Source organism: Argentina anserina, chromosome 5 (assembly GCF_933775445.1).
Source record: "Argentina anserina chromosome 5, drPotAnse1.1, whole genome shotgun sequence".
Lineage (NCBI taxonomy): Eukaryota > Viridiplantae > Streptophyta > Magnoliopsida > Rosales > Rosaceae > Argentina > Argentina anserina.
In genome coordinates this window covers 208395-342793 of record NC_065876.1, presented here as the reverse complement: position 1 = coordinate 342793, position 134399 = coordinate 208395, and the positions used below count along the sequence as shown (strand labels likewise).

The 134399-nt window shown below is 38.3% G+C and overlaps 22 protein-coding genes and 1 pseudogene across 36 annotated transcripts; 12 read left to right on the top strand and 11 right to left on the bottom strand.

The window, feature by feature from the left end:
* Positions 1–1533: 1533 nt before the first annotated feature.
* LOC126794554 (methylecgonone reductase-like) lies at positions 1534–3003 on the top strand. The gene is made up of 3 exons (XM_050521302.1): positions 1534–2016; positions 2138–2381; positions 2466–3003. Exons 1-3 carry the CDS (start codon positions 1682–1684, stop codon positions 2874–2876), a joined length of 990 nt encoding a protein of 329 aa, XP_050377259.1. The 5' UTR covers positions 1534–1681; the 3' UTR covers positions 2877–3003.
* A 58-nt stretch (positions 3004–3061) lies between these two features.
* On the bottom strand, positions 3062–6830 carry LOC126794552 (uncharacterized). Of its 3 annotated transcripts, XR_007672156.1 has the most exons (13): positions 6679–6830; positions 6512–6590; positions 6329–6416; positions 6027–6176; positions 5659–5790; positions 5248–5398; positions 5108–5146; positions 4949–5023; positions 4477–4536; positions 4323–4387; positions 3931–4039; positions 3611–3701; positions 3302–3358 (listed from the first exon to the last, which is right to left on the bottom strand). XR_007672156.1 is itself a non-coding variant. In XM_050521300.1 (12 exons), exons 1-12 carry the CDS (start codon positions 6769–6771, stop codon positions 3317–3319), a joined length of 1065 nt encoding a protein of 354 aa, XP_050377257.1. In that variant the 5' UTR covers positions 6772–6830; the 3' UTR covers positions 3062–3316. The 3 variants fall into 3 exon arrangements, 2 of the variants coding, with proteins under 2 accessions (XP_050377257.1, XP_050377258.1); XM_050521300.1 differs by lacking the exon at positions 3931–4039 and having other exon boundaries at positions 3062–3358; XM_050521301.1 differs by lacking the exons at positions 3931–4039; positions 4323–4387 and having other exon boundaries at positions 3062–3358.
* A 1597-nt stretch (positions 6831–8427) lies between these two features.
* On the bottom strand, positions 8428–11698 carry LOC126793129 (transmembrane 9 superfamily member 3-like). The gene is made up of 7 exons (XM_050519570.1): positions 11459–11698; positions 11069–11109; positions 10388–10970; positions 10157–10294; positions 9904–10060; positions 9312–9796; positions 8428–8893 (listed from the first exon to the last, which is right to left on the bottom strand). Exons 1-7 carry the CDS (start codon positions 11611–11613, stop codon positions 8674–8676), a joined length of 1779 nt encoding a protein of 592 aa, XP_050375527.1. The 5' UTR covers positions 11614–11698; the 3' UTR covers positions 8428–8673.
* A 2661-nt stretch (positions 11699–14359) lies between these two features.
* Positions 14360–19748, bottom strand: LOC126793192 (DNA (cytosine-5)-methyltransferase CMT3). Its single transcript, XM_050519644.1, has 21 exons — positions 19279–19748; positions 19147–19181; positions 18958–19051; positions 18735–18842; positions 18524–18640; positions 18341–18440; positions 18028–18242; positions 17575–17640; positions 17202–17477; positions 16837–16895; positions 16682–16748; positions 16234–16563; positions 16083–16151; positions 15894–15980; positions 15704–15791; positions 15435–15553; positions 15236–15340; positions 15102–15145; positions 14942–15011; positions 14762–14865; positions 14360–14675 (listed from the first exon to the last, which is right to left on the bottom strand). Exons 1-21 carry the CDS (start codon positions 19579–19581, stop codon positions 14501–14503), a joined length of 2631 nt encoding a protein of 876 aa, XP_050375601.1. The 5' UTR covers positions 19582–19748; the 3' UTR covers positions 14360–14500.
* A 3749-nt stretch (positions 19749–23497) lies between these two features.
* Positions 23498–30259, top strand: LOC126793905 (uncharacterized). 3 transcript variants are annotated; one of them, XM_050520536.1, is made up of 9 exons: positions 23498–23642; positions 24076–24120; positions 24296–25513; positions 25846–27202; positions 27706–27985; positions 28256–28363; positions 28446–28724; positions 28853–28996; positions 29656–30259. In XM_050520536.1, the coding sequence occupies exons 3-9, from the start codon at positions 24313–24315 to the stop codon at positions 29842–29844; spliced, it is 3558 nt and encodes a 1185-aa protein (XP_050376493.1). In that variant the 5' UTR covers positions 23498–23642; positions 24076–24120; positions 24296–24312; the 3' UTR covers positions 29845–30259. The 3 variants fall into 3 exon arrangements, with proteins under 3 accessions (XP_050376493.1, XP_050376491.1, XP_050376492.1); XM_050520534.1 differs by having other exon boundaries at positions 25840–27202; positions 29656–30258; XM_050520535.1 differs by lacking the exon at positions 24076–24120 and having other exon boundaries at positions 23507–23642; positions 25840–27202; positions 29656–30258.
* Positions 30260–30485: 226 nt separating this feature from the next.
* On the top strand, positions 30486–37271 carry LOC126794207 (uncharacterized; annotated as a pseudogene).
* A 5054-nt stretch (positions 37272–42325) lies between these two features.
* On the bottom strand, positions 42326–44535 carry LOC126794880 (transcription factor MYB52). Of its 2 annotated transcripts, XM_050521673.1 has the most exons (4): positions 44478–44535; positions 43918–44398; positions 42911–43420; positions 42326–42775 (listed from the first exon to the last, which is right to left on the bottom strand). In XM_050521673.1, exons 2-4 carry the CDS (start codon positions 44036–44038, stop codon positions 42579–42581), a joined length of 828 nt encoding a protein of 275 aa, XP_050377630.1. In that variant the 5' UTR covers positions 44039–44398; positions 44478–44535; the 3' UTR covers positions 42326–42578. The 2 variants fall into 2 exon arrangements, with proteins under 2 accessions (XP_050377630.1, XP_050377629.1); XM_050521672.1 differs by having other exon boundaries at positions 43918–44525.
* A 5590-nt stretch (positions 44536–50125) lies between these two features.
* LOC126796149 (DNA polymerase epsilon subunit B) lies at positions 50126–53892 on the bottom strand. The gene is made up of 13 exons (XM_050522916.1): positions 53698–53892; positions 53450–53612; positions 53203–53359; positions 52988–53119; positions 52701–52778; positions 52301–52405; positions 52103–52183; positions 51882–52009; positions 51708–51802; positions 51529–51628; positions 51172–51286; positions 50962–51072; positions 50126–50568 (listed from the first exon to the last, which is right to left on the bottom strand). The coding sequence occupies exons 1-13, from the start codon at positions 53855–53857 to the stop codon at positions 50407–50409; spliced, it is 1587 nt and encodes a 528-aa protein (XP_050378873.1). The 5' UTR covers positions 53858–53892; the 3' UTR covers positions 50126–50406.
* A 484-nt stretch (positions 53893–54376) lies between these two features.
* LOC126796148 (pentatricopeptide repeat-containing protein At1g73400, mitochondrial) lies at positions 54377–56227 on the bottom strand. The gene is given in 2 exon segments (XM_050522915.1): positions 54377–55940; positions 55943–56227. Coding segments are annotated over 2 exon segments (1698 nt in total). The 5' UTR covers positions 56091–56227; the 3' UTR covers positions 54377–54390.
* Positions 56228–56781: 554 nt separating this feature from the next.
* On the bottom strand, positions 56782–60157 carry LOC126796150 (glutamate decarboxylase-like). Its single transcript, XM_050522917.1, has 6 exons — positions 59940–60157; positions 59618–59822; positions 58398–58598; positions 57735–58203; positions 57547–57599; positions 56782–57449 (listed from the first exon to the last, which is right to left on the bottom strand). Exons 1-6 carry the CDS (start codon positions 60026–60028, stop codon positions 56955–56957), a joined length of 1512 nt encoding a protein of 503 aa, XP_050378874.1. The 5' UTR covers positions 60029–60157; the 3' UTR covers positions 56782–56954.
* Positions 60158–61183: 1026 nt separating this feature from the next.
* LOC126796152 (uncharacterized) lies at positions 61184–63530 on the bottom strand. Its single transcript, XM_050522919.1, has 5 exons — positions 63385–63530; positions 62853–63301; positions 62704–62764; positions 61972–62054; positions 61184–61865 (listed from the first exon to the last, which is right to left on the bottom strand). Exons 2-4 carry the CDS (start codon positions 63293–63295, stop codon positions 62004–62006), a joined length of 555 nt encoding a protein of 184 aa, XP_050378876.1. The 5' UTR covers positions 63296–63301; positions 63385–63530; the 3' UTR covers positions 61184–61865; positions 61972–62003.
* Positions 63531–63635: 105 nt separating this feature from the next.
* Positions 63636–67161, bottom strand: LOC126796151 (bifunctional D-cysteine desulfhydrase/1-aminocyclopropane-1-carboxylate deaminase, mitochondrial). Its single transcript, XM_050522918.1, has 10 exons — positions 66872–67161; positions 66722–66787; positions 66435–66629; positions 66248–66358; positions 65873–65964; positions 65324–65416; positions 65107–65164; positions 64918–65031; positions 64415–64512; positions 63636–64104 (listed from the first exon to the last, which is right to left on the bottom strand). Exons 1-10 carry the CDS (start codon positions 66980–66982, stop codon positions 63900–63902), a joined length of 1143 nt encoding a protein of 380 aa, XP_050378875.1. The 5' UTR covers positions 66983–67161; the 3' UTR covers positions 63636–63899.
* Positions 67162–67823: 662 nt separating this feature from the next.
* On the top strand, positions 67824–74227 carry LOC126793447 (uncharacterized). Of its 7 annotated transcripts, none has more exons than XM_050519973.1 (8): positions 67824–67896; positions 68469–68518; positions 68739–68858; positions 68935–68978; positions 69562–72441; positions 73002–73106; positions 73335–73509; positions 73619–74226. In XM_050519973.1, the coding sequence occupies exons 3-8, from the start codon at positions 68751–68753 to the stop codon at positions 73820–73822; spliced, it is 3516 nt and encodes a 1171-aa protein (XP_050375930.1). In that variant the 5' UTR covers positions 67824–67896; positions 68469–68518; positions 68739–68750; the 3' UTR covers positions 73823–74226. The 7 variants fall into 7 exon arrangements, 5 of the variants coding, with proteins under 5 accessions (XP_050375930.1, XP_050375932.1, XP_050375929.1 ...); XM_050519975.1 differs by having other exon boundaries at positions 67825–67896; positions 68704–68858; positions 73619–74227; XM_050519972.1 differs by lacking the exon at positions 67824–67896 and adding an exon at positions 67930–68322 and having other exon boundaries at positions 73619–74227.
* A 1314-nt stretch (positions 74228–75541) lies between these two features.
* Positions 75542–82584, top strand: LOC126794355 (probable cyclic nucleotide-gated ion channel 20, chloroplastic). 3 transcript variants are annotated; one of them, XM_050521050.1, is made up of 14 exons: positions 75542–75808; positions 76163–76693; positions 77045–77236; positions 77496–77594; positions 78191–78328; positions 78805–78910; positions 79010–79053; positions 79511–79774; positions 80266–80411; positions 80801–80878; positions 81267–81396; positions 81571–81817; positions 81925–82087; positions 82287–82584. In XM_050521050.1, the coding sequence occupies exons 2-14, from the start codon at positions 76184–76186 to the stop codon at positions 82408–82410; spliced, it is 2241 nt and encodes a 746-aa protein (XP_050377007.1). In that variant the 5' UTR covers positions 75542–75808; positions 76163–76183; the 3' UTR covers positions 82411–82584. The 3 variants fall into 3 exon arrangements, with proteins under 3 accessions (XP_050377007.1, XP_050377006.1, XP_050377008.1); XM_050521049.1 differs by having other exon boundaries at positions 78805–79053; XM_050521051.1 differs by lacking the exons at positions 78805–78910; positions 79010–79053 and having other exon boundaries at positions 75543–75808.
* A 6156-nt stretch (positions 82585–88740) lies between these two features.
* LOC126794655 (homeobox-leucine zipper protein HDG11) lies at positions 88741–92606 on the top strand. Its single transcript, XM_050521418.1, has 10 exons — positions 88741–89078; positions 89245–89362; positions 89531–89719; positions 89827–90297; positions 90379–90480; positions 90565–90774; positions 90888–91068; positions 91165–91433; positions 91538–91627; positions 91757–92606. Exons 1-10 carry the CDS (start codon positions 88972–88974, stop codon positions 92147–92149), a joined length of 2130 nt encoding a protein of 709 aa, XP_050377375.1. The 5' UTR covers positions 88741–88971; the 3' UTR covers positions 92150–92606.
* Positions 92607–96551: 3945 nt separating this feature from the next.
* On the top strand, positions 96552–99382 carry LOC126793617 (protein REVEILLE 7-like). Of its 2 annotated transcripts, none has more exons than XM_050520185.1 (7): positions 96552–96725; positions 96881–96977; positions 97427–97558; positions 97679–97790; positions 97874–97935; positions 98066–98461; positions 98562–99382. In XM_050520185.1, the coding sequence occupies exons 2-7, from the start codon at positions 96963–96965 to the stop codon at positions 99165–99167; spliced, it is 1323 nt and encodes a 440-aa protein (XP_050376142.1). In that variant the 5' UTR covers positions 96552–96725; positions 96881–96962; the 3' UTR covers positions 99168–99382. The 2 variants fall into 2 exon arrangements, with proteins under 2 accessions (XP_050376142.1, XP_050376143.1); XM_050520186.1 differs by having other exon boundaries at positions 97320–97558.
* A 284-nt stretch (positions 99383–99666) lies between these two features.
* On the bottom strand, positions 99667–101401 carry LOC126793815 (organelle RRM domain-containing protein 6, chloroplastic-like). The gene is given in 5 exon segments (XM_050520446.1): positions 99667–99714; positions 99716–99757; positions 100386–100492; positions 100618–100686; positions 101049–101401. Coding segments are annotated over 5 exon segments (495 nt in total). The 5' UTR covers positions 101278–101401.
* A 132-nt stretch (positions 101402–101533) lies between these two features.
* Positions 101534–104034, top strand: LOC126794405 (uncharacterized). The gene is given in 6 exon segments (XM_050521117.1): positions 101534–101995; positions 101997–102156; positions 102232–102366; positions 102549–102631; positions 103600–103705; positions 103801–104034. Coding segments are annotated over 6 exon segments (939 nt in total). The 5' UTR covers positions 101534–101639; the 3' UTR covers positions 103900–104034.
* Positions 104035–104334: 300 nt separating this feature from the next.
* On the bottom strand, positions 104335–106349 carry LOC126794406 (NAC domain-containing protein 54). Its single transcript, XM_050521118.1, has 3 exons — positions 106182–106349; positions 105691–105977; positions 104335–104710 (listed from the first exon to the last, which is right to left on the bottom strand). The coding sequence occupies exons 1-3, from the start codon at positions 106336–106338 to the stop codon at positions 104351–104353; spliced, it is 804 nt and encodes a 267-aa protein (XP_050377075.1). The 5' UTR covers positions 106339–106349; the 3' UTR covers positions 104335–104350.
* A 1481-nt stretch (positions 106350–107830) lies between these two features.
* Positions 107831–110000, top strand: LOC126793814 (pentatricopeptide repeat-containing protein At3g16610-like). Its single transcript, XM_050520444.1, is given in 2 exon segments — positions 107831–108421; positions 108423–110000. Coding segments are annotated over 2 exon segments (2169 nt in total).
* A 3826-nt stretch (positions 110001–113826) lies between these two features.
* LOC126796259 (protein argonaute 1-like) lies at positions 113827–120027 on the top strand. Its single transcript, XM_050523042.1, has 22 exons — positions 113827–113985; positions 114185–114814; positions 114900–115108; positions 115203–115358; positions 115456–115589; positions 115703–115812; positions 116130–116236; positions 116416–116554; positions 116622–116738; positions 116897–117004; positions 117138–117209; positions 117479–117601; positions 117691–117856; positions 117966–118228; positions 118332–118474; positions 118581–118643; positions 118726–118789; positions 118865–119000; positions 119103–119176; positions 119259–119353; positions 119456–119487; positions 119600–120027. The coding sequence occupies exons 2-22, from the start codon at positions 114188–114190 to the stop codon at positions 119818–119820; spliced, it is 3159 nt and encodes a 1052-aa protein (XP_050378999.1). The 5' UTR covers positions 113827–113985; positions 114185–114187; the 3' UTR covers positions 119821–120027.
* A 1953-nt stretch (positions 120028–121980) lies between these two features.
* LOC126796347 (protein argonaute 1-like) lies at positions 121981–128387 on the top strand. Its single transcript, XM_050523157.1, has 22 exons — positions 121981–122148; positions 122670–123304; positions 123395–123603; positions 123693–123845; positions 123933–124066; positions 124182–124291; positions 124436–124542; positions 124627–124765; positions 124840–124956; positions 125293–125400; positions 125485–125556; positions 125714–125836; positions 125926–126085; positions 126183–126442; positions 126521–126663; positions 126822–126884; positions 126961–127024; positions 127151–127286; positions 127386–127459; positions 127543–127637; positions 127727–127758; positions 127871–128387. Exons 2-22 carry the CDS (start codon positions 122678–122680, stop codon positions 128092–128094), a joined length of 3150 nt encoding a protein of 1049 aa, XP_050379114.1. The 5' UTR covers positions 121981–122148; positions 122670–122677; the 3' UTR covers positions 128095–128387.
* A 355-nt stretch (positions 128388–128742) lies between these two features.
* LOC126796460 (sucrose synthase 7-like) lies at positions 128743–132750 on the top strand. The gene is made up of 12 exons (XM_050523286.1): positions 128743–128862; positions 128951–129083; positions 129170–129324; positions 129432–129746; positions 129837–130053; positions 130163–130432; positions 130534–130650; positions 130821–130987; positions 131083–131307; positions 131404–131970; positions 132067–132205; positions 132300–132750. Exons 1-12 carry the CDS (start codon positions 128762–128764, stop codon positions 132609–132611), a joined length of 2718 nt encoding a protein of 905 aa, XP_050379243.1. The 5' UTR covers positions 128743–128761; the 3' UTR covers positions 132612–132750.
* Positions 132751–134399: the final 1649 nt, after the last annotated feature.

Genomic DNA, 134399 nt, shown 5'->3' with positions numbered 1-134399 from the left:
GAACTAGGGCAGGAATAGCTTTAGACATATTTCAATAAATTCAACAGTTAACACAGCTAGCTCCTTCTATCTTGAGTTTCTGTTGGAGCAACTTCTAGAAGAACTTGCACTCCTTCGGTGAGTAATGCACAATGTTCTGCTATATAGTTTATAAGGGAACAAGAACCGTCTGTCCCTTTCTCGTTCGTTACCGTCAATATCTGTTCTTTGAAACCAGTCATCGAGCAAATTTGGCGGCTTTGGAAATGGCATATTTGCATTTCTTGCGTAAGTATTATTAATTTATCATCATCGTAGGACCAAATCTAGAATGTGTGTGTAAAATTCTTTTTGACAAAATCGGCAAGCCGGCTGATATCAGTGCATAAAATTTTATATTTTCCCGGCCAGATCAGGGCACAAAATCGGTAAGAAGATATATTAGAATGTTTCACAAGTACTGATCGATGGTGCATTAGAAAGAACACTTGCGCCACAAATAAAGTTGCACATGTATGCTCTGTTCGAAATATCAGCGATATCGCCGATATATCACCGATATATCGTTGATATTTCGAATCCGATACGATAAGAGCATATCGGTCAACGCAAAAATGATGGTCAACGGTCAAATATCGGTCAAACTTTAATTTTTTTTTCAATTTTTGTTTAATTGTTTAATATTTATTTCCTCTTTTTTTTTAACTTATATTTTTTTTTTCATTTTTTCATATATATTTTTAATTTATATATATTTTAAGTATATATGATGAATTTCAAGTCTAAATAATCATTCTTAAATATCTATTTTTATTATTAGATGTCGTTCGTGTACTTTAATTGTCATTAAATCAAGTATTTATTTTTTTTAGTTTACTTAGTACCGTTTTTTTAGTTTATTTGGTACATATTGAAGTATAATTTTATAAATTTTATTGAAAATAAGCAAATCCGATAAAACCGATATATCCCCCGATATATCGTTTTACCTCTCGACTGATACGATACCGAAAACGATATTTAGACCATTGCATGTATGAGTGGATAAAGATTTGCAAGTTTATTGGTTTGGTTCCTATAGTATTTGTGATAAGAAACATTGACATAATTGGGTATTCTTGTATGCTAGTGTTTAATTTGTCTACTATATACACTGAAACTTTGATGGATCTCTCTAAATTCGAATTAGTATTCCATCACTATAGCAATTACGTGGGCGTTCAAGCTTATAAGATTTGTGTCAACACAATGAAATTACAGCCTAATTAAGCTCCTGGGAAGATAAATGTACAAAATAAAATTAGTACGACATGAACATGATAATGATAGGATGTATTACCATGTCTAACTGTCCTATTGTGCAGCTATATAGAACTTGTTTATGTCGGCCTAGCTAATTCGGCCCATGAAAAATCTCACGGGACTATAAAGATACGTGATAATCAAAGATGCGAAGTTGCTAACAGTCGCTATTTACGTCATTGCTTGCGTTGTTGGATCTCTAGCTAGATCTTGATCGTGTCTCACTAGTCTTTGCTTCCTACTTTCATAGATATCAACTAATAGTCGTCTCTGTTCATATGGTCAATGAAGATGCTATCATATACATAATAATAGTCCCAAGTATATGCTATCACATATCTGAAACACAGAACAATTTCTGCAGCACTAACTTGGTCATCGATCAGAAGGGGGGTTAGAAATGGAAGAGACCGGCAACAAGGTAATCGACATCCCGGAAGTGGTACTGAGCTCCGGGAAGAAGATGCCAGTGCTAGGCTTTGGCACCGGAGTTTTCGGGAGTCCTCCACCGGCTCAAACTCTGGCTCTTATTCTCCTCGACGCCATTGAGCTTGGCTACCGTCACTTTGACACTGCTGCTCTCTATGGAACCGAGGAAGCCGTAGGTCTCGCCATCAGGCAAGCCCTAGAGCGAGGTCTCATCAAGACACGCGATGAGTTGTTCGTCACTTCCAAGCTCTGGTGCGATGAAGCCCATCATGATCTTGTTCTCCCAGCTCTTAAATCGACACTACAGTAAGTACTAAATTACCATATATGATTATATGTAATAACCAGCTGAACTAGTTATGTAAGTGCAGTTTGAATGTATGATGCATTAACTTGAGGTATATATATAATGCATGAACTAATCTAGGAGGCTGGGATTGGAGTATGTGGATCTCTACCTGATTCATTGGCCGGTAAGGATGAAACCAGGAACTAAGGGAGTACAATTTTCGAAAGATGACTTGCTTCCCTTTGATATAATGGGGACATGGGAGGCCATGGAAGAATGCTCCCGGCTAGGATTGGCCAAGTCTATAGGCGTCAGCAACTTTGGTTCCAAAAAGCTCTCTCAAATCCTTGACGAGTGCACCATCCCACCGGCGGTTAATCAGGTACAGTATGCAATCTATATATCCATGATTCTATATGATGATCGATTTGGATGAACGACCAAGTGAGTGAATTTGATGGATCAGGTAGAAATGAACCCATCCTGGCAGCAAGAGAAACTGCGAGACTTCTGTAAAGGAAAAGGAGTTCATGTGACTGCATGGTCTCCCCTGGGGTTCTATGGAGCTACCCTCTGGGCTCCAGAACCCTCTATAGACTATGCCATCATTAAGGACATTGCTGCTGCAAGAGGGAAGAGTGTAGCACAGGTTATACTGAGATCCGTCATTCAACAAGGAGCGGTGAGTGCAATTTCGAGGAGTTTCAACAAGGAGAGGATCAAGTCTAATGCTCAGATATTTGATTGGGAGCTAAGTGAGGATGACATGAATAAGATCAAGGAAATTCCCCAGCGCAGGTTGATTGCAGGTGACTTCTGTGTTTCCGAAAACAGTCAATACAAATCCCTCGACGACCTTTGGGATGGCAATCCCTAACCCTATCTTCCATGTTTGCATTTGTAACTAAATGTTCAGTTGATGAGGATGTTATCTTTATGGATGAGGCAATGGCAGTTGCGTCCTCTAAAACTATTCAAAAAGCAATACGTGTTTATTTCCAGAAGTTGATCTTCCAAATAAGTTACTCCCTCTGAGGCAATTCTTGTGTTAACAATTAATACTGTTCTCACAACTCCAGGGAAACTTGTCATTAATTTTGCACAACAAATCGTATAAGCTTTCTCCAGCTCTTACCGTTCCAAGTTAGTAGTTACACTTCACAAAAACTATCAACTCATAACTGGGTAACAATATATTCAGTGTAATTACTATTGACAACACACCTCTTGTTAATGCTGACATTCCAGAATAAACTTAAAGCCAAGTGCCGCTGGTTTAAACCTTTGAACTACTCGTCGTTGAAAATGCAAAGCTTTTCAGTCATCAACTGGTGACCCATAAGTGCGGGTGATGCGTATCTGTGTCACAGAAACATAGTTTGACAATAACTTCATTGTTTCCATAATATAGTAATAGAACTGATCAGAGAGGCCAGCTTATTTATTGTTCTTTCTGGATAGTTTAAAAGGTCATCTACATTTTGCTTCTCAAGAGTAAATATTTGTTTTTAACATGTTCATCTATATTAGTTTAATGTCTCAAGAAATTTCAGCCAATGCCAAAACAATGGCAAGTATGGAGCGAAGGCAAAAGCAACTTGAACAGCTTACCTGTGCAAATGCATAGATTGCCCGCAAAATTCTGGCATAATCAGTTCCTAGCATTTGAATGACAACATCTGCCAGAAATGTTCCCCAGAGCCTGCAGAAAATACCAAGATAAGATGATAATGATAAATGAGAAAACTTGGAAAAACACTAAAAAGCATATATCAAGAGATCATCATCATTAGCTGTTACAGTTGACACTTGATCACAGTTGGAATGATAAAAAAAAAAAATTTAAGTTTGAAGCAACGAGTTATCAAATATAATCATGTAGGCTATCCAACCAAGAATAGATCAGATTCGAAAGTTGCACGTTCACTTACATCCTTAAAGCTATTCCTAGTTAGTTCTAGTCCAAACAAAAACAGAGAAACAATCTCTTCTATGTCATCTCAATAGTTGCAACACTTAGCAAGTTTTAAGATAATAAAACTACACAAACAAAAAGGGGAGGCAGAATAGAAATGACACCTGAACTAGAGATTAATCTCAACTAATTGGGACAGCTACATCACCCCTCATTTACCCAAAGTATTGCTGCTTACTGAGATGTGACTACCCATAATATTTAAAAAGCCTATCCTTATCCATAACAGATTAGTACGGGTTTTCGTTACTACTAACCACTCTTCCACCACCAAGTACACCTAAATAGATTAAGTATGAAATGAAAACAATCGATCAAGAACATAGGAAGTGCAGGAAAATTCAATACACTGGGCCAAGTAAAGCCATCATGCTTCTCAAGCCAAGATATCTTGATGTAGCCCCTGCAAAACCCTGTTCATAACCACGAGAATCCCTGAAATCAAAAGACATAGGGGGAAATACATAAAAATATTAACTGAATCATCACCCAAATGTATTACTTGTTTTGCAGCTAGTAAGGCCACTCTGGATTCTAGATTAATAGCTGCTAATTGTCCACCCTGAAAATTGATAAATGGAACATTGATATTAGGTAGAAATGGAAAGCTATATAGTCGATAGGATATTCACTACTTGACAACATCTTAAAGACGAAAACTCCATATGACAATAGCATAAGCTTATGAAGAAGTTGAAATACCTATGGAGATGGGAGATGAAATGAGCTTTAGTACAAGTTAAGTTAAAGATAAGACACAGATCGAGGAACAACAATGTATATGCATGCATCTATCTGACTAAGAGGCAAATGTGAAAAACCTAGAGGATTGAGAAAAACTATTCAACAGAGCATAATTTATTGAAGAATTCTGGGTAGTGTGTTAGTCATGTGTACAAACTGTAGATGAGTTCCAAAATAGAAGAAGATTTTGAGAGTTTAAGACAAGAACACATGTAAGGACATAAGAGTACCTTTCTAACAAAATCCCTTTTCAGTTGATAGTTGGCAGCTTCTAAGAACACCTTCCCAGATAACTTCCTAGCTAACTACCACAAAATGAAAAATAGATAAAAGATATAAACAGAGAAGAAGTTTAAATAGAACTCATCATCATGAGTATCGTTTCTTACCAACTGGTAGATCTTTGCCAGAGTAAGGATGCCACCACCCTAACAAACAAAAAGAAAACACGATCAATTGAATTAAAAATAGTAATGTAAGTTCCAGAGAACTGAAGGACGAGCATAAAGTTGTACCAAAGTTGCATTACCTTTAAAAACATTGATCGGAGTTCTGCCGCCCCAAGTTTTAAAGCAGTGAGGGCCTGCACCTTCCATTGACTGAGTCCAAGTTCAAGACTGTTTTGACCATCTGATGGCTCAGAGAATTCAAGCATACCCTCAAAACTTCCTGATTCTTCACTACATGGAGGAAGTAACTCTTTTAAATTCATTAAATACATCCAAAATCCAAATGAAGTTTTTTTTTTGGGGGGGGGGGGGATTAATGCTTAAAGCAAGGATTATGACAATCAAATGATCATTGCATAACTTTTCGCAAGCACATCCCATAAGGGACTTCAATATTTTTAAACAAAGGTAGTCTCATTCCTTTTAAATATGTCAAATAACCCAAAATAAAAAAACAAGGTTCAGTATTGAGAAATATGCATAACACATGCCTTGAGTAGTCACGCAGCAGATGAAGGAAGATCTCTGCTTCAAGGTCTTCAGTTGATAATTTACTTGAGCAAGGAATGCTCAGCTCTTTTCTAACTGCAATCAAGACATTCCTATATGATGGCCTCCAACCCCTACCAAGAATCCCACACAGACCAGTCATAATTAAAAACAAATTATAAAAATCGAATATGATGAATAGTTTTGAAGCGACTTTCTATAACCAAGCCCCATCATATACTCAAACGGGGGCAAGTTACCCCTAGAAATTCAAGCAAAATCGACTCCAAACAAGTTGACAGTGAGGTGTATCCCATGCCAAAATGCCTGAATGCACACTGATCCAGCCTTATATAACTTAAGGATATACCTTATTGTGGACCGAGCATCAGCTGCGAGGAATAAGAATCGCGACTCTAATTCTGATAAAAACTGATCTCTCTCCTCTAGATCCTCTTCAATCATTGCATAATCCACATTGCTTCTGCTCATTATGGATTTCAGCAGAGGGCTGAAGTAGCTGGATTGACACCACCCAAAAGTGAAAAAAAAAAAAACAGTCACCCTCAAAGCTTAGCTCTTACATCTTTGGCTATATCATGACAAACTCACATAACAACAAAAAGTTGTATGAATTCATAAGAAAGGAAAAACGAACAGAACTGGATTTACCTAGGGCCATAGAGAATTCTTTCAATCTCATACAGCTCAGAATCAGTAGCAAGTTCAAGTACTAAACGGAGTTCAGGATCAAATGTACCTGGAAGCTCATAACAACCAGTTTCCGATTCAAAATCCACATACAATGCCAAACAACCCTAAGAAGCTAAAAACCCGAAACTAGAGAAAGGGTACCTTGCGCTTCGCTAGAAATGGCCGCACGAGCACAACCCACAAGCCTCAAACTGTTTACAGACCGACGCGAGCTGCATATCTGTTGATTACAACTGCATTAGTGTCAGAAAAAGCAACGATTTTTGTTGCACTAGATAAGATTTGGAGACGAAAAGAATGAAACTTACCGGATAAAAGAGCTGAGTGGTAGCGCCGGCGGCGGTGGTGATTGAGGAAGCAAAGGGGAGGCGGAGTGTGAGTGAGGATGATGCCGCGAACATAGCTGGATGTTAATCCTTCTAACTAATCTGACTCAATTTTCTTCTTATTATTTCACGATTCTTTTTCCTTTTTATCCTTTTCTTCTAAATTGAATTGTCTTTTCTTGTTTGTACAGAGGTGTCAAGTCTATAAATATCTTGTTTTTATCTTGCTCAAAATATCAATAATTCAATATCTGTTTTTGATTGCAGAAATGAGTAGGCCATGAAGGATTTCAATTGTGTGCATTGGGAAGATTTGGCTAAATTCACATTTGCAAAATAGAGAACAGTGGGGTATTCTTCTCTTTGGTAAATATGAATTCCTCATAGTTCTCGCTCTTGCTGATGTGTATGTTCAGAGCTTTTAGGAAGACATCATAGTTAGATGTCATCTAAATTACGAGCAGTGAATTCTAGTTCTTTGCTCGACTCAGTTGGGAAGAATGTGTTGAAAAAAGTGTTGAAGGAGATGATGGTAGAAACTAGAAAGTACAGGAGGCATATCAGATAAATAAAAAAGTTTGCCCTTTATTAGTTATGGCAGTCCAATTCCATCATCTTCATACATAAAAAAAAAATGAAGTGACATGACTTGCCACTGCGAAAATCTTATTTATGAACATCGATCATTTTTCTTCCTGTTCTTTTAACGTTGATGGCTGGAGGCGGAGTACAAGCTCCTCTGCTTCGAGAGTAAGACGAAAACGCCTTATAAACTCCTCGGCTCGATCATTTACTTCCCCGGCTTCCTTGTCATCATCATCAGCATCATCATCGCAACGATCATGTGCGTCATGTGTGGTCTCTGTTATGTTTATGTATTTGGTTTCTGATGTTGCAGCTGAAACTACGCTAGGAGCAAGTACTAGTATTGCATCTCCTGTCATTACTTTACTGAAGGATTTGTTCGAGGCTTTTGTCCCAGATCATAATGAGGTTGCTCTTCATAGAGATCAAGACGAATAGTTCTGCATTCCCGTAGTGTTGATCGCAGGGTTTGCATCAAGTGCTTCCACTTGCTCTTTGTGGATGAAGGCTTCTCTGTTCTAGGGTTGAAGCAAGACATAGCAAACTGCTGCTGGTTAAAATTTCAAACTGGTCTATGACTCTATGGTATTTGCTTGGTTTTACATATGCATTGTTCAGCTCTTATAATTAGGTCGAATGAGTTATTCTAATGAATTAGACAGGACCCTTCAAATCTCACCATAAATGTGGAGATGTGGAGAACATAGGCCGATAATTTACATATACCCATTTTTCTCATATTTCTTGATAATAACATTCCAAATCCATCTCCTTGGCCACATATTTCACACTCCAATTTCACCAATTCAAAATCTATCTCGTTGGCCGTCTCAAATCTTGAAAATGAATGAATCACGATTTACCTTTTCAAGCGAACCGAAGATAATATGGGCAAGGATCAGAAAATGAATGGTGGTGACTTGCGAGCCAAGATATCTTTCAATTCCAGATTTTCCTTCTTGATTTTCCTTCATCCACTCATAACCCTGCAACTTGAATTCTAACCCGAGTGAGGTTATTCATGCCACCACACATTTGAAGCCACAAAACACTTCTACAAGTACTGAAAACTTGGAAGAGACTTGCATTATGTTTAAATTTTCAGTCACAAGTATGACGAGAGAAGAAAAACTGCAACTCCACAGAGGAGAAAAATTGGGTATGAGAGGATATATTTAAAGAATGTATTGCGAAGTTCTTTAAGTTGTGATACAGACCGTCTCTATGAATAGTTGCCATATAGTTATCTAACATTTTGCTTTCAAAGCAAAGACATCTTGGGACTTGCTTTAATACACGAGGCACTACAAAATTAATTTGATGAAACTCCTCTACAAGGTGCCTATGAGATGAAAAACACAAGAAACATTTTTTTTTATTCTGACAACTAGTTTACTCGCACTTGATGGATCGGTATATGTGACGGACAAAAAGCAGAGCTGCCCGGAAACCTACAGATCCAAGCATGAGGAAGAAACCATAGCAGATGCATGCCATGTAACCAAAGAAGAAGGATGTTTGCATGAATCCAGACATATCTGACCGTGCGTAGTAGTAATACAAACAGTAGGCATAGATAAATATGCCTGTCGACCCACCACAGAGAAAAGATCTGCAACCCAACAAAACATATATATATCAGTCAAAGAATATCATATAAGATCCGTAGAGGGTAAAATACTATGCAACATTGGCATAAAAATTTATTTGAACAACAGTACAAATTATAGTCTCAGTTTCAGGACTTCATTCTTTTCAGTATGGGCTTCTTGATTAGGTTCATATGCCCCTGATCCAGGCAGCATCTTACCTATTATTTACCTTTTCTCAACCACATAACATATAACATATAAGAAAAAAATATATCCCCATCCCTACAACCTCAAAAGATTCATTCAACATCTGTCTTTGAAGAAATGAAAATTCAACACAAAAAGCATAGACAACACAAAAAGCATAGACAACTTGTACCTTGTAAAACTGCATAAAAACTTTAACAAAACTAGCATGGATGTATGACAGTAACTTACCTCCACCACCATTCATGGTCCTCCGCAGCTAGTTGGAAATATGTCAATGCCACAGTAATGAAAGCAGTGACTATCAGCAGAATGATGAACACGATAAACAGGATGCTATAAATGGTGTAAATCCTGTGACCCCAGACACTGGCAAAGATGTAGTACAGTTCAATATAAATAGCACTGAAAGGCAGAAACCCAGCCATTGCCATTTGCGGGACTGTTGCTCGGTACCAAGGTAGAGGTGGAATCTCTCTGGGATACTTAGTGGTGCGAACAGGAGCTTGGAACTCAGCCTTACTGTTCTTTCCGGCAATTCCACCCAACACCAATAAAGGTGATGTAACAAGTGTCCATATTAGAACTATAACCACGATTGTGCCAAATGGTAGTGCTGCAGTGGCAGTGTAAGCAATTGCGACGGTATTCAAAAAGCAGAAGGTGAGAAACAAAGGTCCACAGAAGAGGCACCCCGTCAACAACAGATTTCTAACCTGTCATGCCAGAATTTTGAACCATTTATTGGTAAAATAATGGATGATAAATGTGACAGTAGTAGTTCATCACAAAACAGTAGTATGGAGAACTCAACAGCACATACCCAGTTTGTCCCCTCTAGTTGGCAATAAAATGAAGTAGCAGTATAGCCAGCAATTCCTGATGTTAGTGCATAAATTACAACTAGAGCGGTAAATAAAGCCCCTCGGTTGTATGGATAAAAGACACCAACAAGCGCAAGTATGAAGATGAAGATTGTACTGCAAAACATGCAAACGAACAAATAAAACACATTAGAGCTACTTAAGGGGGACTCAGGGCTGAACTTATAACTAGCTGTAAAAATGAGCACTTACAGTGTAAATAGCTGGGTGCCAGAACCAAGAGCTGCTGCAAACAGAGATTTGTGTTTGGGAAACCTAAATACATCTCCATGAATGTATTTCCATCCAGTCTCTTCTTGGTCTTCAGCTGCTTCCTCATCATGGGCATATCTTTTAAAGAGAAATACAAGTCAAAGTTAACAATGAACGAATGAACAAGCAAACATAAAGATTGAATGAGAGAGGGTTGACAAATAATCTTACTTGACAAAATCATTCTTCAGGACTCGCATGAGGATGGTAGCAAGGAACCCAGTCAAGAGAAGAACTGTGACACATGAATTAATAATGGAGAACCAATGGATTTCCAGATGATGAGGCAGTGATGAGGACTGAGAATACTTATCCATCCTCTTATCGAAAGGAGTGTTTGTTTCCCTCCATTTCACCGTATACAAAAACTCAACATCGACTTCTTTATCCTCAGTAAGATCAACAAGAGCATGGGGATCTGTTTGGATGTTGATTTCAATGACACGGTCCTTGTTGTACAAGATATCAAAATGAATGTGCTTGTAGAGGTAGGTCTTGTACTCGCTCGGGTCTTTGTTTTCCTTGTCAACCTTCCCTATGAAGCCCCAGATGGGCAAGTCATCATAATACATTTGAAAGTAATAGTCCTTATTCACAGCAGATCTGAACTTGGCCACTTCTTCCTTCGTGAGAGTCTTCTTGCACGCCTGTTCCGAATCTTTATGCTTCTGGAACTCAAGTTTGTAAGGAGCGCTGACCAAACGATCCCCATTCAATACTTCACCAAGGGCTTCCTTCTTCTCCTTGACGGCATCTGCACTCAAGATCAGTGACAATACATAAATAAACGATGAACAGATATATCATGCGGCGAGCACAAATAAGTACGGAACAAATCGGATCAGTACACACCTGGTGAGCAGAATGGGAGATCAAAGTACATGTAGGTTTCACTGCAATCATCCAAAACAAACTAGTTATAGGGCCAGCTGACACGAAACATCTAACATGTTCAGATTTACATGTTCTTGTTGTTTAGTTCAAGAGGTCAAAGTTCTCTGATGACAAGTCTAAAATTGCTAATGATTCAGGAGGAAATTCAATTCTTAAAGTCAGATCCAGCTCTGTAGTGCAATCTAATCGATCTCGATTCGATTTTAGAAACTAATGTGATAACAATATGTCACTTCATCATCCAGCTAAACTCAGATCTGGTTCGAATCAGAGAACAAATAAACAGAGAGAAAGAGCAGCTGAGTGGAGCTGAAGAAAAAAGGTACGGAAACAGTGAGTTGGAAGTACCTGGGGTTGTGAAAGGGTCCGACCTTGTTGGCATAGAGCGGGACTACATCGCCTTCCTTGTAACGGTGATTGGAGGCGTCGGAGGAAACCAGATCTGCGGCGCCGCAGAGGATCAGAAAGGCGACGATGGTGGTGACCGCCATAGTCTTGGCCATTTGCTCTTTGCTCTGTGATTCTCTCCACAGCCACGTTTTTAGTCGGATTTTGAAGGTTGGGTTTTTGGTGTTTGGGTGGTTTTATAATTAGCTGCGGGTTGGGGACTCGGGGGACTAATAAATAAAATGTATTAAGAGGGTAATGCGCGGTTAACAAATTAACTTAATTTAATTTAATTAATTAAAACTCTTTAACGGGGGGAACAACGGGTGACGGAGACGGAGTGCCTCGCCGCACAGAGAGAGGAGTTCTGATGCCTCACCCTCCTCGCCTTGACCCACGCTTTGGTGCCTACCTTATGCCGTAGGGTGCGTCTTACGCTTCTTCTCATGTCGATTTACTTCTTAATCTCTCTGTTTCGATCCAGTTTCTTTTTTATTTGGTTTATACTCGCCAGATTAACATTTCTCGTAGTTTTCTATCGTGTAAAATAAGTAAAAAAGAAATTCAAACGTGAAAGGATTTTTGTGTATGGGGTGGTTCTTTCTAGTGTTTGGTAGCCTCTTTGAATCATGGGATTTGTATGAGTGATAGAGCTATGTTGGAGTTAGCTCTGCCGCATTGACGTATTCCTTGTATAGTATCTTTTATTATTAGTTTTATTTTAGTACCTGGTTTCTCGAGTTAGCTTGTTAGCTATTACTGGATTTTTTTTGTGTGTCGTAATTTCTTTTATTAATGTGTTAACTCGATGAGGTGTACATGTATGTATTAGTCGAGTTTGGATGTATGTTTGTCCCAAAACGTATGACTTCAAATTTGTGATATTTTATAGTACCATCGTTATGACTCTTTAAATAATGATATTACAATATTCTTACCTAGATTTCGACTAAATTCGCATTGGGGGTGCTTGATCAATGTTAAATACAACAAAATATCATAAAACTATCATAACAACATGAGTACTTTCAACTATCACATTTATGATCTTATTAAGGAATGTGGTTATCAAAAGAAATTTATTGCAGCCTCTAGTATAGTACGAAGTTTCAACTATGATAAGAAAAAGATTGGCACTTTCTTTACGATGAATGATGTTATGGTGTCATAAGTAATAAAAAAACTCGAGTTTATTTTGACATGATTTTAAGGCTCTTATATCAACTTTCCATTTTCAGTTCACCTTAGACAATACTACAATAGATTAATTTTCAACTTTTAAAAAATATTATAGTGATTTAAAAATAATTTAGAAATTATATTTGGTGATCTTAGAACAGGTGACTTTTTCGAGTCGGAAGCTTGTATTTCATGTTAGTAATCTCACTTTATTGTGTGCACGTGGCAATACCTTATTAGTAATAAGCATAGGAGATCTGAAGATTTGGTGGGTCAACGCCTTGGGACGATCCTTCAGCCTCCTTCCGCTTTTAGCTTTAGATCTACATTTTCCAGTCGGCCCGCTAAGCCGCTATGGGGTCCTGTTCTATCGAAGTGGGTCCATTACTCTTTGAAAATTTGATATGCAAAGTAGAGTTTTATTCCCCAATACATCTTATTTTATTTTTTCTTACATAATTCACGAAAAAAGATTGCATGCTCAATGTTGGCATCTAAATTATCATTACTACATTCAATGGTCATTCACAAATAAGTCTAGTGTCCCTACCTTGAACAAGTAAGATGTTGTAATTCCACCAAATTAGTAATTGAATTTAATGTTTTTTATTGGCAATTAGTAAGTTTATAGTTCTATGTTTTTGTTTTGTTTTGAAAATAAAGGTCAATATCATTAGATCAACGTGCCAGAATTTTGGTAAGAGACATGGTGTTAAAACAAGACGAGTCTCACTTAGGCATCGCAACTCATTACAACCAATCAACTCACATTCTTTCAAGCCCAATACAAACTACAATAGCCTTCCTAAGACAAATTACGACATCTATGTCTCACCTGTCATAAATAACCAATGACTTGTGCCACAGAACATAGATTATCTCAGGAAAAACTACCCTAGTATTGTATTAGGCTTAGGAAATCGACTAGCCCAAACTTGAGCCCAAGCCCGAAAGCACAAGCCCAATCTAGGTCAGAGATAGAAACCCTAGCTTTCCTCCACCACCTTTCCGCCGTCGTTAAGGCCACTGGCGGCCAGCGCGAGCAGCCAACGCTATCGTACGCTACATCAGTCTTCATTAGAATGTCTGTTCTCTTCTCCACTCTGTCTAATCGTCTCCCAAGGCCAGAAAGCTTGCGCTAACAGATCCAAGCAGAAAACACCTCTGGCAAACAAGTCCACGGGCACCGCTTCCTGAGATCAAACTTTGCCAAAAATCAAAGGCGAAGGGATCGATACCTCCCCACAACACCCACCGCACCAAAAAACTTACTTCTCGATCAAGGGATTCTACTAGAGTCAACGCCGGAGACCAAGCTACCGTTGCTGCTAGCTTTGCTCGCCAACCTCTAACCCTAGGTCAAGAAGAATAGAGAGAAGCGGCTGGCATTGTTCCCTTAGGGTTTTTCCTTTTATTTATTCTTTAGGGTTTAGTATTTGCTTTAGGGGCATTTCCGTGTGCTAATAATTTCTCAAACAAATAAATCGTACATATCTATCAAAAGAAGACACCAGTCTTCAAAATGAAAAACCTCTCCCTCAAAACAAAAATGCGACTGAGGTTTCTAATGGAGAGTGCAAGCGGCACTCTCGTACCACCGTAAATCGCATAAAAGCTGTCATCTGGTTCTCTAGTCTCATGCAAAATAATCATGGTTGAACCAAAAAGAAACCACACCAAATAAGAATAGTAAAACAAATGAGTTTATACATACAAAGAACCACACCAAATAACAATAGTGAAACAAATGAGTTTTTAAAGTCTAAGTGAACTAAATCAAATCTCCATGAAATAAGAGTATACAAAGAATCTAAGAACTAAAGGCTACTCTAAGTCTCCAACATAATCACCATCTTCTAAACATCCATCTGGTAAGTGCATGTCTTTCGGTAGCTCGAAAAGAGGATTGCCATCAGCTAAACCCCTAAAAGCAAGACCTAATGCGTAACCCAATGCGCGTGAAACAGGAACGGCGACAGCATTTCCAACTTGCATGTATCTGTAAATATTTGAAATGATAAGAAAATAGATTTTCAATTATTAAACTTAACTAGGATTTAGGGTGAAACTTCCATCTAGCAATACCTTTGTTTGATCGGACCAGAAAACTGGTAATAGTCAGGAAATCCTTGAAGTCTTGCATTCTCACGAATTGTCAAAACCCGATCTTGAATTGGATGCATAATACTCTGCCATTACTAATATGTTAAGACTCCGAAATATCAAAATGGTTCATTTGTTTTTGTTATACAATTTAAAATATACCTGATTATGGGGTTCTGCACGTGTAACAACTGTGGAGACAATTTCATCCCACCATAATCGTCCAAAAGGTCTATAATAATAGACAAAATATAAACATTCAATAAAACCTAATTATAAAAAATGACACAAGGGAAATGAATAATGAAAAAATGATTCATACTTTGATGAAGATCCGCTGACAAAAGTCATTGCATAATTCGGGACCTGATGTTCCAAGTCACGCCATTCACACAATATAGTCAAAACCCAGATATATAGTTTCCAAGAAAGTAAACACGAATAAACTCCACTTACCAAGGGTTTCCCAGATTTTAATTTTACTCTCTCCACGTTAGGATCCCAATAGACTTTATTATCATCGCCAACAAGAACCCCAGGTAGATTCCTGAAGCATGCACCCTAATCACAAAAATGTTGGTTCAAGATGTTAACATCAAAATACTGAGATGAAAGGGAACAAGTGGTCAAACAATTCCAACAAAAAACAACATACCTTTTCCTTGGGGACAAAGCACACACGTTCATGATCATCAACATTCAGATTCAAGGGGCGGTGATCATAAAGAATCTCATTTGACTTTGATAAGTTAAACTTCAAATTCTCCAGTAGACCTGCATCAAGAATCATTAGTATCAAATTCTGTTGAATCTGTTCCCATGAATCATTTTCCTATAGTGAAAGGTAAACTCCAAGATTATCTTTAAAAAAACATATGATAATAATCAAAATAGACAATTATGTCAAAGCAAACACAACATTACCATCTTTACTGAGCCGAATGAATCTCTGAAAGTCTGTTTGGGGTGGCTTTCCATAAGGCATTTCATCAAGGGGTTGATCATTTTCAACCTAAGTAAAGTAGTAAACCATATAATTGTTGAAGTAGGAACAAAATGTACATATTTGTGGCTTACGATAATCTACAATATCACAAGTAATAGAACAGATTACCTCAGGAAGATCTGTAAGAGCATCCTCTAACAAAAGTTTTTTTCTCAATGGATGATTGTGGCCTTCACTGTAAGCAACAGTGCTTTGCTGCAGTGTTGCACAAAATTCAAAGACAACAAATTAGAAAACTAAAAGTATTAAATCTTAGTATGAAAAAATGTGAATGGGCTTTACAAAGAGAAGTATTACCTCCCATTTAGTAGGTATCTGGCCCTTAAATACTACATCATGAGTCGGCAGTGGGAATTGAGGCAACATCTGCCACAAATATATAACTAGCTCATGGGACAAAACCAATAGTATTGTAAGATACAAATTTATACTTGTATGGTAAAAGTACCTCTGTGGGTAGGGCACCCCATAGGAAAACCCTCATTCGGAACTGAGGTAAACCATATGCACCTGCGGACATCATGCCCATCCTAGCTTGGTAGTTTAATCCAACTAGCCTACCCAGCGCATAACGACCCAAGAACCCATCAGAAAATTTTAAGAGGTCCACCACATTTTCCATTAAAACATATTTTGGCTTAAGATAATCTACTATATCCATGAAAACCATCAATTGCTGGTTCTTGTCATCATCTAATGGATTTTTGTAGTTCCTAAACCTATTATAACCACTAATTCCTTGGCAAGGAGGACCACCACATACAACATCCACATCACCCTGCATGAAGAGGATAAAAAAGGCTCATTAGCAAATTAAATTAAGCTAAATCATCATGATTTGTAAGAGAAATACTACTAACACCAACATGTAAATAGAATATAAGAATTAAACTTACAGGCTGCGGCAATAGCTTGGAGTGGTACACATGAGAAACAAATTCTTGTATGCTCTCTTCACAACCCCTGATAAACAAAGATATGAGCGACAATACTACAAAGTACAAAGAAAAAAAAAACAAAGAGAAGCAGCAGTCTGGGTGCAACAACATACGTTAGTAAATCCAGGGGCTCCCATGTATCATACTCAGGGCCGTATCCTTTCCATTGAACCTACACACACCCAAGAATAGTACCTGGTTTCATTAGTATCATATAACTTGTGCATGGCATCATTTTTCACGATTTTTATCCTTTTATTTCCCCTTTGTCCCATTATTTTCACTTTACTGTTTCAGAAGATCACCAACAAAAAATTAACACATTTCACCTTCAAATGGTAAGAACCGCAGTTAACTATGATATAACGGCTTTAACCTTGATATTTTCTTGTCAAAATAAACACAAGAAAAACTCAAACACGCTAACATTATAATTCAAATAACTTTTGCTGAGACCGTTAAATTGGTAGTTTAGTACCTTAAACAACAATTCCTTCTCCTCTCGATTAACGGGTTTTCCATAACGTATGCTGAGTATTTTTTCAACTTCAAAAGCTTCAGCATCATTATCATCATTCGCCTCCACATCCTCATCCTCTGCTTCTTCTTCTCCATCTTCTTCCTTAACGTCCTTTTTTGTAAATAGATTAAAATGTGCTTCTGAACCATCAGGTTTAACCACTTTAAAATGTACGCAAATAGTCCTCCACATTTTCAGCAATGTCAGAAAATCTTCAGCGCATTCTTCTCGAACCTGAAATGAGATAAGTTAGACAAGAAAGCATGCAATGAAACAACTGATGTAATATATGTAAAGAACAAAATACCATAACTGAGCTGTTTAAACATACCTCGGTTTCTGTATGATTTTTCTTCAGACTTTTAAGAGCATGTGGATTCATATCCACTGCCCATCTCTGTAAGATATAAACAAGAAAGCTTATAAAATGGATCAATACGGGAACACACTGAAGTTAGGAAAAAAAAAAAGGAACTCATATCGCCTCAATGGTAGTCATAAATTATACATTGTTTTCATATACAATTAGGAACCTCTGTTGCAACAAACATTTAACCATCTATCTATACCTAGTTTGTAGGATATACATGCAGAGAAACATTATATCCATTTAAGAATAAGGGATTCATATCGCCTCAATAGAAGTGAGAAATTACATGTTTCATATATTAGGCATCTGTGTTGCAACAAACATTTAGCATCTATTTCTTTATATCAATTCAATTTGTACCAAGTAAATTAAAATAAGGAAACCAATTACATATCTCAATAATATAAATCTTACTGTAACAAGGTTTAAGTCTGCCAGATTTGCCCCAAGGCAGAGCCCTGTGGACATCCCTCCACAACCAGAGTACAAATCAAGAAGAGTTACTTCAGGTTTGCCTTGCTCCACAATTGTGGAAGTTCCTCCATGTTCTGAGTTATCCGCAAGAACACTATTATTTTCAATCTCACTAGAAATAGTTGATGAGTTCTCACTTTCAGCCAGAGTATTTTCTGCTAGTTCAAAACCAAAAAACAAGAAAATGGGCATTGTGAATTTCATTGGGAACACAGAATGGAAAGCTTCATGAAAATTTTAAAATACAAATTACCAGGTGGGAAATTGATGAAGCTAGAATAAGGCAACATGTACTTTGTGTCGCAAAAATATGTGCAGTTCTCAATCAGCTTACACCTTACATCAGGGTCAGCCTAGGAATATAAAATAAAGTAATTAACTTCTCATCATGTATGTATAGTTAAAAAACGCATAAATCTTAAAATTGCAAACATACATCTAGACCGAATCTGGCAATCTCCAGCTTTTCGAGAAGGCATTCCAAGTAATTACAATTTGTGACTTCCGAGTAATATATCCGCCTAGAATCAAGTTCAATTTTGTCCCCAATGACCTAAATAGAGTAAAACATAAGCAGTCAATAAAAACAAGTATCAACTACGCAATTAATAATAACCATAAAGAGACTTCTTTTTGTTATTACTTACAGTATCATTTGCTCTATAGAACCACTGAGCAGTGAAATATAGTAAATCATCAACTCCCTCAAAAAACTCGGTGATCTTGCAGATGTAAGGCTTTTCCCCTTTAACACCCTGAACAAACAATGCAATGGCATGTCATGAAACTCTGGAATCAAAAATTTATGTTCACAGTAACTATATATTCTGCATATGGAAAAAGAACCAGCCAAAGGTAATTTGCACTCACTTTTACATGGGCATCATCATTCAACTCATAAATAATACCATCAACCTCAGCCCGTGCATAGTGTCGCCTTGCCACAATTAACTCTTCTTCATCACTATCAAACCGTATTGGAGAATGTAAGTAATCATTCGCGAAAATAACTGGAAAAAAACACACACACACACACACAATTGGAGAAGCCCTGCTTACTCGTCTGACTTTTTCTTCTTCAATGGTTTAGCAATCTGAAATAACACACAATTTCATATGAGCTATGTATGCACAATCCAGATTCACCAGTAAAAAAGCTACACAGCCACAAAAATGGAGGAACTAACTGACCTGAGTCGGTGGCTTAATGTATCGCAGAGGCCATCTCCGGCGAGCCTCCTCCGCCTCAATGGGCTCACCAAGAAATTTGGCATCGGAGATCTCGGCATCTTCGTCATCGGCATTGGTAGGGGAAGGAGCAGGAGAGGCTTGCTTGATCTTTTCGACACGCGCTCTGGACTTAAGCTTTGTCTCTTCAATTTCGGTCTCAATTTCAGTGCCGGACACGGCTTCTTCTGGTGGCGGCAGCTTCGGCTTCTTCTTATCGGCGGAAGACGAAGCCGGAGATCGGTTTGCTTTCCTTTTGGACGGCATTGAGAGATGGATGGAATTAGTCAATTATGTGAGGGAGACTGGGAGAGAGGATGAATTGAATGGATGGTGGGTTGGTTTGATGGAATCTAGGGTTTTGCGCGTGAGATTGGGGAGCTGCGTGAAAGAGTGGGATTTATAGTGGTGGTGATGGGGGCCGTGAATTTCTGACGATTTAAAGAGAGCTATGGAAAGTGTGGGCGGGATTCTCAAATTTTGAATTTTGGGTTTTTAATCTTTTACGAATTCTGGCTCGCATCTCGAAATTTGTGGGGGGTAATTTTGTTTCCATCTCCACTACTATTTCCACTATTATAATGAGAAACTCTCGTTCAGTTCAAACTCCCGAAAATAGCCACCACTACTATCTCCACTAATATATTGAGAAGCTCTCAGTCGGTTCAAACTCCCGAAAATAGCCATGCTAGAAGTCAGAATAAATTTGAGGATGTAATATGTCCAAGGGATAACATGGTAAAATACAAGAAAGAAAGGCAAAATAAAATTTAGAAACAAAAAAATCAATGAAACCGTAAGAGAGTAGAAGAAGATGGGTTTAACACACGATCGAGACAAACTCATACAAGGAGCAACTGCTCCCAAACCAATTACGGAGTAGTTTCAATCCCAAAATTTAAAAACCAATGCGTTTTGTTTTTAGTGACGTTATAGTGTTTGTAACTGGGTATGAGACCTATAGTCCTACTTGAATTGGTATTTTGATACTTTAGAAATGAACGTGTGTATGGAACATTTACTCGTAACTAGCTACAGACCAACCGGTTATTCTACTTAGTTCAAGAGATTTAAATAAAGACATTTTGATTACTATTATTCATTTGAGTCGATTTCATTTAGTGTAACCTTTTCGTGTTAATGGGTGGCACTCTACCTATTGTGTAGTTAATGTCCGCGTTTGAATGAGGCTTTCTAAAATCGTTAAATCTGAAACTTTATCGATCCAAATTCCTTTGAATTCAAATTAATTGTTTGCTTGTGTATTTGAAATGCATAAGGTATATAAATGAGGTTTTAAATCCAAAATTTACCCATCAAGCACTCATGCAAATGTCCTGTTTTTTTAGAAAGGTAAAATATTATAAATAGAATTCAAAATTACAAACCAAGGGACATCGGTGGTGGACATAAAATCTTCACACTCATCCCTACCTAAAAATCAGTGATTACATATGATAAGAACCTAGAGGATTCAACTGTAACCTAATCTAGTCCAAAAGCATTTGATACCTCCTTATGGTCAATCTCAATAAGAAAATTGCTTCATCAAGCATTATATATCAAAACCACTAGTATATATGCGAAGATAACTATCTCCATTACATTGACAACAAAAATAACCGACGATAAAATAGTCCATGTAAACAACACTATAACCATGGCTCACTCAACGACACGATCAACACCACCAACATACCATATATCTCACTCAATGAGGAGGGACAACATGTCAACGACCCAAGACAAAAAAAAAACTAAAAGTAAAAAAAACAAATGGCCCATACCAGGCCCAATAAAGAGCCAGCCCAAGCCACACCAATTTGGAGTCGAAAGGGTCAACCACCCACACAATCAGATTCAAGAGAATAATCAAATATGGATGTCGTTCCGCTACTCCGCCACCAGCGCCGGCAATTAACTAAACACACCCCTCCATCACCCATACAAAGAGACAATCCCACCAATACTTGCAAACACACCCTAGCATAGACCAATCCGGATTCGAAGAAACCCATGCAACCTACCGCCGCATCTCTCATTCGGAACGCTCACCTCAATCACGACTCTCCGCCATACGACGTTGGCCACACTTTGCCGACACCAGTAACCCCTGCCGAAAAAGCCTCACAACAACCCAAATCGCCCTCAGGCTCTTAGATCGACTCCATGGATATAATCCCCTCCTGATATACCAAACAACAACCAACCATCAGGGCAAGACCACCATATAGGCACCCCCCCCTAAAATTCTCGTCTGATGGCTGCATCAATGGACACACCGCCGAACGGGACCCAAAATTTTTTCCTTCAAAACCTTAACCGCTGAGTTTTACGGAGCCCTTTACCTTAATCACATTGATCTGATGAAAAATTAATTATTGAGCACTCAAGGAAAAGTCCTAATTGTTGGAATGATACTGAATTGCAACTTGCTCGTTTGCTTAAGCATGAAGTTGTGATACACAAAGAAGGTCATCGCTCACATATCACATAACTCGTAGGCAATCAAGGTTTACGTGTTGAAAACTCATACTCTAACATAACAAAAACTTAATCTATTTAGGGTGGAAAACACCTTCTTCAAAAAAGTGTAATATCATTCTAACGATGCCAATTCCAAGCGCAACTTCAACTGAATTCTACCTAGCTAGTCAAATCCGTGTTGGACATAAAAACTCAAATTACACCGTATTGAGCTAGAACTTTGAAAACCCGTTTTAATAAACAGTTTCACATTCATTATTCGTGTTTATTTGTTTTTGAATCAGTTTCTTGATATGACATACAAGTCATTTTGTGTTGATAAAATGATGACTTGATGAGCAAATGACTTGTTTAGTTATTCGGTGTTCATAAAAGTGATACTAGCATGTGTGGAAAAACAATTTTTTTTTGGAAAATTAATTGTAGAGTGCTGTTATTATAGAGAGAAGTTAGATATGTAAAATAACTTCCTTATCTATTTGTTTTTCAAATTTATTTATTATTTATTAATTTGTCTTTTACGACTATATCTTCCATATATTAAAAAATAAATTTAATTAACTCATACTCTAGGGTTATTAACGTCTTTTTACAGAGATTTTAGTTGGTATTTAGATTATAAAAGTATAGATAAACGTGACATATAAACTTTAGTTTTGCTATTAAGGACCCGAGCTAGTCTAGCGTTCAAGAACTTTTTCTCCATTCCGGCCCAAAAAGCTATGGGTAATCGGTTCATAAGAGTATTCAAAGACTCCCTCATAAGCAAAACGAGTAGGTTAATGGGCCGAATCTAAGGGTCATCATCATTTGGTCCCCGAACTCTCTACCTAAACAACCAATCCCGCAGCACCTTAGCTACACCTGAGAGGACGGAAGCCAACACCGGCCGGTAAGCGGCTATGACAAGCAAAACAACCAACTTTTTTTTAAAAAAAACATACGGTCTTCTTGACGAAGCATTTTATGGATTGAATACCACTTAATTAAATACAGTTTGAATAAAAACTTGAACAAATCAATCGATGTAAACAAACACTTATATGGAATTAACTTTCTTCAAGTAGATATACAACTATATAATCTAAAATCCGGCAAGTTGCAGGGCATGAATTTTCAAATTTGACATAAGTTTGACAGATTTACATTAACATAAGGTTTATGAAGAGCACAAGCAACTTTCGTGTAGCTTGTGATTGGATATAACCATACCCGACAGCAAAGAAGCCCCTTGTACCATAATTATAGTTTAAGGTGCAAATGGAAACTTTAGATTAGGCAAAAAATCATGGATTTTCCATTTTCTTGTGCAAAACTTGTAACAATGAGCTGTTAGAGGACAGAATAGAAATTAAATGCCAGGCGTAGTATACATGGTTGCCTCGAATATATAGTTGGTGCAAAGATTAACCCAATTAGGGGGAAATGTGAATTGTAATCAGCCCCACAATTTCGTATAAGCTTTTTACAAATGAGGTTCCAGCTTCGAGCAAACCAAACCACTTTGATAATGGAAAGAAACGAGGGATTAGGATGACCCCATTTTACACTGCAACTCTGTAATGATAAACCAAAAGCAAAGGACAAAAGGACATGAAGGGGTTAAATAAAAAATAGTGAATCAGATTCTAGTTTAAATTATATTCCAAGAGCATCTGAAACAAAAAATAAAAATAAAAAATAAAAAATAAAAAATAAAAAAAAGAAAAGAGAGGAGCTTTGGACCACCCCAAATTCGAGAAGACCAGGCAGAGGAGGCCCCTTTTCGTGAGGAGAAGAGAAAGAAAGAACATAAGCAGCGCCAGCAGCAACCCCGTCACTTCTCATTTCACCACCACCAGGTTCCCTCTCCCTCTCTTCTTCTTCTTCTTCTATTCCGTTTTCTTTACTTTCATTTTCTGACTTGTTTCGTGAATACCCGGAAGCCATGTTAGCACCAAATCGATATAAAAATCAGATCTTGATTGTCTATTGGGTTTAGAAATAGCTTGCCAGTTTATGTGGGGATCAAACTTGAGTTAAATCTGTCTGGGATTTTAAGGGTTTTCTGAAAGTTTGGAATTTGTGGGGATTCGGGAATCGCAATCTGGTTGTGAATGCCGGATCCGCGTCGAGCTCTTGGGTTGTGTTTTCAAACTGGGGGCTGAGAAAGTTTGAGCAAAAGTTGGATGCTTTTGCTTTGCTAGGTTTGGTTAGAAAATGTGGGAATAATGAAAAAGGGAGGAAAGTTTTGATTTTTTCTTCTTCTGAGTATGGATTCTCCCCATTGTTCAGGACACTAGAAGACAGAATGCTGCTACTGGTTCAGCTTAATACAAGGTAACTTCTTCAAATTTTCGGGCCTAAAACTTAATGTTGAGTCTTGTATGGTTTTGCGTTTTTATGAGTAGGTCATAGGCAAGCAGCTGGTGTATCTTTCTTTGGAATGAGTTTTTTGATTGGTGAAATCAGGTTTAGAGGTACTAAGGATGTTTGTGTCTGGTCCTGTTTGTAGGTTATAAGAGGCAGAAAATGGCGGACTCGAACTCGGTTGATGTCATTCTTGACTTTCTGCGGAAGAATAGGTTTTCACGAGCTGAGGCAGCTCTTCGTAGTGAGCTCGGTAATCGTCCTGATTTGTATGGTTTCCTCCAGAAGCTTACTATTGAAGAAAAGGACGCTGGGAGTTTGTTGGAAGCTGAAAAGGGGGACAAACTGGTGGTGGACAATCAAGGGCTGGGATCACGGAACGGTGGTGAAGTTTCTAAGGAACTTATAGTGAAAGAGATAGAATGTGGAACTGGAAGGAATGGGTCTGAAGTCAAATGGAAGAATGCTGCTTCTGTTGGGGACCGAAATAAACCTGTTGAGGTGGCTGGGACTAATCACAAGAACTTTGCATTCTCCAAAGGTTTAGAGGATACTGTGCTTGATTTATATTCATGGAAGATCAATCCAAGTAATGGTCCTGCTGAACCTTATCAAAATGATGGTGGTAGTAGTAACACTAGCCACCCAGAGCCTCAGATACTGCAACAATCAAGGATTCATGCTGTGGAAATTCTGGATTCCGGTAACAGCACCTCGAGAACTGGAGAAGAGATTAGCTTTTCTGGTGAGAAGAAAACTTCATGGACTGGAAGTACTAGCAAAACCAATGTGGAAAGCAAGTACAATAGATCCCAAACAATTGAACCTAAGGAACTTGGCCAACAACAGAAGACTAGCACCACATACTTTAAAGAAAACTTTGCAGATAATCCATGGTCAAGAGCCGAAGAATCAACAAGTTTATCATCAGAGGTGTGGAAAGATTGTTCTGTTAAGACTGTATTTCCTTTCCCAAAAGGGGACATGTCAACACGTTATGATAGTGTTTCTGGTTCTGATAAAAAAGAAGGAAAGAGAAAAACCGAGCTGACTGATACTAGGGCATTAATAAAGGAGCAGGAAAATGAGGTGGCGAGAGCTTTATACTTGAGCCAGTCACAAGGGAGTTCTGAGCAAAAGACCATTAGTAGCTTGGTTTTTCCTATTTTGTCTGAGAATCAGAAAGAAGAGTTTCTGAGGTTGCCACCAGTAAAACTCAAGTCAGAGGACAAACCATTGACTGTTAACTGGGAGGAAAAGTTTGAGCGAGATGGACCTGTTGCAAAACTCAGTGCTGCTGACAATGCTCATCTTATTGGGGCATATTTGGATGTCCCTTTTGGACAAGAAATAAATTCTGAAGGTCGGTTATGATTTTTGTGAAGCAATTATATGGTCAACTACTATATTATGATTTAAAGTTATCAATAGTGCTCGTAAGTCTTATTATGCCACCCATTTGCCCATCACAGATGCTTTAATTTTACACATTCCTTTAGTGTATTTGATGTTTCTGTTATAAATCTATCTGTTATAAGCATGCATAATTTTGCTAGCTCTAATTTACAAGAGTCATTTAATATGGGCGTCATTGTTTGGCATTTGCAGTTCTCCTGGTCAAACTGAGTCATGTCTTGGTCTTGTATGTTTCTGTAGCTCTAGTCACTGATTTTTTTGTCACCATTTAAGGTCCAGGTGGGAAAAGGAATGCTGGTGGAGGTAGTTGGCTGTCTGTAAGTCAGGGAATTGCAGAAGATACGTCTGATCTGGTTTCTGGTTTTGCTACTGTTGGTGATGGACTGAGTGAAGATTACCCAAATGAGTACTGGGATTCTGATGAATATGATGATGATGATGATGTGGGATACATGAGACAACCTATTGAAGATGAGGCCTGGTTCTTGGCTCACGAAATTGATTACCCAAGTGACAATGAAAAAGGAACAGGTCATGGGAGTGTTCCAGATCCACAAGAAAGAGGTCCAACCAAAGATGAGGATGATGATCAATCTTTTGCTGAAGAGGATTCTTACTTTTCTGGTGAGCGTTATTTTCAAGGGAAAAACGTTGAACCAGTTATTGTGACAGATGATCCTAATGGAATTACAGTGACCGAGCTGTATGGGAGAACTGATGATAATGATTTAATTGCTCAATATGATGGACAGTTGATGGATGAAGAGGAACTGAATTTGATGCGTGCAGAACCTGTCTGGCAGGGATTTGTCACTCAAACTAATGAACTTGTTATGTTAGGGGATGGAAAAGTTCTGAATGAGTGTGGAAGGTCACGTCTGGATGATGTTTGTGTGGATGATGATCAGCTTGGTTCAGTGAGATCAATTGGTGTGGGGATAAATAGTGATGTTGCTGAAATTGGCAGTGAAGTGCGGGAAAGTTTGGTTGGAGGTAGTAGTGAAGGAGATTTAGAATACTTCCGAGACCATGATGAAGGAATCGGTGGGTCTCGGAAGTCTCATCATGGCTTGGAAAAAAAACATGTTGATCGATCTAACAGGGACAAAAAGAAAAGTAGTAACCATGAAGCAAATAAATATATTGTTGTTGGCGATGATGATAGTACATCCAGACCCAAAAAAAGTCAAATGGAAGGGGTGTTTTCATTCCCCCCTCCACTGAGAGATGGAGGACAGTCAGTGCAGGCAAGCTCTAGTAAATCTTTATGGTCAAACAATTGCAGTGTAGTTGTCACTGATGAAACTGATGACTGTACAAATACTTTGATGAATTCCGATGACATGCTTCCTTCATGGAAGCGGAAAAGTACTGATACCTCACCTGACAAAAATAATGATGACGCTGTTAGATCTGGAAACTCTACGCCCTCAACGCTCTCGAATTATGCTTATGCTGAAAGAGAGCATGGTAAGCTAGAAGAAGATGAAAAGATTGCTGCCCTTAGGGAAGAAGATACTGGAGTATCACTTGAGGATGAAGAGGCAGCTGCTGTGCAAGAGCAAGTAAGGCAAATAAAAGCTCAGGAGGAAGAGTTTGAGACTTTCAACCTCAAGATTGTGCACAGGAAAAACAGGCACGTCTTAATCGATGCAATAATCCAAATATTTGTGAATTAATCATGTTCACTTGTTTTTTCTATGATTTAATGCAGATCTTCTAAACAACTTCATTTGGCAATAGCTTTCTTATCATGTGAGCTTCTAGAAACTGATGTCAATTTTGAAAAAAAATTGTTGGGTGCTATCTGCTTCACCTTATTAATCAGTGAATTACATCAATATTTTGTTTTTTTTGGATTTTTAATGTATCATCACAAGAATCTCTTAGATATATTATGCGAAGCATAAAGCTAAGCTTTGTGCTTCGGTGATCGATTGGTTGCATTCGTTTACCCTTATCACTGTGATGCCCCTGCAATCTGTTTCTTGCATTGCTAATGAGAGATATCCTTCCTGCTTTGATTCTCTATTTTTTTCCTAATACTCTGCTTAAAACATCTTTATCATTTTCGCTGTCATTAGGTATTACTTGCCTCACTTCTTACAGATTGTATGAACTCCTGTTTTGGCTATGCAGAACTGGCTTTGAGGAGGACAAAAATTTTCATGTTGTTCTGAATTCTGTGATAGCGGGGCGCTATCATGTCACTGAATATCTTGGATCTGCTGCATTCAGCAAAGCTATACAAGCACATGATTTGCATACGGGAATGGATGTGTGTGTGAAAATTATAAAAAACAACAAAGATTTCTTTGATCAGAGCCTTGATGAGATAAAGCTTCTAAAGTACGTAAATAAGCATGATCCTGCTGATAAGTACCACCTTCTCCGATTGTATGATTACTTTTATTATCGAGTAAGTGAATCTACAACATGACATATTCTTATCTTGTCTGGTTTTAGGTGTGAACATTATTTAGACATAGATTTTTGTAAATATCAACATCTTCTCTGGTTTATGTGTTAAAATTATCTTCACATAAACTATTTTAGTATTGTCTCAAATGTCCCCATTTCGAGGTTTGTGTTGCTTGTCTAGCATTGACTTTTACAACTCCCTAGCTGCTATCATTTCGCTCGTAGTTTTGTCCAAACATTTAGTTAATAGTCTGTTCTTTTTTTGTAGGAACACTTGTTAATAGTATGTGAACTTCTCAAAGCAAACTTGTATGAATTTCATAAATTCAATCGTGAGTCAGGAGGGGAGGTCTACTTCACTATGCCAAGACTGCAGGTTTGTTGGGCTCAATGTACTACTTGATGACAATTATCCTTTTTGGTGTGCTGGTGGGTAACATGTCTGTTTGCTTATGCAGTCAATTACCATTCAGTGTCTTGAGGCGCTGCAGTTCTTGCATGGCCTTGGCTTGATACATTGTGATTTGAAGCCTGAGAATATATTAGTGAAAAGCTATAGTAGATGTGAGGTGAAAGTCATTGATCTTGGGAGTAGTTGCTTTGAGACAGATCACCTCTGCTCCTATGTTCAGTCCAGGTCCTATCGTGCTCCTGAGGTTATCTTGGGACTTCCATATGATAAGAAGATAGATATGTGGTCACTTGGGTGTATCCTAGCCGAACTTTGTACGGGCAATGTAAGTGCTCTTATGCATTTTGTGTGATTGATGATGCTCAAGTGTCATAAAATTTAACCACTTTCCTAGAAACAAATTATAAATGTATGATGCTGTTGCTAAATATTCTTTAAACTTGCTTTGTGTAGGTACTCTTCCAGAACGATTCACCAGCGACTTTACTTGCACGTGTGATGGGAATCATTTGCCCGATTGGTCAAAGTATGCTTGCCAAAGGGCGGGATACATACAAATACTTCACAAAAAATCACATGCTTTATGAACGAAATCAGGTACCATTATAAGAATTTCAGCTAATTAAAATTTGAAGTTTTTGCTGAGTGAGATACAAGCATTCTGCAGTTTTAACTGACCGGCAACTGAAATGGACTGCCCTGTTGTGAAATCAATCAAGTGTTTTCCCCAAATGACTGCTTCCTAGCTAATATGTCTTCATATTCACGATGTTTCATGTGATAACAAAGTTCAGTCATTTCTTTTGCGGTTTACTTTGGATGTGTTTCTTTCTAATTCTGTGATAAAATCATTTACAAGACTACATAAAAGGCTGATATGTAATTCCCAACTTATTTTCCCTATGGCAATCTTTTATATAAAGGCTTTGAAGTCGGCAATTAATTTGACATATTGTTAGGCCGCAGGGTTACCTATAATTTCTCTTTACACTTGAGGGTAAATCTGGAGTACTTGAAGCATGGATGATAGTTATAAAACTAGCATATGAATGGTCTTTTAATATTATATCCGTTCAAAAGCCAGGTTTTATTACATTTAGACTCCTGAAACTAGATGATGATAAATCCATTTTTGCAATCAGTTTCCCTCTATTTTTGTATTTGGGGTGTTGCTGAGGTGTTAATTTCCATGTGTAAATTACATTATTTGTATTAATTGATCTCGTTTGATAAGTGGTGCTATTCTTATTCTCCAGGAAACTAACAGACTGGAATACCTGATACCGAAAAAGACATCTTTAAGGCATCGGCTGCCAATGGGGGACCAAGGGTTCATTGATTTTGTTGCTCACCTGCTGGAAATAAATCCAAAGAAGCGACCTTCTGCAGCTGAAGCTTTGAAGCACCCATGGCTGTCATATCCTTATGAACCCATATCATCTTGAAGACTTTGAACTGTCTGAATATACTGCAGAGTTGCCCTTGCATTTTGGGTTTTGGGCATCTAAATACGAAGGGGCTACAGATTAGTTCCGGATTGAATCAAAACCAGTAACCTAGTTGAAGTTATGTTGGAAGATACATTTGCCCCCCCGGATTGCCACGGGATGCATTGAAACTTCTGTTTGGTTTGTGTTGGTTCCTTGGTTCCTTCCGCTTATACCAAGCTGAATGATCAAGAATGTAATTTTTGCACGCATTGTATTCTTGGGTTCTTCTTTGTTTGACCCAGTAGTGGAAGGAGAATCGTCAGGTCTTGTTGTATATGATTGTGTGATATATTCTTTTAGGTAATTTAGTAATATCTTGTGAAAATAGCTGCTTATCCAATTTCGTCGTGTATTTCTCCGGCAGTCTAAGCCATTTTGTTGTGATCCAAATTCCAAATGGCTTTCTTTTCAAGACGTGACCTCATAAATTTGTTATTTATTTATTTATTTTAAAGTTAACACGTTTAGGCCCACTTGGCTTCAGCTTTGCCTAAGCCTTTTATCAGGCAGTTGGGCCTTCATAATTGGGCTGTGGTCATCAGACCGGCCCATATTTACTAGTAAAAATAACAGTGGAATCTCGATCAGAAAAACACATGGAGGACTGGTCGCCGGAAGAAGAAGCAAAGCCATCGCTATTCCCGGTCTCAAACGTCCCTCAATGGCTCTCCAACACTAGCTTCACCACGAAGCTCTCGGTCATAGATGACGCCGTTGCCTCGCACTTCAAACCTGAGCGGCCTCTATCGCCGCCGCCGGAGGAGCAAGAGGAGGTAGTACGGCCCCAGCCGAAGCCCTACGAGCTTCTGGAGTCTTGGATCCGAAGCGAGCGATGATGATAGAGACAGGACGAGCAGGAAGAGGAGGGAGAAGGAGAAAGGGAAGAGGAGGAAGAAGAGGCGGAGGAGAGAGAGGTCCGCTGAGAGAGGCGGCGGGACGTTCGCCGGTTTCGGGTCGAGAAAGTCTAGTGTTCGGGCCTGGGCAGAATCCGAGACTAGACCGTCTGAGGATTATTACTCTGATTCTAATGGCGACCTTGATAATTTAGCCTTTGGATGTCTCTATAGGTATCATCTCTTTCACTTTGGATTAATTAGCCTTAATCATTAGTTTTATGCTATGTCAAATGTGTGGAGGTTTAATTTAAAGTTCAGTGTCTTGAGTTTGATGCTAGATTTACTGTTAGTGTGATGGATATGATGCTTTTGAATTGAATATCTGAGTTACTGTAATACAGGATGGACATTGCTCGCTACAAACCTTATGCTGCTGTTCCCGATAGCTCTGGGAACTTTCAAGCTTTGTATCAGGGGAATCAGACAGGTTCAGCCTTGGATAGAGATGCTGATGCTGATGTGTTGGATGGCCAAACTAAAATCTGGGGGTCGCTATTGGTCTGCAAAGTACGTGGCCTTGAAACGCCATAAGAACTTGAAGCGTCTTCGCTTAGTTGCCCCCTCCAGGGACCTTGGGATACAGTTGCCGGTGATTTTATTCCTTTGACGGATATACAAACATCTGATGAAGATGAAGGTGTTGCTGCTGATGAGTCAGCCTCGGGAACTGCAGGAGTTGTCGAAGAATCATGGGAAGATGAATTGCTACGCAAGACTCGGGAGTTTAATAAATTGATGAGGGAGCGTCCTCATGATGAGACAGTGTGGTTGGCTTTCGCCGAGTTCCAAGACAAGGTTGCTGAAATGCAGCCCCAGAAAGGTGCTCGCTTGCAGACTTTGGAGATAAACATTAGCATATTGGAGAAAGCCACAGAGCTGAATCCAGATAATGAGGAACTATTGCTTTACCATATTAAGAAGGCTGTACATATATCAAGAAGTTTGGACATTTGAAAATGAAAGACTCACCTAGAATTATACATACTGCAGATGTTGTTTGGGGTTTAGGTTTTAATAGAGGAATTCGTGATTAAAGAGTATGGTTCACTTTGAATGAAAACTGTGAATCAGTTTTGCATTTGGATTCTTAGATAAATGTAAATCTTTGGGTTGGTCATGATGTTCTCATAGGGATTCTGGATATAAAATCCAAAACTAGCAACTGAAATTCTTTGTTAATTATACATGCAACATCACACCAGTTCTTGACACTTTGACAGGCAGCAGCATTATACTGTTACTTGATGAGTTCTGATAATAACCTCCCCCCCCCCTCAAGCCTAATTTTGTTTCCAGTTTTGGGTTCATAAGTTGTTGTGAATGCTAACTCGAGAGTTTTACTGCGGTTATTGTTTCTTCTCACTCTAGTATTAACCTACTTGTTCCTTCCCTTCTTACATGAGACAAAAGACTTTGCTATTTCTTAATGTTAGGTTCCCTTACATTTGTTTTAATAGAGTGCCTATTATGATGCAGGTTTCCCAAGGAGAAAAATCTCATCCAGATCCGGCTATTGTTCAACTAGAGCTTGGTCTCGTTGATATTTTTCTCAGTTACTGTTGATTTGAATGGCAGGTTGGCTATCAAGAGTTGGCCACCGATCTATTTCAGGCCGAAATTGAATTCAGTTTGTTTTGTCCTTCTTTGCTTCTCACTGAGCAGAGTAAGCAGATGCTATTTGAGCACTTCTGGAACAGTGATGGCGCTAGAGTGGGACAAGAAGGCGCTCTTGGTTGGTCCACATGGTTGAAGAAAGAGGAAGAAAATAGGCAAAGGGTTATCAAAGAGGAGATGGCACATGATAATGAAGGTGGTTGGACAGGTTGGTCCGAACTGCTATCAAAATATAAGGAAAATAGTACCAATCTAGAAATGGAAGTTGAAACTTATGCTGTACTTGAAAAATTTCAAGAAGAAACTGAGAATGAAACTATCAAGCAAGAAGAAGATACTGAAGCTATGCTAAAGATGCTCGGTATTGGTGACGTCGGGTCTAGTGCCTAGTGGTGAGGTTAAAGACACGTCAACCTGGATTAGATGGTCAGAAGAAGAAAAATTAAGAGATTGTGACCAATGGATGCTTGTTCGTGCAAAATCTGAAGGTTTCCTCTATTTCTGTGTTTGCATGTGGTCTTGCTAAGTTTCCTACTGCTGTGCTTTTTGCTATTGTTGTGTTGTCCCCCTTTATTTTATTGCTTTGAGAAGTGGAAGTGTTGAAGGTGGAGAAGGGATTGTGTACATGCTCACTAATTTTTTATTTTTTATTAAAGCCGACCATTAATGACTATTTCGAACACCAGGAGCGGTTTTTGTCTTTGACCATACAGCAGATGTTGCCCGCGGGACACCTGATAGAGAAGCAGAAGAACACCTTTCAAGAGTCATAATGTATGAAGATGTTACTGAGTACCTCTTTTCATTGAGCTCAGTTGGGGCTTGAGGCCCGTTTATCTCTAGTGTTACAGTTCGTTGATTTCTTTGGTGGGAACACATCTCAGTGGTGAGTTTTCTAATTCTGTGATCATGATTTCTATGTAATCTTATTCCCTTTTGACAGAGGTTTGTTTATGTTCTAGTGGCAAAACAAATCCTTGATTTCTACACTAAAAGATAGATATTGCTTGCATAATTTTTAGACCTCCCGGATTTATTTCTTGTTTTATTTTAGTATTTATGTAATTTTTTCCTTTTTCTACTCTTTATTATTATTTGTTTGTTTCCTTGTATTTATAAAATTGTGATATGCCTTTTCCCCTTTTCTAAACAGGATATCTACTAACAGTTCAGCTTGGTCTGAGAAACTCCTTAGCCTTGAGGCATTTCCACAGTCAGTATTACAAACTCTGAAAAGGGTTCATGATGTCTTAAGCAAAAAACAAGGTAGTTCAAGTAGTTTCAGCATGGAATCTCTCTTAGGGACCACTAATGACGTCCATGAAAAGGCAGAGCTGATGAAGTTTCTTCGTAATGCTACCTTGCTCTGCTTGTCTGCTTTTCCACACAATTATCTTTTAGAGGAAGCTATTTTACTAATTTTAGTAGCGGAAGAGCTATCTGTTGTGAATCTGAATCCATCCCGCAGTTCAGTTACCCCCTGTTGTGCCCTGGCAAAGCATCTTTTAAAGAGTGATCGTCAGGTAGTTACGTTTGATTTCACAATGGCCCTCATATCTTTCATATCAGGCCCAAGTTCCTTTTTTAAGGTTCTTTGATGATGCCTGATAGAAGTATTGAAATTGTAAAGCTTTGACAATTTTTTTTTAAGACTGAATTTCTAGGTGGTAGCTCTGATATTGTCTGTTTTTGTCTTTTATGTTCATAGGATATATTTCTATGTGGGATGTATGCAAGAAGAGAGGCTTTTTATGGGAATATTGATCATGCAAGAAGATTATTTGATATGTCGTTGTCATCGAATGAAGGGCTTCCTATGGTGAGATTTTCATTTATGTTGAAACTAACTGTGGTTGAATGTTATTGATATTTGTTCATGATTAAAAGTTAAAATCAACCAATGTGTACTCTAATTTGTGAAAAGGTCATGTAACACAATTTCTGTCAGTACACTAGGATGTTAGTTATGGTTATGCTGAGAGATTATGAGCATGGGGAAGTAAATCTGTTTCAAGCAGCACACATTTAAGCTGATTCTTGCAACAATATCAATTATAGCTGAAGGGCTGTATGGATATTTTCTTTGGTTGCAGTGTATTTAATTAATCTTACATAACTGAGCAGGAATTGAGGTCTAATGCTTCTCTTCTGTATTTCTGGTATGCTGAGGTGGAGCTAGCTAATGATCATGGGGGTTCCGTCAGAATCATCATTTCGTGCAATCCATGTTCTATCTTTGTTAGGAAGTGGTGGATCATTAGTCCGTTTAAATGTCAGCCATCAAATTTGCAGTTGCTAAGAGCGCGCCAAGGCTTTAAAGAAAGAATAAGAACAGTTCAAATGTCATGGGTACATGGTGTTATAGATGATCAATCCACTGCTCTCATATGTTGTGCCGCTTTATTTGAAGAGTTAACTTCTAGGTGGGCTCTGGGAATTGATGTTCTAGATCAGGCTTTTGCAATGGTGATTCCAGGTACTTTTTTATATTCTTCTCCTATCTTCTTCATTTGTAGCATTTGTCATGCTAGTGCTTTTCTATATGATGATTCAATTTTTGTTTTACTTCAAATTGTCATGTTCTATTTCCTCTATCCTCAGTTCGTTCTATACATGTGTTGTATATAACTCTGAAGATGTTTTTCCTTGTACTGCTTTATATGATGAAATTTTGAGTTACACAGATACTGGGGGAGGTTTGGAATGTTAATCTCATTTGACATCTATTGCAAACTGAGTCGCCTAAACTTATAATATAAAATCAAATGTATTTGTAACTGTAACAATGGGAGAATCCTTTTCGACCGTATTTGTCATTTATCTGCTCGCTGTTTTTTTTATGCTCTTATTTTCTGCATGTAAATTGCAGACAGAAAAAGGCATAGCCATCAGATTGAATTTATGTTCAACTTCTACATGAAGATGCTGTGGAGACATCATGATCAATCAAGTCTATCAAAATTCTGGAAGTCCGTTCTGCAGGGGCTTCAAATATATCCTTTCAGTCCCGAACTTTATAGTGATTTAATTGAGGTTGACCACTTTCATACTACATCCAATAAACTCCGGTGGGTGTTTGATGACTACTGTCAGAAGTAAGATCTTTATCCTTCTCTCTTCTTTGTTAAGATATAGTGAGGGAATCACCATATATGCCTCAAGTTAAATTGATTTTGTTATTCTCTGAGCTCAGTCTGAGAGACCAAAATGGTGTTGACCAAAAGTTCCCCCATGCTTCTTTAAGTTGAGGTGTAAATTCTTTGTTCTCCCTGAATTGGGCATTTGAAGGTTTGAATAGGTTGTAGGCTAAATGGAACTGTGTGATTTAAATTTCTGAATTTTTTTTTTAACTTAGTATGACATAACCGAGATATCTTTCTGGGGAAAACGACTCATTCTCTCCTCATGTCTGGCATTAGAAGATTCCCTTTTGCATTATGTAGCTTCTTTAGAGACTCAAATGTGCACTTCTGCATAGCTGGCCAATACGGATTGCAATATTGCATCCTAAAGATCATGTATTTTAATTTTCCATAAACATGTACTGCATGCACCTAGGCTGGATTTTTTCTTGTGGTATGATCTGTCGCATTTGTTATGTTGGGTACATTTAATTCATTTTGCTGCAATTATTCATAGGACATCTGTTGTTGTCTGGCTTTTTGCCTTGTCATTTGAGATAAGCAAAGGGGGCTCACAGCACAGGATTCGTGGATTGTTTGAAAGGGCATTGGCAAATGATAAGTTTCATAACTCAGTTGTGCTGTGGCGATGCTACATTGCATATGAAATGAACGTAGCATGCAATCCTTCCACATCCAGGCGAATTTTCTTCTGAGCTATCCATGCCTTCCCCCTGGTAAGAGCTATCTTATGAAATGAATGTAGCATGCAATCCTGCTGAAAACTGGTGGTTGCTTATGTCTTTATTCGTAACTTTTGTAGGTCAAAGAAGCTATGGCTTGATGGTTTTCTCAAATTGAACTCCCCCCTATCTGCAAAAGAGCTGTCAGATCTCCAAGAAGTTATGCGGGGTAAGGAACTGAATTTGAGAAGACATTTATGAAATTCTTTTGCAAGATGAGCTAGTACTATAACCATCAAATGCAACAAATGGTGCCTGGTAATGCTGGATGGGACGGATTAGCAATTATGTTTTGTTAGGTTTGTATGGAGGCTGTTTAACATATGGATGTGTGGCATTACTGTTGTAATCAGGGGCGGAACTAGGATTGAAAAGTGGGTAGGACTAGTTTTAGTTCAATTTTTTTTATAGAAAACTAAATACCTAAAGAATATGTAAATTATATGTTGTAACTAAATAAAGATAATGAGAAAAAAATGGGGAGATAATAGAAATAAATTAATGTAGAGTTTAGAGATAGAAAAATAGTAAGTATAAGGATAGAGAAATTTTTTTGAAATGGAAAAAGAACTAGGAAGGAAGAGGAAGAAGAAAAAAAAATGAAAAAAGCAATATAGAGTTTTTTTGTCAATATATATATATAGTTTAAAGATAGACAATAGTAGACAATGTTGTAAAATATAAGACATTGAGGATAGAGAAAAAAAATTAAAAGAGAAAAGAACTGTGAAGGAAGAGGAAAAAAAAAAGGAATGAAAAAAGCAATAAAACTCTATAGTAGACAAAGAAGTGGAAAAATTGGGAATGAAGAGGAAGAAAAAAAAAAGAAAAAAAAAACAGAATGAGAGGGGTGAGAGTCGAACCTAGTACCACTTGGTAAGACTATATTTAAATTGACAGTTAGCCAACAAGACTAACTCAAACATGTGCACATATGACATATATACTAGATAATATTTACATGTGTTTTTCGGTAGGGCTATAGTCCTACTAGCCTTCCATGTGGTTCCGCCCCTGGTTGTAATTGGTATTGGACTAACAGAAATTGAAAGTGTACTGTGTACAATCAATCTTTTTATCAACAGAAATTGAAGCAACTTTTTGTAAACACGGCAGCTCATTTACACTGATATGTGTGAAACTACATTCTAATAAAATGAGTCGGCCCGAGCTTAGTTCGAGCTTTTTCAAGCCGAGTCGAATTTGAAGATGAAGATGAAGCACAAAAATTAAGTTTTGGTGTGGCTCGAGCTCAACATGAACAATCTAATATTCGGCTCGGCTCATTTACACCCGCTGAGTACTGTTTCTGTTCATGTAGATGGAAGCTCAAAACAATATGCAATTTTCACGTACCTTAATATATAGGGTAAATTCCTCCTATGGTACTTGATGTTTGGCTACTTGGACAATTTGGTACCTGATGTATGAAAGCGGACAATTTGGTACCTAAAGTTCTCAAATTTAGGCCATTTTGGTACCTCTATCAATTTTGACCATATTTTCAGGGTTATTTCAGTCATTCTAGTCCTAAATTCATTAAATTCACATTTTTCTTCATTTCTTCCTATAATTGCCTCTCTTTGGAGATAATTAAATTGATATATCTACTCCACTTAGCATCTACTTCGCATATATCGAAAATAAATTTTTTTCTTAATATACTTATTGTATCCTAATTATTTTCTGCAAAGGAAATAAATTACCTTTATGCAATTGTAATTTTTTTCAAAGTTTTTTAATTACTTATAATTAAAATTAATTTAGATTGATAGCTACATTATGAAAACTTATATACGTAAATCATCACAGATACTAAGTGGATGAGTTATCAAATTTTTAGTAATAACTTTAGAGGCAATTTGGAGGTATTATAAAAAAATGAAGTAAAGTTGAGATAAGATGACGGAAATAACCCTGAAAATATGGTCAAAATTGACATAAGTACCAAAATGGCCTAAATTTGAGAACTTTGGGTACCAAATTGTCCGCTTTCATACATCAGGTACCAAATTGTCCAAGTAGCCAAACATCATGTACCATACGAGGAATTTACCCTAATATATAATCAAGCACAATAAAATTGTATGCTCTATTGTAACTTGTGAGTAGAGTCCATGCATGCATGGGTGCTGGTACGGAAACCCTAGCTAGCCTCCTGGCCGGCCCTACATCTTTCATGGAGTCACAACCATATGGAATTCTGTTGAAATGAGGTACTCGATCGATTGATCAATTAATTCCGGCCCGTAGCATCTCTATCCCGGCCTGAACTACCACACCATTATCCATGGAATTAAGCACGGCCAGCGAATCGGAGCTATATTTATAAATTAAGTCCCTTTAAGCAATATTCCAACATCTCAAATGCATGCACCAAAAAATTAACACAGAGGTGAAAGAGACTGTAACGACCCTAAAATTTCGAGCATAAAAACTCAAAATATTAAAGTCGTACAATACTAAAACAATCTCAACGAATCGAAAATCGTTTAAATGCACAACAGATCATTACTGAGTTCACAATACAACTCAGACAACCAATTATTACAAACCCAATTTATAATTCAACATTACATAAAATGGAAATGTATAATCCTCACAAGAAAGTCGCACAAAATCCTCACACAAGCTGGAACTAAATATCTTCAAGTCCTCTGAGCGGTCCGTCAATTCTCGTTAATCCACACCTGCGGAGTATCCACTACACCATCGAATTGGTGTACCGGGATTGTAAACACAAACCCGGTAAGCTTTACAACTCGTATGAGTAAAAACAACAATAAAACTCGCATATCAATATATACGGAAATCCATAAAAACATCAAATATAAATGCACTCATGAGTCGATGGACGACCCGTCTGGTTGTCCAAAATATGAAAACGAAAGTGCTCATGAGAAATTGGGCAACCCTTCTAGTTACCCAAATGCATTTATAATACGGGTACTAATGAACGCTGGTACACATCTGTTACCCCTCACGTAGTACACCGCTGATATTGGGCAACCACTTGCTACCCAACATCCAAAAATATGAGTACTCATGAGCCGATAACCACCTGTTACCTCACATGCAGTACTCCGGCAGACAGACTAGAGCTCTAACTGTATCGTAACTTTCGCCCGGCCAAAGGCTAGGTTCCGACTTGCCAAACACGTACAATAATCTCACATCATATTGTACAAAAATCAAGTCCGAAGATAAATCAACATTTTAACAATCTCCATGTTAAAATCACGTACAATAATCACACATCATATTGTACAAATCAAAATCACATGCTCGATATACAATCTCGTCATCAAAATGACATCATCACGATAAAATCATAACAGTATATTAGATAGCAAACTATATATTAATGTACCTATTTACCATTTATACAATATATATATAATCCGTTATATCATATACATGTCATATTTCATAAACACGTCCGAAGACAAAACATTTTAACAAACACCATGTTAAAACCACGTACAATAATCACACCTCATATTGTACAAATTAAATCACATACTCAATATTTAATTCTCGTCATCGAAATGACCAATTTCAATGAATTCATAACAGTACATAATATAGCAACATATATATATGTACTTATTACCATTTATACAATATATATGTAATCCACTATATCGTATACATGTCCTAATTCAATATTAAAAACTCTTGCAACATCTTGAATCTCCATAAGGGTAGATTCATAAATATGTGAGATTTTACTCACCTCATCAACTCGAGCGTAATACCACAATTTTCGAAGATAATTCATTTCCTTGATTTATCGATCACCTTGAAAGGATAAGAAAAGAATTTAGAATCGTTTCGTAAACCTTTAAATGCCGAAACAGTAATAATAAATTACTGTTCAGCAATTTCTGGTTTTAGGAATTTACTGTTCACTGGATTATTGTTCACGTATTTACTATTCACATATTTCTATACAAATACCCATCAATTACGTATCCATGTACATGTACATACTATTTACGTATTTCTGTACGTATAAATACTATTCAAATGTATGTACTGTCTCAGTAAATAATAATTACTGAATTACCCTTCCAAAATTACTTTTTATATTTACTAAAAGTAATTTACATTTACATTTACCATACGTAAATAAAAATTACATTTACCGTACGTAAATCACATTTTTACATTTACCGTGCGTCAAAATAAATTACAAAATTACCCTTCATAAACACTGTTCACGCGGCGCGTGGGGGTGCACGCGCCACTCACTGTGGCAGCGCGTGGGGCCCACGCGCTGACACCAACCAAGGCGCGTATGACGCCACCGCCGCCCCAAATCTCTCCCCTTCTTTCCTCCACCCTTCCCACGGCCTCACGCCGCCCCTAGGCAACTCCACACACTCACAGGCACCGCCTAAGGCGGTGGTGTTCCACACTCCACCTCTACCTCCGATCCTCCTCCAAATCTCCCCAAATCGATTCAAATCAACACACAATCACACATAAACATCAAATTCATCATTTCATACCTAGATCGGACGGTGGAGGCTTCGAAAGTCGTCGGAGAGGAACGAATTGCCGATCGTGTCGATTTCTCGTGGAAGGCGTGTCATAGTTCGATTCGAGCTGCAGTTACTCGTGGTGGCGTCAGAGGGTGGAGGGAAATGAGAGGAGAGTGGTTGCGACGACGGCGTGAGGTTGCCTCCGAGCTTCGGGTTGTCTCGAGGAAGCTCATGGCGGCGAGGTCGGGGTCGCTTGCGGAAGACCTTGTGAGGCCGTAGGGAGTGGCGGTGAGGAACACGGCCGACTGGAGGTGGAGATCGTCGGTGAAAGGTTTTTCGGAGGGAGGAGAGGACGAACTCGGGGAGAGAGAAGAGAGGGAGGCGGAAGTGAAGAGAGAGAGGGTTTTCCAATTATGGAAACCCTAATATCGAAAATACCCTATTTATACTTGTTTCCAAAATCGGAAACTAACTTCCGTCGTTAATAACTTTCACGTCCGACTTCCGATTCGGACACATGAAGTGTCCACGAACTCGTAACGACGAGCTCTACAACTTTCGTGCAGGAAATTTTCACAAACGATCGACAGTTTAAAAGTTGATTTTTAAGTCGCGGAAACGTAACGTTTTTCTAAATAAACGTTTCGATAACGTTTCCGTTTTCGATTTATCGCTTCGCTAACAAACAAAATTCGTTTAATTGAATTTCACAAATTTATAAACTTAAAAACTATCCAATACTCGTTCCGAAAAAATCGGGTTATTACAGAGAGAGCTTGCAAAATATATATACGAACTGGCTGGTAGTTCAACTCGCATGGAGATTGGAGAGAATACATAAGATATGACAGTTATATGCAAATATTTATCGATCTGCTATAAAAAAACCTTAAAATTATTTAGCCATGCATGCAAATCATTGAGATAATGAACAAGTAATATATATCTAGCTGATAATCAAGATATTTGTTGACACATTTGACGTCACAACTCAGTTGTATGTAAAAGACTCCCATCATTACTCAGGATGTGCTCTATGATGAAATACGGAATAGTAATCGGAGTTAACCAAGGTATTACATTTACACCTCCCATCTCTAAAATTTTAGGATGACCTTGGGGATGAGCCTCTCATAAATTCCATACATATCAAAAATATATGCATGATATACAGTGTGCAGTCTGTCTATACCTTAGTTCGAATCCAATATATATGTGCCAACAGTAGTAATAATTAATCTCTTGCTTCCTCTCTAATTCTGAACATTTATCTATATAATCTGTAGATCGATCGAGTTAAAACCTAATACAAGATGTATCTACGTACAGACAAACTAAGTACGTGTTCTAAGATAGTAATATATGTATGTGCATGCATGCATGTGTGTTAACATCTGTTCTTTTTCCGGGAGTTATTTATTTTACCGTACGTACTAGATCATTCTTTGATGTCTCGAAATATTTAAACCCCCGACCTATAGTATTAAACGTACTACCGGTAATTCCAGATATACCAACATCTCTCAAGAATTCAAATTTATACAATAACAGAGTTCCTCCATTCCATGCTAGTGACTAAGTACACTTCCGCATGCGTGCATGTCTAATTAATTAGATGCTACATATCTCTCCTTAAATATGATTTATGTGCACCGTGGCATTCAGTTACGTACATACATCTGGTATGATGGAACTAGTTACACATAGTTAGGCTTAATTTATGCATGTAAGTGACAGTTTTACACGTACTCATCGATATGGAGATGTTCTTCATCATCTTCATCATATCGATCATGATCGAGATCCAGATACGTACCAATGTAGCTTTTAACTAGTGACACTTCCGCCAGAGAAGAAATCTATAAAAGGAGCACCAACGACCTTTGTCTGCTCATGTCTGATAGCTTCCAGCTGATCAACTTCCTCTTCATCCTTTCTTGAATTAATGTCTGTCACTTCACTTCTATTAGACTCGGTGTTTACTTGGAGAAAATCATAAAACTCAATTGGCTCATGATTTTTATCTGCAGCATATATATCAAATTAATTAGAAGCCAGAATGAGAATAGCATAAATTAATCAACCTGATAAGGTTGAACTCTGTATGGAATTCGACATGCACTACAATTAGCGCCATCATCGATAGCGTAATAAATTACCTTGGTGCATGGTATTGGGATAAAACTGATCTTTGTTTGGAATTACAGGAGCTATAGTAGCTTTATGAGCAAAAGCAGCAGGATAATACTGAAAATTTCTTGCGGTAGCACCGCCGTATTCCCCAATGTAAGAACTGTCATTCATGGTCTCGTGCTGACAATTGAGGATCGTCCGCAAGTCTTGTTTATAATTTGAAGAGGAATTTTGTAAGTCATTATGATAAGTGGCTCGATGATGAGGGGTGGTATTTGCAGTAGCCGTACTCATCCGTTTTGCGTGAAGATGATGGTGAAGCCTAGACCTCTCTCTGCATCTGCGAGCCATAATGACATGCCAATGGTTCTTGACTGCGTTGTCGGTGCGTCCGGGAAAAAGCCTTGCAATAACAGCCCATCTATTTCCATGGATGCGATGAGAAGCTAAAAGACGCTCTTCTTCCTCTTCACTAAAAGGGTTTCTGTTGATTCTCGGGTCCAACTGGTTGAACCATCTTAACCTACAGCTCTTTCCTGCGTCACATGCAGATTCATTCAGTATATTCAGGTCTGTTTCATTCAGGCATGTATATATGGGATTATATGCAAATGCTAATTCTCTCTCTCTCTCTCTCTCTCTCTCTCTCTCTCTCTCCCCACACACATATAATATCATATGTTACAATTACTAATTGGTTGATAGAATTAGTATCTGCGACTTATATAGTATATATATACTTAATCCTTTTCATTGCAAAATTAATTAATTACAGATTAGCAACTGAAGCTTGTTGATCTGCCGATCATATATATAATTTTAATTATGTCTACCAAACCCTAGCTAGCTAGTAATTTCTGATTATTACTTGTAAATACGAGAAAATGATAGTACAGGATTAATGGGAGAAAACTCTCTGTAAATCAAAAATTGATATATTTATTAGCTAGGTCAAGAAGATCAAGATTTCTTTGTAGGTCTTGGATGATCATGGATGCATGGAGTTGAATACGTAGGTCTATAATATATATACCTGATCTTCCTTGGAGCTTTTCTGCAATCGCGTTCCAGTTATGAGGTCCATATCGTTCCACCAACTCCCTAAGCTTCTCATCTTCAGCTGGCCTCCAGTGCCCTCTTGTACTACTGCACATCTTGTATATATTCTTTCTCGCTATTGATAGAATCAATCGATCACGCTACCTCTAAACTAACTACATAAAACTACCAAGTCACCGATGGATCGAACAAATCACTGATCGATCGAGAGATGGAGATCCGCAGTTGTAGATTAAGCTGCCTAACTAGCTATAGCGAATTAATTCGCTACTGTTGGTATCAGATAACCTCAACCTCTTCAACAGCTTCGATCAGTTGATCGAATGGAAAAGATAATTGAGATTCGATAGTTAATTAGAGAGGAAGCAAGAGCAATCACAAGATCAGAGGGCCTGGAGAGAGATATATAGCAATAGCAGGCTAGGTAGAAGATCCCTGGCTAGCTAGCTTGCTCTCTGTAATATATAAGGAAGGATTCGATGAGAGATAAAAAGTATTTTCCGTTAGAGATGGAGTAAGAGGGTTTGGACAGACCTCACACCTGCGATTGATGCCAACGTCTGGACTAACAGCCTTGTATCCTCAATATTACGTAATATTGTGTACTAGTTTATATTTGTATTACATATTTGTGGCATTGTGTGTGTGTGGGAGATATAGAGAGAGATGGCCAGGTTGCTTGGTACGTGGGGTGGATTATAGTTCTGCTTTCAACGTCCTTCCAAATTTCTAACCTACAACGTCTACTTATAACCCACCTTGCTTGCTAGCCATCTTAATTACTCGGTGTTTTATTAAATTATTGTCTTAATTTAACTAACTAAATTTAGCTATATATGTAGTAAACAGCATGCCTGTATAAAACTCCTTACTCTCTGTACATATCACAAAACACTTATCCAAATTAATCTACAATAACACATCATTCTTGTTGAATAAAATCGGTTGAGTTGTTCGGTACATGATCAGTGGTGGTGTAACCATGGGAGTACTTTAATTTAGATTTTGATAACCTTTCAGACCTAATTAACTAACAGTTCGATGAAAATTAGCTTAGAATCCTCACAAGTCACAACTGCACGTGGAGAATCATATCGGACATCCATCCTTAAATATTCCTTTGTTAGATCGATACACAATCAACTAATTATTCTTCATTTCTTCTCGAGGGCTTTTATTTATCATATGGCACCTGTGTACTGTACGTAGTTCTTAATACTGATATATCTATAGTACTATAAAGCCAGCACCTTTTAAAAATCACCAAATTATGTTTTGTCCAAAACACCATTTTTATTAAACACAATTACACAAAATGATTATTTAAAAAAAATCAAAACGAATAAGCTTAAAAAAACAAAATAGAATATATAACGATAAATAAATTTTGTTTTTGTCATCTTACACAAAATTAACACGTGCATCGCAGAACTACTAGTCTAGTATATAATTATATAAAATTCCCTTAACTAAGTAGTTAATTTGTCTTACCTCATATGCCTTTCTTTTATTCATCTTCCAAGCAAACATTTCAAAAGACAATACTATGGGTTCGACACTACACCATTTTCAAATTAATTTACATCCATCATCCATGCCTTTCTCTTTTCAAAAACTAGATGCAAATAACTGAAAGTGAGTTTTGTTATTGTTGAGTCAGAATTTTTTTTTTGAAAGGGTTGATTCAGATGGTTTGATTAGAGATAGGTTTTTTTTTTTTAAATCTAAGAGAGTTTCGCTTGAAAGTCTTATTGTAATGTGATAGCTAACAAAAACTACATGGAGTTAGAAGAGGTTCTATCTTCACCCTTAATTAGTGTTGGAATTTTGTTTCTTTGTCATCCTATCCTTTATTGTGTCATTAGAGCATCTCCAACACATAGTAATTATCATGTGTACCCGCCACATCACGTGGCACTATCATGTGGTGTATCCAGCCAATTCAATCATATTACGTCATGTTATAATTAACATGCACACGGTGAAAATGGTAAAAGTTTATTTACATATAAGAACCAATCAGAAACAATCGCAGTAAAAAATGGACCAATAACATTAAAGGGATGGGCAACTTGAGATATGTGGCAGGTATATATAATAATTTCACCCAACACATAGGCAGAGTTCACTACGGCCAAGAGTGGCCATGGCACCCCCAAATCATTGTTCTCTATGTAAAAGTTCTATATAACATAGTTTAAATGAGTTTAAGGTACGTATAAATAATCAAATATATTGGCACCCCCTATATATTGTCATTGGCTCTGCTCACTTCTCTAACAGTTCTTGTAAAATCAAAATTATCTCTATTTTAGAGGAAAAACAATATATTTTAACTCTAACAGCTCATGTAAACTATTTTATATTATTTCAAAAAGTGGAATGAGAGAGAATGAAAATCTCTATATTTTGATAATTCTAAAAAAATCTCTAATTTTTTTTTATAATTCTCTCTTCCTAAAAAAGAAAAACGTTAATAAAGTCAAATATTAATATTATTTAATTGAAACAATTATGTAATATTTTTATATATTTATTAAATTATGCATAAATGTATATAGAATAACTTGACAGAGCTGTTGGAGTTTGTGACGTTTTTTTATAGAAATTTTAATCATTTTATAATTTCATCATTTATAATAGAATTTTTGCGCGAGCAGTTGGAAATGCACTTACACATAATGTTGTTTGGAAGTTGGAACCCAAAGACTGGTTCATTGACCGTTGGCCTACCACATTCTTATTTCTCCCTATTAGGAGATGAAAACGTTGTAATTGCTTGTAAGAAACGGGAAGACTCAACATGCACATCGATGATCCATCGATCGCCCATCTTCCACCAACCATATGTCGACGTTCTATTCATCAAGCGGTTCAAGCCCACGTACATGTTTGATCTTCTGTCTCTCAATCTACATATTAAATAATTCGATCATAATTTGTGGAACAACATCTGAAATTTATTGATGGATATTTATTGATCGAGGCTTACATGGTCTCTGTGTGTGTATATATGTGTTAAGAAGAATTACATAGAAATAAACTACCTAAAAGTAATGCAACTGAAAAATCTGCGCCTTGCAAATTAGTTTACTTTTTCACGACTGTTCACCAGTTTCACCTACTTTTTTTTTTCTTGTTTAAGTTGCTGCTGCTGTATACATATGTACCAGAACTAAATCGACCTCCATTTCTTAATTTAATTTACAGATTGCACGTCAACTAGAATACTAGTCCTGACATCTAGCTCCAAACGTAACCACCAACTGAATTAACCCTCTTACAAGAATCAAATTTGTGATCAGGAGTTCAGGACAAGTGCATCCATGTCCAATATTCCGATCGATCCGCGTGATCAGTATCTTCCAGTATTGCCCCGATAAATTACAGTTTAGTTGCTTGTCGTGCCTGCAGGGTTCCATCGACTTTGTCACCCGAATAAACCAGGAATATAGGCCGTTCTCAAAATCTTCGATTTCAATGGCCATCCATTTTGATTACTTTCTTTATTGCCGACGATCATCGATCAGAGAAATTAATTTTGAGGACATATGTTGTAGTCGATGAAAGAAGTGATCAAATATGGGCATATCTACTCGTAAAGATGGTATGTCTGCCCATGGTGTAGCATATGCATTTGCGTTTGCATAACAGGTAGCTACCTGGGTAATTAATAGTAGCGTTGAGTCTATATATATTCGATCGCCATCTGATATAATCAGTTGTCTCCATTTAGACAAATTCTGATTAATTGGTGTCCTTAATTACTTGAATCGATGGAAGTACTTATTTTGACTCACCTAATCGATCAATCATATATCCATCGATTGGGAATTAGGGATCGACGAAGGGGTTTCGGGGTCCATAAGTAACCTTAACTTTCCAACTGCAAAACTGCCAACTTAAATTAGCTTAACTAGCTAGCTAGGAACCATTAATTGTTGCAATAAGGATTGTTTCTTGAACTCCAATGTTTATTGCTATGGTACGTACACCGACCTACCTACCGAACGACATATGTAATAATGTAAACATCTTATAACTACATTAATAATCAGATAGCTATGGAGAATGAATCAAATGGCCAATTAATTTTCGTTATTTGTATTTATATATATATGAATATATTCCCTATCTAGTAAACAAAATATGGATATAAAATGGGGTTATTGCTTAGGTCCTTGAGTGCAACCCACCTTTTTTGAGTTAGTAGAGATCGATCAGAGTATTAGGTACAAGACAGAGATGTAAGGCTAGCCAGGGGTACATTCCTTTAAGTGGATCTTCAGATATATGATAGATCTAACCTAGCTAGCCTTGATGTTATATAACACCTTTACATTTAGTGACTGAAACTATTAATTAGCTCACCTCGATATAGATACATCAATTCCATTCAAGTTTGTTATACAAGGAGCATATGTCTCAGACTCAGGTTTCGCATACGATTAACTAACTCATCATGATCCTCTCAATATTACATATTTATGCGCGCTGCCACTTGTGCAGAGACGTGCTGTTGAAAAAATTAAACATTTAGCATTGTATTAATATATAGATGTATATATATATATATATATCTATACTATTAATAAAGCAAACATACTTTAACAATAAAAACATGCGAGAATACGTTATAACTCTAGACTATAAATTAGTTTAAATTAATTTTTAATATATAAATGATATAACAGTAATTAACAAAATGATAAATTATTTACAAAAAAAAGTGGGTAAAAGCTATCTCAGTAACTTTCATATCCTCACTTCTTATCCCCACTACTTCATACCTTTGACAAAAGAAAAACCAAATCCAATTATATATATATATATCAACGGGACAAAGAACAAATGAAGGCATCCAATTACCATTTCTTTCGGCTGAAGTAGTGTAGAGTGACATATAAAAGCTAGCTCTCACTAATAATCCACAAGTAGATGATTGTAGCAGCAGTTTTCTGGTTCAAATTTGACTATATTAGAAAGCTGGTTTATTATATTGACATTATCTGTCATGGCCCCTATAAATGAGAAAACCCACTAACAATGACTATTTAAAATGGGAATCTTCAAAAAACTTCAATACTACTCCAGCTAGATTAATGCTAGAGAGGCTGCAGAAGCTGCAGCCGGCATCTACTGAATTTGCTAGTTAAGCAAGCCCAGTAATATAAGTGCCATAGAAAGACGTATATGCACTGATATCTGTATTTTCGATCAGCATGAAAATAGAGTTTGGTCTAAGAATGTTTATTGGTGTACTTCCACAAAGCTTAGTTCGAAGCTAGTTTATGTGTTTACTATAATGCTTGCTTGTGGAGTAATTAAGAAGCACAGTCCTGATTCTGTGTTGGGCTAATTAAATAAATATTAGAGTTTGTTGTTCCAGTCAATTACAAATCAAGTGCTACCACTAAACTAAGATCTTTTGATTACCCAATATAGCAGATTTCGTTATATAATCACATGATTAATTAATGAAATCCTATCAGCTTAGTATCCACACTCCCTACACTTTAATTTTTCTATCAGTCAATTAATGAATTTGACTTGTGTTAAACATGGAATATGGTTATATGGTATTGTGATGATGTTATTCTATATATGCTAGTATGCTGTCAATCAAATTAAAGAAAAATTATAATGTAATAATTGAACTGAATTAACTACATTGACAACGACCATAAAAGTTTTACATTATACATGTATATAACTTAATCAAAATTACAACAGTGTCAACAAATTGTTGACATACTTGTAACATTGTTTTTGATGTAGTTGCTTCAAGCATAACTAAGATTACACAATACTAATTTCATACTACAAAAGAGACAACATGTTCGTTGTCATATATGTAAACATGTATCATCCAAAAAAAAAAGGTTTACATATTAATTACCCCATAGTTTTTTCAATTAAGTAAACATAAATACAGTCTAACTGCGCACCACGATCTCCCATGTATTTCTGCCAATTCAACTTTGGAAAGTTTAAAACTTTTGGATTGTGCATAATTGAAAAAGAAGAGAAGACTACACCAGACATTGGATATTAGCGACTAAATGCTTCTAGTCTCATCTTCAATCTCCCACAGAGCAAAGTAACTACAAAGGTCACGATGAATTTTTTTTATTGATCTTAAAAATTTTCTTCAGAAGAGGGAAATGATCAAAGGAACATGGTTGTGTCGAATTAGTTTTATATCAAATAGTTTACAATTACAAATATATCTCTAGATTTTAAAAGAAAAGAAAATTTTTCAACCTTATAATAAACATTCCTAGTTGTGACCGTAAATAGCAATGACAATTCCTAGTAATCTGTACAACAGATCGAAGTGCTAGCCTTCTGATAGTGGGGTTTCCAAAATCGATATTTGTTTGGTGAGCGCTATGTTCCGACTATAGGTTCCAATTTCCAACTCTGCAAATAAAGAACAGGTCCGCCGAGCAAAAGCTTGCTGTTACTGCATTGAATCAGAATCCTCTAAGGCTGACAATTCGACTTCCTGGGTACAAGGATAATATGCCACAAATGTGCCTTCTCTTGAGAAGGAACCAGGATTGAAACAAGTGATTCCTGTGTATTTGAAAGCCTTCTGCTCACTTCTGTCACCCAAGACTATCTGCACAGTAACATTGAAGTATAAAGAGATCTTAGAAACAAATACGTCTAGACCTTTTCTTTGCAGTTCTTGTTAAATTATAAACATGTTGCTGTCTTCCAACACTTCAATTTTTCAAAATACGAATTAATTTGCAGTTTAAAGTTTTAATTCTCCATCCTCCTGAAATGGCCACCCAATTACTTAAAGCAGTTCCACTCGACAGAAAGAAAAAAAAAGGTCACACATACAAACCATTAAAAGAAGAAAGAAAAAAGAAACAACAGCTTTCACATGGCCACGGGTGAACAACTGGCTTAGTATGGAGGAGCTCCAAGGGGTTTAAGTGAGTTTCCAAACAATAGAATTATTTAACATAGGCAAATGGAGAATAATGGTATTAGTACTACCGACCGTGTGTGGAGTTGGATAGAGATAGAGTGAGTGATCATAATTCCAGATAATGGGTTGTACATTAAGAGGGAGTGGACATAGATGACTTTGATGGGTTATTGTAGCAACAAGCTGCGAGAAAAGAAAATTTAAAACTGGTTAGTTTTGTCAATTTATTAAACACAACACAGAACAAGATTTTAGGGATATATGGAGAGAAAGAGACATTACATGCTCAAAGGGATCATCAGTTTCTTCTGTCGAAGGGGGGATCAGGCATGAACGGCTCATTCTGTACAGTAAATCCTGACGAAAAAATACAAGCTCTTGGGTATAGAACTTTATTCTGAATTGAGATAGCAAATTCATTGATCAGCAAGAAAACAGAAAAAGCCACTGCTAAGCACACAAGAACTTCCAGTGTTACCTGATAGAGTAAAATTATTTTCTTTCTAACGAAAGTACTTAAACACCCAAAGAGGGGTACTCAGATACTCAGATACTCAGAGGAGCTTCCATATAAAATATTTTATATTGAAGTAAGTCTCGTCAATACAACTGAGCCTAGATCAAAATCAACAAACATACCTGCAAGGGTTACTTGAAAACATGGCATTTGGTATGTGTTTCTGAAGTTCTTCTGTTATATATTTTGGTAAAGCACATCTGGGTAGAACTTTTGAAGGACCTGAAATTATCAAAAAGATAGATTTCTTACAGTATGCACATTTTTTTTTATGGAGAATCTTGACAGAGGTGTGATATACCAGGGTCATCAGGACCTGGGATAAACAGAAAAAGGCTATGCTTTGCTAGCTGTTGATGAGCTGCAATCATTTGTCCTAGCTTGCCAAACTGCAACCTGCATATCTAGTTTGCTCAGAATTGAGAAAATACATGTTTTCAAATCAACCAAACAAATCTAATCAACAATTCCTCACCTGAGACTAGAGGGCCGGAAGGAAAGGTTGCAAGGGTGACAACTGAAATTTCCCATAAACACAAATAAGGAAGGCACCAGTTCCTGGTTCTCATAGCCATCAAGGATCCTCTCTAGCTTTGCCATAGCCTTCTCAAACAAGGAAACAAGAACTGTCAAGCCACTCTGAGACAGAAAGATTCAATAAGCTATTTTGTTTTACCCAAGAAAAATGTTATCTACCTCTTCATTGTCCAGCCAAATATCAGAAAGTATGACAAACATGTCATTAACTGCTCTCTTTTCCAAATCTGCAAGTCTGACCTGTTTGAAGTTTATGGGAAACTACATCATCCTCATAATAGTTTTAGGGTAGTGTCTAAAACTCAATACTATTGTGGAAATACTTTCAATATAAACTATCAATTTATTTTAGTATACCGTCTCTTCTTTTGTTAGTATACCACCACCAAAGAAGTCATGTCCTGCAAGCAATTTGACCGACTTCTCTCTCTCCTCCAATGGAGGAAATCCACATGTAACAACCTACATTACAAAACAAGTTTTTGAAAGCCATAAATTTATTTTAGATTGAATATCTTAAAATTTGAACCCAGTAAACCAATCAACTTCTATAAATATATCGTATTACTTTGTCCCTCCAAAAAGATTAGCAGCATTATGCATCATAAAGTCCTAAGTAGAACAACCTATTTTGGATTAGCAAACTGGAGTAGCACAAGATATTCACTAATCTGTTTGAGGGTAAAACAGAGAAACTGAAAACAAATAACACAACAACTGAAGCATTTCTTTGATAATCGAAAGAGTGTTCGCTGACCTTAAAAACACCTTCTAAAAGCATCTCGCCTTCTGCAACAACTATTGTGTTCTCTGTAAAGAATCCCGTAGTTATCTTGTATGTATTTGTCAAGGAAACTGATAATTGAACTGAGCCTCAAGTCTGTATTATTACACATTCATGCATGGTAATAGCCCAAGTTACCAGTATCATAAATACAAACCAGCAGTAGTTAATGATCCAAAGGTTAGACATTGATTATCAGCAGTATTCATGAATGAAAAAGAAAGTCCCTACAGGAAATGAAGAGAGTCAGTAAAGGATATTGCATTGGATAGGTTGATTTCCATAGACGCAGTAAGGTCTTCCAAGTAAAAATGACCGTCCTCCAGCTGTGATATCAAACCCATCACCCATCTCCTCCCGGTTTGTCCAACCAGAGACTGAATTTGAGATATCTGTCCAGCACATAACACATTATACAACGCGATTCAATCGAAAATGAATCCAACTGGTTCAGATGCCTTAATATATCAAGTACCTCACAGCTGCCGAAATCCGACATTTCAGATTCAAAGGCTCGCTTGGCGAAATGCTGATGGCGAGATAGCCTCTGGGAGATCAAGAGAAACCTATCCCTATACAGAGCCGCTTTCGCCGACGCGTTACCATGAATTGGGGGCCGGCTCTCACTTGGCCTACAAACATCACAAAAGCAAAGCTAGCTGCTTCAACAAATACAAACCTCAACAATCAAACAATTGCTCGGCGAAGAAAACGAAACATACTTGTAGAAAATCTTCTTGATTGGATCATATCGGAACTTGGGGATCAAAAAGGCGTCGCACACGCCCAGTCCACCTAGGGTTTCGTCGCCGACGGCGGCGTCAGCCTGTGACAAAATGCTAACGACGCTCTGGACGGTCTGCTCGTCTATTATAGAAGACTTAACTGCCATATCCAACGCACGCTGATTCTGTTAAAGACGGAAACCATTGAATATGTCGGAAAATGAAGAAGAGGAAGAAGAGATTACGGGGTTGGAGCTGGAGCTGCTCGAGGACAACATCGATGGCGCCGTCGTGGTCGGCGTCGTCGAATTGAGAGACGAAGGATAGGATCTCGTCGACGGCGCCGGATTTAAGAGTGAAGCCTCTGATCTTGCACCTCTTAATCACCTTCTTTCTCGTCGTCATCTTCAGATCCAAATCCAATTGCAAATTGCAAATGGCAAAAAGGTGTGGGCTTTAGGGTTTTGCTGATTTTGGCGGGAAAACGAAATAAAATATCTCATTTAGTTAAGCGTGGTAACATTTACTGCCCTCGGCTGATTACAAATGACTGCATCGTAATTTCACATTATGTTCAACTCCTCCTGTGTTCTCATATATCAATAAATCTCAGAGGTTTAACTCAGTGTGATCTTGTATTTTGGATTTCACAATTACACAGAATCCCACCTTTACCGGCAGCTCTGCAAAGCCTGCTTCAATATTTTCCTTCATGTAAGGACTTGTTTAACCCGGGGATCAGAGTTGAAACAAATCAACATTTGAGCTCAAACTAAAGTGCTCCATGTTAATTGCAATGGATCGGCATTCACACCAGCATCAATATCGTATCTTAAACAAAGTTGGTTTTCTCGAATTGCTGATGTGCTTTGGCTCCTTTGTTCTGTCCCCTTCTTCGACTCGGAAGAAAATTATCAGATAGTAATGCAGTGATATTGTTAGTGCTCTCTCAAACTCAGGCTTCTCCGCTTTTGGTTCAATGCGAAGCGTCTGGCCATAGAAGGATTGTAGAACTTCCTCATATGCTCCGAAAGCCTGTGGATGGCTTGAAGATCACCAATCACAGAAAGCTGCATCATAAAGGAGTCAAATTTGGTATATGGCAATTTCATTCCGTTGTTCACTACATCTTCCAACAAACAACACGCATCTTCCACTTTATTGCAACCGAAAAGCCCTTCAATCATCATGCAATAAGTATCAGTATCCGGTGCACAAGCCCTCTTATCCATCTCATGCCAAGTCTCAAATGCCCCATCAGGATCGCCCATCTCAAAGTACATTGAAATCAGCATATTGTAAGTCTGCACACTAGGCATACAACCTACATCGATCATTCTTCCATAAAGCTTAAGTGCTTCATCACCCTTTTTATTCTCACAAAGAACCTTGAGAAAACAGTTATAGGTAACTATATCAGGAGGGTAACCTTTGTTTCCCATCTCTTGCAAAAAATTGTAAGCCTCCTCGATCTTTCCAGCCAAACACATCCCCTCTAGTAGTTCCTTGTATGTAGAAACATCAGGAAGGCAGCCACTACTTATCATGTGTCCCATAAGTTTGAAGCACTCCTCCATCCTGTCATTCTCCACGAGTGCCACAATCATGATCGCATAACTTTTTGCAGTAGGAGAAGAGATCGTAGAACCTTTTATTCGCATGAACTCAAAAAGTTCAGCTGCCTCAGTAACCATCCCTGCTTTGCAAAAGGCATCAATGGCGGTAATGTAAGTGAAATTATCCGGCGTGTGACCCACTTCGATCATCTCTTCAAGCAACCGCATTCCTCTACTCGGATTCCTGACTCTACACCAACCGAAAAACAAAATGTTGTACGTATTTGCATCAGGCTTAATAGATTTCTTCACCCTCTTTAACATCTGTTCGGCATCCTGTACAAGACTGCACTTGCAAAGGGCATCCAACAGAAAGTTCAAGGCATTGATCTCCGGCTGCGTCTTCACCCTAATCTTCTTCTTCTTGGCAAATTTCTGCAGATACGTCAGATGCTTCTCCGTATACTGCTTCAAAATCGTGACGAGTACCTCAACAGGAACCTTACTCTTCTTATGCCTCTTCATATAATCCAGCAAATCACAAACAATTCGGAACTGCTTCACCTTGTACCTGGTACTAGACAATATATCAATCATATCATTGTACGCCTGAGCTTCATGATCATAGTTTTCCTTCTGGCCCGCCCACATGAAAAACCTAAACGCCAGTTTCTCCTCGAAACGAAACCTATGAAGCACCTGAACAACCAGATCAGTAGTCAATGGTACACCAAGCCCGTCAAGAGCTTTCTCCATGTCACAATGTGGCTGAGCATTATCCATAATAGTTTCGAAAAGCTTATCAACGTCACCTTCTAAAGCCTTACCTTCAATAACAGAATCAAGAATTTGATCCCGTGCAGCGATCTCCGAACAAAAAGAACGCACAGGAAGTTGGGCTGAATGAAACAAAGGGTGGTTGAGAAAGGGATTGGATTGTAATTTGGAAGATGCGAGATGGGTTCGATTGGGGAAGTAAAGAAACCATATTGTTTACTATGGAGGCTTGAAAGGATAGCGGTCTCGTGGAAGCATAGGCCTCTCAGGGAAGTAATTGAAGCTGAAAGATATCGATTGCGCATATTGTTTAGGACTGAGGAAAAGGGAAAGGGGTGAGAAGAAGAATTACCAGGGATTGGGATGAGTCTGCTACTTGTGCCCTTGAGACAGTGCCCAGAAGTGTACACTTGAAAATGAGGAACACAAAGGACCCCCAATGCCAGATTGAGAGGGTTTAGCTGGGAAAGAATTGCAGAGAGATATTCGGCGACTGAAAGGGGGGGGTCTCCAAGTCTTATTATTGGGTCATAGAGGCCCAATGGCTCTGCGAAGTAAGCCCAACTAGTCTATCAATTATCTAGCAATATATCAAAATCAAAAGTTCCAAACTGAGTTGAATCTTAAATTGGCAGAGCAGAACATTAATCGGGAAACTTTGAATGAATTCATTGCAACCTTGCTATTGGACTGTTGGTCTTGAGATGAATTTTCTAGGATTTTCACCATGATTGAGATAATTTGAGAAGTTTGAATCCTCAGATCAAAAGAAAAGCAATCCCTTCATACATTTTGATACCTTGCTGCAGATTGAAACATTTGTCGTAGTCATCTAAAGCAAGATTAACCAGAATTTCATGATTTTTTTTTTTGAGATAGATAACCAGAAATTTTTCTTCTTCAACCTGATAAAGGTATGGAAAAGAAGTTCATAAATCATAATACAGTACAAAGTTCTTTTTGGGTCTGACATATAACGAGCCATTTACTAATGTATGAGATAATGAGAAGTATAAAATACATGGCAAAAAGATTTAGAAAAACAAATATACATGGCAAAAATACAAGAACAAAGCAGGAGACTATGGCTAATCATTCAGTCCTTATTACAAAAGTGGACATAACAAGCACAATCAAGCAAGCACACAGAGAGCACCGTTCTTGTATCCTTAGCACACTGTCCTCTTTTTTTCCACAAAGCTCTTCCAATATGTTGCTACCTCTCTTTGAATCTCCACTGCACTTTTCTTAGCAGGCTTTACCATCCCTTCACTGGCGTTGACTACTTCATCGACAGTAGCTGTGACATGCACAGATTTCTCAGACACACGGCTTGGCAGTGTGTTGATTTCTTTTAAAACCTTGTCAATGTCTGAGAGCAGTCTCTCAGCCAAGCTCCGGCTAAAATCCTCCCTAACAACCACACGAAGAACAGCAACATGTTCTGCATTGGCTGGCATTGTGTAGGCTGGAACTATCCATCCATACTTTCTCAAAGTATCAGCTATCTCAAACACAGTGTGCTTGCTGCTGTCTTTTAGACTGAAAGCCACGAGGGGAACCCCTATGTCTTTCGACACAATTTCAAACCGCCCTGTTTTCTCTAGTCCTTCTTTCAGTGCTCTTGCATTCGCCATGCAGTTTTCCATCACATTTTTGTAACCCTGAAATAATAGGGAAGTATAAATTAATTGCAAAATATTAAACTGCAAAAACAATCTTCCTAAGGTTTCTAAGTACAGAAAATGATAGACAAGTTACCTCAAATCCGAGTCGTATAAACTGATAGTACTGAGCAATTATCTGACTAGACCCTGCCAATTAAAGAAGTTGAAGACTTGTTAACAATGCATGCTTGCAAAGGAGAAAATTTCTATCAGTTAGTCATGTCCAAAATAGTTGTTTATTATTAGTTAGCAATTAATTTCTGTCAGCAGGCAAGCAAATACCTTTGGAAAAGTTGAGGGTGAAAGTTGGTTGATCAGATCCAAGATAATTGATGTGAAAGACAAGCTCATCAGGCAAGTCCTCTTTACTCCTCCACACAACCCATCCAACACCAGCATATACAAGGCCATACTTGTGGCCACTTACATTGATACTCTTGACTAATGGCAAACGGAAGTCCCACACAAGATCGGGATAAAGGAAAGGAGCAATAAAGCCTCCACTGGCGGCATCAACATGAATGGGAGTCTCCCATCCTGTCTCCTTATTCTTCTTAATAAGAAGATCATTAAGGAGCTTCACATCCTCAAACTCTCCCGTCAGGGTTGAACCTAGTATAGCTGCAACACAGATAGTGTTCTCATCAACCATCTCAACTGCTTTGACAGGGTCCATCACATAGTATCCCTCTGATAGTTTTACCTCCTTCAGTTCAACCTCAAAATACCTAGCAAACTTTTCCCAGCAAACCTGTATATTTTAAAGAAACATTAAACAGAAACACACAGATAACCATTAAGCCAGTATCTTCAAGAAAACCAGGAATGATTTAGCAATGGATATATGATCACTTGTGTTTATTTCAGATTTAAAGAAGATTATGATATTTCAAGAAAATTAGACGCATGTTTTAATCAATCACCAGAGAAATTAAGAATTCAGACCTGCACATTAGCTCCAGTGACAATGTTGGGCTTGTCACAGGGTTTGCCTTCTGCTTTCCTCCTGTGCTGCCACTTTCTCTTAAAGGCTAGGCCTGCCAGCATAATTGCTTCTGAAGATCCTACTGTACCCACACCAACAGCTGTTTCAGCTTCTCCAATTGGAGCATTGAAAAGGTGGGCTATCATATTCACACAGCGATTCTACATGGAGGAAGAAAGGATTATATGAAGAGCGTAACAAGCTATATATCATAATCAATATGAAATGAAATTTCATCTAATTTAACTGGAAACTATCGTGCATTACTACTTGAGTAGTGACCACAGAGCTATTTGAAACAAAAAAAAAATCTTCTGCTTTACTTTGTCTTTGGTTAACAAATTACAATGTATTACGTTAAAACTTTTATTGTGAGGGTTATCAGTATCTAATAGCCTACGCTATGGAAATTAACTGAGGGTCCAGTTAAAAGGAAATGGTGAAAATATAAAAGCATCCTTCATGAACCAAGTTACTTTTGACTCTTTCCTTGTCCTTGTAAAACTTCCTAGTTTACCAACAATCCAAACTATATTGATTTATATTATGCTTTTGTATCTATGTCTGTATGTAATTGCATTCATCTATAAATTCATGGCCCTGTATTTCATGTCCCCTGCAAAAAGCAATGTGGCAACTGAAACTAAGATAGCCTCCAGATTAACCAAAAAAAAAAAAGATAGCCTCCAGATTCCAGAGAGATGTTTAAATTAGGTAGGGTCGATTATAAGATAATGTTAAATTTACCACAAAAAAACCAAATATAGTAATGCAATCATGTTGCACCTTAATATATTTGCCTATATTTGAGCAATTATGGTCCACGTAATCTGCTTTTGAGCGGATGCTATAATCTTAGGCCACGTCTCACAGTCCACAGAATTAAAAACCATTTGATCCTATAGTCAATGCTTCAAACTCACGTACGTGGATGATATCGCGATACTAAATAATTGTCATCCTTCCTTTCAATATCAACAAATTGCATAATACTATTGTCGAAAAAAAAAAAACAAATTGCATAATATTTGAATTCTCAATATGTAATCCCCTCCCCAGATCTCGAATCTAGATCGGTAATTAATGCATATAGTAAGTAAAACTGAAGAATCATATAGTATGGTTTGGTGTAGAAGATGGATCAGTGAATAGAGATGGAAAGGCTGGAGATGAGTGGTACCTGAAGTTCAGTGGTGACTGGGTACTCATCCATGTCAACATAGTTCTTGTTCATCGAGTCCATCATGAGTTTATCGCATTCCGGCTCCATCCAGGTGGTCACAAATGAGGCCAGGTTGAGCCGAGGGGCCCCGTCCAGCATAAGCTCGTCGTTTATAATCTGATAAGCTGCTTCTTTGGGTTGTGAAGTCTCCGGCATCCTGAACCTGCACATTCATTCATCCCTTCGTTCATTATCTTAAGCTAGCTACTCATCATGAAAACATGCTAACTGAAACAAGTAAAGATGGCTGCACCGGACAGGTGAAGATTGATCGGCTTACTTGGGGACGGGAGTGCGTACATATCTGGAAGCAAAGGTACAGTCGAGAAAGTGATCTGCACGGTCACCGCCGGTGGTGGAGATCACCATGTTTCGTTCTCTTTGTTTTGTTTGTCAAGGAGAGATTATTGAAAAGAAGAATAGGAAGGTCGGTGAGGGGAATGATGCTGTTGCTTTGCTTTATACGAAGGTCATTATATCATCTCGAGCATCTAAAGGGGGAAGGATAGAGGATTAATGATGTTATTAGAGGAATTACATGTAGAAAAAGAGCAGAAAGAGAGACACGTACTGTTATCAGGGGTAAGTGGCCCCATTACACATGCATTTTCTTCGGCCTACGTATAATTTTTTGTTTTTCAACGGGGGTATAAACGTCTTCTGAGCAACGATACCGAATGAATTTGAGCGTACTCAGCGCGAATTCAGCGACTTTTAATTCAAATCCGACGTTTCCACTGGCACAGCCATTTTACACGGTTGAAGACAAGTCGGATACGTGCCAGATATACCCGGAAAACCACCGGAGAAGATCGAAGAGGTTTAAGAAATGACAATTGTACCCCGTGGGTTTTCTCATTCGCTGCCGACTTGATTTCTCCAAACATTATAATAATCGGGTGGCGGCCAGAGGTGCCGGTCTCATTCATATTGAGAAAGTCCAAATCGACCTCAACCAAATTGAACCATGAAAATGGTTTAAATCTTGAAGTCTAACACATTATTAAAACAATTAACCATTGATGGAGTGACTGAAACCCAGTGTCAATGTCGCATACATCTCATGTTTCATATATGAAGTTATGTTTCTAGTTGGAAGACTAATTTAATTTAGACTTGCAACGTATCTGAATTCACTGTATAAAGTTTGATACACCCAAACCGACAGTATAAATAGGCTTAACGAGTTACGAGTGGGAAGCAGAAGACAAGTACTCCGGTTTTGACAGTATTAAAACCTTCTTTTCCTTTTTTGAACTGAATGATCTTCCATTAAAACCTTATCCGTTCCTCTTGTTTTGTTATGAAAAAACTGTGTCGATTGGTTGAAGTCGGATCTAATAATGGAATGAAAGAAACTTTGCCAGGTAACACAGTCGGATTGGATTTGTCGGTAATTGTATACGAGGAAAATGGGTTGCGTATTAGTTTTGCAGAAGAAGAAAGAAACAAAGTGAATAATTGAAAGTATAAAAAAAAAACAGAATACTGGAAGTTGACGGGTGGATGCGATTAACACCGTTCTTGCATACTCACAGTTCTCAATCTCGATCACCGTAAGACCACTGTGTGTGAATGTGTGGTGTGGTGTGGGGGTTGATGCTACAAAAGGATGACTTGTTGACCCACAGTTGTCAATTAAAGGGTCTTTGTAGTGAGCATGTTGTTGCGGACACCACTAGCTCTGGTTGACAGTGGGGTCGAATCAGTCACTCGGTTTGCAATTGCCAAGAGGGTATGATCACTCACTACAACCACCGCATAATGAGAAAAAGGTTGAAATGTGAGCAAGAAAAGAAGCAGATGATGGCGATGGAGTGAGCTAGCTCCGTGAATTTGAATTACTAAAAGCCACCGTCTCTATTAATAGTAAGACTTCAGGGCTAAGTAGCCAAAAGGATCGGCAAACTAGGCAACTGCACCAAAGGCCGGCATTATGCTATAATGTTAAGCTCAAAACAGGATAAGTAATTTGAAGGCGAAGTGGTAAATAAGGGTAGGGAAAGTAGGCAACTGTTTTAGGGGTATCATGCTAGTTTATGGCTCAGACAACAAGATAAGCGAGTTGGATCGGAAGTACCGGTAGATGGAGAAGTATTCACTTGCAATCCCAAGATTTATGTGCCGTTATGAAGACATCAGTAGATTACAACAAAAGCATGCCCATCCCTTTATTGTTATCGGATCGGTATATGAATATGGCAACCTGAACAAAGACAGAAGTCGTTCATATGAGTATGTTAGTTGTGAGAATCATTCCAACTAAAGCAGCCAGTGTATTGACAGGAAATAAAAGATTGAAGGGATCTTACTCATTGACGTTTATGCAGACTTCTCCACCAGTTTATGATGAAAACTCTTGTTTTCTCTTTCTAGAAGCGGTATGTGGTTTCAACTACAATGCAATGTAAAATGAAACAGTAGTATGAGACACAAGGCCACAACTATAAGCCCACAGAAACAAAGATAAAATGCAAATAAACTGATAGTTGAAAGGAATATCTGGAAGGAAAAGGCGGTTCAAGTTGCATAACAGATCATCAATTTGCATCAAGAAACAAACAAACAAACCAATCAAGCTATTGTTTATTGCTTGCTCATAATATCAGGTTACTGAATTTTGCATTGCATCGAACGATTATTACATAACACATATGAGACAGCCGAAAGTTTCCTAATATATGTTTGAATCAGATACTCCATAATATGTAAAAAGTAAGAACCCAATAAAGATAAGTTCCGCAGAATTCAGTTACCATTAGACCAGCTGATGATAGGAATTATGTTAACATTTCGTGCACCATTACAAGAATAAAGCATAAATTCATTTTGTCCTCATCTAGATTGTCTCTATTATCCATAGTTGATGTTCAGCTACAAATACTTCTACAAGGAACTTATGTAGGAAACAAAGAACACAGCTGGTCTATATTATAGCTTGATATGTAGAATTCCAAGTTCTATTTCATTGACATTCAAGATGCATTCACTATGTACAATTATCTAAGTAACAGAAAATGATGCAAAGCCTTCAAGATTATCACCTGAGAATCGGCAGGGTGAGCACAATCACAGTTATCAGTTATGACTTCATTCGACGGAGCCCTGCAACATTAAAAGTGGCATAGTTAAGAGTAATTTGAATTAGGCTATGTCATTCAAAATGAAAAGAAGAACAGAAACCTCAACGCACCAGTCAGGAACTTGGGCTTGATAAGCTTCACCAATTCGAACCTTAGATGTAAATAGCTCCGGGTACTTAATCATAGCTGCAATTGGACCCAATACCGGACCGAACTCAAATTGAGGCGGCCGACCGACCCCCTGGCTAATAGTACGGGATATCGAATCACTCACTGACATTTTTGAACAGGAATGACAAAACCACTCGTCAATTGGCAAAACCACTCTGGGATTGCAGCAAGAAACATGAAATGCTTCCTCACAACGATCACAGAGTAAGAGATTCGATACGCTTTCAGATTGACCACAGAGCTTACACGACATAATAGAATCATCAGCACCACAAATCTTATGAAGCGAAATCTTTTGGAGCTTATAGCTTCTAAGTACGGACAAGCCAACGTCTTGGTTCCGTACTTGAACAGAACTCGGAACACAGCTCTGAAGTACCATGTCATCCTGCAAAACATATAAACACAGTGATGGATTGATTCAAAACTCAAAAGGAAAGGAAGGGAGCTGCAATTAAGAAAACAAATTACCAGATCTGAGTCGATGTTCGTGGGGGAAACCGCGAAACATAAACCGACTTTTAAAAGAGTGGGGCTCCAATTTGGCTCCAAAATCTCGCGCCAAATTTTTATTGGGAATTTAAAGTTTTCAGAATCACGCCAAAAAATATAGAGATTGAAAATTTCCACCCTTCAAATCAAAGATTGAAACTTTCAAGCATCCCTGACTCTTGTTTTCGCAACAATTTAAACTCTCTTCTTCTTTTAAATATATAAATATATATAATAGAGGGTTCTTAGAAATTTAGAATCTTTCAAGATAAGGATCAGATATTATAGAATTACAAATGATGCGGCTGATGATGACTGATGTTTCATTCTAGTTCATAATACTACTGTCCGCTCTTTTGACAAACAATACAACCGAAGCTCTCACCCTATTACTCTTATTTACCAACATGAGAATCATATTCATAGCAGTATGGACTATGGACTTTGATTGGAGATTTAATTTAATCTCCATTACTCTCATAAGAGAGTAAAGACTAGAACATTTTGCCGATACCATGCTTCCGCGGAACAGATTCGCAGACATCCATCCGACTGTATTTTCCCAATGATGGAGCAATCTGCTCAACCTTGTCAAACAACCCAAGCAGCCCACCTGTGTGTATGAAGAGGATCTTTCTTCCTTCCCACTTCTTTGGATTCTGGGCAATGTCCTTCACCAACCCATAAACAGCTTTACCACTGAAAATAGATCACATAATATTGATTTTTGGTCATCTTGTCATTTAGCAAATACAACATTAAAAGCTGCTACTTCTAAAACTAATCTCATTTTTCCACATGAGAAAACAGATATTACATTTTGTATTCAGGCAGAAGATATCTCAGATAACGAGATGTACTGAATAGAGTTGGATATAGATGAAAGCAGATTTCTTCTCCTTCTTCTATTTGTTATTTTATACTTTTCGTAATAAAAAAACATAAAAAAGAAGAAGAAAAGAGTTCATCAAATGCACATATTCATTTCTGAAGCAACAGTGATTCATACCTGTAAACTGGATCCAAAATAACACCAGTGGTTGCGGCAATCTCCTTCACAAAATTAAGCTCCTCAGCAGTGCTGATTGCATAGCCTAGACCCTTGGCCTGTCGGACCACAATATACAATCAACCCCAACTTTTAGTTCTATAAACAGGTCATTCAGATGTAGAATTATGTTAGTGAATGCATGGAATTCATATGCAGGTTTGAGGATGCATCACATGATTCTTTTATCTAATGGTAACAAACGTATATTCCAGTTACAACCCACAAATGTTCAAACTATGATTTCATTTTCATGTTTTATAATCACATTCCTAATTATTCTACACAAGTTCAGATTCTAGCATTCAAAATTGTAAACAATCCCAACGTATTTCTCAATCATAATACGACCATAAAAGGTCAAAGAACGCATGAATGTAAACCTTACTATTCAAAACAGCATACGATATCATGTTTCACAAATTAAATAAGGAAGACCTGATCTGATCTACTCCGACACTCACATTTTGAATGTTAACAATATGACGTGAATCAACGCCTGCTTCAAGTCCATCAAGTAGGCCTTGAACAAAGTCGTAGAAGTAATCAGGGTCATCGCAGACAGAGAATGCATGAACCTGCAAAGTAGAATGAGCAAACAATTACACAATCTGACAAGTGAGAACCTAGTTATCGACAGAGAGGATTCCTACTTTTGCCTTCAACGAACTCAGCGAAGACCCCAATGACAAACCAGCGATTGTACCCCCACTAAATCAACAAGGGAAATTTATTAAACACAAGGAAGTAGTACTGGACAACATAAAACAGATGGAAATAATGTCACTCATGATTATCATCAACTCGACTGTTTTCACAAAGATAAACTACAGTCATAGAAAATATGTAAGAGACAGCAGAAAGCCAAACCTTCCAGTTGCTACAACAATATCATCAAATTTTAGTTTGCCATTCGCACCGTGAAGCTGCTGCTCAATCTCTCGAATAGCTTCAATATATCCCCTAATACAAATCAAATTTACCAAACCGATAACGTCAAAGAAAGGGAATTTATAACTGTCAACATTGAACAAGAATGTTCGATTTCTATATACTAGATTTGTACCCGTGCGATGCATGTGTTAATTTATTGGTTATTGTGTAATGATGAAAAAAAACAGATTATATTTGTGGTTACATCTATTTTGATTTTTTTAACACATAATCATTTTGTGTAATTGAGTCTAATAAAAAGGGTATTCTAGGCAAAACATATTTTGGTGATTGTGGAGGGTGCTGGCTTTATATAGTTTTATATAGTATATAGATCAGCAAGAAAGAAAACACAATTAAAAATTTAATAAGTCAGACTGAGATTTGGTAATCCTTGCATTTCTCTTCTCCATTATTATTTGTAAAAATACTATAAAAAAAACCATTAAGGTTTAAATAGAAAGGCAAAAGTAAAACCAATTTTACCAGGTTCCAAGAGAGTCTGATCCACCAACAGGAATGACATATGGTCTTCTTCCTTCTTTTATCAGCCTTTCCTTTAGGGTATTAGTGAGAGCCTGACCAGATTCAATACATTACTCTCAAAACTTAGCAGTGAAAGAATATATATAAGCTTCTAAATATGCGGAATGTGCATGTTGTTACACCAATAAGATAGCTATCAATATACCCATTAAATCACGCATAACAATTAATATGCAGTTTGTAATGAGAAGGGCAGTGTTTCAACATCACACTTCAACCTGAGATAATAACATTACTGAAAGAACCTAGAGACTATCTGATTAACTACAGAAAATGCATGCTCATGATAAAAGGCAGTGCTGGCAAGAACAATACCACACTCCCAATTTTGGCGTACTCTTCTTTCGAAATCAGTTCAATATGAGCTCCAACTAAACGCTCAACCAGAAGGTTCCCGGTGAGACCAGGATCTTGGTCCACGAGAACCTGTAATAAGACATTAAAAAGCATGAAGCAAAGACAGCAAAATTTGAAGTAATTGAACAAAGAGAATGAAATTGACCTTAGAGGTACGTAAAATGAGATAGGAGTCAAGATTGAGATACTTGGCAGCCACAGCAGTTGCACGGCAGTGGTTGCTTTGGATGCCGCCTATAGTTATGATACAATCAGCACCCTTTTCGACGGCATCTGCCATCAGAAATTCCAATTTCCGGACTTTGTTGCCGCTGAGCTGCATCCCCGACAGATCATCACGCTACCACATTTCGCATTGCAAACACTTCGGTCAGCTAAGTGAACAGAGAAAACCCAAACATGTTCCAAGTGCATATACTGATCGAGTCATACCTTCAACCAGACCTCAGTGTTGTCGGGCAAGTTGGGGAGATTCCATTTGTGAATTGGAGTGGGAAGCTGGCAGAAAAGTAGGAGTGTTAGTAAAGTCGACAGTGATGGTAGAGAGTATTATAAGTAAGGACTAAGAGGATTAGGAATTACGTGACCGAGAGAGAAGGTGTGAGAGGGGATGGGGGTGATGCTGGATGCCCAAGGAGGTGGTGTGTATGGCTTCTTTGACAGGAAGTCCAGCCCCAACCCGATTCCTGCCATTTATGAGTGAATCTGAAAGCGCTTGTGTTTGCTATTGGATTGGATTGGGTTTGGGGGAGAGGTCTCCCCCTTCGTGGTAAGCAGAGGACGAGGAACTGGGAGCCTGATGCCACTGTACAACATTTCAACGACTATCCCATCGCCTCTACTATCGGATGCCCAACTTGTCGTTTTCTGCGACGCAGCTTTCACCAACGTAAAACAAAGTAACAAAGTAAAGAATGGAAGAATATTGTCCCACCTCTGTAAATAAATTTTGTATAAATTTTGAAAAAAAAACAAAAAATAGGAGCCTAAGCGTACGCAATCTATATCAACGTGATCCATCTATATAAGTTTTGACAAAAAAAAATTAGGAGCCTAAGCGTAACAAAGTAACTTAGAAAACAAGACATTCATCACTGAATTTCGACGGTTAGGATTCTTTAACGATGTTATTTTAAGGTGAACCATCTATATAAAATCTTCTAGGTTTGGGTCGGAGCATTGTGGACGTGCTTGAAAGCAAAAACACGTAGTTATTTGAATTGTGGCTCTACATGTGCGGTATCTCAACGCCTAACCTCTATTGAGGTCGTACGAGACGATGGTAATGATCAATCATTTAGCGGGTACTAAATGAGATTCATTAATCATCATTTTTTGTATAGAACAAAAAACTTAAATATTACGAGTATGTTACAATTCAAACATTAACCACCATTTTAAAACAAGAAAAGTAACGAGTCATATTATTTATTTTTTTGTTGATAAAGTATAATTCCATCAATTTAGCCATACCATTTTTTTTCTTAAAAAAAATAATTTACTTCGTCCACACGACTACACATACGTCGATTGAATATATGTGTCTCCACTTCCCGGTGAACGCCGAGAGAAAGTAGAAGTGAACGGACACGATCTGTTTCTGGGCGGTAAGTTATAATTTGGGAAATACAAAGTGATCTCCATTGAAGCCAAGTAATTTTAGCTGTTGCTATATATTCTTGTCATCTTAAGCCCCACAGCTATATTTGGGGAGCTTTTCTCTGCTACCTTTTCAAAATTTTGGATAGATTTTTTTTGGTGGTTTTGATTAATGGGTTGTAGTCATATTTAGCTCTAGATTCATAATCAAAGGTTCAGCTTAGTAAATTCCATTTCTTGAATCAACTTTTGTTTCTTATAGTTGATCGTTGAAGATGCTCAAGGACCATGCAGGCTCTTTCCTTATTTAATTTTTTTGTTGGGAATTCTGTGGATAAATTTAGCTGGATTTTCTCTCTAATTTTAATTGGGTTTTCTTTTGACTGGTCTCTATATTTATGGTGGAATCAATCTCTTTACAGTTTTGGATTGTGGTAAGCCATTGTGGGTTCGTCTTCCTTTTATGTATCTTTGTATTTGTGCTTCCAAATTCAATCCTTTTGTCAAGCCATTCCTTTTATGAAGCAATGACTTTTACATGATCTAGCCTAGAAATGTGACTCAATCTTATTACTTGCAGATCTACATCTTCAACTGCGTTAGGTACTTGGCTTCATCATTTATGAACATGTGGGTGGTTATTGTTCTTCAGTTTCTTAATTCTTGGTGTGTTGGTAGATCAAGATTTGCCATTTATGTGATTGATGAATCCGTTATAGATAAAGGTTACTTCTTTATGGGATCAATTGACTATACTGGTAAATGCATTGTTGTTGTTGATTGAAATAATGTAGTTTAGTTATATATTTTTGTAGCTGTGATTATATTCCGTGCCCAATGATGTGGACAGGCGCAGCAGAAGATGCATTGTGCCCTTCAAAGAGTTAATAGTGATTTCCAGAAGGGTGCAGATAGAGGAACATATTCATATTCAAGGAAGAAACAAAGTAGTTTCAGGACATCTTTACAGGTACTGCATATTTAATTTGCAAATTAATTTGGCTATTGCAAGCATGTAGTTATTTTACGACCAGTACCTTTTGCAGGAATGTGGAGTTCTTTCTGCCACATGGAGGAACTCTGATCATAGGTAAAGCCGTTTTAATTCCCACAGCTTAATTGATTGTTTCTCACTGCTATCTGGCAAAACTAATCCAATTCTATTGGTTCACATGTTTTCTGTCTGGTGAAGTTAATTGTTTGTTGAGATGACAGTGTCTCTTTTCTCTGATGGTTTTGCATATTTCTTAGTTTGCTAATACTATACATCGTACTTGTTTGCAACACAGAAATGCATAATAGTGATAATACCATTTAATTGGGTTTGTGTGAGGATCTTTCAACTCTTCATTTGTCCCAGTATCACTAGGATTTTTGATAAACAAACAGTGAAATCGTCCTAGTGGCCCAGCAAATGTAGGCAGATCTAAAGTTATTGATCTTGGAAGAGGTCACGGTAAGCAATACTGCAGTAGAAAGAAGTACTCTAGAAAAGATTAATTATTGAAACTCTTGGAGTTCCTCATTTCTGAGCATTGGATATTAAATGGCTATTTATCAAAACAGACATTAAATTAATCAGTGTTTTGATGGCCATTGCTAAGATATATGGCTGTATAATTATGTCCAGCTAGGGAGTGACTACTATTGTATCTCCTGTTTTGATGTCTTAGGTGTGCTATCTTTAAATTCCTTTCCCTGGAACCCGACGGACGTTGGAAAATTGTGACGCTACCGACGCAATGTACTGATAATAATTATAACTTGGCATCGGATGCTCTGGTAAATATGGAAAGTCTTCATCTTGCTTACTCACCACCAATTAGTCCTTTCAAATCTAATTGGAAAACGGTGCAGAAGGGTCCTCCCCTTGATGTTCTTTATTCAGTCAAGTCATGTACAAATAGAAGATTTACTGATTCAACTATGAGACACCAATCTCGAAATAAGACCTTGGTAAACAAAGCTACCAAATGGAATGTTTCCAGGAAATTTCAGAAATCATTAACTTCTGGTGATTCGTCAGCTATCATCCCAAATGACTCTTATGCTGTTAAATCGTCGGGTGTGGTGAGTAATAGAAAAGTAGACAGTAAGAAAAGTTCAAGAAAGAAAAGTAGAAAGAAGGGAAAACAGAGCAAGAAAGTTTTATGCAATGTTGGCTCTACTGATCCTGATGTGATTTCTGAGGAATATGGTAATGTAAGTTCAGCTTCTGAAACCTGTGGTAACAACGACGGGGATGGACCAGCATTGTTTCCAACTGCACCAGACATATCATTGCCAGATGCTAGAAAGTCCGAGACACCAAAGACATGTACCCCTTCCATTGATGAGGTAGGCACTGTGAGTAATTTTGAAAATCAATTTCTACTAAAAAACTCGTCATTTCCCATATTAGATGGGGTGGAGGGTATTCACCATACAAAGGCTAGCTGTTGCAATGATCTCTATACCAAAAGTTACTCTGAAATGCATGCTTCCTTCATTTTGGATTCAACCTCAATTGGCTCAAACAGTGATGGTAGTACTAATGTTGGTCATGATGAAAAACATGCGGAGAGGGAAATTTACAACACAGATATATATGAACCACCAAATTCGAGTTCTAGAAAGGGATATTATACCCGTCAAAGCTCACTAAATGATCTGGTGAACTCCTATCAGCACACTGAGGGAGCCAGGCAGGGTTATCATGGTTTTAGTAGTAGTAGTAGTGACATGAAATGTGTTGTGCCTAACAAGAGGAGTAGGCAAAACAAAGTAGGACAACGAACTGCAAATGTTCCCAAATATGGTACTGTTGGAAATATTCGTACAGGGAAGGAAAATAATCATTCTGTCTGGCAAAAGGTCCAGAAGAATGACGCCAATGATTGCACTGGTGAGTTGAAGAAAGGAAGTTTTGTTTACTCAAGGCTTGATCTCCCTTTAAGAGAGGCCCCCATGCTTAATAAAACCTGTAATGCTGTTGATATAGATGCCTTTTTAAAATATGAGAATAGGAAGCAGCAAAAAGATAGAGTACCAAAAAAAGTGAAAAGGAGAACACCTCCTACTTTGAAACGAGAACACAAATGTTATTCCAGGAAGGGATCTCATGCTAGCTTGGCTAGCTCAGATGGTTCTTTGAAGCTTCGGATGGATCAGAGTGACATATCAGATATCTCGACTCTGGCGGAGGACAAGAAAGGGTCAAGTGTTGTTTCAAGATCTTGTTCTCGGCCCACTTGTCCAACCCCTGCATCCCAGAGTAGCAAAGTAGAGTGCATGAATTCTGAATCAGTTACAAGCATGCAAGTCTGTCCAAAAGAGATTGGTCATCTTGAAAATGTCTGTAAAACTGTCTCAGGCATGAATGATCAAAATGTAGGAAATGAGGATGGATCAATGCAAAAGACATGTGACTCCCGGAAGGAATCAAGTCTGCTTCAGATGCAATCTCCAGTCTACCTTCCCCATCTACTTTATGATGAGGCAAGTCAAGAAGTGCATAGACAAATATCTCTTGCAGAGAGCAGTAAACAAAACAGGAGTAGTTCTGGGTCTCTTACACAAAAGTGGATGCCAGTTGGGTTGAAGGATTCTGAGTCGGCAAGCTCTACTAGATCTGAAAATCCGTCTCTTGAAAATTCTGATGAGGAAGCTATCAAGAGATTGGCTATTAAAGCCAATGTGGTTTCTGAAGCAGCAGTTGAGCACGCTGCTCAGGGTTTTGGAGACATAACTTGTTCCTCCGATGATGCTGAGGGCAGGCTTCCAACATCAAATGCAATTAAAGAGCTGACCAACAAGCAACTTGGTGCAGCTAACTACGTGAATAGTTCTGATGTATCTAAAAGTCTAAATGCTTTTGAAGCTTATTCAAACAGAGTATTAGAAGCGGTAAATAATGCTTGTAGGGCACAGCTGGCATCTGAAGCTGTTCAAATGATCACTGGTTATCCAATTGCCGAGTTTGAAAGGCTTCTGTATTATTCATCTCCTGTTATCCATCAATCACCTAGCTGCAACACTTGCTGCTCATGGAACCAATTTGACCAGGTCGGTGGTGTGTCACTGTGCAGACATAAGACACCAAATGTCTCGTTAGGATGCCTATGGGAGTGGTATGAGAGATATGGGAGCTATGGACTGGAAGTAAGGGCAGAGGAACTTGGGAATTCTAAGAGATTAGGTGCTGATTGTTTTACATTTCGGGCTTATTTTGTCCCTTATTTGTCAGGAATTCAGCTTTTCAGGAATGGTAGGAGTACTGATACTGGAGATATTAACAATGGACTTCACAGTCATGAAGTGTCAAGCGCATCCTGGAGTGATGATAAACCCTCAAAATCCTCTAGTATTGATAGTCTTCCAATATATCCACTACTTTTTTCTCAGCTTGATTGCAAGGAAAATGCAATCACCCCACCACTTGATAGTCTTCCAGAAGCTTTCGCTAAAGATGTACCTGTTCGATCAGCTGACACAACAGATTTCTGCGATTTAGAGCTACTTTTAGAATATTTTGAATATGAACAACCTCAACAGAGACGACCTCTATATGACAAGTAAGTATTCTCACACTTCTTACTGAAAGTTCTGGTCATTGAATAACATGCTTTAGCAATACGCTCATACCACATTGGTAAATATGCAGTCTTTGTAGAAACTTAATCATGGGTTGTAAATCAATGAATTGTTATGTTGCTATGAGTTACTAATAGAGCAGAACATATTTTATATACCCTAAATTTTAGAATATCGTGTTTCAAATTGCTATGAGAGTATATTTAACTTTCTAGTCGATAGATATCAAATTATTTGCATTTTTTTTATGAAAGAGAAAATGTGCCTGTTAATATCTTATACTGTAACATCCGAAAAGTTTTTATATCTACAGTATTAGTTTCTTGTTAATTCTCTTGTTATATGTTTGAATGTCTTTTTCTTTGCTGGAAATGCTTCTAATATAATGGGCACAAATCAAAATATTCTTTTGTGTGTTTTACTTTTACTAGGTCTTATATTAAGATTTCTAAGTATCTATGTTTTGGATCTGTGGTGATCCTAATGAACTTGACTTTGACTTGTACTTTCAGATGGTCTGATTATGTTCCCTCCGTTTCAGGATAAAGGAGCTGATTAGAGGTGATGGAAATTCACATTCAAAAGTTTATGGTGATCCAACTAAACTAGACTCTATAAATCTAAATGATCTACATCCCAGATCTTGGTTAGTAATACAAACAGATTCAGATCTTCATATATTGTAACCTAATCATTTCTTGTTTTTGTAACTGGGTGCATGTTTTATAGCTAAATGATTATAATCACTATTTAAAGAGCTTTGGAGGAAATGTAGTAATTGACACTGATGAGTGAACGGGACAAAAAGGGAGCTTTCCTGAGGTCCTTAAATTTCTAAATAGTATGTAACTTTCTAGTGCAATCTGATTTTCAGGTATTCAGTGGCATGGTATCCTATTTACAGGATACCTGATGGTAACTTCCGTGCAGCATTTTTGACTTACCATTCAATTGGTTATTTGGTTCGTAGAAGTTGCAACTTTGAGTCTCATAGTATGGATGACTGTGTTGTATCTCCAGTTGTGGGTCTTCAGAGTTACAACGCGCAGGTAGTCGATAGTAAAGAGATTGTGTAGTGTATTATACAAGTAATTTAAGCATACTGTAAGATACATGCATGCAGCTTATCTGAGCTAGATACTTTATGTCAACGAACAGGGTGAGTGCTGGTTTCAGCTAAGGCCCTCAGCAGCAGCACAGACAATAGTAACAAACTCAGACCCCAGTGGAATACTGGAGGAGCGATTGAGAACACTTGAGGAGACGGCATCTCTTATGGCAAGAGCTGTAGTTAGCAAAGGAACTATGACATCTGCAAACAGGCATCCAGACTTTGAGTTCTTCCTTTCTAGGCGGCGCTAGCTGGTGACGTATTGGAATATTTTTTTACTAATTTTAACAACTTCCGATTTTACTAGTCTTCAGTTCCTCGTTAAGCTTATCTACATTAAAGGTAACATCTAACCTCAGGTAGGCAGAAAGAGTGATCAACCCTAAGAGATTTTCTTTTTCTTGCCTTTTTTTGTCACAATATACATGTACATATATACTATATAGCCCTTCCTTCCAACTAGGATGCTTGGTTACACGTACATGTATTTAAAGCCTATCTTTCCAGGATGTGTGTGAGTGCCTTAGAACATAATGCAACTCCTCAGGGATTTGAGAAGGCACTGTAGTGTTACTAAAGAAAGGTAGCGTAGTGTTATCAGTTAGCAGCCTCTGATAATATTGTAAATATCTTACAGGATACATGCATGATATGTAAATAGCGGTCTCAGTTTGGAGATTTTTTCCATCTCAATTTAATGAGAATACTTATAAAAGGTTATCGTTTGATTCTCTTTGGTAAAAGTACTTCTGTGTTTTCTGTAGGATGAATTGTCTATATATACTGAAACTGCAAGAGATATAGAGACGGAAATAATATATATATATATATATATATATGTGTGTGTGTATACTATGATGCAAGTATATATTAATAATCAAATTCCAATAATCCACTGATTAAGGAAAAGGTACATTACATAAGCAACTACCATCTTATTTTCACAGGCCTAGATTCTCTGTTATATAATATGGGATTTATGGCATTCGTAATACATTTGTAAGCATGTTCTTAGTCGTTGTCATACCAGAAACTGTCAAATGCCTATTTATAGATGGAAGGGAGGGAGATGAATGCATTTGAAGTTTTGAACTAGTCTTGGATTTGCCATGTCCCTGCTTCCATATAGTAATTTTGAATAAATAACTCCTTGGTATTCAAAAGCAGGTAAAGACTGGGATTATGTACCAATTCTTGTGAGCCAAGCTACCATATTGATCCTCTCTCTCGATGCCTATAATTATTATTATATATGCTTTTTAACCATCTGTTTGTAAAGTCTTGATCTAAAAGTTAAAAAAAGGTCCAACACTCGGACGTTATGAATGAGCTCAGCTCAGACAAAGCCCAACAATATGAGCCCGATAGAGTACACACGCATGATGCATCACATCGTTGTAACCCAAAACTAGAAGAAGGTCTACACATGCTCCACATTATTCATTTATGATCATCAAAGAGAGACTAATTATTTCCCTTGGAGTTGGGATAGAAAAAGCTTTGATTCGCTTTTGGTACCACCGTGGTTGGCTTCATTTTCAAGCTTCACATCATGTCGTGCTTTGGGGGATACTTCTTTCTCCAAACAAGAAAAAAAAAAGCTTGGGGGAAAAAAAAAAGCTTTGTTACCTTCATACTTTAGACCATTAGACCGGAACGGGTGCATCCGAGCCCGACCAGATGAAGAAGCCGGCGTTGTTCCGTAGAAAGGGCCTCTATACATACATGTCTTGTAAATCGTGAAAGTCATGGATAATATCAATAAGAAAAATCATCAGCAGGCATGCATAGCCAGCATCGGAAGCTAACCAATAAAATGCCGGTAGATTCTGCGATGACTCATAATAACTGTCAAACAACCGAAAGAAGACAAGACAAGACAACTCCAACAGTGACGTAAGAAACAAAGGTTAAACCAACGGCTGAGGCTTTGCCTGCAACTGCAACTGGTAGCTCTCTCTCTCTCTCTCTGAATCAGATAGAAGAGTCAGTTGTCAATCACACCCTGTTCTACGTTCTCCTCAATTTGCTTATAATAATTCGAAGGTTGCAACTTTACTGACTCTTCCACGTGTATTGGTCAGTCGTCGACGCTTTTAGTCTTCGCCGGCCTCTCATTTATTCTCACTAAAAAGCCTGTCTCGTTCAGATTTCTGAGTTTTCACTGTTCTACGTCTACCCATTTGGAGCGTCTTTCTGTTTCGGCTCAGCTTCAACCATCTTGCTTCCGAAATCAGGTCAGTAACAACCTCAAATCTTCTAGCAGCTATCTTTCTTTTCAGGAATTCATGGGTTCTGCGCATTCTATTTCTGTCCAGTTCAATCTTATGTGATATTATTCTTGAATCTTTTGCAAGCTCAAGTTCATATTTAATGCATGCATCTTATAATTGCAATTGAGAATTTATGTTGTAGAGTAGGAATTAATAAACCATGGGAGTTTTACTGAATGGAAATTGATTTTGTCCGCTGTACTTCAACGGTGTTACTGACCTGAACGCTTTTGTTTAACAGACTTATTTATCCAGCTGAATCTTAACTGGGTCTGGTTTGGCTTTGATGACTAGTGTCCATCGTTTTCCTTTCTGTAGGTCACTTTTAGTCTATAAGAAATGGATGATCATGGAAGAGATGAGGTACCTATGCTTTCAGATACTCATCCAGATTCATCAAATGAGCACCTGGCATTACAAATCGAGAGATTTATGTCTAGGACCAGGAGCGCATCAATTTCCATTCCTATGAACTCTATGGACGCATATGAAAGGGGTGAAGTTAACCTTGTAGGTCATACTGGTCCCTTAAGGACTCACACAAAATCGCCCTTCTTAGCTATGAGTGGTCCATTACATGCTAACCGCGGCAGGCCTGATAATGTTCTGAGGCTACCTCAAGGTGTGGCGGGGCAAGAAGCAGAGGAGACTACAGCAGAAAAGTTTCCTTCTACTAATGTAACAAACGAGAATGAGTGGACAAATGACGACTATACTGCAAAAAACGAACATTTACTGAGATCTGGCCAACTGGGGATGTGCAATGATCCTTACTGCACGACTTGCCCTACTGTCTATAAGCCTACTCATGCAAAATACTTGAGGCCCTCGGGTATCTTTGATCAAAAGGTGCCACTCTTTCTTTTCATTTCTAGAAGTTTTTTCTTTTTCTTCTGTATGTAGTTGTGATTACTTTGTTGTTGCTTTCTAGTACAATATTATGAATGCCCATCTGCATTATGAACACTTTAAATAGCGCTCTGTCAAATGGTTAGTTATAATTGGCTTCTCACTGTAATAAGAAACTCACAATATAGTTCATGTTTGCTTATTCTTTATTGAGTACGACATTTACTTTAAAGTTCTCTATTTACAACATTGTCAGAACTCAGAACCCATGCCATTTCATATTGTATATCTTCTGTAATGATTGGTTATAGAATTCCTACTTCTTATGCATACAGTTCTTTTTGTTTGCAGTTCCATAATGCTCTCTATGGGGATGCCAAAGGATGGGCGAGGAGGTTTTTCTCATGTCTGCGTCCATACATTCCTGGAGTTATGAACCCTCACGCTAAAATTGTGCAACAGTGGAATCAGTTTTTCGTCATTACTTGCTTAATAGCAATTTTTCTAGATCCCTTGTTTTTCTTCCTGCTGTCCGTTCAAAAGGTAGCATCGATTTCTTTTCTTCATTCCATAAATAACTTTGGAATTATCTATGATATATAGTTCTGCACTTGAGTAACAAGCTTTGGTTCTATCCATTTATTTATATAGCTGACCTAAAGTTCAGGGTAGTAAACTGAAATTAATCATATTTATAATGCATTCCTGAGGAAAACAAAATAAATTGAAACAATTTGTTTTGGTTGAATGCTCATGAGTTATGAGTATCCTTCTCACTTTGTTTTCGTCTTTTTGAATGCAGGATAAAAAATGTATAGTCATTGATCAGCCATTGACCACTACTTTTGTGGTTTTCAGAAGCATGACTGATCTCATTTACTTAATGCACATACTTCTCCAGGTAAGGAGTTCCTTTCCTTGAATTTATTTGAAACTCATCTTTGGGATGTTGTCCTATGTCTTTTTACCTGTCTGAACAAGTATTATAATCTGGTAAGAGACACCATGTTCATTTTTATAATCATCTCTTTACTGTCCTTAGATCTTGTCTCAAAGATCGCTATTGTTATGTTATAAGCGAGTAGTTGCTAAAAAAGTGAGCAATTGTTACCATCTTGGACTGCCAGTGGATGCATTAGTAACTCTATTACCCAAAACCTATTGGCAGTAAGTGGAGAGGCCCAAGCTATTATATAAAGTTTAATTTTTCCAGTCTGGGATAGGACATACTTCACAACCTCACACTTATGGGTCACACAGGCCAGTAACTCTCCCAACACTCAGTAGGATAGTATCACAAGTTCATTGAACCAAAACAAGATCTCTCAATATAGTCTTGAAACAGCTAAAATAAAGCTTATCATATATTTTTATGCCTTCAATGTACAGGCATTACATATACAATTTGATTGTTTAGCTCTACAGCTTTGCTGAGTTCTACTGTAATGTAAGCATCCACTGATAAATCAATTTATATTTTCTTTTCTCTCTTGGCAGTTTAGATTGGCTTATGTGGCTCCTGAGTCTAGAGTGGTTGGTGCTGGAGAACTAGTTGACCATCCAAAGAAAATTGCTCTCAATTACCTTAAAGGATATTTTCTGATCGACTTTTTTGTTGTACTACCACTTCCTCAGGTAAACCTCTGACTCTCTTAATTATTTTTTTCTTTATTGGTAATCTTATTTTGCATCTATTTAAACTTAAACTTACTTTTAGCAACTTCTTAAGTTTACATTTGTGTCATAGTATTAAGTTATATAGTAGGTTGAATATCAGTTAGTAAAAAATCCAAATGATCTTGTTTTACTATTGAGTACAGAAAACCCAAATGATATATATGATTGATTGTAAATAAAATAGAAAACTCTTCAAGGGAGATGGATTTTGTGAATTCTGGTATGCTGGCATGAGCTTGATAAGTTATTGATTTTTCCAAATAATACTGTTCAGTGGCTAGTCACATGACTTTATCTAGAATAAAAGTAAATTGGAAATCTTAGCCCGAGTGTTGAGAATATTAACCTTATAAAAGTTTTAGCATTGACACTCATGTTTTGATCTAAACACATCTTTAAAACCTTGAGGTAAACTTTGATATACTTATTTGTAGATCATACTATTGGTAGTTCTACCAAAGAACTTGGGATCATCTGGAGCAAACTACGCAAAAAATCTTTTACGTGCTGCTGTTCTTCTTCAGTATATTCCCAGATTGTGTAGGTTTCTACCTCTTGTTGCTGGGCAATCTCCAAGTGGCTTCATATTTGAGTCAGCTTGGGCCAATTTTATAATAAATCTTCTCACTTTCGTCTTAGCTGGCCATATCGTCGGATCATGCTGGTACCTCTTTGGATTACAGGTGAGTTGTAGCCATTTGATCTTGAACATTATTCTTGAATTTTCGTATAATAAACATTCTGATGTTCCTTCTAATGTGAAATCGCGCCAGAAACTATAATATGACCGTACGCTTAATTGTTGACCCATTGAAGATGAACCACATCTGTAATCACTTCTAAATTTTTTATGTAGCAAGAAGATATATATTTATGAGATACTTGAATATCCTGCCATAGTGAAGTATCCAACAACCTGTTGCATCAAGAAATGTTATGTGAATCCAAAATTTAATGACTAACAAAAATGGCAAACTATCAGTCATGCATTATCAATTGGGTTGTACTTGTGATATGCTAACATAAGAGTTCTTTTTTCTATTCAAAAATATTATCATGGTCATGAATCATGACCATAATAGATTTTTTATTGGGCATAAAAGTTTGATCATTCACTTACTTCGTTCTTTCTTGTCCCAGAGGGTTAATCAATGTCTTCGAGATGCCTGTAACGACTCCAAGATTGTTGAATGCATGAGCTTCATAGACTGTGGGCATGGAAGTGACGATGAAGATTCTAAAGGGAATAATATACTGCGGGATACCTGGAAAAACAATTCATTTGCCGGTGCTTGTTTTTACCAAAATGGTTTTGATTACGGAATTTACGCTGAAGCTGTTAACCTTACGACGGAAAATAGTGTAATCACAAGATATGTATATGCATTATTTTGGGGATTTCAGGTATTGCTTTATCTATGTATGCCTTCTTTTCTCTTCTCAAAAAAAAAAATGTATACCTTCTTTTGGCAGTTAGGTACTGATTTTTCCTTCTAGTCAATTCTGCTTATTATAAGTTAGTGATGCAACTATACTATCTTGTATCTCAAAACTAGTCATTTAGTTTGACTATCAGAAGGCTAGGGGATCTTCTAACCCAACTGAATCAAGTAGGGATGTCACAGTCTGAGAGAGTGCCATCAGCCAGATTATATGAGTGCACCACACTTCATTTAAGATAGTTGTTGCTAGCAATTGAATTTAACTTGAAATTTCACAACCTATCAGTATAGACTCAAATAAACCCTTCTCTGTATTATCCCATATAATTGAAAGATAAGTGAGTCCTAAATTGTTCTATTCTAAATGAAATTTAAAAGACTAAAGTTTATAGTCCTTAGTCTAAAGTTTGATCATTATCTTACTAACATAATAGTCCCATTTTTGTGATGAAGCAAATTAGTACTCTGGCTGGGAATCAAACTCCAAGCTATTTTGTGTGGGAAGTTCTTTTTACAATGGCCATTATTGGCCTAGGTCTCTTGCTTTTCGCTCTTCTCATAGGAAATATGCAGAATTTTCTGCAGGCTCTTGGCCGGAGGTACAATTTTTACACTCTGGTGATTTGTTCTTAATTCTTCCTACATTTAAGGTCACTTGATTGGAACATATCATGAGTGCATCTTTAAATTTGTTATGCCTGATTTACCTTCCAAAAACATGTGCGTCAAAGCTGTAGATCTTTGGTTTCTTATCAAGCAGCTGAATATTATCTAACAAAATTATTCTCTTGTTTTTCCGAAATTCCACAAGTTGAAAGCTATCTGTATTTTGTTATTTTTACTATAGTTTATGATGTGATTCATTCTAGCTAACAAAATTTAAGAGAAATATAGTAATGTAGATATGGGTTTTACCATTTAAATCCTGCTCTGGTTTGGAAGACAAAAGGGAAAAGTTGAACATTCTTGTTTGTCTTGCTGTTTACAGAAGGTTAGAAATGTCACTAAGACGTCGTGATGTTGAGCAGTGGATGAGCCATAGACGTTTGCCAGATGAACTGAGGAGGTATCACCGATCCAATTTTTATATATATACTTTTTTATTTGGCCTTCCACATGGTACATTATCCATTTTAAGCTGTGGAAAACAGAATCATCTGGAAACTTTTCTGATTGAATCGTGACGCAGTTAGCATTCAGTTATACATGCCACATATCCATGGGAGCGTGGTGCTAACTTTTGTTTCTGCAGACAACCAGTGTTGTGTGTGTGTGTGTGTGTGTGTGTGTGTTCCATGGAATATCATGCTCATGAAAAACTGTCATTCCCAACTCCCAAGTATGTCTTACAACGTTATAGGACCTCAAGGAGCTTATTCATCTAATTATCTTAACTACATAACGTACATGAAACATCCACTGCATGTGACACCTATGATTGGTCTAATATGTAGGCGAGTAAGACAAGCTGAAAGGTACAATTGGGCAGCTACCAGAGGAGTAAATGAGGAAATGCTTTTGGAGGTCTTGCCGGAAGACCTTCAGACAGATATAAGACGCCATCTCTTCAAGTTTATTAAGAAAGTGAGCGTCTTACAATCAGATTGCATGTATATATACTGATTATTTGTAAATGATGCAGTTATGCCATTTAGTTCAAGTCTTTTAAGTTCACCACAGTTGGTAAACCTTATAATATACATGGCGACATATTAAAATTGGCATGAACTCATAACGCATATATTGCTACTTCTCTAGGTAAGGATTTTTGCCCTCATGGATGAACCAATCTTAGATTCCATTTGCGGAAGACTAAGACAAAAGACATACATTCAAGGAAGCAAAGTATTGTACCGTGGTGGTCTAATTGAGAAAATGGTCTTTGTTGTGCGTGGAAAAATGGCCAGCATTGGAGAAGATGGGATTAGAGTTTCCTTATCTGAAGGGGATGTTTGTGGTGAGGAACTTCTCACATGGTGTCTCGAACATTCTTCGGTAAATAAAGGTACTAGTTCGATCACAACAGCATGCCTGTTTAACTTTAATGTCAAAGGTCCAGTAGCAGTGTCACCAAACATTCACACAAAATGACATCTGTGGTTTTTGTTGCAGACGGTAAAAAGATCAGGATTCCTGGACAGCGAATGCTGAGCAACAGGACGGTGATATGCTTAACAAATGTTGAAGCATTTTCACTAAGAGCTGCTGACATTGGAGAAGTCACCAGCCTCTTTGCCAGATTCTTGCGCAATCCACGTGTTCAAGGAGCCATAAGGTCAGACACAAATCAGAACTCAAAGAACTTGAGATAACAGAACTGTTGTAATCCGAGTATTAAGATTCAGATTCATTCATTTATGCATTGTTCGAGGGCTATTTCTATCCTAACGCGTATCATCGAACATATATAATAACACTGCAAGTCTGCTACACGCTACTTGACTTGTTAATATTGTTACATCTAATGCGCGCAGGTACGAGTCACCCTACTGGAGAGGGCTTGCAGCAAGATGCATTCAAGTGGCTTGGAGATATAGGAGAAAGCGCCTACAATCCCTACGTCGTGCAGACACTTCTCAATCCAATCATGCCTCATAGTTGAAAAGTGACCTTGGTTGAGTTTATGTGCAGATCTATGATTGAATACGTATTCACTGAAGTAATACATAATGTGTTACATACACGTACAATACTTACCCGAGTTAGATCAGAAGTGTAAATGGTCGAGTGTATGTACACTTGTACAGTGAATATATGGAGTTTGCTCGAGTCTCTTTCCCTTGGGACAATGGCTCTAGAGTCTTCATATACGATTCGGAAAAATGAAAGGGGAAAAGAAACAACCCGTCAGTCCCAATCGTCTCCATCAGTGACCTGTTATTTGTAATCAAGTGATCACAACTGTAAACTTTCAAAGATTACTATTAATTGTAGTAATGTTAAACTAAACTGGATATCGTTTTAGTGGAATGAAACGCAAGTCTGCGAAATTCATAAAAAAAAAATGAAATGTCCACTCTAGATCATTAACTCATACGCAGCTTCTTCAATTTTCTTGGTCGTAGTAGCAGCTTCACCAACTCCATCACCCAACAAAAACGCTCACAACTGCATTTAGCTTAATGTGCTCTTGTATGCTAAAGAGTAATTGATTGTGGTAGCTTTGTCTACAGAGAGCATGTAAATTCATGTCTACCAAACCAAGACACACTCTCGTCACTCTCGTCTTGTTTGCGCCTAAGAAGGGAGTAAGTACAACATCAAAGCTAATATGACTAGCTGATAAATGAAGTAAATTGGGCTATCTCAAACAGTTAATGCTAACTTTAACCTTTGTGCTACATTATAGCATTATTCATCTACCGTCTCCAACAATAGCACATATGCTACAATCTAGCACTATAATGTACATGCATTGAGTCCCACTGTTTTATTTTATTTTATTTTTGTGCAAGTAAGTGTGTGCTACTTGTCCTTACTGTTAGAGACCGTTGGTGCTACAATATAACATTTGCTACAATCGAACTCTTGGAGATAGCATGAGAGTTCGATTGTCTAGATGACAAGGTGGTGCTTATGCGATAATATTTGCACGGGTACCAGAATTCATTACAACAGCTCCAAATATGGCCGCGCGCCTTCCCTTGAGATTCTAAATGCTAGCCATTTCAAACTAGATCGAGATCGAGATCTATTCGATCAGATCGATCTAGCTAAACTTACTTCATAATGATAATTATGATGTAACTAAGCTCACGATTATAAATTCAATCAACTAATATGTTCTCTGATGGAGTCGGGACTCGGGACCATATTATACAGATGCATAGCTAGAATTAAAACTAGCTAGCTATAGTTTAATGCAATAATATTAAAACCACACAGTGATCGAGTTAGGTTTACACGGCCACCCCTTGGTTTTATAGTTCACCAAATTTCACAATTTTCAATAAATATACTGTACTGATCGTATTTACTGGTAATTAATAAGAGCAGATTATAAATTATTCTGATTATTTGCATATATATATATATATGGTCGGATCATATATATATATATATATATATCAATCCCTTGCTCGTACGTACATTTTAATATATATAGTACTGTCGTAGTTATGAAGTTGATTTGCTTATGTATTAATCAACATATTAAGTAGTGAATTATAGTGATGATAATCGGAACTAAAATGGTCTCCATTGATATTTACGTGCATGTTTCTCTGAAGGAAGTAGGGGTTAGCATATACAATATTATTAAAGTTGGCTTTTGATCTTCATCTAGCTAGATGGTCCATTTTTCATTATGTTCATGCACACAAGGACACACGACAACTTATTGCATGTATTGTGCATTGATGATCGAAAGATGGTTGCCTTTGCAAGCAAGCAATTGAAAATATAAGGTTCAAGGTAGCAGCTGCAGAGAGAGAGAGAGAGAGAGAGAGAGAGAGAGAGAGAGAGAGAGAGAGAGAGATGGCCGAAGAAAATTAACCAAGAGATATGTGATGCAATCTGATGGAACTTAAAGGGATGCACCACCAGTTCTGCAAGCAATATTTAATAATATGTTTAATGCTGAAAACTCCATTTAACCCACACCATTTAAATCTCGATCGATCGATCATGATGGAGTGAACAGTACATACATGCAGACTACAGAAATGGCCTCTAATTACAAATTTATTGATTATTAGGAAGTTTAATGGAGTTTTTATTTGATTGCCTTCATCATGCATGTATATAAACGAACTCGGTTAATCAATTACTATAAGTACATATTAATCATTGTCTCTTATTCTCTTAGTTAAATAAATGACTCTGTATTGAATAAAAGATACAGCTACACCAATAACATTAGCCCAGCTATCTACCACTGAAAAGCATGGCTTCCACAATTAATTAGGTCTCAAGCCTTGCTGCAACAGAGTATAAAGATCCTTTATTGATACTTGATATCCTTGGATATATGCACGGTTGGCCGTTGGCTTTAAGAAATGAACAAAATCGATCAATCATGCATGTAATTGGAAAAGCAGATATCTATAGAAATTAGAAAGGTAAAATCAAGAAAAATGTTTGAAACACATATACAGATGAACATCATGGAATGATAAGGATGGGCTTAGTTATGTACGTACATAAGTATAATTATGCAACTCTCATTAAATTTTATTGCCCCCGTGCATGCAAACATACCTTATGGTATTAAGGTAGAGAATTGTATGCATGAAGAATGAAACCGGCTCCTATCTTTGAAAATTCGATCAACAATTAGAGTTTAGTCAGTTTCTCATATATCAACTGCTTAGTTAACCGATAATTATAAAGAGTATATTGAATTGCATGTTCATTTTAAAGTCCTCATAAGTATTCCTTCATATTATCCTACATGGCTATATCGAACCAATAATATAAGTAAGTAGGAATCTGCAACTGAACTAAAAAAACCATTGACGGTGCACATTAATGCACAATAAGAAATGCTGAACGTTTAACAGTACGCGTGCGTAAGCTAGAATTTATCCTCTAGCCATTGGTTTGCAATCTCGCTTTGATATACCCTTTATAGTCCAAACTCCAAAGATTTCCGCACTAATTATTAGGCCTTCAACTGCTTAGAATTTCCACACTTGTTTTTGTGTATAAATTTGTTGCTAATCAATCCAAATGCATTCAAGTAGTGCCTCCATGTACTTGTAGCTAGCTTGTATGCGTTTATTAAGTATATCATGAACTAATTGAATTGTATATAGCTTTGATGATTTTGGAGATTGCACAAAATTACTCAACATTGATCAATATCCAAGTACATGTACATACGCTTAACCACTGGCCTTTTTATCTTTTTAATGTATGAATTAATTCTCCAACTGGATTTTTATTATCCATCTCGTAATTTGTCAACTCAACTTATCAGTACGCATGCAAACCCTAGCTTCTATAATAATTAGTGAATCATGTGTATTAATAACTGAGCGCTTATAAGTGTCAACAACGATTGGGTTATTAACTCTATTATGTATATGGTAATCAATTAGTTGAGGTAAGGGTTATAGAACAAACTAGTTAGTAGTTGATTAACTGAATGCATGTTTTCCATAATGCCTGATTAATTAATTGAAGGATTCCATGCTACGTACCATGATACACCCATCATTCATATTCCTATATGCATACATGCTAGTCTTTCAAGTCTAAATATCATAGGATATAATCTTTAGCCGTTGTACTTGTATACATACACAGAGCGAATTGTTCCCCCGGCCAGCTATATATCTCAAGCTTTCGATCAACAACGTAGTACAGTTATAGCTAATTAGCGTCGTCGAGAATCGCCGCCCTAGTTTGTGCGTGGCTTCAATGTGGCGAATATGTAATCAATATATATCAAGAACTTTCTGCATGCAGTGTTAATTTGTACAACAACCTCTCATCAGGAAAACTATTAGAACTAGTTTAATGACTTATCCAAAATTTGATGCCTAAACCTCAGAACTAGGGGTGAGTTTTGACCTACCTCGTCTCGTTCTTATCGATTGAGGTTGCAAATTGAAGCTTTAAATCTGTCTATGGCTCGATGTTCTTGACGTTAACAACTTAACATAATTTTACGGCTCTCTCCTAGTTAGCTTAACTGGTTCCTTAATCTAGGCTTTATAGTTGAGGGGAGAATTGTATGCATTATCTATGAGAATCAAATTCCAGTCACTTCCATGAAATTCCCCAGAAACCATATTTAAGAGTAAAATATTTAATTCCGCCACCATTAATTGAATAAATAGTGATCGAGTGACAATACTTGTATAAATATCATTCTTTTATGGACATAAATGTTCAACAGTCAACACTGTTCTATACAAGCTAGTTCATAATAACAACATCTGAAATCATATCACTGTTAATTAAGAAATAAAAAGTAACTTTAGACTTAACTCATTTCTCACTAAAATATCCTGATTTGCTCTTTCTTTCTTTAATCGATAAGCACAAGATTCAAAATTGAATATGCAAATGTTTAGGAGAAAATCAAAAATACTCTAATGGAGTTTCGCAAGCTGGGGGTTATTACTCAATTCGATCAGCCAATTAATCAAATAATGAATTGTGTTCTTTTTAATTTGGCTCAAAACTCATTCATCAGTTTATATTTGACTTTTCTCACTAAAATTAAGACCTGGAAAAGGCCAAAATTTAGCAAAAGGTCATGATGAAGATTCAAAATCATTTTGTTTTGGGGGATTCTAGTTACACCTCTCAAATTGCTATTCATACCTCTCTTAAATTTTGTAAAAGTTTATTTCCAAGTTTACCCATTCACAATTAAGGATTTGTTTAAAAAAAAACTTATGTAACAAATCCGTATTAGATCATATTCCCATCATATTCTTCCATGTTCTAGGTTCTCCTTTTCTCATCATACACCTCTTCTAGCTGGTTGTGAATACGTTGAGAAGAATCTGAAAGTCCTTCAAGCCCAAGGAACTAATTAACCCTTAGCTTCCTCATTTCCATTTACAGAATCCTCAAAGTTCCTAAGCCTTCATATGATAAACCAGACCATATATTTGAGCTACCGAGACGTAGCAATTGCATAATTAACAAGAACAACATGTACTACTGGTATTAGAAATTATTTTTTGTTACGGTCTTGGGTTGAAGTGTTGAACAACAATGAAGTGTGGAGCTATAATCAAATCTATGACTTTGTATTAAACTGAAAGAAATCTAGTCATGACATGTTTATCTCTCTATTAGGAAAAATTGTTAGAAGAATTTAATTATAAAACTGGGTGGTTTGAAAAAATGATATGAATTGTGAAACAATGGAAGAGTTTGAGAGAGATCTAGTACATGCATACGGGTTAGAATATTAAAATATGGTGAAATTAGAAATTTGTTTTAATTTTTTTTGAAAAATATCTAAATAGCAATTTAAGAGATGCAACTAGAATAATCTTTTTGTTTTATGTATTATACATTATAATTTAAACATCAATTGATATTTTCTAAACGTTGTTTTATTTACATATTTATACAAATAAAATAATATTTACTCTGTTTGTCAAACCAACTCGATCGATCACCGGGAAGGAAACAAGTCAAGAGGATCGTAGCTAGTTTTGCTATAGGCTTCTGTACACCGTGTACGTGCAATGCTTAGCCTCAGCATGGTAAAAGTAAATTCAAAGGCCAGGCGGTTTTGACTTTTGTGCATGCTCCGTGTCCGTGATCTGTGTGAAAACGTTACAGCCAAGAATGGAAGGAAAATGATTGAATAAAAATGGCAAGTCAGCTCAAAATTAGAGGGAAGAGAAGGGTATGTGTGTCATTGCAGGTGGGGGTTGCCGGAAGACGACGACGGGTTCTCTTCTCCGGGGTAATAAAAGCTCTTACCTGGCAGTGAGTAGACGACTAGTCTCCTCTTCATATTGTTGTTGTTGTGTGTATTAGTAGCGCAGAGAGAGAGAGAGAGGCATCAAAATAAAGCCCTCGAATGGGGTGAGTGAGAATTTAATTCGCTGCTTCATTTCTCTCTCATACTTCTGGTGGAAACAATGCTTTTAAAACTCAAACTCATCAGTTACACTTTGGCAGACACATTATACAGTGCAGCAGTGCATCGGTGCATCAGTGAAGGAGTAGGAGGAGGAGAAGGAGGAGTAGCTTAACCCAGCCACCCTTAGTTTCTCTTCTCTCTAGCTTTCTCTCTTGCTTTGTTTGCTTGCCTAATGAGGACTCCATCATTCTATTTCTATCCAAGTCAAGTGCCATAACTTGCTCACTCTCCAAAATCAGTCCCCAATATATCATCTTATTAACATATGTTTCTACCTCTGCAGCCGCTTTTGCCCGATCAAATTTCAAACCTTTATCCAGTGCTAAAACCTCTCCTTCTTGGATTCCATATATAACTGCTCCCTCCCTCCCTCTCTCTCTTGCTATCTTTAATGCATTTCCTTAAACCCAACATAGTTTTCCCTTCTATATAATCCATACACAGACCCACAAAGTCAAAACCTCACTCTTGTTTGCTTGCTGTCTCCCTCTCTTGGGTTGTCGTTCTCTTTTCATATAATGTATATGACAAGAGCCTAGTTGCTCCTTCCCTCCTACTTTCTCGAGTTTTACTTCAAAAGCGAGAGTTGTTGGTGAGAAATGGAGTTTGGCGGTGGCTCCGGTGGAGACCACGATGGTTCAGACTCTCAAAGGAGGAAGAAGCGCTACCATCGTCACACTGCTAGCCAGATTCAGAGGCTTGAAGGGTAACCTCTACCTACTTACTATTCATTCATGTCCGCTTTTGTTTCTACCCTGAACGCTAAAGTTTCAATCTTTAATGCTGCTCTTTCAAAACAGAGTACTGTTTTGATTATGAGGTTTATGTAATCGGGGATGCTTCTAATTTTGTTTGTCTGTGTTTGAATGAAGGATGTTCAAGGACTGCCCTCACCCGGATGAAAAGCAGAGGTTGCAGTTGAGCAGAGAACTGGGCTTGGCACCTCGCCAGATCAAATTTTGGTTTCAGAACCGGAGAACCCAGATGAAGGTACACATGCACTACTTTCTCTTTTAAAGTTCTAACACTTAAGTTTTTAGCTTTAGAGGTAGCATCAATCGAGAGAGGTTTCTTTATGCGCTTTAGTCATTCATTGCTTTCATAGAAATATTTGCATATGGATTCTTGAATATTGTATTGATCGAACACGTACGGCAGGCCCAACACGAAAGAGCTGATAACTCTGCGCTTCGATCAGAGAATGATAAGATCCGATGTGAGAACATTGCCATCCGAGAGGCACTCAAAAATGTGATTTGCCCATCTTGTGGTGTCCCTCCCATTAATGAAGATAACTATTTCGATGAACACAAACTGAGAATGGAGAACGCCCAATTGAAAGAAGAGGTAACTATCACCTACTAAAGTTGGAATATATATAAAGTTCAATTGGATTTTGTGAAGCTGTATATGTATTTAGTTCATTTTGGGGTTGTTGGTGTGATGTTTTGCAGCTAGATAGAGTATCTAGTATTGCTGCCAAGTACATAGGGAGGCCCATTTCCCAGCTCCCACCAGTTCAGCCTATTCATATATCTTCTCTGGATTTATCGATGGCAAGTTTTGGGGGGCATGGGATGGGTGGTCCTTCTCTTGATCTTGATCTTCTTCCGGGGAGTACTTCATCTACCATGCCAAGTTTGCCTTACCATCCGATTGGCATTTCGGACATGGACAAGTCCCTCATGACAGATATTGCTGCAAATGCAATGGAAGAGTTGCTTAGGCTTTTGCAGACCAATGATCCTCTGTGGATGAAGTCATCAACTGATGGCAGGGATGCCCTTAATCTTGAAAGCTATGAGAGGATTTTTCCTAGAGGTACTCCTCATTTGAAAAATCCCAATCTTAGAATTGAAGCATCTAGAGCTTCTGGTGTGGTAATCATGAATGGTTTAGCAATAGTCGACATGATGTTGGACCCGGTAATTGCTCTTCTACATCCCTCTAAGCTACAATTCACAAATCCATAAATTTCTTGTAATCTAATAGTTTTAAGTTTGCAGAACAAATTTGGGGAGCTATTTCCGACAATTGTATCAATGGCTAGAACAATTGAGGTGATATCGTCTGGAATGTTGGGTAGTCACAGTGGCACTTTGCAACTGGTAAGTGGCTATAAATCTTGATACTTCCTTTTGCTTCATGCGACTCTACGAGTTATGTAGTTCTCACTTAAGGATGTTGTGTAGATGTACAAAGAGTTGCAGCTGCTTTCACCATTAGTACCAACTCGAGAGTTCTACTTTCTTCGATACTGTCACCAAATTGAGCAAGGCCATTGGGCTGTTGTCAATGTTTCTTATGATTTTCCACGTGATAACCAGTTTGCAAATCAATGTCGAACTCATATGCTTCCTTCTGGATGCTTGATTCAAGATATGCCTAATGGATATTCCAAGGTTGCCTCCACAACTAAATTTATTGATATCTAATGTATGCATGTATCCAAACCTGTGGATTTATGCTGTATGTTCATCTTATTTACTTGCTCTTGTCAAATGCTGTAAATTAGGTTACTTGGGTGGAACATGTTGAAATAGAAGAGAAAGCCCCAATTCATCGACTTTTTAGAGATCTTATTCACAGCGGACAAGCATTTGGAGCTGAACGATGGCTTGTCGCTCTTCAGAGAATGTGTGAACGATATGCATGCCTAATGGTTTCAAGCACTTCTACTAGAGATCTTGAAGGAGGTAGCTAGTCCAACTTCAGCTATAATTACAATGATAATTGATCTTCAGTATCTTTGTTTTCTTTATCTAAACATCTCTATTTTCCCTGACAATCAGTGATCCCGTCACCTGAAGGCAAGAGAAGCATGATGAAACTTGCCCAAAGAATGGTGAACAACTTTTGTGCAAGCATTAGCACATCTAATGGCCATCGATGGACCACGATTTCTGGTATGAACGAGGTTGGAGTGCGCGTGACCATCCATAAAAGCACTGATCCTGGTCAACCCAATGGTGTGATTCTTAGTGCAGCTACTACCATTAGACTCCCACTATCTCCACAAACTGTCTTCAACTTTTTCAAGGATGAAAGAACTCGACCTCAGGTACTACCGAATGCATATGCTTGTTGGATAAACTTGAAAATCAATTCATGTTCATATGTCTGATCAACCAGATGAAGTAATTCTATATCTATTTTTTTCCCTAGTGGGATGTCCTTTCAAACGGCAATGCAGTGCAAGAGGTTGCCCATATAGCAAATGGTTCGCATCCAGGGAACTGCATATCTGTTCTCCGAGTAAGACCAGATATAAACTAGTTTCTGCTCTATTTTGCCCGTCTTCAATTGTTAAAATTGAATTTCCCGATGTTTTGAAGGGCTTAATATGTTATCTCTTATATATATGTATGTAATATGTATGTGTAGGCCTTCAACACTAGCCAGAACAATATGTTGATACTCCAGGAGAGCTGCATAGACTCATCAGGGTCACTAGTTGTGTACTGCCCAGTTGATCTTCCAGCCATCAACATTGCAATGAGCGGGGAGGATCCTTCATACATTCCTCTACTACCATCAGGATTCACCATTACACCTGATGGGAGGCAAGACCAGGGGGACACATCTGCATCGACCAGTAGTGGTTCTAACATAAACCTCATAGGAGGCAGTGGATCACTGATTACAGTGGCATTTCAAATTCTAGTGAGCAGTTTGCCCTCGGCAAAGTTGAACATGGAGTCGGTGAATACAGTTAACAACCTCATTGGCACCACCGTGCAGCAAATAAAGTCTGCCTTGAATTGTAGTAGTTCCTGATCAATCTAGTCCCCAGACAGTGGTACGTATCAGCAATATCATGAATATCTGCTAAGCCCAGCTAGCTTTCTTCTGGTGCAACTGCATGCATATGCCGCAATCCTTAGTTACATGTGGTGATGGGTGAGATAGTCAGAGTGTTTTGAATTGGGAGGGCTGGTGGTATAGAATTAATGGTACCTGGGGACAAAGCATATGGGGTTTGTTGGGAGTTTGAATGCTTCCTCATCAAGACCTGAAGCTCTTCATTAATTTACTGTGCATTGCTGCTGCTCTTACCAGTTGTGTTTTTGCTTCCAAGCCTCATTACAGTTCACACCAACTATTTTTTCTGTGAGGGGTTTTACAGTCATTTTGTATTTTTGGCATGGCAAGATTAATAAGGTCAAGTTAGTAGTATAGAAAGAGGTAAGTCAAGAACGCACCACACAAGTCTTTCTGGCTCTCGATCTCCGTTGCCGATACTTAGTCCGGACGGCCAGAAAGATACTATGTGGTTCGGGCATTGACTTCCTCATCCGGCTTCTTCTTTTCTTTGTACGTTCATTCGATCAACATTATTCATATATTTACAAGTATCGGTCTCTTTCTGATTTCTCAGACCACGTACCGTGAATGCTGATAAACATGCATGTTTGTACTTAATATTTCTAGTTCAAGGTTGATGCAGTACGTCTTGGAAGCTTGATTTGATAATTTGATATATGATGTATTGATATCAGACCAGCTTGTAACTGACTCAGAGTAACTGCGCAGCAACCTGGCCGGCCAGGAAACAGTTTTAGTCGATGGATCAGTACGTGCTAGTAAGTTGTTACCCAAAATAAATTCTGGGTTTGTTTGAAGAATGTTAGCTAGTTGGCAAGCTAAGCCAGCAGCAGCACAGTGCATACGTGATCGATAATAATCGTGTGTCGGAACTTTTCATAAATTCTTGTACGTCTCCAACTGTAGGCAATTAAGCATGCATCTGCGAGAAATGAAACAATTAAGTATGAAGTATGTAGGTCTGTCTGTCTGTCCGTCTCATAAAAACATCGACCATCGATAATTCAATAATTGCATGGAGCTAGCTAGCGCTGCTCTTGTACTGTATATACTAGAGATATACTGACAATACGTACTGCATGTATGTGCCGTTTTTGGAAACCAAGAGTTCAAAACCACACCTCAATAGTTGGGATCCTTACCAACATCACAAGCCCACGCTCCCAACAACAGTTCTTGGCCCAAATTTGTGTATCTTGACAATTTGGCCCAAAATCACTCACATTTAATCAAATTGCATTTTCGCCGTGTGAATCTATGAGAGTGAAATATCCTTATTTTTCTCTAAAATAAAGAACAGTTAAAATACAGAGAAGCTGTTGGAGTTACTCTTAGTCAATAAAGTGGTTTGCAACTAGTTAGTTGAGCAGGCACCCGTGACTCATATATTCATTCGAGAGACGATAAACATGCTTAATAAATAAGTACGTACTTGACAAATTATTAACAGTTGCAATAGACAGATAGATAGATACGTTGTTAGTGAATTATAGTGTAAAACCCGCGCGGAAAGACTAATTACTAGTTGCACATCCATAATCTCTATCCATTATTGATGGATGATCAAGATGGTGGTGTGAGAGTGAGGAGACTCGGAAGAAGAAGTGAGTGGTATTGAGGAGTTAGGAGTTGGGTACGTGCCACATCCATCCCGCCCCAATTAATATCGTTCACATTTTATAATCTTTTTTTTTTTTGACAATTTCACATTTTATAATCTAGTATAGAGAAATTCTTTTGTGCGCTAACTGCATCACCTGTCATATACCCATCCAATAGAAAATAGACACGTGTTAACGTTATCCCACCTCCATCCGGCCAAGCCCGTTGCCGAGCTCGGGGGAGACCATAGGGCCCTGGACGGTAGCGGCGAGGTTGGGATCGGAGACGGGGAAGGAATTCACGGCGAAAGTGGCGGCCATGAAGCCGAACTGGGTAGAGGAGCTGGAGGGTGGAGTCGTAGTGGCGGACGGCGACGAATTGGGAGAAGGTGAAGTTGGCGGTGGAGTTAGAGGAGGGAGAAGGTGAAGTTAATCTGGGAAGAAAAGAGGAAGAAGATGAAGAGACGAGAATTATGTTGAGACACGTGTCGATTGGTTATTGGATGAGTATATGACAGGTGATAACAGACTAGCTAAGCCAGAGAGAGAATATAGAAGGAAAGAAAGTAGGTAAAATAGTGATCACGAGTCCAACTCCAACTCCAAGGGATCGATCCAATATGGCCTTGTGATAATGTAATTACTATTTTAGAGGTATGCGACTTGGTTTCGGCGTTTTAGGGCCACATGTCCATCACCCTTTTCACTTCAACGCTTTCATACTTGGCCTACAAAACAAATACTCAGCACTTCCAGAACTCTGTGCAAACTTGTGGTTGCTGAATTTCGACCCCTTTCTTTTTCCTTCTTCTTAATATCTTTCTGGCTTCGGGCCTACCCTATTTTTAGTGGCCTCCACTTCACCGTCTATTATTTATAGGTAGTCATCCGCCATCACATAAATTTTAAAAATACTAATATATAATATCCATTGATTAAGCCAGACAAACTTTTTTTCTTTTCTAAGCAATTATTACACATAAGTTAAGCAGATAGATATCTGAATCTTTGTAGATAATTTTGTTTTTCATCACTATAGCAAAACCGCAGTACGTACCGACCGGAACCACAAATACGGTATCACAATTTCACAATTATCTTATCAAAAATCTAACTCGAAACATTAGATATTAGTAACCCTAAAGAATTGTAAACAATTGAGATAAATTAACTAGTAAACTGTTTTAGGTTTTCTCACTTTAATGTAGGCAGATCTTAGGTCACAATCGAACTAAATTAACTAAACTAGATGACATATCATGTTTAGCGTTCGAATCCTAAGAGATTATTAGTAATAATAGAGAGGTATGAAAGTAATGAAACAAAATATGTATGTGAAAGAGGAAATGGAAATTATTCGGATCATTTCTTAAAAAACAAAAAAATTATTTTGCTAAGTAAAGAAGATAGAGAGAAAGTGGGGTAGGGTGGGGGCGTGGCATTGAAATAGGGATGCCAGGAATGACGAAAAGGGCAGCTGAGGTGTCTATAAAGCGCAGATAGACTCTAGTGCGGGTCAGCTAATTATATTTGTTTTCCCTTTGTTTGTTTTAAATTTAAGGATAAAACCTCACACGTCTCTATTGTCGGTAGTAATCACATCCACTTCCCATCCATTACACATTACTAAGGAGAAGATCAAAGGCTGAAGTGAGTGATGTCCATGCCTCTGCCTGCCCCAACCCACCCTTCTTTGTCCCTCCTTGTTTCTTGTGGCTAAGATATTTTTTCTACTTTCTTCCTTTTTCTTTTCTAATAATTGAAAATAATTTTAAATGTAACAACAATTTTTACCAATGAGCTCTTCCTAACCACTTAGAAGGTAATGAGGTGGAAAATCATGTCTTTGCTAATCACAAGGTGTGCGATTCGACTCTTTGCATGAGTTCGGGTGGCAAGCTAACGGCGGCCCTTATTAGGCAAATGTGTTTGGTATGTAGTGTTTATTATCATACCCCGTGGCGATGCAAGGATTAGTCAGCTCTGCTGAAATACCATGTATTGGTGTGTTACCTAATCTAATTAAGGCTAACTCCCAATTAAAAAAAAAGTTATTCCTCACAAAAAAATACGTCTCTGCTGTTACTCTGACTTGTATGATCGGTAAAGACTCATGTAACTATATTAAATAAATGATTCATGCGGCTTTCAATTATAAAGCATAGACCACTGTAACCAGGTCAAGTAGTACATATAGTACTAGTTTGATAAAACAGTTTATCATGAAACAAATTGAAGCTGTTAAATTGAAAAGGATATCAAGATATATATATATATATATATATATATATATATATATATATATATATATATATATACTCCAGTAGAGATGCTTTTACCTGTCGACTTAACAGGAGCAACACTCACCCCACAATATCAGTGCAATTGGTAAGAGGTAGTTTTGTTGTTGGATAGACCAAAAAAGAATATCGGGGAAATCTAATTATAGTAAAAAATGGCTCCTTCTTATCCAGTAGACAGGAATATTATGTTCCACAAAAAATAAGCTGGTGTTGCCTTTTGTTTTGTTTTAATAATAAGAACCTGGAGAAAAAGCGAAAAGGTAGTAAAGTGCGTTCGTTCTCAGCCACAAGCTCGCTTCTCGATTTTTCCATTTCACATAATTCTAAATTATCGAAAAATACTCAGTGACGTGGCATCCCCTCCTTTAACCTCTCCGTTTCTTTATAACCCTCCTGATATTCAATCTCCCCTTTCTCTCTTACCCTTCTCTTCTCTTCTCTTCTCTTCTTCGGATTCCGATTCCGATTTGGACTCGTTCTCTCTTCTCTTCTCATTCTCTGCTGCTTGTCGTCTGTTCCCCGATCCTCTATCTCTCCGGAGAAGCTGAGGCTGTCTCACTTTGCCGCCGACCAGACAGGAGTCTGATCTCAGTTCTTGCTTTCACACAACACAACCTTGTTCAGGTATGTTTCTGATTGATCTGATCTACATAAAACCTGAATAACTTCCGAAAATAGAAACAAAATTAATTGGATCAGGAAGGTTCCTTTGCTGTTATATTTGTCTATTGCTGTTTTCCGTTTCCCACTAATTAATGGAAGCTTGTTTCGATTTACAGGTGTGCTGTGGTGGGTTGAGGCTTGAGATTTAATTTGGAGTGACGTGTTCTGCTGTGTTTTTCTGGCAAGATATACAGAGAGATGGCTCTTCTTGAGGTTTGTATATGCAATCGCTTACTTTACTCTTTCCCACCTACTGGTTATGTTGATTTACTTTGATTTCAACTTGCTGGGAATGATCTTAATTCTCACTGCCGCCTCAGATAGCTGTTTCAATTGATGTTTTGACTTCTTTATCCATATTTTTAGGATGGTTTGATACATGTTCACATAGATTTCATGGATTGGATTCATGCACACCATCAGATTTAACAGTGATGAATCTGTTCATGTTTGTCCTTGATTGTTTTACTCAAAACAGCTTGTGTGTTGTATGCATGATTTCTGGTGGGAGATGCTTGTTTGATTTGGCTAGTCATCTCATATAAGTTCCTGCAGGATTATTTTGCATCAGAACTGAATTCTGTACTTATGAACACCAGTTCTTCACTGGGTTTGACTATGTTGGATAAAAAGTATCAACCCAACTTTTTACTTGAACATAGGATCAGAGTGAAGCCACGGGATCAAATGCCTCTCTTGCAGCTGGCAATTGCAGTTCTAAAGGCGACGCCCAATCAAATTTGATGACTGAACTCAAGGACAATTCTTCATTTGGAAATGACCAGACACTCAAGGTTGCTTTCTTTCGATACCGAGATTTCATGTCTGCAGCATTCTTTTTTCTTATTGATCCTAAATTTTTATATGTTCTGAAGTTTGGCTTAACACTTGTCTGAATTTCGCTGGTTCTACAGGTCAGGAAACCTTACACAATTACCAAACAAAGAGAGAAATGGACAGAGGAAGAACATCAAAAGTTTCTTGAAGCCTTGAAATTGTATGGCCGAGGTTGGCGTCAAATAGAAGGTAAATTCAGTGCCAGCCAAACTACTCTACTCTTATCTTGGTTACACTAGTGGTTGCTAAAGTTCCATCTTATCCACATACAGAACATGTAGGCACCAAAACTGCTGTTCAGATACGAAGTCATGCACAGAAGTTCTTCTCTAAGGTCTTTTAATGCTGTTTAATCTTGGACCTAATTTTTCCATTACCTAACATGTATGGATGATTTTGAAACTTCTCGTTCGAGCAGTTGAGGTTCTGTGTCATTAGTTAACATGTGTCTTACAATACCGTAGGTAGCTAAGGAGTCACCTGGAACTGGTGAAGGTTCCCTCAAACCAATTGAAATACCTCCGCCGCGACCAAAACGGAAGCCTATGCATCCTTATCCACGTAAACATAATGGATCACCAGAAAGGAGGTCACCATCCCCAAATTTTTCAGTTGCTGAGAAAGGCCAAGAATCCCCCACTTCAGTATTTTCTGTACCTGGTTCTGATGTAATTGGGTCTGCCACTTTGGACCAGTATAACAGGTCTCGTCCTTCAACTTCATATACTACTGACATGCGATCAACTAGCTTGTCCCATGGTGAAAAGGAGAATGACTATGCGACATCCAACCCGTCCCCTGATGTAGCAAAAGAATCTATGCCACCTGCTGACTCGACCTTGGACAGAACCTTTTCCATGGTATGGTGAACACTTCCATTTGTTTTCTTCATCTATTTATTCTTGTATGTGTGTTGTGGATTCTGACTGGTGTCATCCTTCTACTCTTATGTATATCCAGAAAGATGAATCGGCTTCCGGGTGCGCTTCAAATACTGAAGGAGATGCAGCAGCCATAATGGGCGTTTCCATGAGCATTAAGCTTTTTGGGAGGACAGTTTTGGTGTCAGATCTACATAAACAATCGTCTCCTAGTACCAAGGACTGCAATTTGTCGATATCTAAGGCCAGAACAGATAATAATGAGAGTGATAGTGGTAAGTGTGGTCAACCATTACTATGGGATCAATCGGACACACGCTTGTCGCTTGGTGGATTAGTTAGTAATTGGAATTCTTTGGCATCTGGTTCTACAAAAAACAGGGTGGAACACCAAAATGGGAACCCAGAGTCTCTGCAGGCCAATCCGGATGCCTCTCCTCCCTTTCCATGGTGGATTAATCTACCATTTTGTCAGGTTCTGCGTGTCGATTCTTGTACTTCAAATGATGGGTTAGATAGTTCAAATGATTCTTTATGTGAACGAGCTCGTAGCGTTGTTGAACCCTGCAATTTGAGGAAGGGGTTTGTACCATACAAAAGATGTTTAGCAGATACGAACAGGAACTCATCAGTCATTGTATCTGAAGATTCGAGGGACAGGCAAAGGGCTCGTGTTTGCTCTTAATTTTCAGTCACAAGTCGCGTCTGTATTTTCAGTTTTCTTTAGTTTTTTGTTTTGTTTCTTCCCACTTGAAAGGCGTATATTGATTAATTGATTGTAGTGAGAGGGAATAAGTAATCTGAAAAGCAGCAGCTGAATAATGACTCACGATATCAAGAGAATGTTCGAGCAGAAATCGGTTCGAGCAGTTTTTTGACATCTGAAATCATTTATCTCTGTTCGGATTCATTCTCTACTTTCTTTCAAGAAAATGAAATGATTCAAAAGAAGTGGGTCATTTTTACTAGTTGAGCTGTGTGCTCGGTTAGCTAGGACTGGGCGAGTAATTGATGTTTGCACCCTGCAGACGAGGAAACAATTGTAGAATAGCACTGCAACACTCTTCCAAGATAGATGCAAAAACAGAATTCTCCCATTTATGGTAATTGAATCCAAAGAAAGAGAATTCTACTTGCCATTCTAACTGAGTTGCAAACGGGATAAAAATGGATACTCCACATTTTTAATACCGTCCTGGGTTCTGTTTGAGGGATTGCCGCAGCTCTGATCTGGGTTTTTGCCTTTTCAACAAATATCACTCTGCCATCCAGAAACTGTAAAGAAACAATAGAACAGAGAACAAAGGTTATTCTTTGTTTTGGAAGGTTGGAACACTTCATATGTCAAAGTTGTAAAGGAAATATCAGAGTTAATATGAGAATACGTTCAGTTCCACCCATTGTCGTATGATAAAAGAAGTGAGGTCCAAATCAGATCATTTGGGCTGGTCAAGCAGACTGCTGCATCCTGCCTGGCTAAGGTGAAAACCATGCTTTTCCTATTGAAATTATTCTAAATAACACGCTTTAATTTCATAAACTGAATATTACATAATGTCCCAGTGACCTTATAACTAATTATAAGCTGAATATAATATATTAGAACATGTTAAGTTTCAATAGAAATCTGGAAACTTTGAAGAGAATGTTTGAAAGATTATCAACATGTTATAAATCAAACCAATTCAAACTACATAAAAATGTTCACGCAAGAATATCAGACCAAGGAGTGATCCTCCCCTGTCATGAAGATACTAACGGTGATCTCTTAATCACATAACAGTCCGGACAGCCTAGGCAAACATGATGACATATCACACGAGAGCAGAGCACGACTTCAATTCTAACATGTCATTGCTGTTATTTCCTAGTTACTGTTGATGATTTCAGAATTCGGGTTTACCTTTCCATGCATTCCATCGATAGCCTTTTGAGATTCCTCCTCGGTTTCATAGCGTAGGAATGCAAATCCTCTTGGCCTATTTGCTATCCTATCCATCACCAAATTGACTGCAACATGAAGACAAACTATTTCTCAAGAAGAAAATAAACCCAAATACCAAGCAGCAGACACTTATAAGCAGGCACAATTAAACTAAGAGAAGGTACATTTTTTGTTGTTTTCACAATCTCACCCTCTACAAGTTGTCCAAAATTTTGGAAAGCATTTCGCAGACTTTCTTTGGTGGTACGAAACGAAAGACCTGCATGACAAAGCACACCAATTAGTAGTGCGTGTAAGTTTGTTACGATCTTGATTCAAACTTCTCGGATCTAAAAACAGCGAGCGCTCATCTGAAACAATAAAAAAAAAGAAAAAAAAAAGGGAGTGCTGGCTAAACCCTTATCCCAAATACATAAACCATCCATCAACAACTTTAAACCTCTTCAAGTATGAAGCTTTTCATACATGTAAGCTTCAACTTGAGTCTACTTGATGAGGCTTATTGCCGGAATCAACAAGAGTAGAGTTGCAATTCCATACCATTGACGAACACTAAACAGCCATTAGATGATGCATATCAGCATCAAAACTTTCAATCTACTAGGAAGAGAGAAAGCTAACCACTGACATAGAGCTTGTTCTTGGCAGAAAACGAAGACGGCGACGCCGGAGAAGAAGAAGAAGAAGAAGTCGCTAATGGTACAAAGCTCCTCTTTTTGTGTGTGGTAGAAAACGAAAGCCTGTAAGTGAGGCAATCTACAGAGCCCAATCTATGCTCTGCAAATTGGGTGTCCCTGCTACTATCAACCCAAGCCTTTGGAGCACTTGCCAGCACCAAGCTCGTCGCCATTTCTCATACGAACGAAACAAACATACAAACAAGTGCTATCCTTTGAAATGCTTTCAGTATTGTGTGGTGTTTTTTACTTTTACAGCACACAACAGTGTTATCTGTAAATGAGAAACCACGTAGGGGTACAACTGTCCTTCCTTAATGTTCACGACCATCTTCGGCTGGACTCCTGGAATATCCGGCACTAATCCGACAATAACTCGGGCGTCTCACCTCTGTGCACCCGAAAAGGCCGAGTACGAGCCGAGAGCTATCCGATACGTTCGGAGATCTTATCAGAAAGACAGTTATACCCTCTGTATATCTTCCGACTTGAAATGGTTTTGAGGTGGTAAAAGAAGAGGGGTGGCTACTTTGTGATGAGAAGACCGGCGGTGCTGTACCACTATCCATGCCCGGACGGCGCGTTTGCTGCTCTGGCGGCCCATCTCTATTTCTCAGCCAAGTCCATCGAACCCTTCTTCTTCCCTAACACCGTCTACAGCCCCGTCACGACGCAAAGCCTCCCTCTTTCTGACATCGACGACCTCTACCTCCTCGACTTTGTGGGCCCACCCGGGTTTGTCCAGGAGGTCTCCGCCGAGGTCCCCAACGTCGTCGTTTTGGACCACCACAAGACCTCGATCGGGAGACTCGGCGGCGACAATGTGACGAGCGTTTTGGATATGAAGAGGAGCGGGGCCACCATTGCTTTCGATTATTTCAGGGCCAAGGTTGACGGCGGCGAGGTTTGACGGCGTTAAGAGGCTGTTTGAGTACATTGAGGATGGGGATTTGTGGCGGTGGAGCCTTCCGGATAGTAAAGCTTTCAGTAGCGGATTCAAAGATTTGAACTTGCAGTACGACGTCGGATTGAACCCGGCTCTGTTTCAACAGGTAACTTTTGCTTTGCTTTGCTTCATGTGAGAGTGAGTTAGTTACTAGTTGGTTTATAATGTGATTGTTGGGCAGCTTCTATGTTTGGACTTGGAGTGTTTGATCAGTCGAGGAGTGGCGAGCTTATCAGAAACGCAGAAATTGATAGACAAAGCTCTGAGTCAGTCTTATGAAATCAAGCTCGGAGGTGGAGCTTTCGGTCATTGCTTGGTAAATTTAGTTTGGATGTATCTATCTTTTTCACTGTGCATCACTCATCACATTAGAAAAGAAGGCAAATTTATCAGACTTGCAAAATCTTGCAAATGCCTGGCCTCTTATTTGAGTTACTGCAGAAGAGATGGGACATTGGTTAGAACTTAGAAGGCATAATTTTATGTTTCTTCTTGTAGGCTGTGAATGCAGATTCTATATCAGAGTTGAGGAGTGAACTCGGACATCAGTTGGCTACTAAAAGCCGCAGTCTCAACTTACGGTATGTGGCTATATAATTATGAACTTGATATATGTGAATCATTTTTCTCGGATTTTTGTTTTTTGTTCACTTTTGCCTTAAACATTTCCAGCCTATCTCATCTTATCCAGTTATCCCCACTTGGATTACAGGATTATTGATGCAGTGGCACCTATAACTGCTGCTGATTGTGTTTATCTGCATTACTTTCTACTCTCTATAATTATAATTCTCAAACAATGCTGCATGCTGGAAACTATCAACCACAAGTGACTAAAGCCAACTAGCCAAGTATATCTCATATAGCCATATAGGAGGGGCACTGGGGCAGTTCTCATTTTTTTTATTGGCTTGTTACTCTTACTATTGCAGTAGACTCTTTCTTTCATTATATATTAAATAGAAAAAAATTGAATAGGTTCAAATCAAATAATACTAAGAGAAACTTAGAAATCAAAAATCTCACAGTATGCAGGAGGAATGTTAATGTTGAACCGTTGAAGTTCACCAAAGCTGGGTGTGGGGAAACAAAATTCCAATTCAGAAACTACCTACTAGGGGTAAACAAAACTAAAGAGAACCAATGCTAAACTCCAGCAAGACTACCGTCTTAAGATAAGATAGCAGTAAGTCGCATAACTCATTAAAAGACCTTGACCATGTGTGACACAACCCCATAACCTATAAAATTAGACAATAGCCCGGTTAAGGGAGATCGATATTTGCGGTCTTTTGTTAGTTTTACTGTCCATTGTTTTCTTTTCTATTTTATGAAGTTGTGCAGTGCAAAAGCATTGTAAATATACTTAATTTCGGTTTCTTAGTGCAAGTCCTGCTCCCTTTTCATCACCCCCTGTGCTTTTTTGTTGATTTGGTTTAAAATTGTTTGTGGATAAACAGCAACTTGTTTAATTATGTATGTGTATGATGGTCGTCTGCTTTCTTCCTTGCATTTCACTATCATTCTTTTTGTTTGAAATTATATCTAGGGGTATCGGAGCTGTTGTATACAAGGTTCCTGAGCTTGAAAATGAAGAATTGCTAAAGATAAGCCTTAGAAGTGTGGACAGTGAAGACACAACTCCCATCTCGCAGGTTTTTGCTACACCTCGTGCATTGTTTGATTATGTATACATAGAAACACCAACTTGTATGTTAGTGTTGAAATGCATCTTGCAATGCCTTCTCAGGAATTTGGAGGTGGTGGACATAGAAATGCTAGTTCTTTCATGATAAGCTCCGCAGAATTTGAGCAGTGGAAGGTTGACCAAGCAATCATTGCCGGCTGAAATTTGTCGAAATGTTTATCTCTCTGCCTTATTTAGTTCGGTGAAAATGTGAAACATACAGATAAATGTTAATGATATCGAAATCCCGATGTCAACATAAATGCAATTAGTGACTTAAATTGTTGAGTAACGAGTATAAATTGAAGGATAAACGATTACATGCAATGATATGTGTGCTTTTATTCCACTTGTAACACCCAAAGTAAGCACCTCAGGAGAAAGAGTTGAACATCACAAAATCTTTAGACTAGTCATGTGATTCATCCGTCTGAAGAAACCACCAACCAAACCAAACCAAGCCAATTGAAGATAGTTAATCTACACAAAGATTTTCGTTTTTTTTTTCTGAAATGGAGCAAGTTTCATTTTATTGTAGGGAAGTGTTATTTACCACCAATCACCAGCAATGTTCTCCCATATATAAATGCAGTCATCTTTGAATAGTGAACGTTTATGTTGTGAAGGCCACATGAGACTGAGAGAGGTCGACTTCAGCAGTTGTGCCATTAATTTGAGGAGTGTTAGAACAAGACCATGGATCATCTGTAATGAACTGCATCCACGAGTCGTCCTTTTCTTCTTCCTCCAAGTCCTGCAGACATAACGACGATGACACCCTCGGAATATTTTCTGGCGACAAGGTTTCAGTACTACAGTGATCGTTATAATGTAGACCTCCTGCTGCTAATAATTGCGAAGATCTTTCATGAATTAACTGCGATACATCGCTACTGCTACTTTGCCCTCCTTGCTCTTCATTCTCCGTACATATTCCATTTTTCTTGAACACGCGACACAATGCAAAAGAATCCTGCATCCGTTTAGTGATCGATCGTCAACCGAGATAGAGATAAATAAGTGTTCGTTATACCATGTTGGAAGCCAAATGCAAATTAATATCTGAAAATCGTAAATAATATTAAATTAATGTATTCCTTAATCAATATAATACAATTGAAGCTAGATGAAATATGCTTATGTTTTTAGACTTTAGAATAAAGTAAAAAGTTACCAACACCTTCTTACACAATCAAAGTGGGGAGTGATACAGAAGAGGAGAGGATGGTTTGCTTTTCGTGGTTTGAATAATCTACATTAGTCTATTACTAATAGAATCTCCAAATCTTGATCATGCAATGACAGGTTGAAAGATGGTGAATAGATATTGGATGATTCATATGGACTTTTTAAACAAATGTATTAAGAAGCTTGAGAAGGGGTTAATCATATTTGAATCATAGAAACAATTGTACTTTTGTCTCAGAAGAGATCGATATCACAACTGATGCAAGCAACGAATATTTGTTTACGCCTCTTATAAGCTAATTCGATCATATATAGAGAAAACAAAAGCTAACTAAGAAAAATGTAATGGCCCTACTATACATTCCATGCAACTCATGCAAGTTTTACGTTCCTGGATAGATTCTTCATGCCTCATTAACTATAACACATCCGTCTCTGATCTATCCAAAGTAATTAATGTTGATTAGAGGATATGTACAGATTGGTTAGCTGGGCATAGTAAGCTTTAACCTGCCTTTGCGTCCCACGCTGTAAAAAGATCGAGGTGGAAATTAGAAACGAAAGCGCGCAGTAGAAAAAAGAAATGCTTTTCTCTCTTGCTCGGGCTAAGTAGTCTCTTCGAATGTGTTGCTTTTCATGTTTAATAGAGCTGGCATGACTCATGTGCACGTCAGTAATTCTTGACTGATGTCCTGATCGATATGATGCAGCAATGCAAACTACTGATGATATAAATAAGAGAGAATTGATGAACAATTAACGTACCTGAATTCCGGCAGAGGTGTCGTCAAGGCAATCGGCCTTGTCATCTAGGCGATACTCATGCATGACCCAATCGGTTCGGATTCCCTGAGGGGCTCGGCCTTTGTAGTAAACCAGCGTCTTCTTCATTCCGATGGCTCGATTCTGGGATGATACTCTCCTGTCTTTGCCAGTGGATTTCCAGTATCCAGCTCTCGTTGCTCTATTTGTTCTGAATCCATTTGGGTATTTCCGATCACGGGGTCCAAAGAAGTACCACTCCGGGTCTCTACTTGGCAAAAATGACTTCTCTGCATGTGTTTTTGATCAGTTCGTAAATTAACATCAGCTAACTTAATTGCTAACCAAAGACCTCCGCAGATAATTTGTTAAAACTTCTTAACCAAATAATAATAATAATATATTATCTAGCTAGTAATGAGAACGGCAATATACGAAGAATGCGGATGTGATTAATTAATATATGGAAGAGGCCAGAAGGTAATAAGCTAGACCTGCTAATTCCCAGGGCTCGCATTTGTAGAGATCAACTTCAGGAATAATATCAAGCTCAATCTCTTGCCCGATAATCTTCCTCTTCAGATAGTAATTCACGAGCTCTTCGTCCGTCGGATGGAACCTAAATCCGGGAGGTAACCCCACCGGAGCCATGTTTGTGTTGCTTGATATCGGTGGATAATGCTTTAAGTACGTAGTAGTGTACGTTGATGATCTAAAGTTCTAAACTAGCTTGCTGCCCCTGCCCTTCACCGTACGCCTTGTTCGATCAAGCTCTTGCGGCTAGCTAGTATCGCAGTGGTACTATTATATATCTGCTGGCTGTGATGATTGTATGCAATACACAAACAAAAGGATTCAAAGCCCCTTGTCTTTGGGTCTTTCTTCCTCACTCCTCATCCCGGCCTATCGCTTTATCTTTTCCAGATTCTAGACAAACGTTCTTCTTACTGCATTCAAAATTCCAATTATTAACTACGGATTTCATGATTATTTGTTCGCGACATACAGAAGTATAAATTTAAAATGCTATTCGCCTAAAACTAAAACGTGCTTAATCTGATCTAAATATTGGTTCATAGTGTACGACTACTAGCTTGTAGGTACGAAAATATATACGAGATAAGTAAAATTGAGAACAAATACACATTACGTACATCATATATGGTTAATTAATGAAAGAATGATATGATTGAACCCGGCCAGGAATATGTATGGAGGTAGCTTTCCTATATATACTTTCAAACCTAATAATTACTCAGCAAATTCGATCTTCTACCTATCTTCTTACTTTGGTCTTAGGCATGCCCATGGTTACACTTTAATTTTTCCAGGCCTCCCCTTTTATCCATTTCACGTCTTTAGCTTACCGTGATTCTTACCAGATCTTGCTAGCTAATTGATTGCAATTTTGCTAAAGTGCTCGGAAAAAGAAAGGTTCTTCTTTGACATCTACCAGTTCACCTTTTCAGAATATATATGTTATAGGGAGTTAGCTAGCTTCATTTTTGTCTTGCTCCCTTCTTTTACTTTACTATTACTAAATCTAAATCGACGATATACCGATCTGCTTTACTTATTGCCGGTTAGAACTTAGAAGAGACAAATATTCAAATTATCAGCTTTCATATACACTAGACTACTAGCTAGTGCTGGTACTGATGATCAAAACGAACCAGTTATAGTTGCTTATTATGGTAAGTGAAATTATAGATCGAGTGACGTAGTATGTTTGTAAACAATGAAAATTAAATGCTGAAGCACGTTTACATTATTTGAATAATAATGAAGTTCTAAGTGTGATATATTATAGTTAGTATTTTCAGGGCCAATAGTTCTGGCTGGTCTGTTTTCCTTTCGTGTTTGTTTGGGCTAATTGCCCCATTTGTACCCAAATGAAAGAAAAATCTAAAGACGACCTTGCCGTTTGGAATTTGGATTAGCGGGGAAGGAGATGTCATGGTGCGCTCGACGACTCACCCGTTGCCAACTTATTCACCAATTCACAACTTTACGCGCCACAAGTCTCCACTCCACCGATTTGTCTAATGTGCTGCATAATAATCGGACGGTGAATAGAGAGTGTTTTAAAATGCACTTGCGGTGTGTGGGGTATATGAACGATGGATTAGGGGCGGTGCACGCAATGCAGCGCTGCACCATAGAATTTTCTATCTTATTGAAGCCTGCATTCGATCTAAATCTCTCGCCGAAGCCAAGATATTCCACCTACATCCAGGGCAGGTCTCTTCTTCTCCGTAAACTAGCCCGTCTCTACTTATCCGGTAATAAACTCGAGGTTGCACGCCGAGTGTTCGACGAAATTCCCCACCCGAATGTCATACTCTGCAACCTCTTCATACGAGCATATGCATGGAACGGACCCTTTGAACGAGCCATTGAGCTCTACTATGCCATCCTCCAATTGGGTGTTGAGCCAACCAACTACACATTTCCTTTTGTTCTCAAGGCATGCTCCGCTTTGCAATCACTACAAGTTGGTAGAGATATTCATCAACATGCTAAACGACTCGGCCTCCACTCTGACGTCTATGTTTCCACTGCTCTGATTGATTTGTATGCAAAATGTGGAGACGTGGTAGCTGCACAGTCTGTGTTTGATGCTATGTTGTATAAGGATGTTGTGGCGTGGAATGCCATGCTTGCCGGATTTTCGCTCCATGGACTGTATGATGGCACTGTCAGGTTGCTTGTTGGAATGCAGAGAGTTGGAATGCTTGCCGAATGCTTCTACCATTGTTGCAGTTCTCCCCACAGTTGCGCAGGCTGGTGTGTTGAGCCAAGGGAAGGCAATACATGGTTACTCCCTAACGAGAAGGTTTTGTGATGATGTGGTACTTGGTACTGCCGTCCTGGATATGTATGCTAAATGCCAGTGCATAGTTTACGCGAGGAGAATCTTTGATGCAATGAGTGTCAGGAATGAGGTTTGTTGGAGTGCAATGATAGGTGCATATGTTGGCTGTGATTGCATGAGGGAGGCAATGTCATTGGTTTATGAAATGGTGGTGAAAGATATAAGCAAACTGACACGAGTTACACTAGGGACCGTTCTCCGAGCTTGCACAAAGCTGATTGATCTGAGTAGAGGGAGACGAGTCCACTGTTATGCTATTAAAGCCGGTTTTGATTTAAATACAATGGTGGGTAACACCATCCTTTCTATGTATGCAAAGTGTGGGATTATAGATGATGCATTCAGGTTCTTTGATCTAATGGATCCAAAAGATACGGTTTCTATTGGTGCTATCATCTCGGGCTACGTGCAGAATGGTTATGCTAAGGAAGCTTTGCTTATATTCCACCAGATGCAGTTGTCTGGGATTGATCCAGATTTGGCAACCATGGCAGGTGTTCTGCCGGCTTGTTCACATTTGGCTGCTCTGCAACATGGGGCCTGTGGCCATGGTTACTCAATTGTTCGTGGCTTTGTTACTGACACCTCAATCTGTAATGCCTTGATAGATATGTACTCGAAATGTGGGAAGATCCATATTGGCAGGCAAGTATTCGACAAAATGCTAAAGCGGGACACTGTCTCATGGAATTCAATGATAGTTGGTTATGGGATTCATGGCCTTGGGATGGAAGCAATTTCGCAGTTCCACAATATGCAGGAAGCTGGAATGAAACCTGATGATGTGACTTTCATCGGCCTCTTATCTGCTTGCAGCCATTTGGGGCTTGTCACCGAAGGAAAACACTGGTTTAGTGCTATGACTCTAGATTTCAGCATAATACCAAGGATGGAACACTACATATGCATGGTTGATCTTCTTGCCCGAACTGGACTGGTGGCAGAGGCACACAATTTTATTCAAGACATGCCATTTGAGGCTGATGTCCGAGTATGGAGTGCACTGCTTGCTGCATGTAGGGTTCACAATAATATCGAACTTGGTGAAAAAGTGTCTAGGAAAGTTCAAGGGCTAGGATCTGAAGGTACTGGAAATCTGGTCATCTTATCTAATATGTACAGTTCTGTTGGCAGATGGGATGATGCAGCGCATGTCAGAATTAAACAGAAGGATCAAGGCCTTAAGAAAAGTCCAGGATGTAGTTGGGTTGAGATTAATGGGGTGATTCATGGATTTCTTGGTGGAGATCAGTCCCATCCTGAAGCGGCTGAGATACATGAAAAATTGGAGGAACTACTAGTAGACATGAAAGGAATGGGATATTGTGCAGAAAAGAGTTTTGTTCTCCAAGATGTTGAGGAAGAGGAGAAAGAAGGGATCCTCCTTTATCATAGTGAGAAATTGGCCATTGCTTATGGTATTCTGTTGAAAATATAAATCTCACATTGGGAATTGGAACCTAGCTTGTGGGTTTATAAGGGTTTGAGCCACTCCATCCATTGCCAATTGGTTTTGGATGTGAACTCCAGATCACTTTATCATGATATCAGAGCGGGTTACCCACGTCCACGTGTGAAGCTCAAATGGCCACACGGACTCCACGTCACTCTAAATGTTGTCCACGTGTATGGCTTGAAAATTCGCCACACGTGCGGGGGCGTGTTGAGAATATAAATCCCACATTGGGAATTGGAACCTAGCCTGTGGGTTTATAAGGATTTGGGCCACTCCATCCATTGCCAATTGGTTTTGGATGTGAACTCCGGATCACTTTATCATATTCTTCATCTGAGGCCAGGGAAAACCATTTTTATTACAAAGAATCTGCGGGTATGTGGTGATTGCCTGCTATAAAGTTCATCTCTCTTGTTACAAAGAGAGAGATAAGCGTAAGAGATGTGAGTCGGTTTCATCATTTCAGTGAGGGAAATTGCAGTTGTGCAGATTTTTGGTGAAGAAGAGACTGCATTGGTATATTTAATGCCTTCCCTGCCTCTTCGACAATGTAATATAAGCTAAAGCAGGTTGTTTACTGTTTAGAGTTTAACTATTTATTGAACACTTCTATCACATTGTACGAGTTCTACTTGTTGCAGATTATGTTCCTAAATAGGATTACGTTATACTGCATCACTTGCCTTCTCTCTTCAGCTAAGAAATATACTTTTTCAATAACAGCATTAGCATGTAGTATATTGGGACGTGACACCTGAATGCTGAATTCATTCCCTTTGATTTTGCAGACACTTCTCTTAAACTTGTTGCATAAGGTAGCGATCATCATTTGATCTCATTTGGCTTACATGTTAGTACGTTGCAGTAAAAAAATTAGGAAGATTTAACGGGAAGGAACTCAAGGTTTTCGGATTTGACTGGGGACTTGATGATCCATTATGAGCAAGCAGAAGTTTTCCAAGTCCACTGGATACATAAATGTGTAGGTGAGTGCTTGATACTGTTCTATAAATCATATCGTATCATGATGGATTTAGACTTGAGAGGGAAACGAATGGGTTGCCATAAATCCATAATATATCATAAAAATTTGACAAAGAATGAAAATCCAATGAGCTTCCGAATACATGATTGATATGTTGCATATTACTGTAAAGTAGTACTGATCTTTATCTTGTCCATTTTGTGTGCTTGCTGACCTGGGTTTCAAATGAGAGATCCTTCTATTTGCTGAGAGATTCAATTCCTTGGTAGAAAAACCAATCATGTCAATATAATAATACATATTGTGGAATGCTACTGAACTAGACATTATTCTTGTATGTGGTTGGTCGCTTTGATATGCCTTCATCGCGTGTACCTTTCCTTTGATCTCCATAGAAAATAATCTCAGACATTAGGAGCTTAATAAATTAGAGTGACATAAGTAGATTAGTAATGTACAAATATACTTCTAGTCTGTGCTGTACTGTAAGCCAAACAGATCGTGATCTTTGCCTCCCCAGTGAGAGCTCTGTAACTGTGAGGATTCAAGTCACGTAATACTCACTTTCTTAATCTTGCATGATTAGTTTACTGCAATTATAATTTATATTTTTGTAGCAGTTTCACTCACATAGGAAGAGCCATCTCACATGCACAATAGTAGGATAATTGCTTTTGTAATATAGAAGGAATTATGCACAACTTTTTAAGTCTTTAATTAGATCACACAACCACCTCAATAGAATACTTCATTTCATCATTGTTGTATTTTTCTTCTTATCTATGATGGTGACTTGGATTAATAGTGGAATAATGTGAATGAAAACAAATATTAGTTCATAATTGAAAGAGGAAAATGGCGATAATTGCTAATCAAATTTGGTGGCAAATGTTACATGTCGATGATTACTAATAAAATCGGACCGTGCCTATTAAAAGTTTACGAAGATAGCAGATATAGTGATCACCCACTTCTCCATCCACCATGTGACATATAGATATGGACAGAGACTTGCATACACATGTATGACAGAACATAGCCATTATGATATCAAAAGAATTATACCACCAAAACTAGTAACTAAGAAAGACCTCAAGAAGGTGAAAATCATAGAGGATGATAATCTAACGCCCTGTACTACACTGTAAATTGAGCGGACGATGTATAGACATTCTGGTAGTAGGAGTTCTTAGTTCGAACCTCAATTTATAAAAAATAACCATTGGAAGGGATCACACTTGAATTACTCTTGGCCCTAAAATGATTTCTCACTCAACCATCATTATGAGTTATAGAGAATAATGTGTTTGAATACATAAATGAAACCAAGATCAACCCGTGTGAAGATAATAGAGGAGGATGAATCTTCAAACAACCTCAACCGTCTTGACCTAGAGAAAGTAGGTATCAACAGGGTGGCATAATACTTGCGCTAGTTATATGCATCTACAAATTCTTTCTTAATTATTTTGCCAAATTTCAAACATAGTCTAATCTCTATTGTTAGTCAGGTATGATCACAGTTTAAAATATCGGTGTCAACAAATATATCGTACTTTTGAAAAAATATTAGAGAAAAAATATTATTTCCGTTATGAAATTTTATTTATCATTATTGAATTACATACAAACACTATAAATACAATTATTAATTTCATCTAGTATCAGAAATAGATTTTAGGTGTTTGAAAACAAACACGTTGGTCCCCAATAGTGCTGGAGGATGACACTCCTTATCTATATTTACTTTGAGGGGATTAGTGGGCTGGTACTCTTTCGATATCTCCCTAGGAGAATACTTGCAATTGAAATTACTTGAAACCTCACTATATATCCTATGAGAGAAATCAAGAGACTACTATGTAACCCTTTATTTTGAACTCTCTCAAGGAGAACACTCGTCAGTTGTCACTGATATAGCTCGACTCTTAAAAGTTAAGAGTTAAGACATTTACTATTTATTCAGATATTTTTTTACAAAAAATTGAAAATCAGTCGACTAATAAACTATTATTTTAGTCTTCTTTATGATATTACTTGAGGTAATTAATTATTCAAAAACTCCTCTCATAGACATCCCAAAGTCGAAATAAATTTTTAAAGTGAGATTTTTCTCTAAAATATCAAAGATATATCGTAAATATAAGAGATATTTTACGTTATTAAAAAAATATCATAAATACGGGAGAAAATAAAATACTTACTCTTAAAATATATCAGTAATTTTAAAAAGAAAAATATCGGGAATATTTAAACATTGAGTGTAATAGACGTGACATTGTGACATGAGGAGCGTACTTATCGAACATGGAGCAGCTCCTTGATCTTAGGTAGGTCAGGGCGGCGATCGGCCAAGACACGCGCATTTCTGATGTAAAAAGCATGGCGCTAGCTGGGGCAAGGCTGTGGATAGAAATAGAAATGAAAATGATGGAGGCTTTCTCCATTAAATACCAAACCAAGACATGGAAGCTTTGTTGTGATGCAATAATTAGTTATTGGTTAATTAGGCACATAGAGAGAGAGAGAGAGAGAGAGAGAGAGAGAGAGAGAGAGAGAGAGAGGCTTGTCAGTTTCAGAGACGTACCCGACCAGTCACCCATTGTTGATTGTGCTTGCGGGTATCACTAAGCTTCAAAAAAAGAATTACTAACCAAAAACACATAAGCTTCAAAAAAAGAATTACTAACCAAAAACACATAAGCTTCAAAAAGAAAAGAAAAATAAAGATACCGTTATATTTATTTAAGTAAATAATAATTTTTAGTACATCGGTTGGTTGGTTGTTCATATCCACTCTCTCTTTCTTTCCTTCTTTGGTACTAGTGTACTACATTGTTGTTATTGGTACTAGATTGCTGCATCACCCACCATTGCAACCCATTTCTCTCTCTCTGCTCACTTAACCCAAAACCCAGAAAGTAAGCAAAACCTATAGCTCAGATCAGCTGCTTTAATTCCGTGTCTCTTATCTTTGCGCTGGTAAGCACCACTACTACTACCTTGAAGCTCTTCCTTTTTCTTATTCTAACCGCTTCCTTGGATCAGTATACTAGTTGGTTGGTTGGTTGGTTGTTGAGTTTAGAATTTGTTTGTTTGTTTGATTGATTGATTTAGTGAGTGAGCTGCTAATTAAGAGGAAACTGTAATTGAATGAGATTTGGTTTGATCTGTGTGGCAGATCATGGTGAGAAAGAAGCGAGGAGGTCAACTCCCTGGCGGTGGTGGCGGAGGAGGAGCTGAAACCTATGAATCTCACGAGGTCGGCGAGCAGGCTTACCAACATCACACCCCCCAAGATGCAAGAGCGGCAGGAGGTTACCAGCACCACCAAGGAGGAGGAGGAGGCTACGGCGGTGGCCGTGGCGGCCGTTGGAATGGGAATGGGAATGGCAATGGCAATGGAAACGGAAACGGAAACGGAAACGGCTATCACCAGCAGCAGCATGGTAACTCCTCTGGTGGCAGCAGGGGTAGGGGACAGGGAGGAGGTGGTAGTGGTCGTGGTCGCCGGGAAGGACCTTCTTCCGGTGGCTATGACCTGGCCAAGACATCACTTTCTGACCTGCACCAAGCGACCCCTGCTGCTGCTGCTCATGTGGCTGGTGGGGTCAACCTTCAGCCTTCACCTCCAGAATTGGTTTCTGTTGAGCAACCTCTTCCGGTGCAGGCAGTCCAACCCATTCCCACCTCTAGTAAGTCTGTCAGGTTCCCTCTCCGCCCCGGCAGAGGCACCGTCGGCACTCGATGCATGGTCAAGGCCAATCACTTCTTTGCCGAGTTACCTGACAAAGATCTCCACCAGTATGATGTGAGTTATAGCGCTTCCTCTTGTTTTCACATATTAGTTTCCGATGTGTGTTTGTAATGGTCTCTTTTGATGTTCTATTTATTAGGTTACTATTACACCTGACATTGCATCAAGGAGGTTGAATCGTGCCGTGATCATGCGCCTGGTGGATTTATACAGGAAATCCCAGCTTGGAAATCGGCTCCCTGCTTATGATGGACGCAAGAGTTTGTATACTGCTGGGCCGCTTCCTTTCTCTTCCAGTGAGTTCCAGATCATGCTTGTTGACGAGGATGATGGATCAGGGAGCCAAAGGTGGATATTCATTGTTATAAACTTCTTAGTTCTTACATTGCTTTTTGGATGCAGTGTCCTCACCCAAATCATTATTTTTCTCTTCTCTCTGCAGGAAGGAAAAGGAGAGAGAATTTAAAGTGGTGATCAAGTTTGCTGCACGTGCAGACCTGCACCATCTAGAACTCTTTTTGATGGGGAGGCAAGCTGAGGCTCCTCAGGAAGCCCTTCAGGTTCTCGACATTGTTCTGCGTGAATTACCTACAGCTAGGTATAGAAACTTGATCATTATTTGATGTTCAATAGGTTCGTAATTGCACATTAGTTTGATATGGTCTAGTGCTAATGTAAATATCTACTGTTTGCAGCTACTTTCCTGTGGCACGCTCGTTTTATTCCCCTGAGCTGGGGAGAAGGCAGTCACTTGGTGAGGGTTTGGAAAGTTGGCGTGGATTCTATCAGAGCATTCGTCCCACACAGATGGGGCTGTCTCTAAATATTGGTACCTTATTTCTCAAAATTGGTGAATTAACATTTAATTGCAACAATCATGACTGTTGCACAAATGATGCATTACAGTTTTGTTTGCTGCTTTAACATTGTAAATGGGCCCAGATATGTCATCTACTGCTTTCATCGAGCCCCTTCCAGTCATTGAATTTGTCAATCGGCTGCTCGATCGTGACATTTCATCTAGACCATTGTCAGATGCTGATCGCGTGAAGGTTAGATTGTGTTCATGGTCTTGTTTGTTTCAATGTTGCGGATGACTTATGTCAATGAATCTAATCAGAATGCTATTGTGTCACTTGCTGCTTATGTTGTGTTCATTCAACTTTTATTCTTTGTTATAAAATGGAACCATTGATTAATTTAATTTTAGGATGACATGTATATTAATGAATATGTACAAAGGCTAACGAACTATGAGGTATATGTGGTGTTACTTTTCTAATGATATGACATTTTTGTATGTAGAATTGGATTTTACCTCCATTCATTCAGATACCAATATCACAACTTCTTGTTTATGGATGAACAGATTAAGAAAGCTCTACGAGGAATCAAAGTTGAAGTTACACACCGTGGACATATGCGCAGAAAATACCGCATAACCGGATTGACGTCACAACCAACAAGAGAGCTGAGGTGAGTTTTGTCATCTTATATTGTTTGCTTTCTGCATTTCAATTGAAAAGAAACAAGACAGTACCTAAAGGGCCCCAGTTCTAACCAAATTGGTGGAGGGAGATGTGTCGTTGAGTTTTCCATTCCAAATGGAGATGAATTCAAAATTTGTTTCACTGACACTATTCCTTGATTGCCAGTTTTCCCCTTGATGAGAGAGGTACCGTCAAATATGTGGTTGACTACTTCCATGAAACATATGGATTCATATTAAAGCATACCCAGTTGCCATGTCTGCAAGTGGGAAATCAGCAAAGATCAAATTATTTGCCCATGGAGGTAAATAAATGATAGTATTTTCATCGTTATAAGCTCGCAAGCATGTTAATAGAATTCATTGTTGCAGGTGTGTAAAATTGTTGAAGGCCAGAGGTATTCCAGGAGGTTGAATGAGAGACAGATTACTGCTTTATTGAAGGTGACTTGCCAGCGTCCTCATGAGAGGGAACGTGATATTATCCAGGTTTGGAATTTTGAAAGTTGTATTTTACATTTTGTTATGCTTGATGTATGGTTCAGAAATTCTTCTTTTCTTTTAATTGACAATATATGGTTTTCATCGACTCACTTGTGAATTAATACTTGCTTGATATCTGTTCGTTGAAAATTTGTACTCTGCAGACAGTTCGTCAAAACGCTTACCATAAAGATCCGTATGCTCAGGAGTTTGGCATTAAGATCAGTGAGAATCTTACTGTGCTTGAGGCTCGTATCCTTCCTGCACCTAGGGTAAGATTACTAAGATATCTGTACGTCTGTAATATTCTGCTATCTTATTGTTTTCAAACTTTGGTACCAATACCGTCAAGGTTCACTTTACTATATATAACTATTAACTAAGAATCAAGTTTTGTGTATGCAGCTTAAATATCATGATACAGGTAGAGAAAAGGATTGCCTGCCCCGAGTTGGACAGTGGAATATGATGAATAAGGTCAACCTTATGCATTAGTTTGTGGTTCCCTTTTACTGTACACCTTTGATACTATGAATCTATGATAACAGATGTACCTGGTATTTTTTTTGTATAAATAAGTCAGCAATTTTGGCAACAAATGAAAGTGAGGAATGGAGTGGAAAGTGAAAGGTCATGCCATAGATTATAGGGCGATCGATTTGAACATCAAGTTATAGAACTTTGCTAATAGCCAATATTAGTTTCATTTAGAATATTGTTGACAGTTCATCATTCTAATGTTACAGAAAATGGTCAATGGTGGCACAGTCAACAATTGGATGTGCATAAATTTTTCCAGGAGTGTGCAAGATGCTGTTGCCCATCGGTTTTGTAGTGAACTAGCTCAGATGTGCAATGTTTCTGGCATGGTATGAGGCCTCTGATGCTCTTAGTCTTATATTCATCTACTCTCTTCCATCTCTGAGATTCATCATATAGATATTGGTTTTTCTTCTAGGCATTTAATCCAGAACCAGTACTTCCACCTGTCACTGTTCACCCCGGTCATGTTGAGAGGGTCCTAAAGTCTCGTTATCATGATGCAATGACCAAACTGCAGCCCCACGGCCAGGAGCTTGAGCTACTTGTTGCTATCTTGCCAGATAATAATGGATCTCTTTATGGTATGTACCTCAACTAAGTACTACCCAGTCCTCTTTCAAGTTATTCACTTATTATTATGTTATTTAACATTGGACCTTGGGCTTACATATATCATCATTTACCATCCAGGTGATTTGAAACGCATTTGTGAGACGGATCTTGGCCTTGTTTCCCAATGCTGTTTAACTAAGCATGTGTTTAAAACCAATAAGCAACAGTATCTGGCAAATGTCACGTTGAAGATCAACGTGAAGGTCGGGGGAAGGAATACAGTGCTTGTTGATGCTCTGTCCAGGCGAATTCCTTTAGTCAGTGATCGACCTACCATCATTTTTGGCGCTGATGTTACCCATCCTCATCCCGGAGAGGATTCAAGTCCGTCAATTGCAGCGGTGTGTTGTTAAACATACATACATGCTTTAGCTTGCATGTGATCTATTCTGTTTCCACCCAGGATAGGGTTTTTACTGTTTCAAAATTATTATTGAAATCCAGGTTGTGGCATCTCAAGATTGGCCTGAAGTTACAAAGTATGCTGGTTTGGTTTCCGCTCAAACCCATAGACAGGAACTCATCCAAGATCTGTACAAAACATGGCAGGATCCAGCAAAAGGGACAATGTCTGGTGGCATGATCAAGTGTGTAGTTTTTATTGGTCTGGATTTGTTTTATTGTGGTTATTTCTTCTTCTTATTCCTTAACTAAACTTATTTTTGGGTTATTTCTATTTGCTTGTGTATCCAGGGAACTGCTCATATCTTTCCGTAGATCAACTGGGCAAAAGCCTCAGCGGATCATATTCTACAGGTACCTTCTGATATTCTGCCCCGATTAGCCTTTTCTTTATTGCCATTTGTTTCTAACATTATTTTATGTGTATTCGTTTCAGGGATGGTGTTAGTGAAGGACAGTTTTATCAAGTTTTGCTATATGAACTTGATGCCATTCGTAAAGTAAGTCTACTAGGCTAAAATCAAATTCTTCTTCACTTCTTCACTTCTTCACTCATATATTTTACCTTAATTCAGGCATGTGCCTCCTTGGAGCCCGATTATCAGCCTCCGGTGACTTTTGTGGTGGTTCAAAAGCGCCATCATACTAGGTTGTTTGCCAATAACCATAATGACTCAAGATCAGTTGACAGAAGTGGGAATATATTACCTGGTATGGTATTCTGCCATATTTGTAACTTGTAATAATTTCAGAATCTTTTCGCGATAGAATTTCACGTTCATGATCTAAATCACTTGGCGATTGATATTACAGGAACAGTTGTAGACTCAAAAATCTGTCATCCAACTGAATTTGACTTCTACTTGTGTAGCCATGCGGGTATTCAGGTAGTGATTTGTTTGTTTTTTGTTTAAATACTTTGTAGAGCTGTGGGAGTGTTGTTATATCTGTAATCACTGTCAAAAACAGGGCACAAGTCGTCCAGCTCATTACCATGTGCTATGGGATGAAAACAACTTTTCAGCTGATGGATTGCAGACCCTCACAAATAATCTCTGCTATACGTAAGTTGGATGATACCTCATTTTCATGTTCCTTGTGAGGATGCCAAAATTTTGTTTGTGTTTTCTGGGATAATGATTTTGTTGAATCAATTACTTTTGCAGATATGCAAGGTGTACACGTTCTGTCTCTGTTGGTGAGCTTTCTCTCACACTCATTCATGCTCGATCTCATCCTGAGTTTGATTATATATGCATATTTCTATCGTAAATGTGAAAGCTGAACTTGGTTTATTGCTAATTTGACAGTTCCCCCTGCATACTATGCACATCTTGCTGCATTTCGAGCCCGTTTCTACATGGAACCACAGACCTCAGAAGGAGGTTCAGTGGCGAGTGGTGCTACTACGAATGGACGTGGTGGAGGGGGCACAGTTGGACGTAGGACACCGATTGCTGCAAATTCTGCTGCTGTTAAGCCTTTACCTGCTCTCAAGGATAATGTCAAGAAGGTCATGTTCTACTGTTAGCCAGACCTTGTTCTGCAAATAAATAAACTAGTCGCCATCATGGAACTTTGAATGTGGCGGATGTAGTAAACTAGTAGCTAAACCAGTGGTGTTGGTAATGTATGTGTGTATTGCTGTTACTTTGAGATTGTAAGAATCCACTCGAATCACGTGGACTTGGGGATATGACGTTTCCTTTTGTGCTACAAATAAATCTTTGAATTGTCACGGTCCTTGTGAATTCTGATTACCACCATGTGTTTCGAGTCCTCTACCCACTGCGACTGCGTTGCCCTAATCATGGTTTTGGCAACCACAACTGTCTCGGCCGGTGAAATTCCAGTGGACGTACATCAGCCGCCGTTGGATCAATTCAATTCAGTACGCGACGATCATTCCAGTGAAGTGTCTGGAATGTGTTAAATGCGGTTAAAATAGTTGACGGAGTAATAAATCCGCTGGTTAAAAGTTAAATGTTGAACATGAGTTGTTGTTGTTATCGGGACTTGGAGGGAGTTGGAGGTAAAAAGCAAGACGTGGTGGTAGATGCATCATTTCATTGCTGCCTCAAAGAAAGTGGGGATATTTTGGTCATTATAGCGAGCGACGTCCATTACCGTAGCCGTACTGGCAGTAGTCACGAAAAAGAGGATGGCTGGTGGCTTGATGGCCAGGTGGCGCCGTCTGATTGTATGGCTTTTTGGTAGTGAGATGAGTGAGTGGACCGGACCGGTCCCGCTACTTCGACCGGACTCCCTCTTTTGCTATTTTGGGTTCTTTGGTATTCTTAATTTTTTTTTTTGCCCTTTTGATTCAGCAATGAGTTAGCAGTGCTAGTTTGGTATTGCTGTGATTTTTCAAAGAAGCTGCTGATGTGAATTAAAACAGTTGGTAAGTATTTATTTTTAAAACCTGTTGTCTTGTTATATAGTATTATTTTTCTGTGTTTTCAATGACATCATGAAGCCGTTTTTAAAAATTGATGCTGATTTATTATTTTGAAAAAAAATTTGTTTTATTTTATTTGTTAAATACTATAGAATTTAAACTAAATGTAGAAATTAACTTAAAAAATAAAAATAAAGATATATTAAATTAGGCTTTAACTTGAACATCTGAGAATGAATTGATGATTAAATTTCTATGCTATGGTCATTCTATCATCTTCTTTGTTAGGATTATATTTGTTGGTTCATTTACATTTTGTGCATCTATTAGCTCATTTGTGGCATTCTCTTATCATCAAAGTTGTTGTGTACTGTGTAGATTGTCAATAATTACACCACCTAATTACCATGATAATCCAACGATTTTCATTGCAGTGAATATCTTTGAGATTGAAATTTTGAATACACATAATAATCTCGAGTGGGAGGGAGAAAAATAAAAAATAAATTCACAAAAGAAGTTTGAAAACGAACATTTTATTCAAACGTCATAAACATCTTTACATTGAAGGGACCGGTGAGTTTACTTGGATATTTAAACACACGAAAAAACAACGTAACGTTCTATTTACAATCACGAAGCATCTTGAAAACAAAAAACTCATAGCGTTTGTTGTTGTAATTTTAAAAAAAACTTGGGAGGGGGAGCATAGTTTATATATTCACCAAGATCCACCACCATTGATATTTTAGTGAGCATCACAATTTCCACAATTGTTAAACTAAATCTCATTTAACTAGCTCAACATAAATAAATGCAATGTAAACCTAGCTATATCTGATTGAATTTTCTGTAAATCTTGTTGAAGTCACATTTCAATTATGAGGTCCAATACTTAACATCATCGGTACATTTAAGAATTTACATGTTGATCAGTTTCCATACAGGACACAAAATTGAAATATAAAGAAACTATAGAAACACAACACAGAGGAGATGAATCCAACTTTTTTGTTTTTGTTTTTCAGTTTAGGACGTTACCTAATGTTCAGGTATTCTTCACCAATACGACAGGTTTGCTATATATAATGGTTTGGTTGAAGGGGCAATGTTGGTATTAGTGCTCCTTAAAAGAGAGGGGGACCCCAGACAGTAGGGGCTAACACAGAGAGGGGAGCAGGGGTAGGACCGTAAAAATGAAAGGAAGAAGGGTAGAGTGGTGATTTTGAATAACCTAGTGGTGTGGTTGTATAAATTGGGAGAGCATGAGGAAGCGTTGATGGGGTCTTTCACCAACAGCAAAACACAGAGATAAAAAATAATAAGAATATTCAAGAGAGAGAGAGAATAAAGGTCTCCTTCTCTCTGAAAGCCCCAAAAGCAACCGCTGCCTGCGGTGTGGTTACTACTACTACTGCTGCTACTAGTACGCCACCACTCATCGCCTTTCTGCCTTTTACGGTAATTACCTTCAACCGCAGCCGTTCTAGGGTTTCGTACTCAATGCTATTTTGCTTTATCTTTTTCTGGTTGCGAATTTTGGTGTGGATCTGGCTGCGTAGCTCAGTGTCTGCCTCTATTTCGTTCGCGGAGATCTGCTTTGATTTTCCATCTGTTTGCTTCGGCGCCGAGGCTCTGTGTAGGTCGGCTTTAGATCGTTAGATCTCTTGCATTTTGCAATGCCGGGGAGCATCTCTGCCTTTTTTTGGCCCTCCATTTCTAGGGTTTGTAGTCGGTGCATCTTCTCGCTGAATTTGTGTTTTCGGTTTTGCACTCACGGCCTAGACCCCGGGAATTCTGGGGTTACTTTGTTTTATTTGAATACAGTTATAACTAGAATTGTGCATTCTCCTGCTAGATTACCTAGTCTGTTGGCTGCTTTTACAAATGTAATTTTCATGTTCGTTACTGCTGTGTGGAAATCGATTGTAAGTTTGCGAGTTCTACTGACTATTTGTTGAGGTTCGACATGTTTTGTCTAGAAACCACTATGGTGAGGAAGAGGAGAACTGAGCTTCCAGCTGGTGGAAGTGAAAGCTCCGAGTCTGGGTCCCAGCGACCGGCTGCTCCACCGCCACAGCAACAACAAGGAGGTGGGGGAAGGGGGTCTCCGCCTCAACAGCAAGGTGGAGGAGGTTACCCACAACAACAAGGTGGAAGAGGAACTGCTCCACAGGGAGGTCGTGCCGGTGGCCGAGGAGGCTATGGGACGCCACAACAGCAGTATGCCAGGGGAGGGCCTCCTCAGCAAGGAGGCCGAGGAGGGTACGGCGGTGGTCGTGGAGGACCTTCAGCCGGTGGCCCATCCAGACCACCTGTTTCCGAGCTGCACCAAGCAACCCCAGTTCCTTACCAAGCTGGAACCACCCCTCAGCCTGCTCATCAAGCAAGTTCATCATCTCAGCCACCTGAGCCTTCAGAAGTGGCAGAGCAGCTTCAGCAGGTTTCCATCCAGCAAGAAGAAACTCCTAGTCAGGCCATTCAACAAGTGCCAGTCTCTAGCAAGGGTGTGAGATTCCCTACTCGTCCTGGCAAGGGTAAGACCGGCACAAGGTGTACGGTTAAGGCAAACCATTTCTTTGCTGAATTGCCAGATAAGGATCTGCACCAGTATGATGTGAGCACTCCTGCCCTGCGTCTGTATTTTGATACTGACTTTGTCAGATTATGATACGAATGATGATATCCCTGTTTCATTATGTGTTAGGTGACTATTACACCAGAAGTCACATCACGGGGTGTAAACCGTGCTGTGATGTCTCAGCTAGTGAAACTCTACAAGGACTCCCATCTTTCAAGCCGCCTTCCTGCTTATGATGGGCGGAAGAGCCTGTATACTGCTGGACCTCTTCCCTTCCAGTCGAAGGAGTTCAAAATCACTCTTTTGGATGAGGAAGAGGGACAGGCTGGACAAGCGTATGTGTTAATTGCCTGTGGTTTGTCTTGCATCTGTATTTTCTCAGTCTACTTGCCATGTATCTAATGATGTGTTCTTCTTGATGCAGCCGGAGAGAGAGAGAGTTCAGAGTTGTGATCAAATTTGCTGCGCGTGCTGACCTACACCATTTAGGTCTCTTTTTGCAAGGGAGGATAGCTGATGCACCCCAGGAGGCCCTTCAAGTCCTGGACATTGTTCTGAGGGAGTTGCCTACTTCTAGGTACAAAATGTTTCGGCTGTCTGCTCATGGGAAAACATATCTATGAATGATTTGTGCACTACCTGATACTTTCTTGTTTGGTTGTAGGTACTGTCCTGTGGGGCGTTCATTTTACGATCCTGGCCTTGGGAGAAGACAACCACTCGGTGAGGGTTTGGAAAGCTGGCGTGGTTTCTACCAGAGTATTCGCCCAACTCAAATGGGCTTGTCGTTAAATATTGGTATGATCTGGCCTTGTAACTTGTATCAACCTATGTACCATGATAAATACATGTTATGTATTACTGGATTATTACTCCATGCCCTGATATGTATACTATTATGTTGAATGTCCAGATATGTCCTCAACAGCTTTTATTGAGCCATTGCCAGTTATTGAGTTTGTAACCCAGCTACTGAATCGTGATGTTCAAGCAAGGCCACTTTCTGATTCTGATCGTGTAAAGGTTAGATTCTTCCTTGTCTTGATTCTGGTAGTTCAGTAGTATCTTCGGCCTGTGAATGAGGGAGAAGTCTATCTCGCTATACATATTTTCATGCTATCAATTTTACATACTAGATGTAATGCCAACATTTTTGTTTCCAAACAGATTAAAAAGGCTCTACGCGGAGTGAAAGTCGAAGTTACACACCGAGGAAATATGCGCAGAAAGTACCGCATCTCTGGTTTAACGTCCCAAGCAACAAGAGAACTGACGTGAGTATAAATGTCTTATGGGTTTGAAGTTTTAAAATTTGAGGAAACATGATTTCATGACTTTGTCTTATTTTTTGTTTTCAGTTTTCCTGTTGATGAAAGAGGAACAATGAAATCTGTGGTTGAATACTTTCATGAAACCTATGGTTTTGCCATTCAACATCCATATTGGCCTTGTCTTCAAGTTGGAAATCAACAGCGACCAAACTATTTACCTATGGAGGTGAGTTGCTAATACTACTGTTACTTTTATATAATGCAATAACTTGGGTTCTAATATGAAGTACTTGCATTCAGGTCTGTAAAATTGTTGAGGGACAACGGTATTCTAAGAGACTGAATGAGAGACAGATAACTGCTTTACTCAAGGTGACCTGCCAGCGCCCTCAAGAAAGGGAGCGTGATATTATGCAGGTTAGTTAGCATTGATCTAGAAAACCTGAATGCCACAGCAGGTTCTTCTGTGTACTTTTTTTCTTCAAAATATGCATTATAAACTCAGTGATATGATTTGGTAACTACTATCCCGTTGTGTAATTTCCATTTAGAAAGTCTCAACTCATGTGACATTTTTGTTGCAACACTCGAGATTTCATTTGTCTGCACAAAATTCTAGATGCATGCACAATGCATGGTTATTGTTGTTTATGTTATAGGGATAAATGCATAAATAAAATGCATCGCTGTTGATTTATTATAGGTAGAAATGTGATATTTTAATTTCCCAATTTTTTTTTGTAAATATTGCAGACTGTACGTCATAATGCCTATGCTGATGATCCTTATGCAAAGGAATTTGGAATAAAAATTAGCGAGAATCTTGCTCAGGTTGAAGCTCGTATTCTTCCTCCACCATGGGTAAGATATAATTTGTAATTGCCAGTTTGTTTCTGCAGCTGTTGTGCTAGTATGTGTCTGTATTGATTCTTCTGTTTCTTTCAGCTTAAATACCATGATACTGGAAGGGAAAAGGACTGCCTGCCCCAAGTTGGACAGTGGAATATGATGAATAAGGTATTGGGATGCAGCAATGTCATATATATTATACAATTATACAATATGCTTGGATCCTTTACTTAACATCTTGTGATATTGCTGCAATGTCATATATATTATACAATTATACAATAGGCTTGGATCCTTTACTTAACATCTTGTGATATTGCTGCAGAAAATGGTAAACGGAGGAAAAGTAAGCAATTGGATCTGCATAAACTTTTCCCGCAGTGTACAAGACAGTGTAGCAAAAGGATTTTGTTATGAACTTGCTCAGATGTGTCACATTTCTGGCATGGTATGCAACCTATACTTTCGTTCTTTGTTCTTTACACTAGCTATTATTTTGTTACATTGGCGTCTGACCTAATTTATTATTTCAATCAGAATTTTAATCCTGAGCCGGTGCTTCCACCAGTCAGTGCTCGACCTGATCAGGTGGAGAAGGTCTTAAAAACTCGATATCATGATGCAATGACTAAGATTCCCGGCAAGGAGCTTGACCTTCTTGTTGTCATTTTGCCTGATAATAATGGCTCTCTTTATGGTATGTAATTAAAATCAAATTCTTATTGTAGTATTTTATTTTTGTTTGTTCACCATTGGAATTGTTTGACTCATGAATGCTATGATATTTTATCCAGGTGATTTAAAAAGGATCTGTGAGACAGATCTTGGCCTAGTATCCCAGTGCTGTTTAACTAAACATGTGTTTAGAATGAGTAAACAGTATTTGGCAAATGTTGCTTTGAAGATAAATGTGAAGGTTGGGGGACGAAACACAGTACTTGTTGATGCAATCTCGAGACGGATTCCCTTGGTCAGCGATCGTCCAACAATAATATTTGGTGCTGATGTGACCCATCCTCATCCAGGAGAGGATTCGAGCCCATCAATTGCAGCTGTATGGCTTATTAGCACAATGCATATTGTTCTTTGTTTTGCATTCAAATTGAGTGTTCTAACTAGTATTTGCGCTTAGGTTGTGGCTTCTCAAGACTGGCCTGAAATTACAAAGTATGCTGGTTTGGTTTGTGCTCAAGCCCATCGTCAGGAGCTCATCCAAGATTTGTTTAAACAGTGGCATGATCCAGTAAAAGGAACAATGTCTGGTGGAATGATAAAGTATGAGTCTCTCGTTCTCTCTCTCTCTCTCTCTCTCGTTTGTGCATTTAATTCTACTTAACTTTATGATGCTGTAATGTATGTAAGGGCATTTTGCTTTTCTATTATGCTACAAAATACGGGATTGACTGACATCTAGCTGTGCTTTAAAAATGTAGGGAACTGCTCATTTCATTTCGTAGAGCAACAGGACAGAAGCCTCAACGCATCATTTTCTACAGGTTTTTACTAGCTCCTTTGCTGTTATCTCGTCTTATGTACTTCTGTTTCTAATTGTGTGTGTATCTTTTCTTCTAGGGATGGTGTGAGCGAGGGCCAGTTCTACCAAGTTTTGCTGTATGAACTTGATGCAATTCGTAAGGTAACATTATTGTTTCTGTTGCACTTACGTTCATATACATACTTTCAGTTTGTTATATCAGTCACGTAATCTAAATTCATAATTGATTAACCAGTAGTTATTCCTATATGTTTGCATGTTATGTAGGCCTGTGCTTCTCTGGAGCCAAATTATCAGCCTCCTGTGACTTTTGTTGTTGTTCAAAAACGTCATCACACAAGGTTGTTTGCTGACAACCATCGTGATCGCAATGCAGTTGACAGGAGTGGAAACATATTACCAGGTAAAATAGTGTTTTTAAGTATCAAAATGTTTAATTAACGTAATAAATTCTAATTCAGATATCCTAGAAATTGATCTCTTACTATCTTTCTTTTATCAGGCACCGTGGTGGACTCCAAAATCTGTCACCCAACTGAGTTTGACTTCTACCTCTGCAGCCATGCAGGAATTCAGGCAAGAATCATTTCATTCTCTTATTTTTATGGCTTTTGCGAGTTGGATTGTTCACTAACCTATAAGCCAACATGCTATGACAGGGCACAAGCCGTCCGGCTCATTACCATGTGTTGTGGGATGAAAATAAGTTCACAGCAGATGCACTGCAGTCCCTCACAAATAATCTTTGTTATACGTAAGTTTGCTTAATTATCCCTATGCCCTAATCTATTCATCTAGTATCTGAAATGTAGTTCTAAATAATTGATGTTTGATATTCTGTAGATATGCAAGGTGTACTCGCTCAGTGTCAATTGGTAAGCTTTTGCTGTCTGATACTCATCTCTTGCCCTTTTCTAGTCATCTCATGACTGGGTTCACTTTTTGTCTTGTCTTTGGTCTCTTTACTGACTTGTTGCTTATTTCCAGTTCCTCCTGCATATTATGCCCATCTTGCTGCATTCCGAGCAAGATTTTATATGGAGCCTGAGACTTCAGATAGTGGTTCAATGTCAAGTGGTGCTCAGGGACGTGGAAGTGGCATGGGTGGTGTTGGTGCAGTACGGAGCACTCGAGCACCAGGTCCAAATGCTGCTGTGAGGCCTTTGCCTGCACTTAAGGAGAATGTGAAGAAGGTCATGTTTTACTGCTAGAGAGATGTCCCAAATTGTAGTTGAAGGTGAAAAGCTCTAGTGTCTTGTTAAATTGTTCCAATGCAGAAGCTTTGGTGCAATTAGTTGGTACATTTCATAAAATTTCTAAGTAGGCAGCTGGCATCCATTGTTGCGGTGCCAGTTTGGTTGATACTTAATACCCAGGGATTGCATGCTATTATTATATTGTCTGAACAACTAGTGGTGTTTTTGTGATCATGGGCCTGGTTAAACCTGAATGAATCTGGTGATGCGGTTATTGTAAAATGTTAGAATTGATGCAAACTGATGCTTGTTTGGTGTACTTTTGTTCTCTTTGAACGGTGAGAGTGCAAATTAGGACAAGAAATCGTGTGTGAGGCAAGGTTGTCTTACCGAAAGAGGCAAAGAGTGAAATGCAAGAGTTACCTTGAGATTCTTTCCCTCCACTTGTGAGGTAGTTGTAGGCTTGTAGCTACCAGGTTACCAGCGCAAAAGGCCAAATCATATGTGGGAAAGACGGGATGATACACATTCCTTTCTTCAGGGTAAAAGTGAGAAACAAGATTCTTTCTCCTCCCCTTGCAATTTGTGCGTGCCGTTGCCGTGTGTATATAAATTAGAGTTCTTTCCACCACATTAACATATCAACATCACAAACACATTCAAACTAGTTCCCATTGCTAAAATGGCTTCCATTCCGGCTTTGAAGCGTGCTGATTCGATTGCAGAAACTATGCCGGATGCTCTGAGACAGAGCCGTTATCACATGAAGAAATGTTTTGCCAGGTTGCTCCCAAGTTCCAACCCAAAAATTATTAGCTTTTACATATTAAAAGTTTCTTATTAACAAATTTGATTGGGGACGAATAAAAAGGTTTGTAGGGGATGGGAAGAGGTTGATGAAGCCCCAGCACATAATGGAGGAAGTTGAACAATCAATAGACGACGGGAATGAAAAAAGCAAGGTGTTACGGGGATTACTTGGTTACATTCTTAGTTCCACTCAGGTATGTACCAAGTTATACAGACACTAGCTATACCCGTAAAATGGGTACATATTATAGACACCGTCATTTTTTCTATACATATGCAGGAAGCAGCTGTTGTTCCGCCGTATGTTGCATTTTCTGTGAGACCGAATCCTGGTTTCTCAGAATTTGTTAAGGTGAATGCTGAAGATCTAGCAGTGGATGGAATTTCTGTCACTGAGTACTTAAAATTCAAAGAAATGATCTACGACGAGAACTGGTATACTTGTCTGATACTTTGATTTCAGAAATGAAACACACACACACACACACGCATATATATCATCGATCGTACATCCTGTTTGATTGGGCGGCACCTACATGCAGGGCAAATGATGAAAATGCTTTAGAAGTTGATTTTGGATCCATTGACTTCTCTTGTCCTCGCATGACTCTTCCTTCTTCTATTGGGAAAGGACTTAACTTCATCCTCAAGTTAATCTCCTCAAGGCTGAATGCCAACTCATCTGATTATGCCAAACCCCTTCTTGGCTACTTGTTAGCTCTCAATCACCACGGACAGAGTCTTATGATCAACGAAACTCTGGATTCGGTTGAAAAGCTTGAAACATCATTGATTCGAGCACAATCGTTTGTCTCGGCACTCCCAAAAGACACACCATTTCTTAATTTTGAGCAAAGGTACTCATCCATGCATGGTTCACTTTAATTTGTTTGTGATCCTTGTACTGCGGGTAGATATATTTTGGTTAATGCATTAATTTTAAACAGGTTAACGGATATGGGTTTTGAGAAAGGATGGGGGGATACAGCAGAAAGAGTTGGTGAGAGAATGAGGACATTGTCCGAAGTACTCCAGGCTCCAGATTGCGTCAAGTTGGAGTCCTTCTTTAGCAGCCTTCCCAATACATTCAACATTGTCATCTTCTCTCCTCACGGCTACTTTGGCCAGTCGGATGTTCTTGGATTGCCTGATACTGGCGGCCAGGTCTCGTTTACTCTACTGATTCTGCATTTCCTTTAAATGCATATGAAGGATTTTGACTGACTAGTACTAGTTCTTGTGGTGCAATTTCATGAATAAATGAAACGTACAGGTGGTTTATATACTTGATCAAGTGAGAGCCTTAGAGGAAGAGTTGCTACTGAGAATAAAGCAGCAAGGGCTTGCCGTGAAGCCTCAGATTCTTGTAGTGACGCGACTCATACCAGACTCTCGGGGCACTAAGTGCAATGTGGAATTGGAGGCTATCGTCAACACTAAGCACTCCCACATTCTCAGGGTTCCTTTCAGGACTGACAACGGCATTCTGCGCCATTGGGTGTCCCGTTTTGATATCTACCCTTATCTCGAGACTTTTGTCCAGGCATTGATCTTATTTTTAATCTATTATACAACTCCATCTACAGAGTTGAAACATTTGCAATTTCTTTCATGTACTGATTATGTTTGATCTCCCATTGCTAGGATGCAACTGCAAAGATTCTACAACACATGGACTGCAAACCAGACCTCATAATTGGGAACTACAGTGATGGAAATTTGGTGGCTTCTTTGATGGCTGCCAAGCTTGGAATAACACAGGTCTAATTCATATAATCAATCTTAGTAATTTTAAATCTTTTTTGTTGTTGTTGAGAATGTTATTAATTTTAAATCTTTTTTGTTGTTGTTGAGAATGTTATTAATTTTAAATCTGAAGTTGCCGAAAACTCTTGTATCAATTAACTCTAACCCTTCGACCACATATGCAGGGAACAATTGCTCACGCTCTAGAAAAAACCAAGTATGAAGACTCGGATGCCAAGTGGAAGGACTTTGATACAAAGTACCACTTTTCTTGTCAATTTACTGCTGACTTGATCTCTATGAACTCAACTGATTTTGTCATAACTAGCACATTTCAAGAAATAGCAGGAGGGTAAGGCTATCCTCTAGTTTTCCTTCTCAAATTGATCGAAAACTGCATTTCATACTCATTTTAGCTCTTTATACTAATGTGTTCTCCTGACTCAGTAAGGATCGACCAGGGCAGTATGAAAGCCACACTGCTTTTACAATGCCAGGACTGTGTCGAGTAGTCTCAGGCATTGATGTGTTTGATCCAAAGTTCAACATCGCTGCTCCCGGTGCTGATCAATCTGTCTACTTCCCCTACTCCGACAAACAGCAGCGCTTTACCAAATTTCATCCTTCCATTGAACAAATGGTCTACAATAAGGAGGAAAATGACGAGCATATGTAAAAACTCGATAGCTTGGTTTCACTCATATGACATGTTTGATACCCACTATACTCTTATATTGCACTAAAACATGCTTTATGCTTTTTGAACAGAGGATATTTGGCAGACAAAAAGAAACCAATCATCTTTTCAATGGCAAGATTGGATAAAGTGAAGAACCTCTCAGGACTAGTTGAGTGGTATGGAAAGAACAAGAGGCTGAGAAATTTGGTCAATCTTGTCATTGTAGGGGGATTCTTTGACCCATCCAAGTCCAAAGACAGAGAAGAAATTGCTGAAATTATCAAACTGCATGCCTTGGTTAAAGAATATCAACTCAATGGCCAGTTCAGATGGATAGCAGCTCAAACTGATCGATATCGCAACGGAGAACTGTACCGCTGCATTGCAGATACAAAGGGAGCTTTTGTGCAGCCTGCATTGTATGAAGCATTTGGTCTTACAGTGATTGAGGCAATGAACTGTGGTTTGCCCACATTTGCTACAAACCAAGGAGGCCCGGCTGAGATTATTGTCGATGGAGTTTCGGGATTCCATATTGATCCCAACAATGGTGAAGAGTCTAGCAACAAGATTGCTGATTTCTTTGACAGATGCAAGGCAGATGGTAAATATTGGAAGAAGATGTCTGCAGCAGGTCTGCAGCGTATATATGAATGGTACAGCAGTAGTATTAGAAAAATTATCTGACTGAAGGCTTGCCTTGCGCTTAAATCTTGATCATTAATGTTAGAAGCTGATGTCTATTTGTGCAGCTATACATGGAAAATATATGCAAACAAAGTGTTGAACATGGCATCCACGTATGGGTTTTGGAGGCAGTTGAGGAAGGAGCAGAAGCTAGCAAAACAAAGCTACATTCACATGTTTTACAGTCTCCTATTTAGGACTTTGGTAGGTTTATCAGTTTGTTATGGATATCAATTTCAAATCATTTTTTAATTACGCGAGTGACTGATGTAGCCAATGTTAATTTATCATCTTATAGGCAAGGTCTGTACCTGTCCCAAGTGATGGATTCGAACCAGTACCGATGCCTAAAATAATAGCTGCATCTGACCAAGGCCAACCTAAGTCAGTGACGACTGTATCCAAACCACCACAAGTCGCAGCTGTCCCACCAATGCCTCCACTCGCTAAGATCCCACAACCACCAAATGTCGAAGAATATATATCGAAGCAAGCACCTAGTTTCCCTCCTGTTCTAGGTCAAAACCGACGGACACAGATCATTATGACTTGCTGCTTCATCGTCCTTGCTGTTCTGTGCCTGGTTTATTTCAAGAACAGGAATATTTAGTATATGTAAGCTTTTGGACTTATAGACACATGGTCACAGCAACTTGTTGCTCTATGTACAGAACGAGTAATCGGACAACTAATGGTGTTTTAATATAATTCCTATTTCGTTGAGGAAACAATTAATCAAAAGGTATATCCTTATTACAATAGTACTAATGTGCTTATGTACATGTACAAGGAATTGTTCTTATTGCTAAAAGGTATAGGAATCCGTAATGGGATTAGCCTATATCAAGTAGTTCCTTGTCCCTGCTCTGGCTATCTTAACACCACTGAGACTCATAATCTCTGTCCATTAGAGACTCACTAAAGGATAGCTCAGAGGAAACAAACCAAGACATCACTTTCAGGTATATCATATAAAGAACATGAGCGGGGGAATTCATGACTCATATTTTTAATTAAAGACACTCAAACATTCTTTCATATAATGCCATTTTTTCATAAAAGGGTTTCCACTATAGGCATTAAAGTTGAATGAAATTACAGACTACCACTAGAGATCTAAAACACTCAAATATTCTCTTCTCCCTAGCTAGGTCTCCGGTAAGGTCTCAGTCGACTTTGGCGAGGTCTCCGACGACTTCCAGATGGCTTGGCAAGGTTCCAGCGAACACCTTGTTGGCTCTGGCGAGGTGTTCGGCAATTTCTATATGACTCCGACAAATTTTGATGATGACATAAAAGATACTGTCACATGCACCAAAAACTACCACCAGCAATAAAAGGTATTACGATGAGATTTCCGGCAACCTCCGACGAGGTCGTAAAAACTACTACCGAGTCACACAAAAGATACTACCGAGCCACACAAAAATACTACTGAGCTAGACAAAAACTACTATGCATGTTTACCAAAGCTACTATGAGGTAGAAAAAAGCTACTACCAAGTTGTCTAAGCAAATGAAAGCTACTACCGTGCAGAGAAAAAGATACTACCACTGTCGCCAAAAGCTACCATTATCACTATCACTATCGAACAAAATTACTACCAATCACACATAAAACTACCACCACCAACAACAAAAGATACTATCACAAGCAACACAAGCAAAAAACTGTATTATTAATGTCAAACAAAGCTACTACCAACAACAAACAACTACTACCTAGCCTAATTCATATTCAAAGAGAAATACAAAGCTACTATGAAATAGAACAAAAGCTACCACGGATGTCAACAAAAGCTACTACCATCGTCATCAAAAGCTACTATCAACTGCAAACAATGCTACTGATGTGCTCATATTATCCTATATTTCTATGCATCATATCCTTAGTTTATTTATTTAGTTCTCTAATTTATGATTGATTTATGTTATTTTAGTGTGTTTCTAGGTTTGTGTCAAATAAAGAAGAAAAGAAGCTAAAATGAGCTAACAAATATTAAATGACAATTATATTCTTCATTGTCAGAATCTGTATGTGCAGACTGCAGAACGACCGACTTTGCCGAGCTACTGTATGAGTTCTTGATCAAATCAGATCATGATCCTTATATTATTGGAAAGATACAGATGTCTATTTTATGTAGGATTTTATAGATCTTGATTTCGATACTCTGAAAGAAATTTATGATCGTTTGAGTGACGAGAGGTAAGAGTTGAAACCTACCCAGGTTTGTTAGCATTCATGGAGAATTCAAGTTGTGTTTCCATGTTCATTCAATTTCAATACAACAAGGTCAATGATTCAGATGAAGATGCAGATACTACATGAATTCATAATTTTACATGAGATATTTCAAGGTTTTCATATTTCATATCAAGATAGGAGTCTGAAACC

What these genes read in the sequence shown, in the direction of transcription:
- LOC126794554 (XM_050521302.1), top strand. Translation starts at nt 1,682, where the DNA reads ATGGAAGAGACCGGCAACAAGGTAATCGACATCCCGGAAGTGGTACTG. An exon ending in GCTCTTAAATCGACACTACA is followed by an intron (nt 2,017 to 2,137) that starts GTAAGTACTAAA and finishes GAACTAATCTAG; the next exon opens with GAGGCTGGGATTGGAGTATG. An exon ending in TCCCACCGGCGGTTAATCAG is followed by an intron (nt 2,382 to 2,465) that starts GTACAGTATGCA and finishes TTGATGGATCAG; the next exon opens with GTAGAAATGAACCCATCCTG.
- LOC126794552 (XM_050521300.1), bottom strand. Translation starts at nt 6,771, where the DNA reads ATGTTCGCGGCATCATCCTCACTCACACTCCGCCTCCCCTTTGCTTCC. An exon ending in AAAGGGATTTTGTTAGAAAG is followed by an intron (nt 4,537 to 4,948) that starts GTACTCTTATGT and finishes ATCAATTTTCAG; the next exon opens with GGTGGACAATTAGCAGCTAT. An exon ending in ATGGCTTTACTTGGCCCAGT is followed by an intron (nt 3,702 to 4,322) that starts GTATTGAATTTT and finishes TATTTTCTGCAG; the next exon opens with GCTCTGGGGAACATTTCTGG.
- LOC126793129 (XM_050519570.1), bottom strand. Translation starts at nt 11,613, where the DNA reads ATGGCCAAGACTATGGCGGTCACCACCATCGTCGCCTTTCTGATCCTC. An exon ending in GGACCCTTTCACAACCCCAG is followed by an intron (nt 11,110 to 11,458) that starts GTACTTCCAACT and finishes GGATGATTGCAG; the next exon opens with TGAAACCTACATGTACTTTG. An exon ending in AACTAGAGGGGACAAACTGG is followed by an intron (nt 9,797 to 9,903) that starts GTATGTGCTGTT and finishes CTGGCATGACAG; the next exon opens with GTTAGAAATCTGTTGTTGAC.
- LOC126793192 (XM_050519644.1), bottom strand. Translation starts at nt 19,581, where the DNA reads ATGCCGTCCAAAAGGAAAGCAAACCGATCTCCGGCTTCGTCTTCCGCC. An exon ending in TTGCCAGATTCGGTCTAGAT is followed by an intron (nt 18,441 to 18,523) that starts GTATGTTTGCAA and finishes TTATATTCCTAG; the next exon opens with GCTGACCCTGATGTAAGGTG. An exon ending in TCTGGTCCGATCAAACAAAG is followed by an intron (nt 14,676 to 14,761) that starts GTATTGCTAGAT and finishes AAATATTTACAG; the next exon opens with ATACATGCAAGTTGGAAATG.
- LOC126793905 (XM_050520534.1), top strand. Translation starts at nt 24,313, where the DNA reads ATGGCGGACTCGAACTCGGTTGATGTCATTCTTGACTTTCTGCGGAAG. An exon ending in ACAAGAAATAAATTCTGAAG is followed by an intron (nt 25,514 to 25,839) that starts GTCGGTTATGAT and finishes TCACCATTTAAG; the next exon opens with GTCCAGGTGGGAAAAGGAAT. An exon ending in CCGAACTTTGTACGGGCAAT is followed by an intron (nt 28,725 to 28,852) that starts GTAAGTGCTCTT and finishes TGCTTTGTGTAG; the next exon opens with GTACTCTTCCAGAACGATTC.
- LOC126794880 (XM_050521673.1), bottom strand. Translation starts at nt 44,038, where the DNA reads ATGTGCAGTAGTACAAGAGGGCACTGGAGGCCAGCTGAAGATGAGAAG. An exon ending in AAAGCTCCAAGGAAGATCAG is followed by an intron (nt 43,421 to 43,917) that starts GTATATATATTA and finishes CATGTGACGCAG; the next exon opens with GAAAGAGCTGTAGGTTAAGA. An exon ending in TCCCAATACCATGCACCAAG is followed by an intron (nt 42,776 to 42,910) that starts GTAATTTATTAC and finishes TATATGCTGCAG; the next exon opens with ATAAAAATCATGAGCCAATT.
- LOC126796149 (XM_050522916.1), bottom strand. Translation starts at nt 53,857, where the DNA reads ATGACGACGAGAAAGAAGGTGATTAAGAGGTGCAAGATCAGAGGCTTC. An exon ending in AAATCAACCTATCCAATGCA is followed by an intron (nt 52,779 to 52,987) that starts ATATCCTTTACT and finishes ACAAATACATAC; the next exon opens with AAGATAACTACGGGATTCTT. An exon ending in TTTTCAAGTAACCCTTGCAG is followed by an intron (nt 51,287 to 51,528) that starts GTATGTTTGTTG and finishes ATCTCAATTCAG; the next exon opens with AATAAAGTTCTATACCCAAG.
- LOC126796150 (XM_050522917.1), bottom strand. Translation starts at nt 60,028, where the DNA reads ATGGTGATCTCCACCACCGGCGGTGACCGTGCAGATCACTTTCTCGAC. An exon ending in CAGTCACCACTGAACTTCAG is followed by an intron (nt 58,599 to 59,617) that starts GTACCACTCATC and finishes TCCTCCATGTAG; the next exon opens with AATCGCTGTGTGAATATGAT. An exon ending in TCACTGGAGCTAATGTGCAG is followed by an intron (nt 58,204 to 58,397) that starts GTCTGAATTCTT and finishes TAAAATATACAG; the next exon opens with GTTTGCTGGGAAAAGTTTGC.
- LOC126796152 (XM_050522919.1), bottom strand. Translation starts at nt 63,295, where the DNA reads ATGGTACTTCAGAGCTGTGTTCCGAGTTCTGTTCAAGTACGGAACCAA. An exon ending in CAAGCCCAAGTTCCTGACTG is followed by an intron (nt 62,765 to 62,852) that starts GTGCGTTGAGGT and finishes TTAATGTTGCAG; the next exon opens with GGCTCCGTCGAATGAAGTCA. An exon ending in CTCACCCTGCCGATTCTCAG is followed by an intron (nt 62,055 to 62,703) that starts GTGATAATCTTG and finishes ATTGCATTGTAG; the next exon opens with TTGAAACCACATACCGCTTC.
- LOC126796151 (XM_050522918.1), bottom strand. Translation starts at nt 66,982, where the DNA reads ATGGCAGGAATCGGGTTGGGGCTGGACTTCCTGTCAAAGAAGCCATAC. An exon ending in TGAGTTCGTTGAAGGCAAAA is followed by an intron (nt 65,032 to 65,106) that starts GTAGGAATCCTC and finishes TCTACTTTGCAG; the next exon opens with GTTCATGCATTCTCTGTCTG. An exon ending in ATATTGTTAACATTCAAAAT is followed by an intron (nt 64,513 to 64,917) that starts GTGAGTGTCGGA and finishes GTGGTCCGACAG; the next exon opens with GCCAAGGGTCTAGGCTATGC.
- LOC126793447 (XM_050519975.1), top strand. Translation starts at nt 68,751, where the DNA reads ATGCATTGTGCCCTTCAAAGAGTTAATAGTGATTTCCAGAAGGGTGCA. An exon ending in AGACGACCTCTATATGACAA is followed by an intron (nt 72,442 to 73,001) that starts GTAAGTATTCTC and finishes CCTCCGTTTCAG; the next exon opens with GATAAAGGAGCTGATTAGAG. An exon ending in GATCTACATCCCAGATCTTG is followed by an intron (nt 73,107 to 73,334) that starts GTTAGTAATACA and finishes TCTGATTTTCAG; the next exon opens with GTATTCAGTGGCATGGTATC.
- LOC126794355 (XM_050521049.1), top strand. Translation starts at nt 76,184, where the DNA reads ATGGATGATCATGGAAGAGATGAGGTACCTATGCTTTCAGATACTCAT. An exon ending in TTGCCAGATGAACTGAGGAG is followed by an intron (nt 80,879 to 81,266) that starts GTATCACCGATC and finishes TCTAATATGTAG; the next exon opens with GCGAGTAAGACAAGCTGAAA. An exon ending in ACATTCTTCGGTAAATAAAG is followed by an intron (nt 81,818 to 81,924) that starts GTACTAGTTCGA and finishes TTTTTGTTGCAG; the next exon opens with ACGGTAAAAAGATCAGGATT.
- LOC126794655 (XM_050521418.1), top strand. Translation starts at nt 88,972, where the DNA reads ATGGAGTTTGGCGGTGGCTCCGGTGGAGACCACGATGGTTCAGACTCT. An exon ending in TACTAGAGATCTTGAAGGAG is followed by an intron (nt 91,069 to 91,164) that starts GTAGCTAGTCCA and finishes CCTGACAATCAG; the next exon opens with TGATCCCGTCACCTGAAGGC. An exon ending in ACTGCATATCTGTTCTCCGA is followed by an intron (nt 91,628 to 91,756) that starts GTAAGACCAGAT and finishes ATGTATGTGTAG; the next exon opens with GCCTTCAACACTAGCCAGAA.
- LOC126793617 (XM_050520185.1), top strand. An exon ending in AGGTTGGCGTCAAATAGAAG is followed by an intron (nt 97,791 to 97,873) that starts GTAAATTCAGTG and finishes ATCCACATACAG; the next exon opens with AACATGTAGGCACCAAAACT. An exon ending in TGGACAGAACCTTTTCCATG is followed by an intron (nt 98,462 to 98,561) that starts GTATGGTGAACA and finishes ATGTATATCCAG; the next exon opens with AAAGATGAATCGGCTTCCGG.
- LOC126794406 (XM_050521118.1), bottom strand. Translation starts at nt 106,338, where the DNA reads ATGGCTCCGGTGGGGTTACCTCCCGGATTTAGGTTCCATCCGACGGAC. An exon ending in CGAGCCCTGGGAATTAGCAG is followed by an intron (nt 105,978 to 106,181) that starts GTCTAGCTTATT and finishes AAACACATGCAG; the next exon opens with AGAAGTCATTTTTGCCAAGT. An exon ending in ACACCTCTGCCGGAATTCAG is followed by an intron (nt 104,711 to 105,690) that starts GTACGTTAATTG and finishes AAACGGATGCAG; the next exon opens with GATTCTTTTGCATTGTGTCG.
- LOC126796259 (XM_050523042.1), top strand. Translation starts at nt 114,188, where the DNA reads ATGGTGAGAAAGAAGCGAGGAGGTCAACTCCCTGGCGGTGGTGGCGGA. An exon ending in AAGATCTCCACCAGTATGAT is followed by an intron (nt 114,815 to 114,899) that starts GTGAGTTATAGC and finishes TCTATTTATTAG; the next exon opens with GTTACTATTACACCTGACAT. An exon ending in TAATAATGGATCTCTTTATG is followed by an intron (nt 117,857 to 117,965) that starts GTATGTACCTCA and finishes TTTACCATCCAG; the next exon opens with GTGATTTGAAACGCATTTGT.
- LOC126796347 (XM_050523157.1), top strand. Translation starts at nt 122,678, where the DNA reads ATGGTGAGGAAGAGGAGAACTGAGCTTCCAGCTGGTGGAAGTGAAAGC. An exon ending in TAATAATGGCTCTCTTTATG is followed by an intron (nt 126,086 to 126,182) that starts GTATGTAATTAA and finishes TATTTTATCCAG; the next exon opens with GTGATTTAAAAAGGATCTGT. An exon ending in ATGTCTGGTGGAATGATAAA is followed by an intron (nt 126,664 to 126,821) that starts GTATGAGTCTCT and finishes TTAAAAATGTAG; the next exon opens with GGAACTGCTCATTTCATTTC.
- LOC126796460 (XM_050523286.1), top strand. Translation starts at nt 128,762, where the DNA reads ATGGCTTCCATTCCGGCTTTGAAGCGTGCTGATTCGATTGCAGAAACT. An exon ending in TGCCTGATACTGGCGGCCAG is followed by an intron (nt 130,054 to 130,162) that starts GTCTCGTTTACT and finishes TGAAACGTACAG; the next exon opens with GTGGTTTATATACTTGATCA. An exon ending in CTGCAGCGTATATATGAATG is followed by an intron (nt 131,971 to 132,066) that starts GTACAGCAGTAG and finishes CTATTTGTGCAG; the next exon opens with CTATACATGGAAAATATATG.